The sequence below is a fragment of the Euprymna scolopes genome, chromosome 21 (assembly GCF_053919585.1).
Source record: "Euprymna scolopes isolate OS-2025 chromosome 21, ASM5391958v1, whole genome shotgun sequence".
NCBI classification, from domain to species: Eukaryota; Metazoa; Mollusca; class Cephalopoda; order Sepiida; family Sepiolidae; genus Euprymna; species Euprymna scolopes.
In genome coordinates, this window is record NC_136502.1 from 90,688,405 (window position 1) to 90,832,583 (window position 144,179).

At 33.4% G+C, this 144,179-nt stretch overlaps 3 protein-coding genes across 3 annotated transcripts; 1 reads left to right on the top strand and 2 right to left on the bottom strand.

Annotated features, from left to right (window-relative positions):
• Window positions 1-22,034: 22,034 nt before the first annotated feature.
• LOC145242568 (BTB/POZ domain-containing protein KCTD9-like) lies at window positions 22,035-108,747 on the bottom strand. The gene is made up of 12 exons (XM_080105658.1): window positions 108,347-108,747; window positions 57,374-57,495; window positions 54,152-54,195; window positions 51,325-51,475; window positions 48,637-48,698; window positions 45,317-45,448; window positions 42,063-42,130; window positions 36,575-36,670; window positions 32,900-33,049; window positions 28,239-28,344; window positions 26,329-26,462; window positions 22,035-22,919 (listed from the first exon to the last, which is right to left on the bottom strand). The coding sequence occupies exons 1-12, from the start codon at window positions 108,413-108,415 to the stop codon at window positions 22,803-22,805; spliced, it is 1,251 nt and encodes a 416-aa protein (XP_079961784.1). The 5' UTR covers window positions 108,416-108,747; the 3' UTR covers window positions 22,035-22,802.
• Window positions 79,113-83,045, bottom strand: LOC145242567 (uncharacterized). The gene has a single exon (XM_080105657.1). The coding sequence runs from the start codon at window positions 81,332-81,334 to the stop codon at window positions 80,414-80,416; it is 921 nt and encodes a 306-aa protein (XP_079961783.1). The 5' UTR covers window positions 81,335-83,045; the 3' UTR covers window positions 79,113-80,413.
• A 23,128-nt stretch (window positions 108,748-131,875) lies between the features above and the next one.
• Window positions 131,876-135,582, top strand: LOC145242569 (CCR4-NOT transcription complex subunit 7-like). The gene has a single exon (XM_080105659.1). It carries the CDS (start codon window positions 133,219-133,221, stop codon window positions 134,227-134,229), a length of 1,011 nt encoding a protein of 336 aa, XP_079961785.1. The 5' UTR covers window positions 131,876-133,218; the 3' UTR covers window positions 134,230-135,582.
• The last annotated feature ends 8,597 nt before the right edge of the window (window positions 135,583-144,179 follow it).

Genomic DNA, 144,179 nt, shown 5'->3' on the forward strand with positions numbered 1-144,179 from the left:
CTTTAAAATTCCCCATTTATTGGATCTAAGTCAACAAATAACCAACGATCTATACAAGAATTATGCTAGTTGTCTCCCTTTGTTCTCTCATCAAATTCATGTATGTTGTGCAATTTTTTTTCTCACTTCTTGTGAACGGTAGATATTATACAGAGGACGTCCAAAGATGGAGTACTGCTGCCACATCTGGGCTGGAGTTTCAAAAAACAGCCTATCCTGCCTTGACAAAGTACAACATAGACTTTGTGGCTTAGTGGGGGATGCTCTCTTCTCTTCCCTGCAACCTCTCTCTCTCACAGAAGAGACGATACGAGCCTGTCTTTGTTTTATCGTTATTTCCATGGCAAGTGCTCGTCCGAGCTCCAATCTCTGGTCCCCCCTCGCCAATCCTTCATGATAAACACCCGTCTAGCTAAAACCACTGTCAGTAATTTCCCCCACTCTTTATTTGTGCCTAAATCAAAACTTAGATTCCATGAACATAGCTTTTTCTGAGAAGTGCATGCCTGTGGAATTCTCTTCCGTTTGCCTGTTTCCCACCTGACTACAACTTGGACGTCTTCAAGTCCAACATAAATAAATTCCTGATTAATCACCCCCTTAAGTAAGACGCTTTATCAAATCTCCAATACCAACTATTACTACGATATTATCCCATCGATTATTGTACACAAAATAACACTTATCCCCGAGTGGCTTACGGGCCTTGATAAGTGGTGATCCCCATGTAAAAAAAAAAAAAGAGGATAACCTCTATTTATGATTGCCAGCCTGCAATCCGTTTCTAAAAATGGTGTTTTTTGCAGAGATGTGTAATTATTTTTCCACATACACTGGCTTGTATTTAAAAACTAGCTTGGATGCTCAGCATTGCCCTGGTGTTTGAAGGTGTGCGTTGAGCAAAAGAAAAGTGGTAGTAGGCGCAGGCTCGAACCCGTACAGTGAAGGAGGAAAAGAACGTGAACAAAAAAAAGTGACGTCTTTGCCGTTGCGTCCATCGGCAAAACGGAAGTGTGAAGGTTTAAATTAAAGGTAGTCAATCGAAAAGAGGGGATGACTTTCGAAAATATCAGCGAAAAAAGCGACCCCTTCCCTGTAGAAAAGTGCCCAGTTGAAGGTGAAGGAATTAATGCTTTTAGCCAATTTTTTTCAATATTTATCGTCCGAAGGGTCGAGCTTCAAAACAATACTGATCTCATGAAAATTTTTAGGCAGACATACAAACACACATACATTTAAACAGACAAGTGAGATTTATATTATCGATTATGCTAGTTATCTCCCTTTGTTCTCTCATAAAATTCATGTATGCTGTGCAATTTTATTTCTCACTTCTTGTGAATGGTAGATATCATAGAGAGGATAATCTCTATGGTTGCCAGCCTGCAATCCGTTTCTGACAATGGTGCTTTTTGCACAGATGTGCAATCATTTTTCCACATAAACTACCTTGTATTTCAAAGTGGTCACCCATCAGGTACCGATCATGCTCAATATCAATTAACTTAAATAAGTTCTTGATGAGCCGTTCTATATAAGTTATCAAATTTACCAAATTTTCATTACTAATGATTCCTATGTTGTCCAATTTCTACTGTACACTCTTTACCCCTTATCCTTATCCTTGAGTGGCCTCTTGGCCTTGATAAGTGGTGATGCCTATGTAAAAAAAAAAAAAAAAAAAAAAAAAAAAACTTCAGTGATCTAACAAGATCCGGCATTAACATGTCGTGTATAGTATAGCCAGAATACTATCAATACATATGTTCTAAATCCAAGGGACGTAATTCATTCGAACTCAACACAATAACAGGATTAATACATCTTTCATTTATTTTCCTAAACAAGAAGCAGACAACAACTGATTTTATTCAAAAGTTTATTTAACTATAAAACTTTTAGCTAAGAAAATTATAAACAAATATTTGTAGAGAAAAAAAAATGTGTAAAAAATAAAGCTAAAACGATACATACTTTAATTTTTATTATAAAATAAATTATCGTCTAAGATTCTCACATTTCATTGTATTTGAAGCTTTCAAAATATTTTATTTCAATTAAAAAAAAAAAAAAAAAAAACAACCATGGAATTTTCAAAGGATCTTTTTTTTTTTTTTTCATATTTAGATATGGAAAAAACAGCATGGTACATAAATGGGTTTTATGCAAAGAATGACCCGTTTTTCTGTGAATGTTACCTAGGCATATTCCGGCAGAATATAGTGAAATACTCAGCCAATGCAGCAGACGGCAGTTAATAAATTAAAAGATGTGGTTCCATTACATTGCAACTTTTTGAAATTTACAATAAAGAGGGTGTCATTGGTTTAGAACACTGTGACAGATTGAAAAAATTTCCTGCGACACATTTGCAAAGAGTACTTTCTGAGGAATCACTGGCAGATGACTGAAAATCTTTAAAAACAAGCCGAGCATGCAAGTTTACTTTTACCATGACTAATGTTTGTGCAAAATTTAAAAATTCAAGGTGTCATTATTGAGAAAAGTATAAACAAATGAACGGATAAATGATTTGGGGGCAATTTTACCCCTATAATGTCCCCTTGGGCGGCAACCAGAATTATCTTAGAAAATCTGTTCTGGCAAGAATTTACTTTTACCATGACTAATGTTTGTGAAAAATTTTCCCCCTCCCCAAAAAAAAAAAATCTAATATGTGGTTATTGAGAAAAGTGTGGACAAATGAATGGACGAACGATTTGGGGGCAATTTTACTTAATGACGCCTACGGGAAGGAGGCAATCAGTGTTATCCTGGAAAATCTGTTGTTGCAAGAATTTACTTTCACCATGACTAATGTTTGTGTAAAAAAATTTTTTTAATCCAGAAAGAAAAGTGCAAACAAATGAATAAACGAATGGGAGTGAATTACTAGGTCTGATCCTTCCTTTGTCGGGGGACCAAAAAATAAAAAAGCCTACCTCCTAACTTTAACAAAAAAAAAAAAAAAAAAAAATTTTATCATTAAAAAAAATTTTTTCATACCCCTATCCTCACAAATAACCTCGTTGAAACAAAAACATTTCTTACAAAAGAAAAAAAAAGGTTTTCACTTGTTGATATACATTATTTAAAAAAAAAATATTTTTTCATGAAACTTACTGTAGGTTGATGTTTTTTTTTTATTATTATTATTATTTCTAGTTTATATCATTGAAATGTTTTCTATCATAATGTTTTTTTTCTTTTTCTAACGTTTTAAAATTTGATCAGAACTGAACATATTCAATCAGTTTATGCAAGCAGCTGGAATATTCCGAGATAACATTCACGGAAAACCGGTCGTTTGACATAAGTACCCATAAATAACACATTGACCAAATCATAGAAGAAATATAACATTAAAGAGACAAAACACCAAAGAAAAGAAAAGTAAATAAATCCGATTCTTAATTACAAAAATCCAGATAATAATTACAGGCATATTGATAGAATCGACATTACATATGTAATTCCAGTTGGAAAAGAATGTTAAAAAATATATCAAACATATTTATAAAAAATTTTTTGAAAATATTTTAAATATAAGCAAATAGCGAACACAGTAGTTGCGTGTTTGTTTTGCAGTGAGCCGTTATAGAGGCGGCACATACCCTGAGCAGTGAAAGTGGCGACATAGCTGATCGTGCGATATTGATTGTAAATATATATTGCTTTGATTTTAGGGGGGGAAAAAATAAGATTGTAAAGATTAGAGCATATTCGCAGGGATATATATATATATATATATATATATATATATATATATATATATATATATATATATATATATTAGTATTGGGACGGTTAATCAGAATAAAAAAAAATCTATCAAAACTTTTTGGAGTATCGAAATTAGACAAATTTGTGCCTATTTCCAGATGTCAAAAACGATTCTTTTTATTTGTTTAAATCTTCATTTTTCATGGTTCATATTAATGATGAAATGACAAATATTCATTGATTTTAAAACTAAAATCTACAAGTCATTCCCATAAGTGTATTTTTTATGTTTGTGAAAATATATGCATATATTTTATGGGTTTTCTGATAAAGTCAAACCCCTTTAAAAAAAAAATCTATATTTAGAAATTTAAAAGAATTGGAATCGGTAATTGTATCATAATCGGGAATTTAGAAAAGAATTGGTAAATGTATCAGAATTGGGGAAAAAAATATTGGAATCGTCCCATCACCAATATATATATATATATATATATATATATATATATATATATATATATGTTTCCTATATATAAAATAGAGTCAAAATTTCCCATTCCTTTGACTGGATAACTTTCACAACAGAAAGTAGATACGAAAACAAAAAAAAAAATGTTTCATCAGTGATTTAAACCATTTATTGATCCATGTTTAAAAATATAAAAATAAAAAAACAAATGAATGGAAAAACTTCGTCACATCTTTGAAAACATTATTTCATAAGTTTAATTTGAAAAATTAAAAACATCAAATAATGTTATATAAATTTTTATTAAATGATTAAAATCATTTTTTCCAGGGAATTTTGTTAAGACAATTTATTTATAGAGGGGCCGACCTCTCGGGTTAATACCATCAACAAACTGCTGAAGAGTAAAAAAAAACACTAATCTTTTTTCAATAAGTTGTCTTAACAACTAAAGTCTCAGAAAAAAGAAATGATTTTCATAAGAAATATATTCGGTTTTTCTATATTTTCAAATCAAACTTACAAAACAATGTTTTCTTAAGATGTGACTAAGTTTCTCTATTCAAAATTTGAGCCAACATACATTGATTCACACCTTACAACAACCATCAATAACATCAGACATATAACTTTTCTCACTTCACAAAAGGCTTACCCCTCGGAGTTAATACCACCAGTAAAATAAACATAAGTTTTTTGTTTTTTTAACTTGTTTAAAAAGTTTTTTATGTAGATTTTTCTTTAATGATTTTAATTATTTGATAAAAAAATTATAACATTATTTGGTTATCTAAATTTTCAAAGTAAAAACAAAATATTTTTAATCACTTTCATTGGTTACTACCACCAATAAAATGAACATAAAAAAAAGTTGGGTGGGGAGTTAAACCTGTTTAAAAAGATTTTTTAAAAAATTTTCTTTAATGATTTTAATTATTTGATATTTGACATTATTTGGTTTTCTAAATTTTCAAATTAAAAACAAAATATTTTTTGATGCAAGTTCGTAACTCCCCCATAACAAAAAAAAAAAAAGAAAGAAATAAAATATTAAAAATAAAGAAAAATCTTTAGCATATATATATACACATGTGACGGAAAGAAAATATACATAAAAAATCATGTCAATTGTTTAAGTAGTTTCATTCAAAAAAAAGAAAATCAAATTTTATCGCTAAACGACCTCTTCACATCATTTTACAGGGAGATAATTCCAAATAACATGGGGAAGGAGGGGATTCAAATTCACTTAAAAATGATTTCTTTATAAAAATAAAACTACCATGATTTTTGGTGCACAATATTTTTTGGTACGTACATCATAAAGATTTTTTTTTATTTTTATTTTTTCTGGATGGGAGAGGAGTTATGAACTAGAACCCTTTATATATATACGTGTATGTGTGATTTTTTTTTTAATTAGTCATCCATACAGAAAGTTGAAGGAGTTCTTTTTACTCAACTCTTTTATATATAACTACTGTCACCTACATACACCTGGAAGACTATTTTGTAACAATTGTTTTGATTTGTATGTTTTTATGGCATATCAACTGTCTGGGCTTTTATCTAAATAAAAAGTGTAGTATTTGTTCTGATATTACAGTTCAGTTTTGTTTTTTTTGTCCTCGGTCAGTGTAGGAGAAATCCTTCTAGATTGAGGAATTCGTAAATTTTTGTTCCATTCAAGAATTCCCCATTTGGATGGAGTTGGATTTTCTCTACATTAAAACCGACCTTGTGGGGAAGCAAGTAAATAGGAGCCATGACTTAGTGTTACACAAAACCCATTATAAACAATTAATTGAACAAAAGCTGCTCAAATGATAGAGTTTGTACAGAAGTAGTACCTTTTCAGGATGGCTTTTCTGTAATATCTTCAACTGGTTTCCATACATTTAGTGCTATGTGATGCGTAAAATGCAGTCTCTGCATAGAGTATCACTATCCATGTGTGGTAAAGAGCCACACCCATCATAAGATTAGCTTGTAAATATGCACGGCATAGAGAAGACATGACTGATCTAAAAAAGTTAACAAAAAAAAAAAAATAATAATAATAATCGTTCTATTCTTTATAGGTAGTTATAGTTTCTGTAACAACCATCAACAAATGGCTGCTTCGGCAGAGAGAACATCACAGATTTGCAGAAAACAATTCTTGATAATGGGAAGTTGCACTAGTCCGGTGAGCAGAGAACTGTAAAAATGCACAGGTTTGTGAGTCATATATTTATCCAGCCATAAACATGCCTTTAACAAGTACGGCAGTATAATCTGCTAATCCACATATGTGATGACACAATAAAACATTCAAACCCTGGGTGGAATTTTGTTATCAAGCATGTGGTGAAGATCACCAAAGTATGCACATTGATGGTTGGGAATGAATGGTATTGGTTATACAAGTGGGAACAGTGGGTTGGAAGGGATTTGAACTCTAATTAGCTAATTAATTAATTAATCAATTAATTAATGCCATAATCCGTTGCATTATACATACCCTCCAAACCCGATCAAAGTGACACTCACACCTCAGTTGCATGTATATTTCAGTCAGGGAAGATGACACATACTGGGAGTTTGTTTAAAGTAAAGCCAGCCTTAGCCTCTCATCTCAGCTAAGATAGTGAGTGATGAGCAGACAGTCCCAGAACCAGTGACGAACACCATAGACCTGTGGACCGGATCTAGGTTTGACGTCAGCTTTGATGGTGTGTAACTAAGTCTTCAGCTGGCCTCCCGGGCATCTTCACAAATCTTGGAATGCTTCTGGAACTATTGCTTTATGAATGAACTCTCCTGAGTTGTGGCACCCCCTCCAAAAAAAAAGAAAACAATTAATCCATCAGAACAACAAAGACCATCGACTCATCCTAGTGATGATAGATAACATGTGCTAGGAGTTTGTTTCTTGCAGTATGACAGGATCAAGACACCTGGAAACCAGGCGGGATGTAGGAGCTGACAGAAGTGTCAATGTCCTATGTACAGCACTTGGTATTCCAAAATAATTATCTATCTGGTACTGGCCAGGTTGCAACACACAGTGTGGCTGAACCAACAAAGTCTCATCTTTTAAAAGAGCTTGAACAGTGTCGAGACAACTGGAGGTCAGGTGGAATACAGGAACTGCCAGAAGTGTCAACGTCCTTCTACATACAGCATCAGTATTCCCAACAAATGGTCATCCATCTGGTACTGATTAAGTTGCGGCACACAGTGTGGTTGAACCAACAAAGTCTCCTCTTTTAAAAAAGCTTAGAAAAGAGGGGGAGGGAATATTAGGATAGACTGAACTTTTATAACTTTGGTAAATGTTAATGATGGCATTGTAGAAACGAATAATGAAAACAGATGATAATGGAATTTGAGAAAAAGTTGGAGTTTTATGTATGAAAAAAATGTCGATGAAGAAGCAAATTTGGGCTTTGTGGCAATGAATTGCCATTGAAAACCAGAAGTCGAAGAACAAAAGTTAGATGATTGGAATAATTCTGATATGTATGTAGAATCATGTGCTAACCTTTCGGCAACCATTGCTAACACCAACGCTGTGTTTCACAGATTTCTCTTCTTTAAGCTACCATTCGCATTCTGGCCGTATCATTGTCTCTCACATTAGCGACTGCCGAGGAGGCAAGCGCAGCAACTCACAAGTATAAAAAAAGGAAAGAAACAAGAGAACATACAGATTTCAACGCAGAAAACAAGTTCTCATTCATTCCGTAAATATCGGTTGGGCATTGGGTGTGTGTGTGACACCATCGTGGGAAATAACCCTCTACGTTCCAAGGTACATATGTCAAGTCTATGTTCGTCAGTTGCTGTCAGCTCTGCTCTGAGCTGCCCTGCATTCAGCTGGAAACTGCTCAACTGTTGCAAACTCAAGAGAGTCTGAAAAGTGTCATAAAATTCAGTGCCACTTCTAAAACTGTCAATAAACTAGCCCTAAATATATATATATATGTATATCCAATCTTTTGCCGCAGTCACCTGCTACCCGTTGATTAACAATCCTATTTCAGCTGCTTTTTGTGTTCCTTGATGAACAATTTCCTTTCCATTGTCTTTCTACTAACCTTACTTCCTTATTCTCGCTGATATTCCTAACATTTTGGGGGGAGACGGGGGAAGTATTGTATGTAAAAGGAAATATAGGATAATGGTCAGAATGTGTTATCACCATGCTGGCTAGTGATTTAAAAAAAATTTTTTTAAATTCAGCTAAAAATAAAAAGGAAAAAAAAAAGAAAAAAACGCTCAATAAGATTCTCCAACTCCTTGTAATTTAATACTTTGAATAATCAAAGCAACAGGTGCAAGAATGGACAGTTGGTTGAATTAACTACACAAAGTAGGAGCAATTTGAGGAGGATTCAATTTTTGCCAGAACGTTAGCCTTCTATGCATCATGTAGGGTCCTAAAGAGGGGATAAAGAGAAAATCTTTGCCCCTGACCCTCAAGATGGACAATATAACACACAGGTATAGTTTTAGAGAAAAGAAGGAACTGAGACATTCTAAGTTATGACTGGTCAAGCAAATCGTATGTTAAAGAAAATGAGTCAGTTGACAGGACAAGAAACAAGTTGATGGCAATGTAGAAACCTCTTCACAAACACATGAAATAAACAATTGATAATTAAAAAAAACAAGAACATACTATAAAAATTGACTGATTGCAAAACAGAGTTAATAAATGAATATTTTCAAACATTCTACGTTATTCACAGTCATCAATGCATCTGATATGGTGGGAAATTTGACTCAAAGTTGATTTTTTTTTAAACCCTGTTAAATGTCTTTCAATAAATGTTTCACTCAATATGAGGCATAATAAAAAAAAATGTAGTTTAAAAAATATAACTTTTATAATAAACAGAAATGGACATTTTTCACATGAAATCATTCAATTTGTACAGTTTGCAAAGAAAATGACAGACCAAAGAAAATGTTGTTTCAAACTTAAGCATGACAGACGAAAGAAGGCAGTAAATTTTAAATAAATAATAACTTCAGAACTCGAGACAATCCCACTCAAATTTAAGGCATATCCAGGACTGTTGTCACATTCGAAGTTCTTTAAGATTTACTGACAAAAAAGTGTAATGAAAAAATGTTAATACTTTTGCAGAAAAAAAATAAAATGACAAGCATTTTATAACATCGATTGAAATTTAGTTATCATTAAAAAAAAATATAAATATTTATATTACATTTATATTATATTATTAACTGCAACTACCCAGTGTTGATCAGTTGTGTATTTGTGTGCAATTTATTTATATTTTTTGTTTTATTATTTTTGTTTAAGTATGGAAGATTTTGTTTTCCAAAATTTTAGTTTTTCTGCACAAAGGGAGGTAATTCTATAATGGGCGATTATAAAATATATATATTTTTTTAATAGCTATAGGAAAATAAATCTGAGAAATTACTTTTGGAAAACATTAACTTGAATTGCATTCTACATTTGTTAATGTTCAAAAAAATAAAATAGCTATTCAGAATGAAATATTGATTTTGTAGAACAGAATATATTGAAAACAAAAAAGTTGAAAACCCAACTAACTTTACTTTATTATATAGAAGAAAGAGATAATAGAAAGAAGATAAAGAAGATAGAAAGAAAGAAAGAATAAATTAGTGTTTGTGGGTTTGTTCACAAATTCATAGGATTTTGTAAATAGACCTCCATAATTATCATACAGAATGGAACAATAAAATTGTCGCCCTAGAAAAGATGGCATGATTTCATTTCCATTTGATGAAAACTGGTTTTCTTTTTTTGTTGCAGACCATTTACTAGAGGGCCATTTGTGTACAAATCCCAAGAGTGATAGGAGCCTATCATGCCTGAAAGTGACACAATGTTCAATGAGCGAGATCGGAGCTGCACTGCTGTACTACTCATGTTCTCCACCGATTCAAGTTATGGCAACAGTATCATTGTCAACATTCTCAAAATGCAAATCTGGATGATTCAATGCCTGAGGGCACAGCTCAAGAAAGTTACCAGCCACGGTTATGGTTTTTGGTGTGGTTTAAAGTGAGGGTGACATCATGCCACCTCACATCTTCGAAGTCGGCTTGAAAGTCAACACTAAAGTGTACCTTGATATGCTAAAGAGTGTGATGATACCCTGGTGCAATCAAGTGGCCACAGGCAGATCCTGGGTGTGGCAGCAGGATTTGGCACCAGCCTCAAGTCCAAAGAGGCCCAGGCTTGGCTTCAGAAGTACTTTGGACCCTTTTCTCACTGACCTCCTTCTCTCCCCCCCCTCGACCTGAATCTACCGGACTACTTCGTTTGGTCAATCATAGAGAAAATCACTAACATGACCTCTCACAACATCAAAGCCAGTCTGATTGCTGCCATCTACTAAGTATTCGCCAAGCTCTTGCCGGCACTTATGGAAAAAGCATGCTCCCAGTTCCAGACCAATATAAAGGCAGTGATTGAGGCTGAAGGTGGCTACATTGAATAGATGTCAGCTCTACTACATAATCAAGTTACCTGAATTGATTTTTTGCAATAAAAGTTTTAAAATAAAGCTGTAGTGTTGTTTTCTTTATAGCAACACTTTTATCGTTCCACCCTGTATGTACTATTGAACAACATTACCTACAGTATTTGGATAAGTATATTTCATTTTGATCAAAACAATATTGCAGTTTCAGTTTGATATTCATAGAAGTGAAATACAATATCTTATTTTTGGTACTTGTTCAGAACCTGACCCAATTTCTGGCAACTTTGCGTCAGCATCTTCGGTTAGGTTACGGTAACTAGAAGATGAGGCATGATTAGCCAATCAGCAATCAACTGTAAGAAAACGACAAGTTTCAATGAAATCACGGAATTCGTTTAAACGAGAAAGAAATCTTTTTTCAAGTCGAAAATGAATTAAGCATGTTGTGTGAACATATTAAATCTTTTTGCCAACAAAGAAAACTTGTAGCAAAAAGCAAAAAATTGCAACTGAATTTGCAGAATGAGCAAAACAAACCCTGTAACAGACAAGTTGGCATAGAGACGTACTAATACAAAATGCAGAAGATGAACATCCATAAGGATGGCCGCAAAAAAAAAATTTACAATTGTTTTCATGCTTGTGTCATTCAAAAAAAAAACAATTATTTGCAACTTTTCTAGGAAAAAACAAAACAAAACTTTTGTATATTTTTCTTGAAATTAAAAAATATTTATTTCCTTTCACAGTTGTTTCCATGCTTTTGTAATATTTGCAACTTTTCTTGAGAAAAAAACTTTTTCTTGAAACTGAAAAACATTTTCTTTTGTTTCAATGCTTTTTATTGATATTTATTTGCCACTTTTCTTGAAAAACAAAAAAAAATTTGTATACTTTTTCTTGAAACTGAAAAACATTTTCTTTCACAATTGTTTCCATGTTTTTTTTTTGCAAAAAAAAAAAATATATATATATATATATATATATTGGAAATTTTTCTGAAAAAAATTTTTTTTTTCTTTTATTTAATTAAACTTATGACTATTTTCCTTGTTTTACAGTTTTATTTCCAGTGTTTTTTGTCTGTTTGATTACAATGCTGTGTTTTAAATTTATCATCTCTGGCTATCTTTGCATTGGCTTTTTATAGCTGTTTACGAAGATACCAACGCAAAGTTGCCAGAAATTGGGTTGGGTTTTGGATAAGTATCTTATTTTATTCTATTTATAAATTGCGAATTATAAAAATAAAAAAAAAACATATTCTAATGGTAATATAGAGTTCAGGGCAGTAACAGTGAATTTCTGTAAAATACTAAAGATTTTGTTACGTCTAATTGCAGTCTCAGACTACATATTTGAAAAGTGCTGAGTATTTGATAGGGGTTGGTGAAAATTTAAAATATGTTAAATGTCACGTTTTTATCTTGTTAAATAAAATGTCTGCCTTTTTTTTTTTTTTTTTTAAATACAGTCTACTAACATTCTATTTCTTCTAAAAACGTTTTTTCACCTTAGAAAGAAAACTACAATAAACATGGAAAAAGGGTTACATCTTTTTTTAAGGTCGATGCTAACTGCTGACACAAAAAATAATACATAATCAGAAATATACCTTGCATGCTTCTCCCAAATAATAATAAAAAAGAAAAGGTACTTTCACCAGCTTCAACCTTAGCAAAAGCTTTTTTCTAATCTCCATGGCTCTTTTTTTATCAACGTTAATCCATCATCTTTCAGACAAAAAAAGCAAGTTTATTTTATATTACAAAATAATAGTTTGACTTTTGTTTGGAATGTAATGGTGAACCACCTTCATGAAGTGCGGAATGATATGTGATTAGAATGACGTGGTTAAACAATAGCAATTCAGTCACTTACAAGTGAGATGGGAAGGAAAATTGTACAATCAAATTTGAACGAAATTCAATCCTGGCAAATTTTTATCATTTTAAGATCCCATAATTGAGGTTTCAGTTTCACAAAATTTAACATTTTCTAAATTTAAAACTTTGGGGTTTTTACTATAGCAGTTATAAGTTTTGATAGCTTGAAAGAATTTGAGATGGGGATGGAGGGGGTCAACTTCATTGAGACTATTTTAGTCTTTTTTTTTTAATTATTATTTTGTTGCCACATCCACCCACAAACTCTTCACTCACACATTTATCTCTTTCTCCCTCTTTTTTCCCCAAAAATTATATTTTCTCAGATATGTCTCCATTCTTTCCAACTTCCCTACAGGCAAAATGAAAACCTCTTAATACAAATAAGATATCTATTTTTCCCTCCAAAGATGAAAAAAGCAACAAGAAATATATAATATATAATAATAATAATTAATAACATTGCTCCTTTTTTGTGATACTGAGCACTATTTTCACTATGCATACTTTTTTTATTATTAAATTCTGATCCAACTTAATCCAATCATCTAATACGAAAAGCAATATTAATGTTGAATAGAAAAGATTTGAATTGACTGAAATTGCATGGTGACATCCTTCAGTCCTTGTCTATGTGTGGAAGAGGTTGGTAGAAATGTTGAAAACAGAACTCAGACAAGGTGACTAAAAACTACCTTTGTAATCCATTGAAAAAATACTGAAAGCCCATAGCAGTTCCCATTAACATGAAATTGGGGCCACATTTGTAACTACTGAATTATTCAGATTTTAAAGTACCAGTAAAACTAAAACTTTACATAGGTTTTTACAGCAATCCTACAAAAAAATATATGCTTGTTTATAGTAAGACTACAGCAGTAATTTTTTTAATACGTCCTTTTAAGCAAAAACAGTATTAATTACATAATTGTCATCTTGAAAATATATCGAAAAATTACCAAAATTTGAGCAGAACATCTATTAGTTTAAATTTAAAAGAAAAATGCATAGATATAATGGTCGATGGCCACTATTAACATAAGAAAAACACAAGGGAGATAATTCAATTTGCCATAGTAAATAAAAGAAAATTTATATATTAATTAGATAGCATGTGTTATTTTGTGTGTCATGCTTACATCTTTTTTCTTCCGAGTGACTGTCATTTAATTGTTATGACCTTCCATTTCTTGTAATAAATAATTTTATCAAGAATTCTTCATAAGTTTTCATTTCGATTATAGTTGAAGAAACTCAAGTTATATATATCAAATTTTTAGTCATTCAATAAATTTAAAAATTTATGACATGAAATGTTTCAGATCAAAAGATTTTTATTATTCTATATAAGACAAAGAATACATTAAAAATATTTTAACTCCTTAAACTATAGGATTTCGATGTCTACCATCTCTTCAAAGGAGAAAATATTAGCAAATAATTATAATGGTTTACAACCTTATTTGCTAAAGTCAGTGAGACATGGAAAATCACAATTAAAAATTGATTGAATAAATAAAAATCTTTTCCTCTTAAACTCAAACATTTCATGTCATAAATTTTTAAATTCATTGAATGACTAAAAATTTGATTTATTTGCTCTATTTTGTATATCGAGCAATTCTTATTTATGGTGGGATAATACTTATAGAATATTACTGCCAGTAATATCTTGTAAGTCTTGTAATCACAGATTTCCATACCAGCTGATTGTTGGATAATTTTATTCTGAAGTGTGTGTGTGTATATATATATATATATATATATATATATATATATATATATATATATAAGTTTCGGTTTTAATTCAAGCTGATTCAGAATGCTGTATTTATGTAGTGTGGACTGTTCTATTGTTGGAAAGTTTCGATTTATTTGCACAAAGGATGGCCAATTTTTTTAATGAAAAATATATTATTTCTGTTATTATGAAGTCTCCTATAATACGAAGACCCTTAATAAAGAACACTGTGGACTAGATTTATTTTCTTAACATATGTAATTATTTCAATATAAAGATTTAAAAATTTGGTATTCATGCAAAATAAGAACTGTGCTACCGTCAGAATTTTCCAGGCAGTTTACGAAAGGAGCTGAATGAAAGTTGAGGGGGGGGGGGGTTACGCACACACTGGCAATTCTTTTTTTCAATGAAAGATATATTATTTCCGTTATTAGGAAGATAATTTAATGAAAAAATTAATTGAAAAAAAAAAAACAATATTTTTTGTTGTTATGAAGAAAATACAATCAATAATTATTGGAAAATTTTTATAAAACTTTAAGAAAATTCAAATCAAGAAAATAAAACACTCATTATAAGGTAAGTTTCATAAATAAATATTCATTTTTTTTAAATAACAAACAAAAACATTTGGATTTCGTTATGATTTTTTTTCCGTGTTTAAGATTCTTTTTTTTTTTAAATATAATAAATCTGTCTTTTAAAGATATAATTTGTTGAAATTTTAATACATCCCTTGCCAGTGTAACGTAAAATATTCCGCTTTAAAAATGATTCCTTTTCATCTGTAAGAGAGAAAAGCTATTTTTAAGATTGGATTTTTTTTCAATTTCGATACTTATCGAATGAATTTCTGTACAAAGCATATCTAAGAACACTGCCAAACATATAAATTACCTTTGTGTGAAATTTGTGAAAGATAGGCTCAACCATTTCGGAACCTATGAGGAACTCACACACAAATGCACAAACACACACAAAGTGACTTTTATATAATAGTAAAGATAGAGATTTCATAGGTGACATTTCTTTATTAGATCGTCCTAGGGATTAATAACATTGGTGACAATCCAGATAACAATTTTTTTTTTGTAAGATTTTCAACATCTTTGAAAGCAGAAAAGGCAATAAATGATAATCGAATATTAATATACTTTAGAATAAAATCCAATTAAGTATCACAATAATTATAAAAACTGTAAGGGTACGTATGTTTCACAGGCAAAAAAAAAGTTGAAATTCTTAAGGACAGCTTTTTTTTTTTTTCTTTTTTTTTTTAATCAAAATTCAGTGAAATCCCAGAGTCAGCAAGTGGTAGCAAGAAATACTCATAGACTAATGATATGTATTATTATTGTTATTTTTGGTTGGGTCAAGTTTGTTCATTTTTTTTCATTTTTACAGCAAATCAATCATTTTGGGGTTATTTAATGCCAGCCCACTTGGCACAATACTTAGAGCGTTCGCTAATGAGCCAAAAGACAGAGGTTCAATCTCTCAGTTAAGCAATGATCCCAAAAAAGAAAAATGGTACTTTATGCCACCTTGCTAAACATTCAGCATTATAAAGGTGAGGATCAAAGGTAAATGGACTGTGGAGCAATCTAGGTAAAGGAGTGCTTCCCTCCCCTACATCTTATAATAATAATAATTTATTGTGCACTAGTTGTCCTTACCCAGAGTTGTTTTTTTTTGGGGGGGGGGGTATTTAATTGCGATTTATTTTGTCTTTTTAATAAATTATGCAGATTTTTTTTTTGGGAGGGGGGGGTCTCCAAAATATTATTTTTGTTCTAACCAAGAGAAAGTAACTCTGTTATGAACAAATTAGTATTAGGACGATTAATGAAAAAGAGGAATTGAAAAAAAAAAAAAAAATTAGCACTTTTTGAGAAAAACGGAATCGATATCAGAATTGAAAAACATTTGTGCCTATTTTCTGATGCAAAAAAAAAAAAAAAGGATTCTTTTGTTTTTATTTGTTTGTTCAAAATTTAATTTTCTATGATCCGTATTAAAACTGAAATAATTAATATTTATTGCCTTTAAAACTAAAATTTACAGATCACTCACACAGGTGCACATTTATGTTTGCAAAAATATATGTACATGACATGGGCTTTATAATAATTCCCCCTCAGCCTTTAAAGAAAAAAAAAATCAGAATCGGTAATTATATTAGAATCAGAAATTTAGAACAGAATCGGTAATTGTATTGGAATCTGCAAAAAATATTGGAATAATCCCATCACTAGTACAAATACAGAGCGAAATCCGCTTTTTACAGAAGATGGCAACTATTTGAAAATAATTCCAATCTGAACAAAGTATTTCTAGAAGGAATTAAATCAAATTATATTTTACTAGTGAGATCTGTGAAAATTCCAACGGCATCTTTCATATGTAATATATATTGCTGCTGTGCATTCTGTGGACGTTCAGCGTGAATGGAGACCTAACTATATTATCGTAGCCCTTAGATAAATACTTTTACAGTTTTAACAAAGTAATTTGGTTAATATAGTGTCAGAATATATCTGGTTATTACGGTTTATCTCCAACATCCTTATAGGAGTCTGTAACATGTTTTTATTTTATGAATGCTCAGCGCGAATGGAAACCCCACGATATCATTATACTATCTTTAGACAGAACAGATACTACTCTTGGATCCAAGTCAAAGGATCAAGAAGGTATATTTTAGTTTTACGTACGGCCCAAAAGTGACATCATTATTTTTTATTTACATTCTGTCTTCGGTGATCGGGAGATTCTATTTATTAAAAAAGAGGATAGAACTAGGATCTCCTGACCGAATAATTTATAATCTGAAAACCATGACACATGTACATACATACATACATTAAAGGTACTACAGTATTAATATATAGATTATTAAAAACATGTTGCAACGATCCACAAGAAAAAAACTGATGTATCAGAATCAAATATTGATTTAATAGGAAGAAAGCTATCAACAACAAAGAAACGATAAAGAGACTGACTTTACTTTACATATTAGCAGATTGAGGGATGTCCACATCCCCATGCTCACCTTTGTAAAAAGGGGATAATTTTGGAGGACATCTTTCTTGCTAAAAATAAACATAGCAGATCAATGTGTATTAAATTTGAACAGCTAACTGTACAACCCATTAAAAATTAAAGATTTTTAATTATTTTTAATGGAATTTTCAAGCTTTTGAAGAAAAAAATGTATGTAAATTACCAATATAACGATAAATATATTTTTATGTTAAATGGGTTTTAGTGCTATAGTAAAAAGGTTAATGAAAATAAAAAAAGGTTTTCTTTTTTTTAATAACTCAACATTTCTTATTAAAAAAATTATTTTAAAGGTTGAAAGACAAGTTGGATAAAATTTAAAGGTCAGGAGTAAAGAAAGAACTAAAGAAATTTAAAGTACTAAAAAATTTGTAGCGACCAGATTTATCTCCCTTTGGGGAGAAATTCTATTTAAGGCTACAGTTTTTGTTTTTTGGTAAAAAAAAAAAAAAAAAAAGACCTAGACTTCTTTGATAGACCCCCAAATCTTGTTGCAAACATAAGATTTCATGGGAACTTGACTAAGATCTGGTCAAGAATAAAGATCATATTTTTCCTCGTATGCTGGCTAGATGTGCTGCAGGTGACATCAGCTTCAAGGCACTTCTAACAGAAGAAACACAAGAAAATGTAAGACTTCATTTAATTATTTTACGTGAAATAACATGTTTGGGAACAATGTATTTTTGTATGTAATTTTATGTTTCACTTGAGTGATTGTGCAGTATACCGGGTTATCAAACAAAAAACATTCCAGGTAAAAAAAAAACACTATTACATACTTACAGGTCATGTCAAAATTCATATAAATTCCAAAAATCACAAACAATGATCCAATAGAAAAATAATTACAAGTAAAAATACAATTTATTGAATTATATCATATGTTTTAATGTAGAAAAGTTGTGCAACCAATTCTGTATAAAAAACTGATTTATCTTGTTTGTTTCAAATCCACCACCGAAAGAAATAGAAATCGCCCGATTGCTAATCTCTATGATTTTTTCAGAAATATAGCTCTCTCCTGGATAGTTTTTTCATATTTTGTGGAATTTATGCTAATTCCGACACAACACACAAGTATGTGACAGTGTTTCTAGCTGCAATACATTCGTTCGAAAACCTAGTGTACTGCACAAGAACCCTTGTTTTGGAATATTGTCATAATCATTTGTTGTAAACAAACTATTAATAAATGAGATGCCTTTTTAACTGTCTTATTTTCGAAAATTTGCAGTTTTGTCAATACACTACACTGAATTTCAGCAACAGGGCAAAGATGAATGAATGACAATTCTTTACCTAATCTTGATAAAACAGAAAATAAAATTGTGATGACCTCCTGATGTGATTTAGAGATCTACCTCTTTCATCAAAGTCATTTTGTAAAGGGGCATAATCCTATACAAGAAACGATTTCTCGGTGCCCATATATTATAATAATGAAAAAATATTGAATTTCAAGTAAAACAAATCGTACTTACGTAATTGTAATGTTTCAAATAGTAACATATCCAAAAATTATGGAAAACGATAAGGTAGAAAAATAATTACTCATGAAAAAAGACATTTCAAAAATTAAAAATTTAGCTAAAAAAGTTATTTTTAAAAAAATTCACAGATTATGCTATGTTTATTTTTGTTTATTGAATAAATCCTGTCTGCTACACATTGCGTTTCAACTGAGTTACTTCCCCTTTTGCTTATGTCATGTGATCCAATATGACCAGCATGTAACTTTATCAGAATCGTTTCTCATGAATAATTTTTTTTCTACCCTATCGTTTTCCCCTAATTTTTGGATATGTTATTATTTGCGACATGATAATTACGTAGGTACCATTTGTTTTACTTGAAATTCAATATTTTTTCGTTGCTATAATATAGAAGCATCGATTTCTCTTCAAAAAGGGAGATAACTAGTCCTTACAGAAAGATCAGATCATTCTTATTTAAAAATCTTTCACTTGATTTCTTTTTCTTTTATTGCTGAAATGTTTATACGAAATACAGGTTGGAACGATAAAATTGTCGCCCTAGAAAAGACAACAAGATTCCATTTCCGTTTGATGAAAACTGTTTGGCTTTTTTTTTTGTTGTTGTTGCAGACCATCTACTAGTTGGCCAGTTGTGTGCAAACCCCCAGAGCGGGTAGCCTTCTATCATGTCTGAAAGTGACACAATGTTCAACGAGCGAGATCAGAGATGCGCTGCTCAACAACTCATGCTCTGTACTGATCCAAATTATGACAGCAGGATCATTGCCAGCACCCTCAAAATGCAAACCTGGATGGTTCAATGCTTGAGGGAACAGCTCAATGAAGTTTCCGGCCATGGTTAACATTTTTGGTGTGGTTTCAAGCGATGGCTACATTATGCCACCTCACATCTTTGAAGTCGGCTTAAAAGTCAACACTAAAGTGTACTTGGATGTGCTGAGAGTGTGTGGTGAATCCATGGTGCAATCCAGTGGCTGCTGGCAGACTCTGGGTTTCACAGCCCACAAGTCCAAAAAGACCCAGGCTTGGCTTCAGAAGGAATGCTATGACGTTGTACCCTTCTTTTACTGGCCCCACCTCATCCCCTGACCTGAAACCGCTGGACTACTTCGTTTGGTCATACATCGAAAGCATCACTAACATAACTTCCCACAACACCAAAGCCAGCCTGATCGCCATCATCCATCGAATATTTGCCGAACTCCCAGCAGCGCTTGTAGAAAAGGCATGCTACCAGTTCTGGACCAGTATCGATGTGGTGATTGAGTTTAAAGGCGGCTACATTGAATAGATGTCAGCTCTACTACATAATAAAGTTATTTGAATTGATTTTTTTCAATAAAAGTTTTAAAATAAAGTTGTGGTGTTGTTTTATTTAGGGTGACAATTTTATCATTCCACCCTGTATTCAGGAAGCCATAAAAAATGTTCTTATTTTATTTCCTGTACGTGTAATTCATTAACATTTAAACTAAAATCAATGTAATTATTAGAAAACGTTCTTGATTGAAATAAACGTTTAACATACAAACATCAATAAATATATGTAAAGGATTTGGGGAGTGAACAATTTTATGCTTGTAGAGTATAATTTGACAAGCATCCAAAATTTTTTTTAACTTTCTGTATATGCAGATACATCATAAGAGTGTGTGTGTGTATATATATATATATATATATTTTAGTGTTGGGACGAGAATTCGGAATCTGAAGAATCGGAATTGGTATCGGAAAAATTTGTACCAATTTTCTGATGCCAAAACGATACTTTTGTCTTTTTTTTTTATTTGATTTTGTTTAAAACAAAATCTTCCATTGCTGGTAATAATAATAAAATGATAAATATTTATTGATTTTAAACACTAGTGAAGCTAAAATCAATAGATCTTCCCCCATAAGTATATTTTTACGTTTAGGAAAATATCTGCACATTTTATATGCGTGTTTCTACGGTAATCAAAGAAAAAATACAGCAAAATAGTTAAATATTTAGAGATTTATAAAGAATCGGAATCGGTAATTGTATCAAAATTGGGAAAAATATTGGAATCGTCCCATTACTGATATATATATATATATATATATATATATATATATATATATTTCATTCCTGTAGGTTGGTTTATGTATGTTTCAAATTAAGTGTTTCTTATTAGAAAAAGACTGGTGCAAGACATGAAATGAAAACAAATTGTGAGATTTTTTTAAATAAGTTTGAAATAAATTACTTACATCATGTATACACCTTTTCAGTTATATAAGTAAGCTAATTGGTCAACTATAGTTGAGGGCAACTCGAAGGTTACCTTTTCATTAGCTGTTACACTGAGGTATAGGGACAGGGTGCTACTCAATTCCCAGAATTTCTTCATGCTAATGGGTCTCCTGACAAACATGCTTACCATTATGCCAAGTGGGCTGATTATATATATATATATATATATATATATATATATATAGTTTAATCATATGATGTATCTGAATATGGAAGCAGTTTTATAATTAATTTAAAGTTATTGTTTTTGAATTACTTTATCCTAAATTTTTCTTTTAAATATATTTTTTTTAATTATTCAAAGGTTTTTATGTTCTATACAAATTGAAAAAAGAAAAAAGTTTTGGATGTAACTACATTATAATAGCCAAATTCGGAAAACAAAAAATGATTAAAAAAAAACAAAAAAACAGTGGTATATCTACTGACATTTTGTATGAATTTCAACTAAAAGCTACTTAATTGGCTTGTCAGAAGTACTTAAATATTATTGCATTATTTAAAAATGCGCTTTCGATTTTTATCGTAAAAAAAACCTTCGTCATATTTCTTTGGGAATATGTGACATAATAACAAGGGAAGTAAGTCAATTATGCTTAAAGACAAAACGCACAAGTTATTAATTAAAAAACTAATTACCTCCCTTCGGAACTCTCTATTGTGTTTTTTTTTTAGCCAAACATTTTATTTTAGAAATATTTTGTCAAAAACTGTTTTCTTGGTGTTTCTACGTCATAGGGACAGATTTTGTAGTTGATAAATGGAGTTTTCAGATAAAAAAAACAATGGTTTCAACTGATTTTTTTTTTTTATCAATTCTAATAAGTTACAATGTTAGTTTCCAAACTATGCAGTCAAAATTATTTGAATATGAATTATTAAAAAAACAACTTGAATCTTGTTAGCAGATGAAAAATTGCTGGCATCTTTATTTAATTCAAATGGAAAATTACCTCCCTGTTGAACTCTGTGTTTTACGGTTGTTTTCATCAAATTCTATTTTTTTATTTTTTTTAATAAATAATTTTCTACCTTATCGATTTTTGTAATTTTTTGAGTATAATCATCTTTAAACTATAAGGAATACATAGATACCATTGTTTTCATGTGGAATTCAGTTTTATGATTTCCGAAAATCTCGTCCCAATTCTGTAGAAGTGCCGTTTTCTTTAATCATTTCTTTTCTACCTATCATTTTTAGTAATTTTTGGATATATTCATTACTGTAACATGACAATTAAGTAAAGACTGTTGGTTTGTCTTGAAATTCAATATCAAAATTTTTTAATTTCGCTATTACAGTATAACTGTGCAGAGTTTTAAATTTCAAAAGATTGTGCGTGTTTTGCAAAAGAAAAAAATTTTAAATCCTATAATCATTATTTTTTGCAAAAGAAAAAAAAAACAAAAAATAGCACCAAAACAAGAGACCGACAAATTTAGGTAAAGGGAGCACCTGCAGGGGTATTGAAAGGAGCAACGATGGTGCCTTGCACATTAGCGGACAATTTGAAACGAGGAATGTAACACCATCCAAACAGCCTGTATCCAACCCACCTCTTCAGGTCTCAGTTTTGGCTATCTGTTGTTGTGGATGGTGGCAGCATAGCATGTGATTGTCTGGCCCCCTCTCCGGCAGTTGTAGGTGAGGGGGCACGCACGTGTCAGCGGAGGGTCTGCGACATGTGCAAGGCGTTTAACATCAGTTCAAAAGTGGCTCCAGTCAGGTTGGCTCCACGAAGGTTAGCATCTTGCAAATCAGAGCCAGAAAGATCACAATTCTGAAAAAGAAAAAAAAAAAAAAAAAAAAAAAAAAAAAGAATCGATTAAAATTTTTTACTTAAATAAATTAATTTTTAAATAAAGCAAATCTACCATTTACAAATGAGATTCATTTCTAAAATAGTTTGTACTTCAATTAATGAGATTATTTGGAGAATCTAATGAACAAACCATTGTAGAATGATTTAGAAATACGAGCTAAAAACCAATTGATGCAAAAATATAAAACACATTTTGAGTTAATGAATTTATTGCTGGAACCGAAAAATAAAAAAAAGCTGTCTAGCAGTAAACTAATATATATATATATATATATATATATATATATATATATATATATATATATATATATATATAATATATATATATATATACTAGCAGTATTACCTGGCCTTACTCAGGGGTTGCTTTGATGCTTTTTTAATGCTTATTTTGATCTGTATCTTCAGTAATTCCAATATTTTCTTCTTTTTTTATATTTTTTGTAATCCTAAAATTATTTTCGTAAATTTCACTTATATTGACACCTTACTGATCAACGTAGTCCCCACACAGTGGATGCAACGTGCTAGCAACAATCTGATTTCTGATTTGTCCCCTTAGCAGGTATTCTTCCAGCTCAAAACCTACTATTTTGGCAAAGTTTTAGAGACCATGATTTCTTGCACTGTGTGCGAAAGAAACCACAGGATCAACATCGAATATCTATTCGTTGTAAGAATTTATGTGGTTGTCACTGTATAGTTTTACAATTAGTCAACTGTGTCACAAAATTCCTTATCTTATGTTGCCGAGCATAGTACTTGTGCTTGGTTGTTGGGGGGGGGGGGGGGGGGGGGACTATGTTTTGCAAAACCGACATATAAGAAACCTCTGAATCATATTTTCACTAAATATGTGTGTAGACTGTTTTGAAATTCCTTCAGGATCAGTTGCTTGTTCAATGGACGTTCAAAAACAGAAGCATAATTTACTTTTGCACTGCTAAAAAAAAAAAAAATGCATAAATTTTCAAGTCTTATAAAATTGTTTGCAGTTAATGAAAAAAAAGAAAAATTAAGAAATTTATGTGTGGAGTTTGAACCTACAGACCATGTCATGCAAAAAAAACAAAACAAAAAAAAAAACATGCTATAAACTTACCCACAGTAAAATTTTTTTTTTTTTTACAAAGAAATCACCACTTATGAAGGCCCAGAGGCCACTCGAGGATAAGGGTTAAAGAGTGTGCAGTAGTCAAAGAGACAATATGACAGTAATAGTTAGAAGTGTAAATTTAGTAAATTAGATTACTTAAGTGTAATGGCTCATCAAGAACTTGTTTATATTGGACTTGAAGATGACCATATTGTAGTCAGCATGGCCTGTTATTTTATCATTGTTGCTGAGCGACAACATGGAAAAAATGGCTTTACCGATGATAGAAAAATTAAGATAATGGTTTTAATTATAGATAGTAATCGGGGGTATTCTGAGACAAAACTTAACTAAAATCACTCCCAGACTTATATACTAATGTTCTGTAAATTTTAAAGAAAATCTGTTCAGCCGTTTCGGAGTCTCTAAGGAACGAACTCACACACACACACACACACACACACACACACACACAAAGTTGCATTTATATAATTGTAGAGATATATATAAAAGGCACTGTCTGTCTTCATATTTTCAAACTCTTCCGAAACTAGCCGTAGAGTAACACTTAGGGACCTCAAATGATTGGATTTTTATGGGCCATTCTTTTATAGGTCTTTCACCGGTTAAAACAGTTTTTATGGGGTCAAAAAATGGGTCAAAATTGAAAAAATTCGTTATACATTTTGTGCATTCATCTTAGTTCGTTTTTAATCAGTTCATATACATGTCACATTGGTACAGTGGTAACGTCATCAGCTTTGAATGCTACAGTTTTGATTTCGGTTTCGACTCTAGTTGATGCCATCCAAATACTTTTCTTTTTTTACTTTTGAAATCATGATTCTATAACAACATATACGAAATGTGGAAAAATTAAAATATCATACTTAAGCATATTTTACAACCGAGCAAAGCCCTCCCCCACCCTACTAGTATATATATACATAAATTGAGATTTATTTATACAAGCGACAAATGTTTAAATTAAGGCTAGTCAGTCGAAAAGAGGGGATGACTTTCAGAAATATTAGCAAAAAAAGCGACCCCTCCCTGTAGAAAACTGCCCAATTGAGGGTGAAGGAATTAATGTTTGCAGGCAATTTTTCGATATTTGTTGTCCGAAGGGTCAAGCTTCAAAACGATGCCAATCTTGTGAAATAAATAAATCCAAAGCAAGGATGGCAGAAATCCAGAAAACTTGAAAAAAAAATTACTAAAAAGTTAATATCCATAGAATCCTGTCCCTCCAAAGATATATTTGATCGAATGAAAGATGGTGCTGGGCAACTATCTTGAATTTATTATTATAACAGAGCTCGAAGCATGAATTTACAATTTTTATTTTAGAATTAGAAAAAGAAAATCATTAGCAATTGGAAGAGACTATTTATAAAATATTTATTAGAAAAAAAGATTTTTTTATCATTTATTCAGTGAATATATATACATATATCAAATGGAATTAAAGAATATGGATAGATTCATTATATAAAGATTTGTCAGGATATAAGAATCTCAGCATATGGGAATGAAGCATAAATGCAATTTAAAACAAAATAAAATAAATATTGGTATATAAGAATTTATTTGTCAGTTCAATAAGGAAAAAATATCATTAGAAGGAGGAGTACGACAACACATACTATCCTGCTCAACAGCTCAACCCCAAACGCTGCGTGGAATGGCTTTGTTCTCCATCGTTTTGTCTTCTTATGGCCATATCGTCATGATCTCTCACAATTTTTTTTTTTCCTTTTTTTTCTTTTTTCCATTTTTTGTTTTTACAACAAAGGCTGGACATCCAGTGATTTTGTTTTTTGTTTTTTTTTTTACAACAGTTGTGAGTTAAGACTTTATGACAGTTGGACTTTGACTACAGTTGAAGACAGATCGGGTCTGGTCGAAAAAGCTTAGGGAGATTGAGATGAACCGAGTGCAACAGACAAACCCAGCCTCAACGGGACGTAGATGTGAACCTTAGTAGGTAGACACACAGACCCAGAGTCCAACCGACATATATGTGAAGCATCAGAGTCTGTGTTTTTCTTGGGTTTTATTTTATTTTTATACTTGTGGACCCGTGCGCACCCCATCGACAATTGCCAGTGTGAACAAGACGCCTACACAGCCAGAACTAGAAGATGAAGGAGAAAGCCATGGCACACAACGTTTGGGGTCGGTGGCTTGTCAGTGGGGCTACATGGTGTCATACAATGAACCAAATAGTAAAACTGTGAAAGAACTTGCAACATCCATAGGTAAACTTACCTCGAGGTCTGCTCCAGCCAGCACAGCCCCACGTAAGTCACAATTTTGCAAATTAGCATTTTTTAAAGTTGCTACCCGTAAATTGACACTTGCCATATGACTACCCTCGAGAATTACATTCTTCATCTGTGCACCTACAACAGTAAACAAAAATTGTAAAAATCAAACAAATTTAACGCATAGACTTTATCAATGTATACTCATGTAGCAAATCATTGTTTAGACATGTTTCAATATATAAAACACAACAAAGAATCCTTTAAATCTATTTGCAATAGCTTTCTATCTGCTTTTACAAGTAGAAACCTCGAACATGTCAGTATAATTTCCAGTGGTTTCAGATTCTTTTTAAAATTTTATCTGAAAATTTCCTTTGGTTCACTTTTAGCAGCCTTATAACTTTTGCTGTTGGTTGGTTGGTTGGTTGGTTGGTTGGTTGGTTGGTTGTTTTTGTTTTACGGCATATCAACTCTTTTCAGATTATTTAATGCCGAATCCAGTTAATTTAAAGAAAGATTTTTTTAATAGAATATTTTTTTTTTCAAGTCGGTTTCTATTTAACCCATAGTTAGGACCCTAACAAGTACTACCACTCTGGGTCAGAGTGGATCTGGGAGCAATGGCAATTAAAGGGTGGCTCCCCAAATCCCGCAAACTGTGGCCTCACCATCACATATAGTTTAAGATCATATCCAGGACCCTATAACTTTTGCTTCCCTTATTTTGTCCTTAAATTCTAACATGCCATAAATGATATTTCTGTCAAAGAAGAAAGAACTGTTGTTTTCTGGGTTAAGAATCTATACATCTAACATTTATCATTAGCTAGTTTTTGATCTTGAAGTAGTATTTCCTTTTTTTAGTTTCTTACATTAACTGTCGAGAGTGATATCCACAAAAAAAAAAAAAACTAATAAATAATCACAAAATCAAAGTGAGCAATGAATTCAGATGCATTTTTAGGGGAAAAAAATTATTTATGGAACGATTAGCTTGAATATACTTTAATAAAATTAAAATAAAATTGGAAGAAAAAATTTATTTATGGAACGATTAACATGAATATACTTTAATAAAATTAAAATAAAATTGGAAGAAAACATTTATTTATGGAACGATTAACATGAATATACTTTAATAAAATTAAAATAAAATTGGAAGAAAAAATTTATTTGTGGAATGATTAACATGAATATACTTTAATAAAATTAAAATAAAATTGGAAGAAGATAAAACAACCTAGATAAATCGATTTTATTTGCTAAAACAATTGAGTCATTCAAAGAATTAGGAAATTTTCCCAAATATATAAAACTAGCAGGCCACCCAGCATTGCCCGGTCGTAAAATACACATAAATATTATATTTCAATTAATGCAGAAACTGAGACATGTGCATGCGAGTATTATGTTTTGTCTAATCAGTTCACTTTTTGTAAATAAAAAAAAATAAAAATATTCTAGCTGAGATCAAAACCAAAACTTAAAGACAGCGAGTCAAGTACAATAACCATTAGGCTAGATTGACACTAATTTAAAATGTTTTCAAACCTACTTATTCTTAAAATAAGGAATCTGTCACGTGCATGATTCGCGCATGTGCATTCATGAAACAGTTAGCAAACAGATAAAAATTTGAGACCCCCCTCCCTCACGGACCAGTTTTTCAATTTTGACCATTTAGCAGTCCTTTTTTTTCGGATGAAAACCAATTAAAAAGTTTTCCACATGTCTGAATACCCTATATACCAAATTTCACGTCGTTAGATCAAAAATTCGTTGAGTATATAGGTTGAGAAATGTTCTTACATTCTCACTTTTATAGATATATAGATTATAAAGTTGCTGTGCCCAGTAATCATTTTTTTTTCCTTTTTTTTTAATCAATTTGGATGGATTAGATTTATTTACCTTCCATATTGGCCTTTTGACCAGCAGGATCTTCAAAATTACAGCTTCGTAAGCTAGAACCTTCGAGGTTAGCACAAACCATTTTTATTCCTAGGAGATTAGCACACTACAAAGAAAGAAACAAACAAATTTTAAAAGAAAAAAGTAAAAAAGATTTCATTGCCCATATTTTGGGAATGAGGCATTGTAAAGTAGATATATTTTTGGAGTTTTATAGCGACTACATTTTTAGATTTATATTGGTCACTATTTTGTATGTTGTATATAAAAGAAATTTAGGTTTATACAGGGTGTCCAAAAAGTCAATGAAGGGTTGAAAATCTTTGTCATTTTATCATTAATGATTATTTTTTTTTTCTCTATTTCAGATATTTTACAGATAATATTTTGGAAATCAATTATGGATGAATATAGCATTGAACAACGTACGCAAGTTGTGAAATTGTTTTACCAAAATCAGGCAATGCTTTGGCAACACTATATCTTGCTATGGCAATGTTAAATGGCCACCATGTTCCCAGACTTTTTCTTATGGAGATATCTTAAAGAAAGAGTCTATGTTAACAAACCCCAAACCCTGCAAGAATTGAAGAAAACATCAGGAACGAAATAAGGGAGTTAAATCGCAATCTAGAGATTATATATACACACACATGTATTGAATAAATAAAGGTGAAACTGCATAACCTGTTTCATCATGATATCTTAAGTTGCTTCAGTTTGAGTCTATCCATTACATCTTTGCATTATTTTGCCTCCTATAAATGTAAATTTCTTTTATATTTTAAACAATGCTTCAAGCAAACTACATTAACCTCTTTGTATGTTGCGTTTTAGTATACATGAGGTCGGAATTTTAAAAAAAAAAAAGTGAGAAAAAGGGTAATAATTAAGAAACGTTTGGATTTACATTATAATATATATATATATTCCTGCTGCGACAGTTTGACAAAGACAAACATAAGAAAGCGGGATATACAAAACATTATCTATAAAAGTGTGATAAAATGCTTGGTCATCACTCATAATAAATAATGACAGTTAAAAATTGGTAACAAACCCCTGATTTTGTGTAGTGTGTAGGATCCATTTATAGGCAAAAAAGAAAAAAAGAATAGCTGCCACTGATGGATCTCATGAAGTAACGTGAAACCTCATATGCAAAGGAGATGGTGCCTGCTTAAATAAAAAACGTTTTTAGAGAATGTGGTGAATTTGGTGTTGTTTTTTTTATTTTCTTGTTCAATCGCTAACTCAGATATTCCAATTAAGAGATGTTTTTTAAGATTTTGATTGTCCCTTTAAGTGCAATTGTTTGAATCTTTCTTGCACTTGGTCCATTGGGTATATTTTCCAGGTAGTTTTTGAAATTCTTTTTCAGAAATCCATCTGCTCTTATAATAACTGGAATGATAGAGATCTTCCTAAGATTCCAGTTTCTCTTCAAGTCACACATAAGACTTTGGTATTTCATTATCTTTTCCCTTTCAGCTCTGTTTAACCCAGTATCATAGAGGACACTAACTTCTACTAAGGTTGCTTCTTTCTTCTTCTTGTCTATGTCAAGTTTTATGGCTCTGTTTTCTAGATACTTAGCTGTAGGAATTGCATAGTCATAGTGGATGGTGTATAACTTATTTCCAACTGTTATTTCTGGTAAACATGTTCCCAAAACTTGCTGCTGCACTAGATATTCAACTTTTTACAGATTGTCTAGTAGAGATATTTACACACTCCATTGAGTTTGGACTGCAGTGTGACGTCTAACCGCAAAAATTGTTAGGTGAAAGTACAGAATAGTTAACAATATATTCTTGAAAGTACAGAATAGTTAACAGTTTATTTTTTTAATCATATTTATTTCCACTGCAACAGTTTAACAAAAACAAACAGATACACAAAGCATAATTAATAAAAGGGGGAAATCAGACGTAGTCAGTTACTAAATTAAAAAATGTGTATTGCCAGAGTGAAAGAATGAGCATTGTACAAGAAAATGCAGCTTTGTTGGTGATATCTGCGCAAAAATGGTAAGCTGATCTGGAAGTTGTGTCTGGCTTCGGCCAGAATAAAGGAAGTCTGGAAAACAGATACTACTGGAGTTAGTAAAAGGTGAACCAAGATTGGTAATCCGTCTGATTGCTTCAAACCAGAAAGAGAAAGAATACCAGTTCTAAATTTGCACATGGGTAAATTTTGATACATTCTGGGTCTGGAAATAGTAGAGTGCATTTACTCATTAGCTAGTAATGGTTAGGGCTATGACAAGAGAATATTCTTTTCATTATTTTGACTCTCAGGTATACATATGTTAATATTTTATAATGTTTTTAGATAGAGTGATGTGGTTCTTGATTGATTAATTGTGTATATCTGTCGGATATATACTCGAGAGTCAAAACAATGATAAGAATATTCTCTTGTCACAGCCCTAGTAAAGATTCAAGATAATTTCGATCTGATCCAAGAGAGATGACTCTTATAATTTAGGCCCAACAACACTATCGTTAATTATGTCATGCTATGCAAGAGTTTTCATAAATTTGAGCATCAAAATAACTAGTTTATCAGATTTAAGCATGTAGTTAAACATCAACTTAAACAACTAATTAACACCAAGCATATCGATATATATGAGAACATCACCATGAATAAACAATATGCATGAAGAAGGTTGGTGATTCTATTGGCCGAAATATACAGAGTGAATCCAACAAAAAATCTCACCCATGTAATCATTAATAAAATTCCCTATCTTTTCTGCAATCCAACATATTTAGAACAAATAAACTTCAATCTATGAAAGCCATTTTTTTTTAAACAATAACCACCTCAAAATACGAGTTTATAATAATTTTTTATCCAATCATACATCTTTATAAAAGGCTACAATTGTTTTTGTGTAAGCGAATATTGGGGGGGGGGGTAGCATATGATTTCCGTCATTGTGTAGGGTTTTCCAACTGTATAAGTTTGGTCATGTACCTCTATGTTCAACAAATTCTTGTCACCAGCACATTATCCAGATGCCAATTCGTCATGTAAACAGGTGGAATCTTGTTGTATAGATAACACAAAGCAGTAGCAGACATCACAGCAAAGTTTATCTTTTTCTTTTTTTTTACTAATGTCAGTGAGCAGAGAAATGAAACAAAAGTCTCTGATTTCCAGGGAAATGTAGATTAAGATGCTGGAGAAAGGTCATGACAAGAGGAAGAGAGTTGCAAATGATGGAGTAAGTCTTAGCTGAGATTTTGAAGTTGAGAAATAGGAAAAACCATGGCAGAACCAGCATTACACCACAATTAAGGTGATTACAGGAATGATATAATCTCTCTTGATTTTAGGGACCGAGGATAAAAATCCTTAGCTGCTATAATGAGGTATTGAAGTTGTTTTGAAGAAAAAATTTTACAAAAAAAAAAAAAAAAAAAAAAAAAAAAAAAAAAAAAAAAAAGCATATATTTTCCTACTAGTGAGTGTTTCAAGTTATTTACTTTATCTATAAACAGTGTTTTAATTTATTTTTAAATTTTAATTAATTACATAAACAATAAATATTGATTAAAAAATAATTTAATTCAATAAATGTTCTGATAATTAGGGAGAGTAGGAAGTAGATCTTCAGTTTACTTTCAATGCAGCTGCACAAATCTACAAAGTTAAAAACGGTTTTCAGATTTTTTAAATGAGGATCAATAATTTGGATTATTCAGACTATTTTTCTCAACTTGAAGGTCATTTTTGACCTGTGGCCATTACTTTTCAACTACATCGTTACATTCCAAACCTCTCGGACCCCATATGCCGTCCGGCACTGTCCCAAAGGAAGAAGCATAAATAATAAAAAAAAAAACAAACAAACAAAAATCTGACTCAGCATTTTTTTAAAAAGTGCAAATGAAATGCATTTATTTGTGGTTTCTCCAAAACAATGCATTTCATTATTTTTCAAAAGTTCTTTGCATCCAAATGTACTTTTTAAAAGTCTTTCTCTTCGTCTTTATACATCCATCTTGCCCGGCACATAACCTGCTCCTCCCCCTCAACCATATGCTGTCCTTTTTTTTTTTCTTTTCTTTTTCTTGTGACGCAAGTTTGCACACACTTGCTAATTTTCATATGTGCTTTAATGGCTGCTGCTACTAATATTTTCTCATACACGCTTTGGTATATTCTCACATTTCAGCCAATGTAACCTCCTACAGGCATTTCTTGTTGAACTTGGAAATCTGTATAGAATTTTGAACAACTGGAACCTATTAGATTGGAGGTTCCTTTTTGGGCCCTGTCTAAGAAAGAGAGAGAGAGAGAGACAGAGAGAGAGAGAGACTTGTGGTAGATGCAATAGTACAGATGTGGCTAAAATACTCCATGCATGAGTGAACCGTGGCTTTGTAAAGATATAGGATACTCTCTGATGCGAATGATTTTATAACACAGTAGAGAGAGGCCACTTTCTTTGCAGCAACTTTGACAATGTATGTGTTCTAATTCATATTGCCTGCGAATGTTAAGTCAAGGAGTTTAAATAAAGAACTCTTAGGTAGTGCATTATTAGTCATGACTATCGGTGATTGAGAAGGTTTCTTCTTACAATCTGAAGACGAATTTCTTTTAAAAGTTATAAAAGCAGAAGAAAAAAAAAAATGATCACTTACGTCTAAGACAGCACCAGAAAGATCAGCTCGTTCAAAATTGCAATTAGAAAGATTAGCTCCCGAGAGATTTGCTTTTCTTAAAATAGCATATTTGAAATTTATTGACCGCAAATCAAGACGAGACAAGTTAGCCATTTGAAAGTTGAGACCCTGAAATAAAAATTTCAAATTAAGTCAACATCACTCCAAAAATATGTCTAAGCTTGAACTTATACATCCTCCCCTCCTTCCACTCACCCCCACCTCACAAAAACAAAAAAAGAAAATGGTTACCCGTCTGTGAAATGCCAATTTTAGAACAAAGTACACTTCTGTTTCTAAATGAAAAAATGTTGAGTTTTTGTTTTGAATTTCTTTTTAATAAAAGTCATCATTTTCTATTCAATTTTGTTTTTAAATGAAAAAATGTTGAGTATTTGTTTTGAATTTCTTTTTAATAAAAGTCATCATTTTCTATTCAATTTTATTTTTAAATGAAAAAATGTTGAGTATTTGGTTTGAATTTCTTTTTAATAAAAGTCATCATTTTCTATTCAATTTTGTTTTTAAATGAAAAAATGTTGAGTATTTGTTTTGAATTTCTTTTTAATAAAAGTCATCATTTTCTATTCAATTTTATTTCTATTTGCAAGTTCATATTCTTTAATTATAAACACTGCGATTATGAATTATCTGAACATCTTTTCCAAATCCATTTACTTTAACTTTGCTTGAAAAGAAATTTTTTAAATAAGATAAAAGAAACAAGATTCTTTCTTAGAACTGCACGCCTATGGAACTCTCTTCCTTTTGCCTGACTACAATTTGATTGTCTTCAAGTCCAACATAAACAAGTTCTTCATGAACCGTCCCTCTAAACTCATTAACCCTTATCCTCGGGTGGCATCCGGGCCTTGATAAGTGGTGACTCGTTTATTAAAAAAAAAAAAAAAAAAAAAAAAATGATAAATGTGCTACATGTTTCGGATTATTTGGATTAGGTTGGTTGTTTTAAGGCATATCAACCCTTTTCAGGTTATTTAATGCCGAATCCAGTTATTTTGAAGAATAATTTTTTAATAGAATATTTTTTTTTCAAGTCGGTTTCTATTTAACCCATAATTGGGACCCTAACAGGTACTACCACTTCAGGTCAGAGTGGACCTGGGAGGAATGACAATTAAAGGGTGACTCCACACTCCCCAAAGCCTGGAAGCTGGGGCCTCACCATCGGATATAGTTTAAGGTCATATCCAGGACTGCTACATGTTTTGAGTAAATGAAAGTTAGCATCTTCCTTAATTTTCTGCATGGCGCTACCGAAACAAGTGATGAGGTAAAACAGTACCTTCGCTTTTTTGTCATTAAGTATTTCTATTTTGAAGCGATTTATTGAAATATCTATAAATATAAAAGCGAAAATGTATGTATGTATGTATGTGTGTTCGCTTTTTCTGTGTGTCTACAAAAGGCTTCTTTCAGGGAAGCGGTCGGTTCACAACTTTTTAAAACTTTTTATATCACATACAAATCGTAATATCTCACACTTTACAACGAAGCTCGCCTGTCTATTTAATTTGCTCGATTTCGGGAAGATAAATATTCAATATTTGTCGCTCGCCGCATGTGGGTTAGTCTTTTTCCTATAACATCTTGGGGGGTGGGAAAAAAAGCGTTCAGCAGTAAATGAATACTATCCCGCAGTTGACCTCATTAACTCATTAAAACGGGCACCTGCTAAATCCAACTAATTAAATTAAATTCAAACGTGTTTCCGTTAGCATCTCGCGGTGGGGCAATGGTTAATATCGCACTTTTTTTTTTTTCACACTTTAATTTACAACTTTGCCTCAATGGTTCGGATTCGATCCTCATACTTACTTTTTTTTTTTAACCCCCCCCCCAAACAACGCCAGGTACCCCTCGCTAGTATATATATATAAAAGCGAAAATGTATGTTCACTTTTTGTATGTCCAAGAAAGGCTTTTTTCACAACTTCTTAAAATTTTTTATATCACATATAAATCATAATATCTCCGAGTTAACAATGGAGCTCACCTGTCTATTTAATTTGCTGGACTTTGGGAAGATAAATATTCAACAGTTTTCGCTCGCCGCATGTGGATTAGGCTTTTTCGTATAATAAAAGCGAGACTAATTCTGGCGGTATTTTTCCGGTGGTGATTGCCGGAAATGTCCGAAAGCAATCAGCTTTGATCAATGTGGAAATATTTTCCTTATATCAGACAATTGCTATTCAATTTGGACAAGGGGAGCTGTTCCTCCCCCTCAAACATCTTGGGGAAAATAAAAACAAAAGCGTTCTCGCAGTAAATGAAATACTATCCCACAGTCAAAGTTGACCTCATTAAGTCATTAAAACGTGCACCTGCCAAATCTAAGTAATTAAATAAATTCAAACGTATTTCCGTTAGTATCTCGCGGTGACCCAATGGTTACTGTCACACGTTTTTTTTTTTCACACTTTAATTTCCAACTTCGCCTCAAGGGTTCGGGTTCGGGTTCGATCCTCATATTCACCTACCAAAACTTCTTTTTTTAATTTTAACAACCCCTCCCCGGAGTTTTGATTTACCCAAAAACACACACACATCCAAACACCCGGGCAACACCGGTTACCCCTCGCTAGTAGAATATAAAAAAGAACATTATTGAAAAGTATACAATCAAAAATAACAAAAATTATACAGATAAAAATTGCAGTGTCATATGTTCTTGTCTCCAAATAAAAGAAAAGTAATTGTTATGTACAAAGATGCTGCATTTATATGGTTCAGAAGAATCCATTGTACTATTTAACACCCACCCTTTTTTTTGTTATTACTATTTTTATTCTTATATTTACATCATTATTTACTTATAATATCTCTATATTTATTAGTTGTTAAAAAAATATATAAAAATTAAAAATATAAATATATACACAAGATTTTTTTATGTATATGTTAAGATACATTATACATTACTAATGTACTTTGGATTTTATCTATTAATTTACTTTGAATCATTTAACATGATTTAAAAGCAAATGTTTTATTTAACTGTTTAAATATTTTACTTTTATCACCTTGTTTAATCATTCTTATTTTTAAGATAGAGATTGGGGGGGTATAAAAAATCTGTTGATTTTAAGGTAATCCGAGCTATTCTCACAAACTCTGACATAATGCGCCTATAAAAACGTGCTATTTTTATGCACCATACAAACTATTTGTAAGGGGAAGGAATTTCTTTTACCAAACATTTTATAAATATTTCATCTTCAATTTTTATATCTAAATCCAGAAATGAAGCATGTGTTTCTGTGTGTTCACAATTTAATTCTAACTTCTTTGGATATATCAGGTGTTTATTTTTTTCAAATTTCTAGTTATCATTTATATATACATGCATATAGGGTTTCTTATGAAATAAAAGGTATCTTTTTCAAAAACATTTCATTAAACTAATTAAAAAATTTCATTAAATGCCAGATTCATAGATGGACATGACAGAAAATTCAACATTATGAAATTACTAAATCGAAAACCCAAAAATCAACTTTCTAAAACTAAATTTCATAAAAATCAACTTGAATGAAATAAAAAAAAATATCTTTATTTTCAGTATCTCATTCTGAGGTGTCTGTTTATACAAGATCCCATGAAAAGAAGTAAAAATGAACTTAATCTTACTTGGCATCGAAGCTCAGAGTTTCTGGGTGTGGCCAAAAGTCTCAACATAAATTCTCGTCTGCTTATTGGTGTGTTGTCATCTTCTGGTGTGTTTCGCTGAACACAAGAGTAATAGGAAAAACAAAAGAATGTTGCAAATAAAGGTTTTCAAAAATTTAAAAAAAAAAAAAAAAAAAAGACAGAAAAGAGAAATGAAAATCTATGAAAAACAAATGGAAAAGACATAAAAATAATAAATCTCTCAGTCTGTTTCAAACTGAATTATTGGAAATACGAATGATTATTCTCCAATTAGTTAGAATAAAAAGAAAATGGACATTTTATTATGATCACTTTGTTTTTTATGGAAACTGAAAAAACTATATGAACACAAATCATCTAATCCTAAATGGTAGGCGATTCTTTTTTTTTTACTGAAATCATTCCAGACAAGATACAAGAACAATTGATGTAAGTAGCTAACAAGAATGAAACATGACTATTGCAAAGAGATAGATATTGACCCTAATTTTGAAAAGGGGAAGGCTATAGGTAGGAGGAAACAATCAGCAGGAAGAGAGTTCCACAAGCATGCAGTTCTTGGAAAGAAGTTACTGGAATAGGAAACTGTATTACAATAAGTTATCAAATCAGCAAATTGATGAAGACCACTAGAACAACAAGTTAAACGAGCTGTAACAAAGGAAAATAGATCAGACAATTCTGAAGAATACAAACAATAATAGTATTCATAGAAAAGATTGAGACAAGCAACATCATGCCCGTGAGAAGTTGCAGAGAAGAAAGGATGTAATGCAGTGGAAAAACATTGCTAGCCTATCTCTGCTTAATCGTTATTTTCATGGCAAATGCTCGTTTCAGATCCAGTCTATGGTTCGTCCTTACCAAACTTTCATGAAAAAACACTAGTCTATCTGAAACCATTATCAATAATTTCCCCACTCTTTATCTGTGCCTAAACCTAAACGTGGATTCCATGAACAAAGTATCTTTCTTAGAACTGCACGCTTGTGGAACTGTTCTGTTTGCCTGCTTTCCAGCTGACTACAATGTGGTTTTCAAGTTCAACATAAACAAGTTCTTAAGTAATCCAATTTATTAAATTTCCACTACTAACGATTACTACGATATTGTCTGAATAACTACTGTACACTCATTAAACCTTATCTTCAGGTTGCCTTGGGGTCTTGATAAGAGGTGACGTCTTTGTAAAAATAAAAAAATAAAAAAAAGAGAACACTGGGTATTTTAAACAAGCAATTTTAGACAGACATCAAGGATAACAATTAATATAAGCCGGTGTATCTTGCCTAGTCATTTAGTTTGTTGGCATTGGTTTCTTTTTATATAATCAGGTACTACACAAAGGAGCCACCACATGAACATGACAGAATTGGTGCATATTCAGATTGGCACTTATCACAGCATTTAAAAGTAAAATGAATACAGAGATATCTGTATGATGCACATACCTGTCACGGGATGAAGATAAAAATCCCAAAAATTATGTAATTTGATCAAGTATTTTTTTTATTCAAGAAAATCAAATTTTACTGTTTCAATGAAGGTGAAAAAAAAAATTAAATCAATGGCTCAATGGACAAGGGCAGACATCCTAATACACATGGAAACTATCAAAACAATCACTGATTACTTCCCCTTATTACGACCTCGTCTGTTACTTATTGGTAAAAAAACTACTCCTCAATAATATTTATCAAACACCAACTCCCTTAAAAAACAAGAAAATGTTCCAACTATCAGATTTACTTTTTGCTCCAATTATGAGGTGTCTTAAATAAGACTCCAGACTTTTTTGTACACACATTTAAAATTGTCCTGAAAAGAATCTTGAAAATTCAGTATGTTATTGCTATATATCCTTTATGATTTCAGGTTCAAATGAACAGCTACAGCAGGAATTGGAATACACTCTACTAAAGCCTGATTGTCATAGCTAGTGAATTTCAAAAATGCAATCTGGACGTGAGGACATTTTAGAAGAACGATATGCAATAAGATTCAGTTTTAAACTTGGAATAAATGCCACAGAAACATATGGAATGCTTCAGACTGCTTTTGGACCATCTTGTGTGAATTGAGCATCAGTTTTTGAGTGGCATAAGATATTCAAGGAAGGCAGGGAATCTGTGAGAGATAATGAGAGGTGTGGGAGGAGCAAAGAAGTCAGAAGACCAGAGATGATTGGCCAAATAAAGAATTTTATGGATAAGGACCACCGTGTGTCTATAAAGACAATAAGTGCACAGTTTGATATCAGTGTGGGAACTGTACACACAATTATTCGCAAGGAACTGAAGATGCTGAAGATTTGCACCTACACCAGCACTCCATTCTTATCACAGACTATTTGACTAAGATGGACATCAAGACCCACAATATAGTCCAGACCTTATTCCGTGTGATTTTTGGTTATTCCCTAAGCTCGAGAGAAAATCTTAGAGGCTGTTGTTATGAGATACTTGAGGAGATGAAAGAGGCTGTGGCAAGGGTCATTGATACACTCGCACATCACAGCCGGAGGAGATTACTTCAAAGGAAACTACAGTTTCATGCATATACTATCAATAAAAGTGGCCGTACAAAAAAAGTCTGGAAACTTATTGAAGGCACCTCGTAATTTTTTTACTACCCTATTTAAAGATGTTTTCCTTACTGCTGTTGTTTATCTTTGGTGATATATATATATATATATATATATATATATATGTACATGGTGTCCACAAAGTCTGGCTACATAATTTACATAGTGCCCAACAAAGTCTGGCTACATAATTTACATAGTGCCCAACAATGTCTGGCTACATAATGTAGCCAGACTTTGTGGACACCCTGTATATATAAAAAGTTTTTAAACAATTTTATAAATTCATTAAAATATTTTAAGAAGTACCTATGAAAATAATTTTGTTATTACTTATTAATCAGTTCTTATCAAAGTTTTAATATCACTGTTTTATTTATTTCAAAAATAAAATAATAGGATTATAAGTACTTGTGTCAGACAGGAACAAAAACAATCGGTTTATGAAGACAATAAAAACTTGACTATTGGCTTACTATTCTTTAAACATTAAGATTTTCAACTTAAGTTGAAGTATTGATACATTTTTTTAAATTGTCTAAAAACTTTGTGGACACGCCATGATTTTGGTACAATTCTACCCCTATAATGCGCCTAGGGAAGCAACCAGAGTTATCCCAGAAAATTCATTCTGGCAAAAATTTACTTTCACCATGACTAATGTTTGTGCAAAATTTCACAAAAAAACAAGGCGTGGTTATTGAGAAAAGTGTGAACAAACAAATGGACGAACAGGAGTAAATTACTAGGTCTAATCCCTGCTTTGTCAGGAGATCAATAAATAGATAGAATTGTCAGTTTCAGATGGCCTGTAATGTGCGTCAATCTGAAAAGTTGGCATCTCAATATTCCATTTTCAACTGTTAATCAAGTTGTCGTTCAATTAACCAGAGAAGGAAAAGAATGAATATCACCTATTTCAGGTCAATTCCGAAGCGTCCAAGAGAAGTCTTCATTATAAATGATAATAAAATATATCTATTCACTTTTATTAGGTCTGTGTGTACTGCGTACTATGGATGGAGTTCTATAAGCATAATATAGAACATATATTTTATGTTTTGTTATTTCCAGTTAGACCACATTGCACACTGATATGATAGGATTTTTTTTATATGTCCAAAAGGTTTTAGTAACATTTTTCTTGATTATTGGAGTGACTTGTGTTAAAGCTGTGATCTGATAAAGTTCTTTAATTATATACAGTAGAACCTCGGGATGCAGCAGCCCTAGAATACGTTTTTTTCAGGTTACGGTGTGGAATGTGATGTTTTTTTCGACCTCTGGTTACAGTATTTGCCCCGCCTTACGGTGTTATTTTTAATGTTATTTGATTATATACATGTGTATTATATACTGCACTGTATTTTGTTATTAATTTTTATTGCCATATCCCGGGATTCTACTATATATATATATATATATATATATATATATATATATATATATATATATATATATATTCCAGGTCAATCTGGAACATCCAAGAGGAGTCTTCATTATTTATGAAAATAAAAGATGTCTATTCACATTTATTAGGTCTGTGTATATTATGTATCCACATACTACAAGAACACACATTCACACAATAAAATAATGATGAAATTGTTGTACATACCTCAACTATATATATATATATTATAATGTTGGGACGATTAATCAGTATTGGTATCTGAAAAAGTTGTGCCCATTTTTCAATGCCAAAAACGATTCTTTTGTGTTATTTTATTTCGTTTAAAAAAAAATTTCCACTGCCGGTAGTAATGCAAAATTGATAAATATTTATTGATTTTAAACTACAAGTAAAGCTACAATCTATAGATCATCCTCCACAAGTGTATTTTTACGTTTGAGAAAATATCTGCACATTTAACATGTATTTTTACGGTAATCAGGAAAAAAATAACACCTTTATAGCTAAATATGTAGAGATTTATAAAGAATCGGTACTTGTATTGGAATCAAGAATAATATTGAAATCATCTCATCACTAATATATATATATATATTACATTCTTTAATTAAAGAAATATGCCTAATTATCCCCCTTACATTATTTAATTATACAAATAACATTATCCTCCAATTTCTTTCGAATTTTAAACCTTAGCGTCCGTTAATCAAAAGTACGTTAACGGAAATAAATTATTACATAAGCGTTCTTTCTGAAAATTTATCATTTCATAAACTGGAAAGCTACAGCAAGCATCTATATGAGTACTTTAACCATAGTTCCTGATTTCAAAAGGCGAAAAATTAAAAGGTAAATATTTGTATGAATGTTTTTATGTATGTATATGTATATCTATGTATATGTATATATATTTTCTATACTTTCTCATATATATGCATGTATGTATTTGTATATGTATGTATGTATAATATTGTACGTAAACCAAATTTTTATTTATAATTTTACTCTATTTCATTTCTATATCTAACCCATATTAATTTTATTATCAAGTTTAAATCCATACCTTTATTTTAATTTTTTCCAGATAAATCTGCCTTACTTTAATTCTAGGTTTATTTATGGTGTCTTTTACATTTAATAAAAACCCTTTCCAATATTTGCTGATGAGGAAACCTTGTTTAATAAAAAACTATATGTAATAATTATTGTCCGTAACTTGATGTCTACCACAATAAAAACATTGTTTTCCGAAACGATCGTACAAATAATTGATTTTGTTGTTGTTCCTTCTTATGAAACGTATTTTTAATTTAATTATAATTTTTAAATTATCAATCACATTACTAAATATATATATATATATATATATATATATATATATATATATATATATGTTTGTTTTGATGCATCCACATACTACAAGAACACACATTCACACAATAAAATAATGGAAAAATTTTTGTACATACCTCAATTAAATCTTCTAATATTCCAACTAAATAATCGAGACCAAAGAATCGCGCTTCTTCAAGAACACCTTGTCAAAAACAAAACAACAACAAAAAAATAGGACTTGAATTCATAGAAAATAAGATAACATGACGGTAAAATTGCACATTCAATAAACAAATTCTATTTAAATGCGTGTACATTTTTTTATGTATACCTTTGTTTGAACACAGTATATGATAACCATGTGTTATCTCCCTTAGAGTATTTGAATAATTAGTTAACTCCCTTGCATAATTCGAGCCATTATCTAAAAAGTGGAATAATTTGCTTTTCGAATAAAACTGAAAGAAAAGTTATTTTAGTATTAAAAATGACATGCTGAAAAGAAAAAGAGGATTAAGTTAACCAGGAGAGTCCCCTGTCTTTCAAATGTTAAAATGTTTTGTTTTTTTTATATATAGTACAATTTTAAATTTAAAGTTTTCATAATTATAGGGTTGATGGCCTAAAGTAGTGCACCACAAAGCAGGCGATCATGACAATGCCTCAGAAATTCAATTTGGGTACCACAGTTTATTAGCAGCAAAAATGTTTAAGATGGATGCATGCTTAACATCACCTTATAGGAACTAATTTTAACATCTATATATGTAAAAGTCCAAAGTGGCACACGCGTTTTTGTATGTCCCTCAAAGGCTTGGCCGGGGGGGGAGGGGGGGGGGAATGCTCTCAACCACGTTACTATTTTTTAGGACTTTTTATATACTCCCTAGATTATAATATCTACGACTTTTCTACATTTATTTCGATCGATTTTTATAAAATTCCCTCTATTCCATCCTTTCGCGTCTTTTTCGTATAAAAGACAAACTAATCGGAGCAGAGTAGGCCACCTGGCTTTCTGGCCGGGACCTCCAGAAACGTAATTAGCTTTGATCAATGTTGGGAAACCCTTCATATCAAACAATTGCTATTCATTTGGAGAGCTCCTCCTTTTTAGGGGGAGCTGGTTTTCCCCAACATCATGGGGAAGCAAAATACGGCAGAAACTGGCCTGCAGCCAACCTTCATTTCTGCACCCGTGTGAACTCATTTCTGCGAATCAACGTTTTAATCATTAAATTTGAACGCTTTCCACTTCCTCTCGCGTCGTAGCAAGATGTCAGCTTTTCTTTCACTTTCTTTTCCACCTTCGCATTGCGGGTTCTAGCCTGCCTGCCCACTATTACTTTTTTTTTTTTGCTGTAAACACCTGGGTAACGCCGGGCACCCCCGCTAGTACACTATAAAACTATCTCTTATAATAACCTGGAACAAAAAGATTGTCAAAGAAAGGAAAATAAGATCCTTTCTTTAAACAACAAATCATTATTTGTATGACTTACACAGTTCGGTGTAGGTTACTAGAAGTTAAGACAATGAAGAAAAGAATTAAATAATAATAAATATAATTATAAAACTCTTGCTTGCAGCTTGTCTATCAAAAACATTGTTGTCATGGAAACCAGTATTTAATAAAATTCACACTCCTTTCCATAGTGCAACCATATTAATGAACTTCAGTCTTTGCTTAACTTATAGACATAGTTGCAATCATGAAACTGTTTTGTTATGTTTTGGTTTCGATTCTAAATGATGGCACTCAGATTATGTTTTTTTTTTATCTTTGAAATCATGATTATATTGGATACAATATAATATAAAATAATCGACTATAATAATAAATATGAAATCTGTGTAAACTAAAATATCATATTTAAGCATATTTTATGACCAGGCAATGCCAGGCGCCCCTGCTAGTAAATAATAAATATCAGCGGTCAAAAATATTTTCTTGGAGCAGTACATCTTCAAGTGAAAATTGCCTTGATCAGAGTGTCTAGTCAACAAGGGCAGCAAAGAGTTTCAATGACTTTCTTCATGGTAAGGTATGGTTTACCTGGTAGCTCCATGACTGCCTTGAAAATTACTAAAGGTTTCTAGATGGAGTCCTTAAAAGGTCCAATCAAAATTATTACACTCAAGAATTCAATTGATCATTGTGTGTGACCAAACAACCTAACTAGGGCTGTTCTCCGCAAGAGAAAAGAAATATCAATATAACAATTACAACAACTTCTCATTTCCTATTTAATAGATTTCCATTCTCAGATTCCCAGTCGGTTTTGACCTTTTGATCTCATGTCTGTTACAATTCCTGACCCATGTTATGAGAGGACATTTTCCTTATAAAAAGTGTTATGACATTCCATTTTCCTTACAAAAACGAATACAATATTAAAATATTCTATTTAGAACGTTTTCGGAACAATCTGGAATAATCAAGAAAATTTCAGGACGAAACCTATATAAGGATACTGCAATAGTAGCCGCGTTAGTTGTTAAATTGGTAAGTTGTTGATTTGTTGTTAAGAACTCCAGTAATGTTTCTGGGATGAAAATCCAGCTGAAAGAAACTCCTTAAAAGCCAACTATCATTTGAAGAAACTGGAATTTCGGTGAATACAAAGATTTCTGTATATTTTCTCACTGATCAAAGAATTATATTTGAATATTATTATTATTAGATCCATCCATAAAATATTTCATTTAAAGTATGTAGTTCTTATCTCCCTTTTACCATCAACACTATAGACCTTATAATCGCTTTCAAAGCTAGTAGCAGTACGAAGAAAGTGTATTTACTTAAAAATATTATTTGTGTGTTTTGTTTTATATTAAAATAAATATCTTTTTATTATTTTAACTCTTAGTTTTATTGGTATTTTTTTTCTTTTAATTTGTTGCTTGTTTATATCCCTTTTCTACCCTTCTCGGTGATTTGAAGGATGACATCATTATGCCCCAAAATAAATTAAGTTTTTTTTCCTAGAACATTCCATCTGTGGAAAAAAAATATTATAAGACAGCTTTCCAGCTGACTACAACATGGTTGTTTTCAAGTTCAATGTAAACAAATTTTTGCTGAGCCATCGTTTTAAATAATCAAATTCTAACCAGTTACAAACCTTTGTTATCAATCCACCTCGATGTTTCAACATTCACCTGACAAACTCCTTAACTCTTATTCTTGAGTTGCCTTTGAGCATTGACAAATGGTAACTCGTTACTTAAAAAAAATAATAATAATAATACTATTCGATTACACTAATATTAAACACCTACAGGAGATATGAAGAATTATTGAAGAAACAGATTTTTTTTTCGTACATAATTTGCCTCATTATAAACTTTTAAAAGCAACATAAGGAAGAGTGTAAGAATTTCTTACCTTCTGGGTTAACTCCCTTGTCTAAGATTAACTGACCATGACGCAAGTAATTCAAAATCGGTTCAAAGTATGTCGGACTGCGATCAATCAAATAGGCACCATTCACATCCACAGAACTATTCCAGGGAACCTCTGCAAAAAATAAATTTATTTTATTAAGCATATATCACAACGAACAGGAAGTCTTTTACGCAATATAAGTTGCATTCAAAATCAAGTTTATAACATATTTTTTTTTTGTACTTTTATTAATTTATAAAATTATCTCTTTGGATTTTCCCTGACTAGCAATGATTCTGGCAAACTGATATTTGATTCTAACTAGCAATCTCAGTGATTATCCAAAATTCTCCTTATATTAAAAAAAAAAAAATACAGAAAAATCTTTATGATGTATGTATCCGTCATGGATCAAAAAGATCATATTCCAAAAATTACATAAATTGATCAAGTAGTTTTATATATATACTAGCATTTCAGCCCGGCTTTGCCCGGGTGTTTTAAGGTGTACGCTTAGCAAAACAAAAAAAAGTCAATTTTTTTTTTTAATTTGACCCCTATTATGACCCCTTAAAATTTGTAGTTTCGGGCTCAAATCACTTTATTAAGTTAGATCCAGGTTCAAGGAACCTATATCTAAAATTTCAAGTGTCTAGACCCAAAATTGTCGGAGGAGTTTGGTAGAGTTCTTAAAGGTCAAATCGTTGAAATTTGACCCCTTAACAGCCAAATTTCTGGCTGACACCCGTCACATCGATTTTCCCAAATCTCAGTACCCGGTATTTCAAATTTCGAGTCTATAGACTAAAAATTGACAGAGTTATTACGTAGGGAAATGTACACAGACAGACAGACAGACAGACAGACAGACACTTCACTTTTATATATATATATATATATATATACAGAAAATCATTTTTCATGATTGTTAGCAATTAATGGTAAATCATAATCATTACAAAGCCAATTTTGATCTCTATTTCTAGGGAGGTAATAAGTGATGGATTTTCAAAATCACAGAGCAAGGCACTCCACTTTTGCTTCCCCATAAAATTTAATTTTCTTCGTTAAAAAAAAAAATTAAAAAACTACTGGATCAATTTACATGATTTTTGGAATATGATTTTTTTTTTTTTTATCTATGATGGGTACCTAAATAAAAGATTTTTCTGTACTTTTGTTTTTTAATATGGGAGGAAATTCTGGATAACCACGACAATTTCTTCTTTTTTATCCTTGCAGTATGTTCTTTACACTAAAAAAAGGTGTTATTTGCTTCAGGTTTTTTGTTGGGTTTTTTTTTTCTCTCCAAAAAAAAAAATTATTCTGGACAGGAAGATTATTACAATGAAAACAATTTTAAATTATAACCTAATAAGTGAAAAATGTAAGGGAGATGATTCCTATTTTATATTAAAAGGAATAGTATGAATTATTTTCATTACATTTTGAGCTTTATATTTTCCATGTCATCATCATTATAATATTCAGTTTAATCTCCATTTTACATGTTGGCATGTGTTATACAGCTTTTAAAAATTGATTTCCAAACTATTTCTGGCTAGGTGTTTATTTCTCAAGCCAATTTTTATCACTTCTTCCTCATATTCCTTGGTTTTCTACTTTTACACATCTCATTTCTCTTCATGCAACGCATGTCCTCAACTGGCAAGGTTTCATTTCCTTACATCACTACACTGCCTACACATACCTGATAGACACTTCCCTAGTTTATGATTTACACATTTTTTTTTTTTATTTTAAAAATTTTGACTAAAATGATATGAATAAATCGCGGTAATGTTGAGTAGGTACAACTAGTTTATCTATATAAAGGACAAAAATTTGTATGTTTGTATGTCTGCTAAAAACTCTTGACAGATGCATCAGAACGTGATAAAACTGGTATCATTTTAAACCTCAAACTTTTGGACAACAAATATCGAAAAATTGGCCCAAAACATTAATTCCTTAACCCTCACCTGGGCAGTTTTCTACAAGGAGGGGGTCGCTCTTTTTACAGATATTTTCACAAGCCATCCACTCTTTTTGACTGACTAGCCTTAATTTTGATGTTCGCCACATCTGGTTTTGTGATGGACGTAACAGCAAAAGTCACTTTTTTTTACATTCTTTTCCTCGTTCACAGTACGGGTTCAAGCCTGCTTACTACCACTTTTTTTTTTTTTTTTTTTTTTTTGCTCAACACACACCTCTAAAGACCCGGGCAACGCTGGGTACCCAGGCTAGTTATAACATAAAGCTAAAAGATTTAAATGACAAAAGCAACTATAGAATTAGCACAAGCTCTGGCTAATTTTAACTACAATATTAAAAAAATTACAACATTATAAAAAAAATCTACAATATTAAAAGACTACAATATCACAAGAAAAAAAAAAAAAAGACTACAATATTAAAACAGTGCCTCCACATTTTCTATGTTTATAATTTTTACTTTGTCCTATAAGGGTAGGTGGTTTCTCTTTTGCTTATAGTACGCTAATGTACTTCCTAACTTCCAACATAGCGCTACTAGAAACGGTGACAAGGAAAATCAGCCTTCACTTTTTTTCTCTCACACCTATATTTCCCCTGTTCATGTACTTTTTTTTTCTTGTTTTTCAGATATTTTTATACTTTCATTAACATATACTTATTACATAAATTCAAATAAAAGAATTTCTTTTTTAATTGTTAATTTTTATTGTATACTTTTTTTATATTTTATTTTAATAAATCGCTTCATAAATAGAAATACTGAAGAACAATAAAGGCAAAGGAACTGACTTGCCTTGTCACTGCTTCTGGTAGCACTTCGCGAGAAGTTAGGAAGTATGTTAGCTGACTAACCTCCCTTTCCCTCCATATATGGTTAGCTGTACACAACTTTTCAATCTCTCCATGTATTACGACTTGTCAGTATTTTTTTTTAACACTACTTTTAACTTACCTTTGTATAGTTTTCCACATTTACATGGAATTTCATACACAGTTCTTAGTCATGATTTTTCTGTCAGGGGCCTGACTCACACAATATGTTTCTGGAGAGTCAAGTTGTTCCTGAATACTGTCCTGATGTCAAATAGATTACATATTCTTTCAATTTTTTCAGACAGGCCCTTCATATATAGTATACAAACTGTATTCTTTGTCATGATTTTTTTCTCTAGGGGCTGACTGTAACTGAGAGAAACACTCTATGGAAACAACTATCTACAGAGCGTGACATCAGCTCTAAGACATCTGGACAAAATACCAATGGACATCACACAATGAAGAAAGTGTATCAATTACAATAAAGTCGTTCGTCTTCTTACCCGACTGATCAGAAAACATCCGAGCCAACATGCTATTTGGTTCTTGCCTTGTTAACGTACTCCTAAAATCAATAAAAAAAAATTCTAATTAAAGACATTTGTTTCTGAATTTGTTTTTAGATGAGGATTTTTAGTATTTTTTAGACTACTGTTTTCATCTTGGGTGTTATTCTCATAATGTTTCGGCAGATGTAACTCTTCAGAGGTATTTTGCCAAACTCTTGCTGTTGAACTCTGGAATCTCTATGGAATTTCAAACGAAACTCTTTATTTAATCTCCTGGAGATTGAAGGTTCAATCCTCAGGCAATACTAATTATACAATTGTGAATTACTTAAGACCTCTACCCAGCCATGGCTGACCAAGACAATGCTAGCCCTGTGGATTAAATGAAAACTTTTATTTGAAATTCTGCATAGATTCCAGATATGCCTGAAGAAGGTTGGAGGTTACATCAGCCGAAACGTGAGAATAATATTCAAGATAAGAAAAGTATTTCAATGTTTGGAAAACATTTGTGTTCAATTTAACTGAAGCAATGTTACAAAACCTTTTATCAGACACATGCTGTAAAGAAGTTTAGTCTGTTTTATGGCATATCAACCATTTTGGGAATGATTTAATGTCAAAACCATAACTATTTTAAAAGATTCATTAATTGAATTGGTTATTTCATTTTATGATATATCAACCCATTTCTGGTTACTTATGCAAAAATACTTTATTGGCAATGACTCATTAAACACAAGTTGTTATTTTACTCAGAATTGAGGAGGTGGGGGGCAAGTGGTATTATAATACTCATGAAAGCCATACATATTAGACTTTAATTTAAATCAGCCAATTCCATAGACTTTATCCATATCCATTACACCAGTTATTGTATAGTGACAAAATTTTATCAGTTTTAAAGCATATTTTTTGTTTAAGGCAGACATCTATATATCTATAAAAGTGAACGTGTCTGTCTGTCTGTGTACACTTTCCTTCGCAATAACTGTAAATTTTCAGTCTACACACACGAAATTTGATATACAGGGTACTGAGATTTGGGTAGATCTATGTGATCGGTTTTCAGCCAGAAATTTGGCTGTTAAGGGGTCAAAGTTCAACAATTTGACCTTTGAGAACTCTACCAAACTCCTCAGACAATTTTGTGTCTAAACACTTGAAGTTTTAGATATAGGTTCCTTGGACATGGATCTAACTTAATAAACTTGATTTGAGCCCAAAACAATAAATTTTAAGGGGTCATAATAGGGGTCAAAGTTTAAAAAATTGACCGTTTTTTATTTATTTTTTTTTTTTTGCTCAGCATACACCTCCAAACACCCGGGCAACGCTGGGCACCCATGCTAGCTATCTATAAAGATAAAAAAAAAAAAATCTTGCGCTCATAATTGCAGATCTCTATAGTTAGAACTAGTTTGCATGCATGAGCTATTGATACGTACATGTAGAGGTTAACTACCTTTAAAAAGACTGATTAAATATGAGATGGATTTTTGGATTATTTTTACTAAAACAATTTTTTAACTTTCTTTTTCTGTTAAGCATAAGTTTTGCCAAGTCTTGCTGGTGTATACAAAAGAAAAATCACTTCTGGTTAATACTTATGTAAATTTCAGTTTACTTTTAAAAATCTACATTAAAAAATAGTCTTTACTTTGGAATTGTTCCTTTTCAGAATGTTGGTTTTTTTTTGGTTTTTTTTTTTACAGGTGAGTCACCACTTATCAAGGCTTAAAGGTAGTTCGAGGATAAGGGTTAATGAATTATGGTGGTCACCGGGACAACAGCCTAGTGAACATTTGTGGTGGAAATTGCGTATATTTTGATTATTTAAGGGGTTGACTTAACAAGAACTTGTTTACATGAGACTTGAAGACGACCATATTGTAGGAAAACAGGTCAACGGAACAGAATTCCACAAGTTAGGAAACAAGCTTTGTTCATAAAATCTGAGTTTAGATTTAGGCATGCTATGATAAAAATATGTTTTTAGAAAAGTATTTACTTTGTAAAATTTTTATCTAATTTTAAATTTCAAAGTAAAGAATATTTTCATGCAAACTTTTAAATTAGTTTTTTAATATAGAAAACTATTCTGGAAAAGTTTGGGGGCTAAAAATAATCCTTTTGGGCCTAAATTTCACCCAAGTATGTTTACAAGGGTGAGGAATCCAAACATCATAGTTAGAACAGTATCAAATGGAAGGAAAGACCTTGAAATTTAGGCCCAAGAGTATTATTTTCAGCCCCAAAATTGCAAATTTTCTAAAACCTCCGGATTCCAAAATAGGGTGTCATAACGCACAGATTTCTTATTTCTGGACCAAAATCAACCCTCTGAAAACATGGGTTCCTTTATTTAAATATAGCTGAAAATGCAGATTTCTCTAAGTTTTTACCTAAATTTTATGAGGTGTAGGGGGATGGTGTCAGGGCTAGAATGCCCCATAGATTCTCAAGTTCAACAAAATACACCTATATTTTAAAAAAAATGGGTTACATCGGCCGATACGTTGTGAGAATAAGATCCATGATGAAAACAACAGTCTGAATAATTCAAAGCAATCGGCATCTAAAAAGGTTTTAAAAAGATAAACTACAATTTACCAGATGGGAACAAAATTTCTATTTAGTTTTCTAAAATTCAACAATTTTCCAGTTCCTTGTCCAACTTACCTCGTTGTTGAGAAGAGTTTCCCTCCAATGTTTAAGGTGACCCATTCGGCACCATCCACAGGCACTAATTTGGTTTGAGAATTCTCTTTCGTTGATACTGTTGGAGCCACACACACAGAAACGGGAGATGGTGCTGTCCATGATGAACATGCTAGAATATAATCAAGAAAAGAAAAGAAAGAACATGCAGGTTTTTAAAATAGAGACAATTTCACAACAAGTTTGAAAATGAAATATTTTGACATGAAAATACTGGTCGTAGCGATAAAAGATAAGAATGCACTATATTTACTTAGGAGTCATCACTTATCAAAGCCAGGAGGCCACTCAAGGATAAAGGTTAATAAGTGTTAGGTTGATGAGACAACATGATCAGTAATGGTGGAACTTGGGTAGGACTCAATTATTTAAGAGTATGGCTCAATAAGAACTTATTTACATTAGATTTAAAAATAATAGCATTGTAGTCAGCTGGGAAGCAGCCCTACAGTAATATGCTCCACAGACGGACAATTCTAAGAAAGAAACTCTGCTCATGAAATTTTTGTTTAGATTTAGGTACAGATAGAGTGATGGAAAGTGTTGTAGCTAGACGCATATTTGTAGATTGAAGCTCAGTCGAGCACCTACCATAAAAGTAATGATAGAGTACCTATTTACTTTGTCTCCCCATAGGGCAGAGTTAGACACTAGGGTCGTTTTTTTAATGTGGAGAAAAGGAACAAAAATTTTAAATTGTTTCAGTCGTGAAGGATTTCTCCTCCACTCTCTGAGAAAAAGGAATGAGCATGTGAAAGCAATTGTTAAACCGAACGTGTCTTTCTCGGTTACATATTATGTGGACGACTCAAATGATGATACCTACTTCAGCATGAGGATAAAACTGCTCCATGTTGGTTTCCTTTCCTATTACTCTCAACGAATAACGAAGTTTTCAAGAAAAAAATCATGACCTTAATCATAGCTGGCTTGTTTTGTTCGACTGCTTTCATGGACTCAATATTTAAAGATCTTATGAAAAAAATTAGATGTCAAGGTACTTGATATGAGTATTTCAATGGTCGTGATGATGAGAGTCGAGAAGGTAGAGAAAAGCCATGCACTCTTCACAATGAACATCTGAATGCAATTGTTAAACAGAACCCATCTCAAAAGTGTCGGAAATGTTTACGGCACTTGATGTCAGTATTTCAATGATCTTGGACCTTTAGAAGCACACTGGTAAGATAAAAAAAGCTTGATAAATGAGCCTCACTTAAATTCAATGAATAAAGGATTGTTGGACATTTTGTAGTATCGACAACAAAAAAAAAAAATGGTCAGAAAGAAAAAAAATGCATAAATAAAGGCAAGATAAGTTAATTTTTTATGTACCTGGATGAGTTCTTGTGTTTTAACTTATTTTAAAACGTTTATTTACTTTGAAACAAAATTAATGCAGAGTCTTCAGTTAGAACAAGAAAAAAAATGGCTTAAATTTAGTTAATGAAGAATTGGGTGCTAGTGTATGAAAGGAATCCCAATTTTTGACCTCAGAAAATTGAGGTTATGTGAGATTAGTTGACCAGTGTCCTCTTTTTTAATCCAAGTAGTCTTTCAATCACTCCACACTAACTGAAATATCCAACTTTTTTTTTCTTTTTCTTTTTTAATAAAACAATAGTTTTCTTTGTTTTTTTTAATTCATTATTTTTTATCTTCTGTAACTTTGATTTTATGGATTTTAAAAATCGAACAGAAATAAACTAAAAACAGTTCGCAGAATTTTCTTTTTCAACAAATTAATAAAATTATCTTTATTAAAAAAAAAATGCAGTTTTTCTTGTTTAGTCAATTCAGTGCACATTTTGTCACTGTGGTCTTATGAGACCAAAAATACAATGGTTGTATGAAAGTTTGTAATGGCAGATCTACTATTTATAAAAGACTTCCATGTTTTATGGAAATGTGCCATCTTTTATGTGAAGGGCATCTCCAACAATGTTGTATCACTTTTTTTTGGATTGTTTCATCTCTATCATTTCTCTTTTGGCAAACAGAACACAAGAATTTTACTTCTATTTTTTTTTTTACTTATAAAAAAAAAAAAAAAAAAAAAAACTTTTGCATCATTATGCGTTCTACAAATTTGCCACATTTTGTTTATGCTACTGTTGGGACGATTAATCAGAATTGGAAAAATCAGAACTTTTGAGGGTATCGGAATCGGCATCAGAATCAGAAAAAAATTGTGCGGATTTTTCAATGCTAAAAATGATTCTTTCAACTGTCTTTTTTTGTGTTTGTTTAAGACATAAATTTCCATTTCAAGAACTAATGAGAAAATAATAATTATGTATTTTGAACTACCAATAAAACTCCCCTACCCACAAGTGTATTTTTATGTTTCCAAAAAATATATGCACATATTACACAGATATTTACAGTAATCCAACCATCACCAACCCCTCTCTGTCAAAAAAAAAAAAAAAATTAAATAAATTCATAGCTCAATATTGAAATATTTTAAAAGAATCAGAATTGGTAATAGTATTGGAATTGGAAAAAAGAAATTAAATAAATTTATAGCTCAATATTGAAATATTTTAAAAGAATCAGAATTGGTAATAGTATTGGAATTGGAAATTTTAAATAGAATCGGTTATTGTATCGGAATCAAAATAAATAAAAAAACCTTGACACTTCAAAAGAGTGACCTTTAGGGGCGGGGTGGGGGGCATTAAAAACTGCCCCTGTATCATGGAGGTAAGTAAATAGGGATTTGTTGATTAACAGTGGATGAATAAATTCGAAAGAGTGTATAAATGTATGATAAAAATATACTTACGTTGAAATGGCTCCCCTTCAGAAATATACAAAACATCATCATCTCTGGAAAAAAAAAACAATAAGACGTAATAGAAAATATTATTTGTTTGATTTTAAATTTAGCATAATCTTAGTATCAAGATAAAATCGGAAAAACATTAAAAAGTGTAAAAATTTGAGAGAGTATTGTCATAAGTGAATGCATAAATAAAATTGGTTGTAAGGCAAATTAATAAATTTAGTATATATGCACACAAAAAAAAAAAAAAAAAACTATCAGGGGGAAATAACTCGGCACCTCCGCTACACCAATTGCCTCTCCTTAATCGCTCCCAGACCTACATGCATATGCACGCAAACTGTTGAGCAAAGTGACTAAACGAAACAAAATAGTTATAACAACGATTAAATTAGTAGAGAAAAAAATAGGAAAAAAAAATAATGAAATAATAATAAATAAATAAATAAATAAACAAATAAAAATAAATAAATAAAAATTAAATTAACTTTTTAGACAACACCTATAACTTATCGAATTCAGAACCTTTTCCGGAAATCGAAACAGCAAATCTGCGAGCCTGATTGACGGTTGGTTTGTTTATGCGAATGAGTAGGGCTTCAATGATTGGGAGGCACAGATCACAATGTCAGATGGCTAAAATGGCGATGTTTTTTATTAATATGTTTCTAAGGGACGTTTGTAAAGAGACTTTCGACATCGAATGAAGTTAAAAGCTCATTTTTGGGTTCTACTTAATGAAGTATGTCTATTAATTCTTCCAAGGAATTAACTCTATAACTAGGCATAAATACGGCATAATCAGTTTATGGAGGATTTTTGCAAGTTTGTGAACGGGTGTAGATATTTGCGAAATAATAGGACAAAGGACATAGTTTCCGTTATGTACTTTTACATTTCCGTACATATAGGCCACACTATAAAATTTAAAACAACTCATTTACTAATAAGCAATAACTCTACACCCAACGACAATTTACTCCAAAATAGAAATGCCTTGTATTTTTCTAAATGCCCTGTAGGAGAATGTGTTTCCAAAAACAACATGTACATCGGCATGACTAGAGCCAGTATATTTTGCCAGCTAACATGTCACCTGTCTTTCCCTAATAGCTCCATCTACCAACACTTTGTAGCACATGACACCCACAAAAACGAATTTAGAAACATATTAATTAAAAACACCACTATTTTAGCCGTCTCACATTATGATCTGCATCTCCCAGTCATGGAGCCCTACTCATTCGCATGAACAAACCGACACTTATAACTTACACAACACTTATAACTTACGGAATTCAGAACCTTTTCCGGAAATCGAAACAGCAAATCTGCGAGCCTGATTAATGGTCGATTTGTTTATACGAATGAGTAGGGGTGCAATGATTGGGAGGCACAGATCATAAGTGATGTAAGTGTTGAGTTTGCTAATGAACAGCCAATTGTGACAATTTCTTCATATACTCTTCTCTCTCACAAAAAGTTAATCCTTGGGAGGATGATATCAGGATAACAGAATAGATTGTGACAATTTCTTGTTAATCTATGGTATCCCCAACCCACAAAAAAAAAAAAAGAAAAAAAAAAAAAAAAAAAAAAATGGAGGTAATACATGACCTCATGACACCAGAAAAGATACACTTTACCCTCCACACACACACACACATCTGAATTGGGCATTAAAATGATAGTACAATAGTACTGAGTGGCTTCCGGGCCTTGATAAGTGGTGACCACCGTGTAAAAAAATTTAAAAAAAAAAAAGTACATTAATAGAGGTAATAGTATAGTTTTGGCTTCGAACAGACAGATACCAAATCTCCATTAGTAATAAATAATAATAGCAGTGAAAAAAAACTTCAGACATATTTGTCAGTTATACATAAAAATAATTTGATTTGGTCGTACGGATATGTTGAAGGGTTAAATTAAAGATGGGTTGAAGAAAGATTTGGTTAGAAATTCTGTACAGATTCCCAAGTTTGACATAAAAATTCCTATTTGGATTATTTGGAATACTGTTCTTGTGTTGGACGTCATTCACAGCACGTTTCGGCCAATGTAATCCCCGACCTTCTTCAGGTGCATCTTGTCAAACTCGAGAATCTATACAGAATTTAAGTAGAGTAGAAAGTGTACCATGCGTTTACTTTCAGTAACCTCAACTCTTGTGTCCCTTATTTAGTCCTTTAGTCCTCACATTCCATGCACAATGTTTCTGACAAAGGGGAAGAACTGCTATTTTCTGGGTCAGAATCCATTCATCTCACATTTGTTGTTGGCTGGTTTTTACCTTGAAATAGTTCTTTTTTTTTTCTTTCTTTTTAGCTCCTTACATTAAGTGGTTTCACCCATTGTCTAGAGTGATTTCCATTAAAAAAAAAAAATCTGAAAGTAATATTCTGAATAATACACATTATCATCTTAAAAATGTTGAAACAAAAATTCCCTAATTTCATTCATTTATTGCGGACTATTATCCTCATTTTTTAGATGTTTTTTCACAACATTTCGGCCAACTATTCCTCTGGTCATCGTCAGGTGGTAACCGCAACAGGATAGGAATTCCGAATCTTCTAACTTCATCCTCGGCAATTACGGCCTTCCATAGTTGTTGTTGTTGTCTCTCCACGTTTTTGGCCAAGTAAGCCTCTGGCCAGCTTTGGATAGGATTGAAACCGCTATCTTCAGACAATTTTCACCTGGGAACTGTAGAGATTCAATGTTTCTATCCACTGCGCCACGAGCCCCGACATGTCATGAAACAACGTCTAAAAGATGGGGATAATAGTCCGCAATGAATAAATAAAATTAATACTCATGTCAATGGATTCCAATTAAAATAAAAATTCCCTAATTTGACAAAATGCATCTGAAGAAGGTCGGAGGTTACATCGCTTAAAACATTGTGAAAATAACAACGAAGACGAGAACAGTCATTTGAATAATCCAAATACAATATATTAGTATTGTTGTTGTTTGCAATCAAAATGACATCCATTGTTTTTAAATTTTTTTTTTTTTTTTTTTTTTAAGTGACTTTAAGTATATACGTTGTGGAGATGCTGGGAAACAATGAATAAAATATGCCAACAAATTTTGACAGCATAGATACAACCATTCAAGACATTTTATGCTAATGTTGGCATTACATATTTTGGAAATTATTTAAAAAAAAAAAAAAAAAAAAGAAATAATTTATCGAGGCAATCAAATAATTACCGTATTAATTTTATGTCATCAATCAAGCCTCCTTGTGGCGTGTAAATCAGTCGTGCTGTAATTCCAAGTTTCCGACCAGACTCGAGAAGAACTTCATCAATGCACTTTCCTAAACTGATTACCTGGAAAAAAAGTAAAATATACAATCGTTTAGATTCAATTTTTGCTGTTGTTTTGTTTTTTTTATTTTGTTGCTTATTTTACTTATTTATATACAATAAATAAAAGTGCATGTAACTGCACCCAGCATTAATATACATGGCATCCTTTCCTTAATATATGATAGAAGATCTCCAAAACAGAGGCTACATTCATTCACAGATCAACTTTTTTTCTTTAAAAATCATGCTCACATACAAAATAAATAAAAAATAAATTAAAAATTAAAAATAAATTAAAAATAAAAATAAATTAAAAATAAAAATCAATTAAAAATAAAAATCAATTAAAAAAATAAAAATAAATAAAAAATAAATAAAAAATAAAAATGAAATTAAATAAAATAAATAAAACAAAAATAAATAATAAATAAATAAATAAAAATAAATAATAAATAAAAATAAATAATAAATAAATAAACTATCCAATGTTAGTTCACCTATTTTTTGTAAATTTCAACTAATGAAAAAAGAGAAAAAAATGTAAAATCAAACAATAATATTGTAATTTGAAAAGTCTAAGTTCATTTTGGAACAAGATCAAAGTAAAAATAATTTTGCCGCTGGCGAGATTTGAACTCAGAAATTTAGCCTCTAAGTACCCATGACAGTGGACTAAAAAATTATGCTATTAAATACAAAAAGGTGTCGGAGATTTCGTTCCTTAGTTTTTGTTTATTCCAGCAGGTGTGTTGGATCCTTTCTCGACTCTACGTGCCTTCCTGGAATCCACTGTTGTTTGTAATGTCAACCCTGCTGGTATGAGTTTTAAGTCTCTACATCTGTACAAGAAGGTTAGATGGTTAGCGAGTCTTGCCAGTTTCATATGACGCCATTCAATCCTAATGTCGGGTCCATACCAATTGGATAGTAATTGTCTGTATTTTTGAGATGAGGTGTTTTCATTGATTGAGATTGTCGGACTAACTTCCTCATCTTGGTTGTTATAGTCACAACATTTCGCCCGTTTTGCCCTCCGGCCTTCATCAGGTGTTGGTTTGTATCGAACTGGGGAACCGTTTGTTAGGAGTCTTGAACCCAACCCTTTATTATTATTATTATGGGGGTACCATGTTCGGACTCCAGCTAGGCTCTGGGACATAGTTGCTGAATGTTACTTTTCACTGCCTTCGTTCAGGATTGAACTCAGCACCTTTGGGTAACTGTAAACTTTGATACAACGGCTAGGACCACTCGGCCATATGTCACAATTCTTAGTTGTTTTTTTGTTAATGTTAAACCTATGTTGTTATTCAAGGTTTTCTCTCTCTGTCAGAGGTGTCCAAATTGCATTCAGCTCTATGCTTGGTTTGCTCAGTAGGTTGTTATGTCCGAGCATGTGAGCTGTTTCTTTAAGTTTTCTCACTTTCCAGTGGGTCTCTCTGTTTATTATTTTTACTTCATCCCATATGCCCCCCCCCCATCTCCATCCAGATATGGTTGGCTATACCCGATTTTTCCGTCTCCCCTTTAGTTACCACTTTTCGGTGTTCTTCCACCCTTACTTTAAGGGGGCAGCATGTTTCACCCTTGTAAACCTTTCTGCAACTGCATGGGATGGAGTATATGCAGTTCTTGGTCATGTTCTCCTCCATGCGGGGCTTCACTCATATCAGGTGTCGCCTGAGTGTTGACTCGTTCTTGAATACCGTCCTGATGTTGTAGGGGGCACATATTCTCTGAATCTTTTCGGAGATGCCTCGTATGTATGATAGGCAGACCGTTGGTGGTTTTTGGATTTCATTCTCCTGTCTTATACTATTAACACGTCTGGTGGATAGTATGCTATCGGGGTAGTTGTTACGACGGAGGGTATTTTTAAACCTGACCATTTCTTGGTGGTATGTAATGGTGTTGCTACTTATTGTCTCTGCTTGATGTTGTAAGCAGCATGCGATTCCATGTTTGATACTGTATGGGTGATGGGAGTTGAAGTTAAGGTATTGTCCTGTGAACGTAGGCTTGCGATATACGGATGTCTTAAACCCATGCTCTGTGCGTGATATAAGTATATCAAGGAAGTTCGATACAAAACACCTGATGAAGGCCGGAGGCAAAACGGCCGAAACATTGTGACTATAACAACCAAGATGAGGAAATCAGTCCAACAATCTCAATCAATGAAAACATCTCATTTCAAAAATACAGACAATTACTAAAAAGTAGGCTATCTTTTATTTTCTCCCTTACACTTTAGGGCTGAAATTAGATTAGCCAAATTAATGTTTATATGCCAAATCAATTATTATAGTTTTTATCATTGTTCTTAAACTAAAGATGATGCAAATCTGAAATATTTGTATTTTCAAAAATTTCAATGATAATGAAATTTGGAGGATATTAATTGATGCCTGATTAAAATTTCACAAAAATTGGAGGTACCTGAATTTTCACAAACAGTTTCCATACTCCCTTTCACACAAAACTAAATATAGCCTTTGTTACAAGTTATTATGTCAAAACAACTGTGTTCCATAATTTATATGATCGGTTAATTAGTTTAAGAGTGAATCCATATACAGAGAGGTTTGGGAACGCTTATTTATTATTTATCAGAACCACTCCTCTCCACCCCCCCCTCTTTTTTTTTTTTACGAACCAAATTTTTTTCTGTATACATATCATGTTCCTATTTGCTTACCTCCTCATAAGGACAGAGTTAGGTGGTCGGTTTTTAATGTGGGGAAAATCAAGCTCCCAAAAAGAATGGATGGGAACAAAAATAAAAATTGTCTCAGTCTAGAAGGATTTCTCTTCATTGTCTGCACAGAAAAAGTGTAGTATCAGAACAGATACTACACTTTGCTTCTAGCCATTGTGTTACTATGAGAAGTCTAAAATTAAAACATTTTTTTCAAATATTTTAAAGCGGGGATCAGTTTCCTATATAAATTCAAGGTAAACTGAGCACCCACTTCATGCCTTTTTTTGTGTGTAGTCAAATGTACATTTATTTTTTAAAGTGGTAAATTAATAAATTAAATAGAATTTGATAATCTATTGAAAAACAAATTATTTTAAATTTATTACAAATATTTTTCGATTTTAGAGTGGGGATCAGTTTACTATATAAATTTAATGCAAAATGATCCACTTTCTGAACATCAATTTGACCAAAATATTTACATCTACATTGCTGTATTTTTTTAGTATTTAGTACTTTTTTTTTTTTTTACATTGTTTTTTTTTCTTTGAAATGTTAAGGCATTGACCATAAAAGGCTACATTCAGGCTACAAGTGTTTTCAAATCACAGAAAATAAAAAAAAATTATTTTAATCTCATGTAGTGATTTAATTTACTATTTTACCGAGTTAAAAAACAAAAAACTAATTATATAACTTGCACCTTGTCCTGCACAAGTATTAAAATTGTTGAAATTAAAAATATTATTTTAAAAAATTATTTTTTTAATTGGTTGATTTTTCTACATAAAGTTTCCAAAAATTAGTGATGGCTAAGAAATGGGGGATCATTTTACATTAAATTTATATAAGAAAGTTATTCTCCCATTTTAAAATCTAAAATATTAGCTAAATTAAAATCAATCAATCTAGCAACATACTCGATAAGCACACACAGCCAAAACTTGGTCAAATTGGTGACGTTATAAAAAGTGCGAGGGAGTTTTCCTCTCGGCACCAACAGAATATCGGTCATTTTTTAAATGCTTTTTCCATGTTGACTGAGGTATGTTGCTGGTCCTATGCAGTTCTAGAAGATCCACCCTCGCAGGTTTTACCTTCCCTCTTTGATAAGGGGTTAGTTTATTGTAAATCGCCTGAGGCATCCTACCAGGGAATGCCGACAGAATTGACCAAATATTTTTTTGCAGGCCAGAATGCTCTTCTTCTCGGATGCTTGCTTCTCAAATCCCACTTTCCGATCCTTGTGTCACATTTTCCCATGAGAAGGAGATAATCATAATCAGTTTGATTTTATTAATCTACGTCAATTTTTTTGGCTGTTGATTTTTTTAGCGATAATTAAATATACGGTATTAGCATCTCCTACCTAGGAGATCAGGGAAGTAGTTTTCCCTAAGAAAGATCGCCCATATTTTTTTAACGTAAACAAATATTATTTTTACTTATAAAACAGTAATCTATGTATATGTTTCACTGTAATACAGCGCATCAGCATAGCTTGACTGTACCCGGGCTCAAACCTTGACACACTCAACCATAGAGCTTATGGTTTGAGGTTCAAGCCCTAGTACAATCAAGCTATGCTAATGAGCTATAATATAGTGAAACACGTGCACATTACTGTTTTATAAAGTAAAAATAAATATATGAGTGACCTTGTATGTGTGTGCGGGACAGTCTCTACCAAACTACTCTATCAATTTTTGATCTACAGATTTGAAACTTGATATATATGGGATTCAGACCTGGAGAACAAATTCGATTTGATTTTTAGCCAGTTAAAATAGCTGCTAAAGGGTCAAAATTGAAAAATTGGAACTTGGCAGGCATAAGTCAATTTAAGTGCTCCTCTACACATACGCATACACAAATACACATTTATACATTAAAGTGAGTTAATTTTTTAAGTTTTAATATCCATCTGTCCTTAGGTCATATGGTAGCAGATTTTGCTGTAGAGCTAAATGTTTTGGTTTCGATTTTAGCTCATGCACCCAAGTCATTTTTTTTTTTTTTTTTTGCTTTTAAAATCACTATTGGGTACAATATAACACTCAATAGAGAATTGGCTCTGTAATAATAAATACGAAATCGGCATAAATTAAAACATCATATTGAAGCATATTTCACAACCAGGCAATGTTGGACAGCCTGTTAGTTTATACAGAAACTAATACCCCTCCAATCCTTCTTAAACAAAAAGAAAATACAAAAAGGATTACTACAGATAAAGAAAAATATGTAGTATATAAAAAATGGGGGACAACGGTGATAAACAACGAACACACACCAATTGTTTTGTAGATGACCAACATTTTTTTTTTGCGTAAAACAAAATTTTAAGGTTTACTTTCTTGTAATAAATTTGTTTTTCCCAATAACACTTTTTTAATAAAACGTATCTGGTGTAAAAAGAAAAAAGAATAACATGTCTACCTACAATTAAAACATGAATTAAAGTTAGACTCAAAAAACTTTAGCAAGTACATTATAATTTTAATTGCTAAGCTCCTACAACTGACTTTTACTCCAACCATAAAATGGAAGACTTCCAAATTTGTCACCGGGAAAATGGTTTAATCATTCTACCGTTCTAGAAAGTATCTTAATCTCTTAACGCAATCCCCTAACTGTACAAGGGTCAGAAATGCCTTAGGATAGAGTCCTTCTGCCACATCTGATGAGGTGCCACTTAGATCACTCTTTCTTGCCTTGAGTACAAAATCGACTTTGCAAACAAATAGAGATATTTCTTTCTCACAGATTCTGTTAGCCTTTCTCTATCGTTATTTTTATGGTAGAGGTTCAACTGAGGTCAAATCTATGGTTCCCTCCATGTAAACATTCACAGCAAGTACTCGTCCAACAGCATAGAAATTTCCTTGCCATACTTAAAACCAAGTGGAACAACCATGAACAGAGTTACTTTCAAAAACTTCCTATCTGTAGAACGCGACTGCAATATTACACAGGGAACCAACACATTGTATGCATCAGTCGCAAAAATGACAAAGTATAGGAAAGAACTTCAACTCGCCTTTTCTTTGCAATAACATTTATTTCCTCATTATTACGGCCGTGACGTCATCCACTTGATCTCGAATGTTCTCTATGCCTCTCACATGATCTCAAAATGTTATTTGCGTCTCTAACATGATCTTTTTAAAGTCTTTATTTATTCCCTACCGATGCCATCATTTCACATGCATTTGTGTTATGTTACAATACCACTGGCATGCTTCCCTGCTGACTACAACAATTGTTTTCAAGTTAAAATGTCCACGACTTCTTGTCGAACTGTCCCTTTAATTAAGTTCTGCCCCTTTTTACTCCTCTTAATATTGTTCATAATTGAAATGACAATCTCATTCATGCATATCCTCAAGTGAATGTTTAGTAGTGACTCGATAGTATAAACAAATACAGTAGAACCCCGGGATACGGTGACCTTAGGATACGGTTTTTTTCCAAGTTATAATGTAGAAAATGTTTTTCCAGACCCTGGTTACGGTATTTGCCTTGTCTTACGGTGTTAGTTATAATGTTATTTGATTATATACATGTGTATTATATACTGTACTGTATTTTGTTACTGATTTTTAATGCCGTATCCCGGGGTTCTACTGTACTAGAAAAAAAAAGGAAAAGTGGTGATCAATGCTATTTGTGAACTTTAATTTCTATGTTATAATTAATTTATTAATTAATGCTATTTGTGAACTTTAATTTCTATGTCATAATTAATTTATTAATTAATGCTTTTTGTAAGTTGTTTTTTAATGAAAAATATTAAAATAAGTTTAAGTAGATTGTTTTGAATTTCTCATGTTTATCTCTCTTCCACAGCTAGAATATGTGACACAAGGTCGGGAATGTTGGATTTGAAATGCCAACACTCTAGAGGAAAAGCACTGCAAAAAAAAAAAAAAAAAAAAAAAAAAAAAACCTGGTGTTAAAATATTTTTGATTAATGAGGGCATGACCACAATGATTTTAACGATCTTATTTATAACTATGGCTTGGACAATCAACCAATAAGAAGCCTCCAACCTTATAAAAATATCGAATTTTGGATTCAAGTTAGTTCGCTGTCAACCTCCTTCTTGAAACGACTGAATCGTGACTGCATTGATTCTTTGCCGCCATTTTTGTTATTAAAAATTACTTAACAGTCGAGATTGTGACTGCATTGATTCTTTGCTGATTTGATTTACTACCGCCATCTTTGTTCAACATAATGTCTTAACACTTAACACCTTGGCAGCCCGTTTTGCATTCCCAGCAGGTGCTTCGGATGATTAGCAATAAACTGACGCCTTCTCAAAAGATGAAAGGGCAAAACCTGGGGAATATGACGTTCCAGAACTGCACAAGACCATAGCTCAACCAACAGAAAACAAGCTACCTCAACAATGACCTGTACTCTGGTGACTTCAGGGCTGAAGGATAATCCTCAACTGGAATATTCAACATCAATGTTTATCTGGAATTGTCAAAAATTTGGGTGTTACCTCGAACTGATTTTTTTTTTTTTTTTTTTTTTTTTTTTTTTTTTTTTTTTTTTATTATATAACATTTTCACCCCAAACAAGGCACATCGCCACTTGATGTAGGGGGCTACTATCAGGGACATAAGTTACAGGGGCACTATGTAGGGAGTTGGGCAGCAAGATGTTGGTTCACGTTACACTTGAACTTCTGCATGTCAGTACAGTTGGGGAGGCAGGGACCCGGAAGGGAGTTCCAAAGTCTAGTGGTTCTGGGGAAGAAACAACTGGAGTAGAAGGCTTTCTTACATCTAGGAATCTCTGAAGGGGTGGGATTTTGCTGCTTGTCGGGTCTGTCGGAGGTATTTACGTTGAGGGGGGTACAAGTGCTTGCAGTTCGTCAGAGCATTCACCATTAAAATACTTGTAGAACAGGCAGAGAGATGCAACATTTCGTCGATGGGACAGAGGCTGAAGCTTAGATGACAGCTCAGGACCTATTAGGTTGGCGACTCTCTTTTGGACCTTGTCCAGGAGCGAGAGACTAGTAGCAGATGCACCAGCCCAAATATGACAACAATACTCCATACATGGGCGAATGGTAGCCTTATAGAGGTACAGGATACTTTCGGGTGTTTGTAGCTTTCTAGCACGGTAGAGAGAACCTACCTTCTTCGCAACAGTCCTAACTCATATTTCCTGTGAACGTTAGGCCGAGGAGTTTAAAAGATGTACTTTCAGATAAAGAATCTTTGGCCATTGCTATTGGTGGTAGAGAAGGTTTCTTGTAATTATTGAAGGAAACAAGTTTAGTCTTGGCAGCATTGAAAGTGACCATCCAATTTTGTCCCCATTCCACTACAGATCAGAGGTCATCCTCTAGCGTTTCTGCCATTTCTTCAGATATGTTTATTTGCTTTCCTGTCGTGTCTGTTATAGAGCGTGGTGTCATCAGCATATATACCCATCTTACAAACAATTTTGTCAGGTCATTAATTAATATTAGGAATAATAGAGGTCCAAGGATAGACCCCTGAGGTACTCCCACATTTATATCATATGGTTTAGATGTACGACCATCGAGGACAACCTGGATTTTTCTCTTATCTAAGAAGGATTTAATTATGTTAAGTATTTATCCAGTGATACCTTATGATCTGATTTTCCTGAGAAGACCTCCATACCATACCCTGTCAAAAGCCTTAGATATATCTAGGGCTACTGATCGGTTAAAAAAAAAAAATCCTTTTCGATACTTAATCCCTCACCCTATAATAAAGGGTAAGGTGTATAATTTAGTTATGGGCAAAAATGGTGGAATAAAGATAGGGGGACATAGTTTTGAAAGCAGATTTATCATAATATTTTTTGTAGATTTCCGACTACTTTTTCATTGTATTTGAAAGATTAGAGTTAATTTCCAAAAGGAAAAAAAAATATTTGTATACAAAAAAAAAAAAAAAAAAAAAATTATGAAAAATGTTTTTACGGCCAGCTAACTAATTCAACTAAATTTTGAAGTTAAATAAATTCATTGTAAAAATCCTTTGAAAGATAAATATTAGTTTTCTGGGTCTATTTCAAAAGATAATTAGTAAAGCCCTAAGATATTGAATTAAATAAAATAAAAAAACATCTTGTTTATAAAAAAAAAAAAATAGCTTAATTAGCTCCCAAAAGCGAGAGATTCTCGCTTTGTTCAACCAAAATCCTCGTCACATGGATTATACGAAGCCCAAAATTTCAAACAGTCGAAAGGATGTCTGAAAATTACGTCAGGTAGTTAAAGGGAGGTAGGAGGTTCTGTTTTTCTTTTCTCCAAGATGTGCATCCATACATTCCTATCGTGAACGTTTGTCTAATTTCTACCATTTTTTTATTTAATTATTTTTCTATGTTCCTGCTTTTAAATTAAAAAAGTTTTATTTTTCAAGATTATATAAAAATTATGTTACACCGAAAGTTTCACATTCATGCAAGCAAGGGAAATAGAATCGTACATATAAAAACTATGCGAAATTATGTGTTATTCAGGAAAAAAAAAAAAATCTTTTGTAATTATAATTTTGTGTGAAAATATTAAATAAACAATGCTTAATTCAATGATAATATCGGTAGGTTGAGAAATTAATTTTTCTTCGAGTTATATCGAATTCATTAAAACAGACTTTAGGGGCTTTTTTCATGATGTTCCTGTAAAAATTAATTTTTTTTTTAAATTGTTATAATTTACGATGCTTTATTTTCTTTAAAAGAAAATAAAAAATAAAAAAAAAAATGCATTTTTTTTTACTACTGAAAACCATAATTTAATAAAAGTATTTTTGTTTGAACAATATAATACATTTCCACTAATATTTAAGTGAAAATGTGTTCATTATATTCCGTGAACATTTGATAGATACTGAAAATTGCATTAAAATTGGTTAATTTCCCGATTTTTGGCGAATTTTTAAGTAAAGGGAGGGGATCAAAATGTTTATACATTTTGAGCACCGGCATTCATTTTGCACGTACCTAGTAGAAGTTCATATAATGCTCCATCACACTGAAGTTATGCAATGAAAAAACAGCTTGGTGCTTATATATTTTTGGTACTGCACTATTTTTAAATAGTTGTTTTTTCATGTTAAATTCAAGTTATCTTTTTATTATTATTATTAAATTGTACGGTGGAAGCACAGAATAGTTACAAAACACTCTTCCTTCCCCATGTTAAAAATGGCTTTCGAAATAACATTATTTCAGCACGGTACCAAAAATACATAAGTACCAACAGCTTTTTCTAGCCTCTAAAGAAAACCATTTCAAACGGTGGTGCCCCTCTTCCTCTTCTGACAACGGATTTTAATGTGATAGAATGAGTGTTGAAAACAATAGCAAGTCACACACACAACCATACTAGTTGAAAAAGAACTCTCGGTTGGTTTTAATAAAAAGCAGGGCAATGTTGGCAGTTGGTTTGGCTGCCCCATACCTAGCATTGCAATCTTCAAAGGAAGAAAAAAAAAATTTTTAAGTTGAAATTCCTTCACTATAACGCATAGTATTTTTTTTTTTTTTTTTTTGGTCATTCATCAGAAATGATCATTTAAATTACTACTGTAATTCTATAATTTTATAACTATACTAGCTGTACCCGGCCACGCGTTGCTGTGGCTCAGTTTGTTAAAATGGAACATATTCCTCAAGAAAAATTGCATTTTGTTCGTTTATTTACTTTTATTATTTTTTGCAATTTTTTTTTACCAATAAAAATTTTTTTTTTTTTTTACCCCCAAAAATTAATCTTTTACCATAAATTGTGAGGTGAAAGTTTTTGGGGTTTTTTTCAAGAAAACTTGCACTTTTTTTTTTTTTTTTTTAAAGAAATTTGGCAGTAACCGTTTCTTTTTGAAAACGGAATTTTTATTATAAAAAGAATAGATGAATGCTTTATATGAACATCATAAATAGTTAGGTGAAAGTAGAAAAAGTTTGATTTTTTTTTTTTTCAAGAGACTGTACAAATTATTTTTTTTCAACAGATGTTAACAAAAACAGAAAACATACTTCCATCATTAATTATGCAAAAAAAAATAAATAAAGGGGAAAACTTTCTGTTATTAATGTTTGCTAAAAAATAAATACAGTAAACTTCGCTGAAGTGTTAGCATATGCTGCATCTTAAAAAGTTGATTCATGCTGACAATTAAGTAAAATAAACGTCTAAAAATAAGTAAAATGAATGACGGCTCTTGGGGGGGGTCAAGTAAGTAGGAACAACACAATCATTTGTGTAAAATAAATATTCGAGAAATTGTAAACAATAACAAAAATACCTGATAGCAAATGCAGTAAAATTCAAGTATCTTTTATACATGCTGAAACTGTTTAAGTTATTTTTATTTCATTTCTTTTATTAAAAGTTGTCTTTCCAACAATTAACTGGTTGTATGTCATTTAACCATTGGGGACTTCACTCTTGGAAAATTGTATAAAAAATCTATGACTATCACTAACTCTAAGTTTGGGAGTGCAACTCGAATTCAGGGTTAGTGGTAGATAAGTCATTTGTTAGGCGTGTCAGAAATTTTGTGAAAAATATTGAATAATTCCACCTCATTTTCCAAGCTTATAACTCCTCGAAAAATGTAATTCAAGCCCTAATATTTTTTTCAACTAAAAAGGAGCAAGGACCAAGGTTTCATTAAAAAAAAAGGTTTTAAACTTCGGACTTTACAGGTAAATTTCTAAAAAACACTAATTTTTTTGTTTTAAATTTGAATATATTATTTATTGATCTTTTATCTTCAATTTGTGATATTTTAAACTTTGGTGAGTAAATTAATTATTTACTTTTTAATAGACATTTAAAAATGGGGGGGGTTGAATAAAAAAAAACCGTTTGTCTAAAATATTCACATTGACCCTGAAAATATCGTAAAAATTGAATCAATAAAAATTTTGATAGATTTTTAAAGTTTAAAAATTGAAAATACTGAGCTTGTGAAATTCAATTAATTTCATTACTGTTTTTTAAAAAATAAGATATTCTTATTACTTTTTACACAACTTTAATAGTTTATTTTGGAAGTATAATCCATAAAAAACAACCCACTTTTAAAAGAGAAATTACAAGTTTTTTATATTTTATTCGCAGTTTCGTGTTAGGGGTGTCAAAAATTCATACAAAAAATTCTGATACACCTAGTCATTTGTTTTTTTGTTTTTTTTTTGTTTTTTTTTTACATAGGCATCACCACATTATCAAGGCCCAGAGGCCACTCAAGGATAAGGGTTAAAGTGTACAGTAGAAATTGGACAATATAGTAATCATTAGTAATGAAAATTTGGTAAATTTGATAACTTATATGGAACGGCTCATCAAGAACTTATTTACTTTAGACTTGAACACAACCATATTGTAGTCAGCCGGAAAGCAGGAAAACGGAAGACAATTCCACAGGCGTGCAGTTCTAAGAAAGAAGCTTTGTTCATGGAATCTACGTTTAGGTTTAGGCATAGATAAAGAGTGGGGGAAATTATTAATAGTGTTTACAGCTAGACGAGTGTTTATTGTGAAAGTTTGGCGAGGGGGGACCATAGATTGAAGCTCAGTCAAACACTTTCCATGAAAATAACGATACATCAGAGACAAACTCGCAACATCTCTTCTGTGAGATAGAGGTTGCAAGGAGGAGAAAAGGACATCTCCTACGAGGCTACGAAGTCTATTTTGAACTCTATCAAGGCAGGACAAGTCCTTTCTAGCATTCTTTATTTTTTAATCTAAAATTGCGGGTGTGTGGGTGTGAAATATCTCTAGATTTTCTAGAATTCCCCACTAGATTGCAAACGAAATCTCCAGATCTAACGGGAAAACCGCTAAATTGGAAACACTGGTCACGTGACGGCAAGCGGTGATAAATAATTGTCAATAGATAAAAAAAAACAAATGGCCTAGCGGTACAAAGAAAACCACCTATTTATTATAGAAAAATTAAGTATAATGTTACAATTAAAAAGAGATATATACCGCTCCAGAAGATATCTCACTAATGATGCAATTCTCTATCTGTATAAAAGCCAAGTACGTTCAAGGATGGAGTACTGCTGCCACATCTGGGCAGGAGCTGCTAAAAACAGTCTATCCTGCCTTGACAGAGTACAAAATACACTTCGTGGCTTGGTGGGGGATGACCTTTTCTCTTCCCTGCAACCTCTCTCCCACAGAAGAGACGTTGCGAGCCTGTCTCTGTTTTATCGTTATTTCCATGGCAAGTGCTCGTCTGAGCTCCATTCTCTGCCCCCCGCCAATCTTTCACAAAAAACACCCGACTAGCTGAAACCACTGTCAATAATTTTCCCCACTTTTTATCCGTGCCTGAATCAAAACGTTAGATTCCATGAACAAAGCTTCTTTCTCAGAACTGCACTCTGCCGCTTGCCTGCCCCCCCCCCCAATTCAACTTCGATATCTTCAAGTCCAACACAAACAAATTCCTGATGAACCGCCCCCTTAAGTAATGACATGACACCTATCAAATCCCCAATACTAACTATTACTATGATACTATCCCACTGATTAGTGTACACCCTATAATCCTTATCCCCGAGTGGCTCTTGGGCCTTCATAAGTGGTGACCCCTATGAAAAAAAAAACAAAAAAACAAAAACATGCATACAGTAAACATATCAAAATATCGAAGCAATCATTTATTTAGTTATTTAGACTATTAATTACGAACGAACCAAGAGTTAGATTTATATATATATATATATATATATATATATATATATTAAGTGTGAACGCTAATGGAGCATATTTTTTACGTCATTTTTGAGATTGAAATGGATAAGTGGTTCAGACAGAAGATTTAATAGCGATACAGAAGCAGACAAGTTTTTTTCAAGGGGAGTAACTCAATTTTCAACCGAAACTATTTCCCTTGTAACAAAATAACCGAATATAAAAATATTCGGTTATTAGTTGTTCTTTTATTTGTTTTATATAGAACTAATTGGTTGGTGGTTTTATGGTCAATTTTTATGATGTGTCCCAGCGCATTATAAGCACCCAAACTTCCCATGTAAAGAACGGCTTTTGGTATATAAACACACACCAACCTGGAAAGCCGTTCTTAAATGCCAGAGGTTTGAGGAGGGATTCACAAAGCCGTTCTTAACATGGGGAGATTGGGGTGCTTATAATTCGTTGGGGCACGTCTGTCATAATATAGGCTAAGAGACTATTAGTCGCCTAGAGTTATGCCCCTTGGCCCGTGACGTATGAATCTTGTCCGCCATTGTTTCTCAGTGCAACGTTTACTACTAGTCAATAAAGAACATATTTTACACCACCTTCGAGTCTGTTTATCAATGCTTCCAAAGTATGTATTATCACGACATGGTGTCTGAAGTGGGATCCTCTAAAGAATCAAAGGAATAGTAACAATATTACACCAAAAACGAACATTTTCGGGATCTAAAAAAAAAAATTAATACAAAACACACGTGGTGTCGGTATTTTTCTCGCAATCGACGATGAATACATATTCGCAACTACCACCTCCAACAATCGATTGGAACACTTCAAATTTGGCCAAATCAATGGACCGATTTATCAGGCAAGTTCATTTATATTTCGACGGCCCAATGAAAGACGTAGATTCAGACACAAAGTTAAATTACTTGCTAATATGGTCTGGTATCGAGGGCCAGGAAATAAGTGACACTTTTCCCTTTCGACAGGGAGAAGAAAGGACATTGGATAAATATATCCAATTTTTTAAGGAATATGCGAATCCGCGATCGAACTTTCGTGTAGCTAGACACAACCTACTAAAATGTAAACAAAACGCGGATGAATCGGCACACGCATTTCTAAGTCGGCTGCGTCAGACAGCCAAACAGTGTGAATACGGTCGGACGGTGGAAGAGACCATTGTGTTGGACCTATTCATATTCGGTATTTATTTACAGTCTGCACAAAAGTCCCTAATAAGAGAAGGAAGCGATCTCACGATCGAGAAAGCACTCGGAATCGTCGAGACAGAAGAAGCCACGTGTAAACAAATGGAAGCATTACGTACAACAGCAGTAGAAGACAGCTCTACACTCGCAGTTAGAGCCAGACAGCCCAGTGGACCTACCACATGTGGTAATTGTGGCACAAAACACCATCAATATAAATGCCCAGCTAAAGGCAAATACTGCCTAAAATGCAATAAAAAGGGACACTTTGCTAAAGTTTGCCACTCTAAAATGGGAGACGAGGGGCACACACGCAGACAGTCATTCCAGCCACAGAGGAAATATAATAAGAATAAAATCCACATGGCAGCAGCACATATGGGTAGCAACGACGACAGTTCCACAGAGGAGCTGTACTTTCACACAGTAAAGGAATTACCGTTAGCGACCACAGAAGCTTCCACAAAACTGAAGATAGGCAACAGCAAAGCCCAAATAGAGGTTGACGCGAAAATCGACACAGGTGCAATGAGCAACCTGTTACCTAAACAGGTATTCAAGGAACTGAAAGGAGTACCACTGGAAAAATCAGCTATAAGGCTAATTGCGTTTGGAGGCTCAACGATAGACCAAGAAGGGACCTGTCGTTTAGGGGTCAGATCCCGCGACAAGTTCGTTAAAGCGACCTTTCACGTGGTGAAATCAAGAGACCCTATACTAATAGGACTCCAAACATCAAGAGAATTAGGGCTAGTCACCCTTAACTTGGCTATAAAAACGGACACAACTCATGTGACGGACAAAGCATCCCGGCCTACTCCCCCGCACGACATGAAACCGGTCCCCGTGCAGGAACCATGTACGATGGGAAACCTTGGAGAAAGGAGGAAAATCATTGAGGAATTTCCAGACGTATTCGACTCCATTGGTTGTCTGCCAGGTGAACACACCATCCATTTAAACCCCGAAGTACCACCAGTTGTCCACCCACCACGTCGAGTCCCAATATCCCTAAAAGGAAAGTTGAAATTGGAGTTGGACTCCTTAGAGGCCCAGGGAATAATTTCCCCTGTAAAGGACCCGACGCCCTGGGTAAACTCATTCGTCTGTACCACTAAAAGGAACGGATCGGTCAGGCTATGCCTCGACCCCCGAGACTTAAATAAAGCAGTGCACAGACCACACTATGCGACTCCGACATTCGAAGACATCACTGCGGAACTAGACAACGCTAGATGGTTCACAAAAGTCGATATCAAGTCCGGCTACTGGCATTTGAAACTGGACGAAAAGTCGAGACGTCTCACAACATTCATTACCCCACATGGCAGATACATGTACAACAGGTACCCCATGGGAGTCAAATCTGCCCAAGATGAGTTCCAAAGAGCCATGCAGGAAAACTTCGGAGACCTCGAAAATGTCCTATCCATATGCGACGACATAGTAGTGTACGGATTCGAGGAAGACGGCAGTGACCATGACAAGGCACTGAGGCAGCTAATGTTTAGAGCAAGGGAAAGAAACTGCAGGTTTAATTCAGAGAAATGTGTGGTGAAAACCTCCGAAATCCCTTTCTACGGCCACATAATCTCAAGAGACGGTGTCAAGCCAGATCCCCGGAAAATAGAGGCGATCACACAGATGCAACCCCCCGAGGATGCAAAGCAGCTCACCAGCTTCCTAGGCCTGGTGAACTACTTGAACAAATTCTCTCCACGACTCGCGACACTGACAAAACCCCTATGTGAGTTAACATCGAAGAAGAATGACTTCACATGGTCTTCACGGGAGCAACAGGCATTCGAAGAAATCAAAAAAGAGATCGGAAATCATACGACACTCCGATACTTCGACCCTAAAGAACCAATAGTGCTACAGGTAGATGCGTCTTCAATGGGTATAGGCGCGGCTCTGCTACAAAACGACAGACCAGTAGCATTCGCGAGCAAAGCACTTTCCGGACCAGAAACACGCTACTCAAACATAGAGAGGGAGATGTTGGCTATCGTCTTTGGCCTGGAGAAATTTCACAGTTACGTTTGGGGCCACAAAACGACAATTCATACGGATCACAAGCCATTGGAGTCGATAGCATTGAAAAATCTAGCACAAGCACCCCCAAGACTGGCTAGAATGTTATTGAAGGTCGAGGGATATGATTTTACTGTAAAATATACCCCAGGAAAAACAGTTCCAATTGCAGACTGCTTGTCACGAGTAGCACCCAGACCCAGTGGGCACATTGAAGGGATCGATCTCAACGTCCATAGCATGATCTCATACCTCAACTTTGCGCCGACGAGAGTTGAAGATATAAAAGTGGAAACATCCCAGGATCCACTCCTAAAGCAACTTGTAAGCATGGTATTGACCGGCTGGCCTTCCAACCGGGCTGACTGCCCAGGAATTCTCCTGCCATTCTGGAATTTCAGAGATGAGATTGGGGTCCAGGATGGAATTCTACTCAAGAGCCAGAGAATCATTATCCCAGCCTCGTTGCAAAGAGGCATACTGGAAGAGCTGCATGCTTCACACCAAGGAGTAGAGAGAACGAGGTTACGAGCGCGTTCAGCGGTGTACTGGATAGGGTTAAATAAGGACATAGAAGATATAGTCCGAAAGTGCCACACATGCCAGAAATACCAAGCCAGTATCCCGCCCGAATCAATACTCCAGCACGAAACCCCTACGTACCCCTGGCAGTACGTCAGCACAGACTTGTTCACATTGGCAGGGAAAGAATATCTGCTTGTGGCAGATCAGTACAGCCAAAACCCCTTCGTACAACGCCTTCCGTCCGCCTCATCAATATCCGTTATTAGAAGTATTAAGACGATATTTGAGGAACAAGGAGTTCCGGAAATCTTGTACTCGGACAATGGTCCACAATTTACAAGTAAAGATTTCAAGGATTTCGCCAGGACGTACAGCTTCCAACACAGGACATCGTCCCCACATTACCCCAAGTCTAACGGATTCGCCGAAAGAATGGTGGGAACATGCAAGAAAATTTTGACGAAGGCAGGGGAAACTGGTCAAGACAGCTACCTAGCAATGATGGCTTACAGAGCCACGCCACTGTCATCAGACATTAAGTCCCCGGCAGAGTTACTCAACGGACGAAAAATACGGACACCCCTAGTATCCAAGCAACAACTTGGCGATGAGCAGACTAGGACAGCCATACAGAAACAGAAAGATCAGTCTAAGGTCTGCTATGACAGGAAACATAACAGACACCACTCCCACCTACATGCAGGACAGAATGTCTATGTCCAGCAGGAAAAAGCAAAGATATGGGAGCCTGGAAAAATTCAGCGCTCCAGCATGACACCCAGATCCTACATAGTTGAATCTGAGAACGGTAACACCTATAGAAGGAACAGGCAGTTCCTCAGACCAGCTGGGAGGAGATCAACAACCGCAAATAGATCCGACCAACCTCGCCCCAGCGACTCTCCACCGGATCCCACCCAGAAGGAAGGTCCCCCCCCTAAACAAATCGAACAGCCGACCACCGAACAACACTCCAGCGGCACGCCTCACACCCGAACTGAGAAACTCACCCCCGAATTAAGAAGATCTCAGAGACGAATGAATGCTCCTCAGAAACTGAACTTATAGGTTACACTATCCTAAAAAAAAAGAGACAATACCATTACCCTAGAACAATGGAGACAAGCTAAATAGTATATTAGAGACTATGTTATCCCTTAATCAGATAAAGGCTAAATATCGCCCTTGGACTATATACATATATATGGAAGGGAAGGGATGTCATAATATAGGCTAAGAGACTATTAGTCGCCTAGAGTTATGCCCCTTGGCCCGTGACGTATGAATCTCGTCCGCCATTGTTTCTCAGTGCAACGTTTACTACTAGTCAATAAAGAACGCATTTTACACCACCTTCGAGTCTGTTTATCAATGCTTCCAAAGTATGTATTATCACGACAATAATTGACCGATTTTATTGATTTTTTTTTTTTTCCTGAAAATACAAAAATTCGAAATTGATGGCAATTCTGCATTATGCGGCCGAGCGCCATTGTTAGGGGCAATAACTCCAATTTCTTTTTGAACAAACAAGTTTTTTTTTTTCCGAACACAAAAATATTTGAAAACGAAAACATTGTATAAAATGTATCAAAATTGTAAGACATTTACTTGAAAGTCTGCGTAAAAAATATAATTTTAATAAAACAATTTTGGGTATTTTTGTAATTAAAAGAATATCGGATTTTTATAAATTAGTTTTGTTTTCTTTTTTTTCCGAACAAATAAATAATGAAACATTTTTCGAATTAAAGCAACTTTGAAGAGTCAACAACAAATTTAACATTTAAATGAAACATTTTTCCAAATTAAAGCAACATTTGGATTTTTCCGAAACATTTTTTGAATTAAAGTAACAAATAATTTTAATGAAACATTTATCGTCCCTCTTTGACCGTATCTAGAAAAGTGCCACTTGGCGATAGATTTTAATGAAACGTATATTTATTATTAAGCAATTAATGAAACACCAAAAAACATGGCGTTCGGCCGCATAATACAGAAGTGCCAAATTGATATCGTATAGGAGTGTCGCAGTACTGACGTACGGACGCTATTTGTTCAATTTTTTTTTTTTTTTTTTTTTTTTGATAAATACGTTACAACAGAACACCGACCACACTAATTTCGTTTTTTAAGGGTAATCGAGGTCGCTGAAACGAATCTGATAATCCGACCCATCGCAAAATTACTGTTTGCATGGTATTAACCCCTGAATCCAGGGACTATTTTCCACCATTTTACAGCTTCCGTTGACGCTACGCGCGAGGTAACATAATCGCCGGCTGTTAAATGTGCCTTCACGTAGCAAACTGCCTTTTCACATGGCGTACGAATCTTTTTTTTGGGGGGGGGGGGTAATGTCGGAAAGACTTTTTCCAGTGCATAGAATTTTTTTTTTTTTTTTTTTTTTTTTTTTTAGGGGGGGGACACTAAAATTTGAAGAAAAACTTGTCTAAAACAAAATTTAAAAAAAAAAATACATTATAGTACTCTTAAGGGGGATTTTTTTTCTTACGTAGTTTTTAATGCATTTTAAGCAGAGTTTTCACGAGCAATTTACAAAAACAGCACCAAACATTTTTATATTTTTCGTTCTTTTTTCGGGGGAGGGGTTCAATTACAGAACTTGTGTGGCTTAACAGGTGCTTCTGCAGTTTAATTAAACCGTTTTCCCGGAAGTAACGCGCCGACATTTACCGATTAGAATACTATTTAACATTTTTAGGAGATTTCGCTGTTTTCTGTTTGCATTGGGGGGGGGAATAATGTGTTTTATATAAAATAATTTTTTTTATAAATTTGTCAAATAATTTACGCCGCTGTTGCCGATTACAGACTTAAGTCTCACATTAGCAGAAAAAAAAAAATTGAAAACATCAACTTTTAAGAATGCCTTTCTCGTTATGCCGTTCTAATCACGTGACACGACACGTCGGTAAAGAAATGTCAGGTAGTAACGAAGTAGAACGTTATAACGAGAAAATGAACCCTCTTAAAAGTCATTTTTTTCTGCTAATATGATTATTAAGTCTAATCTGTTAATCGTCGGGAACAATTAAATTTTTTTTTTTTTTTTTTAAGTGAAAAACACTACTTTTTCTGGTGTGAACATTCTCGTTGTTTATATGCCAGATAAAACGAACAACGCAGACGAACTAAACGGGAAAATACAAACGGAAATCAGAGTTCGTCAAAATCAAGACAATATTAAAAAGTTATTTGTCGAATGAGAAAACTAAATTAAAAATACATTTTCAATAAAAAAAAAAAAAAAAAAAAGGGGGTGTTAATACATTAGAGCGGTACCAATTTGAAAGACGAATTGGGGACGCTAATATAGACACAATCGCAAAATCTCAAATCCACCGCCTGCTTTTGTCAGGTGAAAACATTACTTGTGTTATAGCAAAATTAGTAAAAATTCCGAATATTACAGAAAAATGATCCAGAAAGAAAGAAATCGGTCACAATTATGTTCCTAGATACTGTTTAAAGATGGCGAACCTTCAAATTAATTCAAAGTTTATCTCCCCTGTTTATTATACTGAATTTGTCGCACAACTCTTCCACATTAAAAACATACGATAAAACGCGATGCATTCTATTTATACTGGATCATTTTTCGTAATTTATATTAATTTCGCCATGACAGGTAAGCATCCAAATTCTAATTAATGCACATCAAGAAAAAAAAAATGGCAGACTTATGGCTTATACAGGAAAAAAAACTAGTAAGGCCGTGATTATGTTTTGAGGATGCATGAGAAAAAAAATAGGAACCAGTGCTTTATTTCCTTACTTTGTGGCATTTCTTTCCTATTATTAACGTGGTACTCATGCAGTATTGATCCGTGCTTAAATAACGTTATTTAAAAAGCCATTCTTAACAGTAAGTGCATTAGCACCATTAACGTGTTCCATTATTACAGTTCACTAGCGTAGACAATTAAGAGAAAAACATTCTTTTACAAGGAAAAGAAAAATATTGGGTGCTTGTTCAGTGTAGTGAAACACATTTCAGGGGAAAACATTACGTACTTACGTGTCATGTCGTAATAAGTATAGATTCCACAAATTACGAAAAAATTAATCCAGTAGAAAAATAATTACAAGTAAAAATAAGATTCATTGGTTTATAGAATCATTTTTTAATGTTGCGGAGTCATCAAGATCCTGGAGGAGGATGGAGGCGGGGCGTAACTGGCAAACTGCAATCGATCATTTTGACTAAATTGTAATTCCGCCATTTTTAAACAAAATACCAGAACAAATGTGGGTGATTTTTTGTTAACATAAATCTAGCCCATCTGCTTGGTCATTTGTATTATTTTTTTTTTAATTTATACTAAGTGCGACATAAGACGCAAATGTGTAATAATGGTTTCACCTGAAATGCGATAGTTAAAATATTACTAATCCGCATAATCAAATATTGTTTAAACTCAGACATTTTATTTCACACCATATTTAACAAAACACAAAATGTCATCCAAATTAAAATATTAAACAATTATTTTAACTGCAATAAACATTTCCGAATAAATTTCAAAATACGTTTAGCAATTTATATTCAACGTCATGTTTTTATTATTTAAAAGAAATGCAAGTTAAAATGTGTCTTTCATATTAAAATTGTGTAACAATGTTAGGTTCTTTGATACGACAGGAGCGCATGAGAAAATTCATCTACTTTGGTTGGGGTGCACAAATGAACTGTAATAATTGACTTCGCCTTCAAGCTCAAAATTTATAATCTATGATTCAAAGACAACTTCAAATTCGAACACACTATAATACTAGGTCAGCAATTTTAAACGATTTTTTTTCTTTTGTTTGAATCCGTTTTTGTGACCGTTCGAAATTGGATTCGAATTTTAAAAAGGTTGATTAAAAAGTAATTTGATAATCTTGTAGCATTCGAAAAGTTGTAAACAAATAACTTTACTTAATTTTCGACCGAATTGTATACTTGTAACGTTCAGAGTCTGTTTAAAAGCGTTTTGTTTAAATTGTAGTATCTCAACGCAGAATGAAAAAAGTATAGACGTTATTTCCTTTAAAGCTCTTAATCCAAGTATAACAATAAAAACACCTTTTAATACCGATTCAAAACGTTATAAAGCATACATGTCAGTAGAACGTTACATTTTAATGCGTTTCGTGAGAGTTATTTCGATTTCTTGGTCATTAACTATGCTGCGAGGTTACCAATAAATTCCTGGCTTTAACTAAAATTTACAAGACAAAATGACAAGTATTACGGCTGTCCGCCCAAAATAGAGCACCTTTTTGATATTTTTTAGATCAGGTCCACCTCCACAATTTTCTTTTAAATTACGACTTTTCTAGGTTTTCAACTACATTGAAATACGGAAATCGCATTGAAATCTTGCAGAAATAAGTAGTCATCGAGATATAAATAGTTTTATGCATTGTATTCTTTGGCGGCCATCTTTGTTACGCGCGTAGATTTGTTTATGGCGCACGCACGTAAAAAGATGGCCGCCAAAGAATACAATGCATAATACAACTTTTTATATCTCGATAACTACATATTTCTGCAAAATTTCAATGCGATTTCCGTATTCAGCATAGTCGAAAAATCTATATGGTCGTCATTTAGAACATTGTGGAGGTGGACCTAATCTAAAAATTTACCCAAGTTTCTATCAAAGAGCGAACAACTTCTTGTAGTCCTTAACGACGACACCCACCCTACAAATGATAGTCCTTATGTAATTAATACATGTGGCGTCCTGTTTAAGTTACGATTTTTCAGTCTTCTTCGTCGACGGAAAAACTGCAAGGTTGAGAGTCGTTTCGCTCTCAAATAGATATGGAAAATAACTATCAGAAACAGCATGGCCGATATCACGGCAAAAACCAGCAGGTTTAAGATCACGACACTCAACCAGACTTCGATATTGCATTTCACGAAAAGAACCTGGTACGAAGCGGGTGAACATTCGATAGAAAATTCCTCGGGCGTTGTCGTTGTACTGGCATTACTGCTAACGGGGTTGACGGTCGACCAGTTTGAAGAGTGGTCATATGATGAATTCGCGTGTCCGTGCGTAAACAACGGGCATTCGTAGAACCTAGTCTTGAGGACATGGACGACGATTAGCAAAGATGTCAGAAACATAAAGGCATTCGTGAGATACGCGAAGAAAATACTCGCTACGAAGCAGCCGTAATTCCGACTGCCGATGCAGTTGTTTATCCAGAAGCAATGATGGTCAAAATTATGGATACACTTCACGCAGAACGAACAATGGAATGACGAGGCATGCACATAAACGGCACACGCATAACAATAACGGAGTCGATGGCCGTTAACCACGATATCGGACTCTCTGTTGGAAACGGCGAAGGCTCTCCAGAGAGACACTAACTCATCGTTGTAGCTCTTTATCCATATCGGGTCGGCCGGGTCGATTAGGCTAGTAGCCAGGCTAGCGACGAACAGGGCCGTACACAGGATGACGGATACAGACAACGCGTAAGGGCGGGCTGTTTCGTCGTACATTGGTATGACGGAGGTGCAATAAACGATGCTGCAAATAATGAGTAATACCCAGATGGAAATCTGATGGCGACTGAGGGGCCACGAACAAGCATTTCGCCGGGTTCGAGTAATGGTACTACTCATAGCAAGATTATTTTTTTTATATATATGTATATAATATATTAGCTATCTTCTTTCTCCGTGGTCACTCACAATCCACCAACAATTGATTAAAAAAAAAAAATGTACTCATTAAAAAAATTCTTTTGAAAAACAATAAAATGATTACATTACTGTTTAATAATAATATTGGACTATTTTACTTTAAGAACGTATATATAAAATTACAACATACGGAGTGACTTACTTTTCAAATTGGGTAACAAATCACCCCTACATAAATGAAAATGGTATTTTCCCTATTTATTTATCGCCTCACGGAAGCAAAATAAAAACACGAGGTCGCTTGACAAGCGATGTTGGTATATTTTAACTTTCTTAACGGGAACAATTTTGGGTACTCATGCAGAGAGTGATCCGTGCTGAAATAATAACGTTATTATTTAAAAAGCCATTCTTAACATGGGGAGGGGAGGGTGTTTTGTACCTATTCTGTACTTTAACGTCACAATTGAATAAAAAAAAAACATAAAACTTTAATTAAACGTGGAAATACGATTTTAAAAAATAGCGCGGATCACTCTCTGCATTAGCACCCAATTTCGTTTCGGTTATTTATTTTTTAATTTTTTTTTTTTTTTTTTTTTACTTGTCCGGTCGTAAAATATGCTTGACTATATTTTTGTTGGAGATTTTATATTTATTACTAGCATGGGTGCCCGGCGTTGCCTATGTGTTGGGCAAAAAAAAATAAAAAAGTGATAGTAGGAAGGCAGGCTCGAACCCGTACCGTGAAGGAGGAAAAAAAAAAAACGTGACGTCTTTGCTGTTAGGACCACCTTCAAACCGGAAGTGACATAGGTTTAAATTAAGGCTAGACAATCGAAAAGAGAGGATGACTTCCGAAAATATCGGTGAAAAAAGCGACCCCCTCTCTGTAGAAAAGTGCCCAGTTGAGGGTGAAGAAAGTAATGTTTCTAGCCAATTTTTCGGTATTTGTCGTCTGAAGGGTCGAGCTTCAAAACGATACTGATCTTGTGAAAATTCGTCGCCTCTGTCGAAAGTTTTAGGCAGACATGCAAACATACATACATACATTTATATATTCGTAGCTCAAATTTTAGACCCAAACCGATTAAAAAGCTTGCCTTATCTCTGAATACCCTTTATGTAAAATTTTTAATGTTTAAACTAGTGGTGGGACGATTAATCGGAGTCGTTAATCGTAAGAATCGTGTATTTTGGGAGGCATCGGAATCGGAATCGCATCGTTAAAAAATACCTTAATTTTCCGATTCCTTCATTACGATTCTTTTAGTCTGATGTTGAAAAAAAGAAAAAAAATTCCTGATATTTCTAACCGCAAGAGAGAAATAAAAAGAAACCAAAGAAATTCATTATTAACAGGGCAATGCTTAGTGCCCCTGCCCCTCCCTTACAAGGTTCATTCATTCAGATCTATTGTACCTATTTACTATGCCTCCCCACGGGACAGAGTTAGACACCAGGGTCGTTTTTTAACGTGGAGAAAAGGTACAAAAATAAAAATTGTCTCAGTCGTGAAGGATCTCTCCTCCACCGAAAGAGAACAAGAAATAGAAGTGCAGCATCTGAAGAACAGATACTACACTTCGATCTTGTCCCGAAGGCCAAGGAAATTGTAATCAAAACTACAAAAGAGTTAACTTGAAAAGAAGTATGCAGGGCTCTACATTGCGAGTAAAAATAAAAATAAAAACGCTTATCTTTTTGGCGATTGTTTTTTTTTTTTTACTGACAAATCTTCTAATACTGAATGAAAATGCTTTTTCAACTTATATTTTCTTAAAATAAAACGAGCAAAGTCAAATTATTTAAACAGTAAAAGGTTTAATAGAACAATATACTTTTTTTCTTTTTTTAAAAGAAGGCTTTTGAAAGAAATATCTCTAAAATGAAATTGATCACGTTGTATTATTTCGCAAAGCCTTTGACAGTAGTCGGTTTCTTTTGAAGTTTCAAAAAAATCGACCCCATACCTATCTCTTCCAAACCTAAAGTTATTAAATAACTCCCTTCGTTAATTTAAGGGTAATTCAATTCAGTCAAGTTTTTTTTTAATTCCATTGAAATAAAATCCATTATTTTTTTTTCTCCAGAAAGATAAAACCCTGAATTTGATTATATTAAAAGCAGAATAATATAATCTTTTTTCTAGAATTTTAAATTGAAAATTAAAAGTGTTTTGCGCAGTTCTTTGCCGAACGAAAAAGAAATTAATATATATATTTTTAAAAGGTTTTGTAATCAGTTAATTTTTATGTCTAAATAATATTTACGATTAATTAAATAATTTCATTTTAAAAAGTATTTATAAATAGAATTTTACTAAGGACTTATAGTTGGGTTTGTATTACTGTACACATAGATTCGAAAAAGTTGTCAAAAAACAAATATATAACAAATAAATGTTATCAAAGGCAAGATAAGTTATTTTTCTACCTAACTGGATATATTTTTCGGGTTTTTATTCAATGTAACATGTTTATTCAGCTCGAAAAGCACACAGTGTTTACCGATGTATTGGAAAATTCAAAATGGCGCCCGAGACTCTCTTTAACACGGTAAGTTTGGGAAAAGATGTTATAAATAATAAACTATACAAAATACTGCTAGAAACTCGCTCAATATATGTTACCGTGACATATTTTGATATATATTCGGTGTTTTTTTTAATAGTTTTTTGTCTAGTTTATTATTTATAGCACCTTTTCCCGAACTTACCATGTTAAAGAGAGTGTCGGGCGCCATTTTGAATTTTCCAATACATCGGTAAACACTGCATGTTTTTCGAGCTGAATAAACATGTTACATTGAATAAAAACAAAAAAAAAAATGTATCCAGTTTGGTAGAAAAGTAACTTATCTTGCCTTTGATAATATTTGTTTGTTATATATTTGTTTTTTGACAACTTTTTCGAACCTATGTGTACAGTAATTTATAAATTATTAAATTAAATATTTATCTTTTTTATATTTAATTAGTATATATTTTCTTTCTCTTCGGCTATATTTTTTTTTATTGAATTCATTAAATCTGTTAATTATGAGGACCAAAATAATGAATCGTGTGTATTTATTCTCTAATTTTCTTGTTTTTGTTCTGTTATATAAATTCTATTTTATTTGTTTTTTCTCTGAAGGATAAATTCTATTTTCTTTGAGTTTTTTTTTTCTGTATTCCAATTAAGTAAAATTTTCTCTAGAATAAATTTTGCTAGTTTTTCCGTTTAGTTTGCTATATAATAATTTTATTTAATCCAAAACACGACGGTGTAGACATAAAATATCTCTTCCAAAGTTAGGGAACATATTTGGGAACTACCGACCATAAGTATAAAACTACCTGGTATATTTCAAAACAATAAATTCCCTAGGAATCGGAATCGGAATCGTACTTGGTATCGGAATCGTTAATCAATATTTTCCTGGAATCGGAATCGTATAAAAATTAGGAATCGTCCCAACACTAGTTTAAACCAGAAATTGTCTGAGTAATTTGGTAAAGATCGCAGGTCAATTTCTTTTAACTTTGACCCCTATTATGACCGCTTAACATTTATTGTTTTGGGCTCAAATCAAGTTATTAAGCTAGATCCATGTCCAAGGAACCTATATCTAAAATTTCAATTGTTTATACACAAAATTGGCGGAAGAGTTTGGTAGAGTTCTCAAAGGTCAAATCGTTGAACTTTGGCCCCTTAACAGACAAATTTCTGGCCGAAATGGATTACCAAGATTTTCCCAAATCTCAGCACTCTGTATATCAAGTTTCGAGTCTAGAATGTCTCTAAATAGGGTTTGCGGATGATATGAGAAAAATAAGGCAGTCAAACAGTTTCTTATCTTAAACTTTATGACATGAGGAGTCATCTCGAGCAAAAAGGTAATATAAACTAGAGTAAATACACATTTTAATCGTGTAAGAATCAAAAGATGTATCCCCCCCCCCTCAGCAAGGCTGTAAGCACGAAGCAGCCTTGCCCTTGCGATCAAAAATTAGATAAAGTGAAACAGAACGAAATGAGGCAAAGCTGACTAGTCGGCACATGACAATTTAAACCACTTTTATCTTTTACTTATGTAAAATGCAAGAAAAAGAAAACCCTGAAAAATAATTTAACCAATTTTTATTTCAAATTAAAATATCTTGTTATACTTTAGAATGACAAATAATTGAAACAACTTTTATTTAGTGTTTATTTTTTATTTAAAATGAAAAATAATTTTAGTAACATTTATTTTTACTTGTGGCCTTCGGGACAAGATCAGAGTGTGGTGTCTGTTCTTTAGATGCTGCAGTGCTGCACTGCACTGCACTTCAATTTCTTGTTCTCTGTCAGTGGAGGAGAAATCCTTCACGACTGAGACAATTTTTTATTTTTGTTCCTTTTCTCCACGTTAAAAAACGACCCTGGTGTCTAACTCTGTCCCGTGGGGAGGCATTGTAAATAGGAACATTTATTTTTAATCTTATCAACCGAAATTGAAAACTGAACAACGGGAAAGTTTCCAGCCGTGGAAACAGTGCTTCTTCCGACTGGTCTAATTTTCTAAGGGAAATCGGTAATGTTGCTGAATAAAATGATACGAGAAAAATAGTTACGGGCAAAAATGGGCGGATAAAGACAGAGGGACCTAGTTTTGAAAGCCGATTTTTCATAATTTTTTTAAGCTTTCTGACTACTTCTTGATTGTATTTGAAAGATTAGAAACTAAAGTCAATTTCCTAAAGGAAAAAAATTTGTACACGTGAAAAAAAAAAAAAATTATGAAAAATGTTTCCACGGCGAGCTAACCAATTCAGCTAAATTTTGAAGTTAAATAAATTCATTGTAAAAATCCTTTAAAAAGATAAATATTAGTTTTCTGGATCTATTTCGAAGATAATTAGTAAAGTGCTAAGATATTGAATTAAATAAACAAAATAAAAACACCTTGTTTGTACAAAAAAAATAGCTTAATTAGCCCTCAAAAAGCAAGCAATTCTGCTGTTCGCCAAAAATGCAACAAATAAAGGTTTGTAAACAGTATACCATTATACGGAAACCCAAAATTACGCTGTTTCAAAATGAAATCATGAGAGTAAAAGGAGGTAAAGGTGTCAGATTTCTCCCCCCCCCCCCAGATGTGCTTCCGTCCATTCCTATTCTGAAAGTTTGTATCAATTTTTATCATTTTTTAATTTAATTATTTTTTATGTTCCTGTTTTTAAATTAATTTTTTTTTTAATTATTGTTCGAGATTATAGAAAAAATGTTACGCCGAAAGTTTCACAATCTTGCGAGCAATTTTTTTTTAAATTTTTTTTTTACATAGGCATCACCACATTATCAAGGCCAAGAGACCACTCAAGGATAAGGGTTAAAGAGTGTACAGTAGAAATTGGACATTATAGTAATCATTAGTAATGAAAATTTGGTAAAGTTGATAACTTATATGGAACGGCTCATCAAGAACTTATTTACGTTAGACTTGAAGACAATTATTACAATCTTGCATATAAAAATTATGTGAAATTTCTAATTAAAAAAAAAAAGTAGAAATAATTTTTTTGTGTGAAAATATTAAATAAACAATGCTTAATTCGATTGGTAATATCGGTAGTTCGAGAAATTCATTTTTTTTCTAGTTATATTGAATTCATTAATATGAACTTAGCCACATATATATATATATATATATATATATATATATATACAGGGTGTCCCAGAAGTCGCGCACCATGTAGATTTATATAAAAACCAATATGAATATCAATGAATATCAATTTTATTAATCAAAATCACAATAGATGCTCAAATTGTACACCTTCAGCCTGAATACATGCATCGATTCTCTTTATAAAACTTTCTTTTACTCTAATGAGGAATAAAATCTGAAACAAAAAATATAAATATAAATATATGGTGCGCGACTTCTGGGATACCCTGTATATATATACACACACACACACTCCTATAAATTTGGTTTGTTTTTGTGTATTGATATTCATATTAAAAACCCTTTTCTATTTGTTGAAAAACCCTTTTTCTCTATTTAAGAAAATACAACTTTATTATATATGGGTCGTGGAATTTCATTCATCTCCAAAAGATGTAGCTAATTTGCATTTTCTTTTAAAGATTCATTTTAACTCCCTATTAGTTTTTTTTTTTCGGTTTTCTTATGGCATGATCATCTTTAGTTAACTATTACGTGTAATTCATTATATTCATCAGATATTCTACATGATTTATATTTGCATAAAAAGGTTATAGTAAACACAAACTTCTTTCTATATATATTTATGTATGCGTATATATGTTTAAAACATTTTGCCTACCAAACTGTCAGTTTTTGGTCTACAGACATGAAACTTAATATATAGGGTATTCGAACCCATGCAAAACTTTATATTTGGGTTTTAGCCAGGAAAAATCGGTGCAAAAGTATGAAAATTTAAAAAATGGAATTTGCCAGGTGAAGGTCAAATGACAGCATTACGAATATGCATGCATAACGCAATAGCTATTGTTTTATTTTTTAGCTTTGCAATAAATATGTCTTCATAGGTCAGGCATTAACATCAAAGGAAAAAGTAAATTGTAAGCTAAACGTTTTGGTTTAGATTCTCAGTGGTGGCGCACCAGTCATTGTTTTAAAAACTTTAAATTATTGCTATATATTGAGTCCAATATAATATAAAAATAAATACGAAATTGGCATTAATCAAAATATCATATTGAAGCATATTATATGACCGGCCAATGCCAGATGGCCTGCTAGTTTGATAATAATTAGGGCTGTGACAACTGCATATCTTTTCATTGTTTTGACTTTTGAGTATATATCCGTTAATATCTTATATGTTTTTATATAGACAGATGTGATTCTTGGTTGATTAAGTGTGTCTAACTGTATCGGATATATACCCGAGAGTCAAAAGAATGAAAAGAATACTCTGTTGTCACAGTCCTATTCAACTGATCCAATGATCAAGTAATTTTCATCCGAAATGGATCGACCAATCAGGTTAACGACAACATCGGTTGGCTGTAACAATAATGGCCGACAGATTCAACAATCAAGTTAACAATTTAATGTCTGCTGGAATGCATAATTAGGTTAACAAATGGATGAAAACATTCCATCGATCCAACAGCCAGTTTAACAATTTCGTAAAATATCTGATGGATTCATCAAGCAAGTAAACGATTTAATGATATTCAATTGATATGAAGACCAACTTAACAAGATGATATGTATTTGCCGATTCACAGAATTTGGATCTTTTTAAGACAGTTCCAGGCACATAGCTTCAATCGTTTAAGTTGTATTTTCCGTTTTCACCAAATATTTAGGGATCGGATTCCTTGAATTTTTTCAAGAGGGAGCATGAATAAACTTTCAATGTACTTACAGCAGAACCCCGGGATACGGCATTAAAAATTAGTAACAAAATACAGTACAGTTTATAATACACATGTATGTTATAAATAAAAAAAAAAAAAAACGTATCCTAGGGCCACCATATCCCAGGGTACTACTGTAATTGCTTTCATTATGTTTATAAAATGACTAGCAGGGCGACCTGACATTGCACGGGATTGAATGATTATCGACGAATGCTTCACGCTCCCATATTTTTATTGTTATCAAAATCGACGAAATAGCCCATTTTCAATTAAATCGATTGATTGCCAACTCTAATTAGAGACCCATTGTGATACACCTGGAAGAAATTTCACATGCCTCTCGCAGTGACTAAGTTAACAATATATCATAGTCTACATTGCACTGTAGAGAACCTGCTGTTCATGTAATAAAATTATTTTTATATATATAATGGCTTGCATTAAAGTTTGAAATGAAAAAGTCAAGTATCATGCTCCAATTGTGCTCTAAGCAGAAACATTCATTTCAAACGCACCCTTGTCATATCAAAGAACCTACTGTTGATTTTATATGCTGGGCCTTTGGACTTGTGCAGCAATAAAACTTCTCAAACGCACTTGTAATGTTAGCCTTTGTAAGATGTTAACTTTGGTCAAAATCGCCTATTCCTTTTTTCATCGGATTATTTAGATTATCAAAAGACATTCCGACACAAAACCTATTTAAGAACACTGCCAGGCACATAAAGTACCTTTGTGTGAAATTCCATAAAAATCGACCCAGCCGTTTTCAAGTCCATAGAGAATGAACTCAGACATATGAATAAAGTTCCTTTTATATAATAGTAGATATATATATTTCGGAAGTAAACATTCCAAACCAAAGATATAGTTGCATCACACTCATGTTCTTTTTAGTATAGTGCGTCTTACACGTGTTTCGTTGAATGGTGGAAATTACCAAACCACTCATCAGAGATAGATTTACGTTCCTCAGAAAAAGGACAGAATTGTAGATTTTTTTTTTCTTTGGATAAAAATTGGTGGAAGGAAATAGAAATCCTTAAAAGTCATAAGGGTAAAGATTATATATATATATATATATATATATATATATATATATATATATATATATATACATACACGTTTTATTTTTTATTACCGTATCTTTCTGTTAAGTTACATTATTGTTTCAACTACTCGGCCGTTTTTTTGGCCGTCTGTAGCTTCCTCAGACTTTTACAGAAGTGTTAGCTATTATGGGGTGAAAGAGTGAGTGAGGTCAGGGGGGGGTACCCGTGCCCGCGACCACTAGCTAACCCTCTCCAAACAATTTCATAGCCCCCCCCCCGCCTCCAAACATAAGCGAACACCCAACAGGTCAAGACATACTTACCAAGAAATCATCTCACCAACGAGACGCAAAAAACTTTAACATTAAGACTTGAATTTTCAAAGTAACCCCCCTCCTCCCACCCCCACATATTCCCCTTCTCCTCCATGTATCCCTATACCCTCAGCCACACCAGAAATGGACTTCCCAGACCCTCCCCCACAAGTTCCCAAAACTAAAACATTACCAACATAGCAAGCGCCCCCTCCCAACTTCCCCCCCTTCCTCTCTTTCTTCCGCCCTCCTCGCACCCCCCCCCCCCGACCTCATTCACTCTTTCATCCCATAATAGCGAACACTTCTGTAAAAGTCTGAGGAAGCTCCAGACGGCCAAAAAAACGGCCGAGTAGCTGAAACAATAATGTAACTTAACAGAAAGATACGGTAATAAAAAAGAAAACGCATATTTGCTCTACAACAGTATTGAGCACTTTATTCAGTTTTTATTAATTACCATTTCCAGCATGTCTGATTGAACGTGACAGTTATTCTTTTTTCCGATTTTTTTGGATATCTTTTCAATTTGCCAAGCAGTCGTTTTTATTTCAGCTGGCATATTATATATATTATAATGCTCAAAAGTTGTTGTTCGGTCATATTTGTCTCAAGTGCTTTCTATCGATTCAACCAATCACTGTCAGGAGCACTTGTTGTTGTTGTTGGCGTTTTTTTTTTTTTTTTTTTTTTTTCTTGTTCTTTTGAGGCTTGGTGTGTTTATAGTTAGTTTTTTGGGTTTTTTTTTAATTGGTTAAAAAGGTGGATACAGGATAGGTAAGGTCGAATTATTTTTATTTTTGATTTCGATTTTCTTATTTTATATTTTATTTATTTAGTTTATTATTAGTTATTGAATACAATTAATATATTTGCACCTGTATCAAATGAGATCCGGTTAATATTTTTTTTTTTTAAATTAGTATGGCTTCTAGTAATTTTAGTTGTTGTGGGCAATTGTTAAGGTATCAAATTTTAGTATTGTTAGTTAAGATATTTCTAATGTCGGACGACTGTAGGTTTTTATCATGGAGTTTTGGGTGTTGTTTTATGGTGCTATTGTCAGCTAAATGATAGGTTAGTCATCAGGAGAGTGTTGTTGTGGTGTGGCTTATGTATACGTTGTATGAATTTTTAGAATGGGTTCGAAGACCTGCAAAGGGCAAATAAATTCATACACTACATTAGTTCGGTTTAGTGTGGTGTTAGTATTATTATTGTTTTTAATTATTAAATTGGAGGTTTTAAATTTCGTATAATATATTATTAGTTTAATCTTTTTGTTCTGGCCGATGGGATTGAATGATATTCAACAAACGTTTCACACTCCCATTTTTATTATCGAAATTAGTGAAATCCCCCATTTTTTAATCAAATCGATTGCTTGCCTGCTCTAGTTGGGGATCCATCACAGTACACCGAGAAGAAGCTTCACATGCCTTCCTGCAATAACTTAGTCCACAATACAGTGTAGTCTATATTGCACTGTAGAGAACCTATTGATTTTATAAAATTATTTTTATATATAACGGCTTAAGTCAAGTATCATGCTTCAATTGTGCGCTAAACAAATATTCATTTCAAACGTGCCCCAGTCAAATCAAAAAACCTACTGTTGATTTTATATGCCTGGCCTTACTGCTTGTACTGTGATAATGGCTTGAATTTAAATTTAAAGTGGAAAAGTCAAGTAACATAGTGCAATTGTGCTTCAACCAAACTTATTTTGAAAGCACCTCATGTCATATCAAAGAACCTACTGACGATTTTATACGTTGGATTTTTTCAGCTTGCGTGGTAATAAAACTTCTCAAACGCACATGTGATATTAGGCTGTATAAAGTGTTGACTTTAGTCAAAATCGCATGTTCCGTTTTCCATTGGATTTTTTCGATTATCGATACTCATCAAAGGTATAGTAGAACCCCGGGATATGGTGACCATACAGTTTTTTCAGATTACTATGTGGAATACAATGTTTTTCCAGCCTCTGGTTACGGTATTTGGCCCCGCCTTACGGTGTTATTTATAATACTATTTAATTATACATGTGTATTATATACTGTACTGTATTTTGTTACTAACTTTTGATGCTGTATCCCAAGGTTCTACTGTATTCCGATATAAAATCAATCTAAGAACACTGCCAATCACATAAAGTGCCTTTGTGTAAAATTTTATAAAAATCGTCCCAGTTGTTTGCGAGTCCATAGTCGATAACTCACACACACAAAATTCCTTTTATATAATAATAGAGATATATAGCAGGACTCGGATCTGAGTATACATTTTGTTCATTAGGATTGAGCCAACTCGAGCTACAAAGTGTTTTAAGTGATCCACGGGTTGCAACTTCATGTCGTACACACTTCAGATGTCACCATTCGCTGCAGCAAACATCAGGAAGGTATCTTGCAGCAGATTACCAGTACATCATTATGTGGCGTACCTTTTTGCCTACCCGCCAGGTGAGTTTATTTGGAGGTACATCTCCCCCAGTGAATTAAATGTGCCTCCAGATACCAACCTGGAAATTTCTATGAGATTATATATATATATATATATATATATATATATATATATATATATCTTTATACTAGCTGACATTGTCATTGCTTGCAATTGAATGAAGATCACTGCAGGGTGGAACGATAAAATTGTTGCCTTAGAAAAGACAACATGATTTCATTTCCATTTGATGAAAACAGCTTTTCTTCTTTTTTGTTGCAGACCATCTACTAGTTGGCCAGTTGTGTACAAACTCCAAGAGCAACAGGAGTCTTCTATCATGTCTGAAAGTGACACAATGTTCAACGAGCAAGATCCTCTACCGATCCAAATTATGACAACAGGACCATTGCCAGCACCCTCAAAATGCAAATCTGGACAGTTCAACACTTGAGTGCACAGCTCAACAAAATTTCCAGCCATGGTTATGGTCTTTGGTGTGGTTTCAAGTGACGGCTACATCATGCCACCTCACATCTTCGAATTCAGCTTGAAAGTCAACACCAAAGTGTACCTGAATGTGCTGGAGAGTGTGGTGATCACCTGATGCAATCACGAGGTTGCTAGCAGACTCTGCGTGTGGCAGCAGGAGTCTGTGCTGGCCTCTAAATCCAAAAAGACCCACGCTTGGCTTCAAAAACAATGCTACGACTTTGTACCCTTCCCTCACTGGCACCCCTCCTACCCCAACATGAACCTGCTGGACTACTTCGTTTAGTCATAGGTTAAGAACATCACCAACATGACCTCCCACAACACCAAAGCCAGCCTGATTGCCGCCATTCACGAAGTATTCACCAAGTTCCTGCCAGTGCTTGTGGAAAAGGCAGGCTCCCAGTTCGGGACCCATATCAAAGTGATGATTGAGGCTGAAGGCGGCTGCATTGAGTAGATGTTAGCTCTACTACATAATCAAGTTACTTGAATTATTAGGTTGGTGCAAAAATAATGTCGTTTTTTTGACGTTCAACTACGTATGTAAAGACGACATTATTTTTGCACCAACCTACTATTTTTTTTTCAGAACTTCCATTGTCTTCCACAATAAATTTTACATAAGAATGCACTTTTAGATTTTATATAACTTCTCTAACATTCTCTTCTATAAAGAAACACAAAAACACGGACACAGAGGAAAATTTATTAATTTAGAGCAGATATTCTTTTATTTCAGAACCACTTGAAATATTTAATGGTGGTATAATACAACAGCCGTTTTGGTACACTATTGCTAAGTTTGAAAACCGGGGACCATGGAGGACTGGAGAATACAAACACTGGCAAACCAAATAGTGTTGAGCGTTACACAAGCACAAGAAAAAAATGGCTGCAATGTATTTCTTAAATCTTTGAAGTCTCAACAATGACTTTAAAATAAAAATATAAACAGTAGTAGAAACTCACCCAATAAATGTCACGGTAAAATTTATTGGGTGGGTTTTTAACAGTATTTTGTATAATTTTTTATTTTTAAGTAATTGTCGAGATTTCAAAGATGTCAGAAATACTTTGCAGCCATTTTTTTCTCGTGCTTGTGTAACACGCGACACTACTTGTTTTCTGAACCGAATAAACGTTTTAAAATAAGTAAAAACACTAAAAACTTATCCAGCTAGGTAGAAGAGTAACTCATCTTGCCTTTGGTAACATTATTTGTTATATGTTTTGTTTTTTTGGTCACTTTTTCATCCCTCTGTGTATTGTAAAACAAACCCACAACCGGAGGCCTCAAGTTTTTACAAGCTTCTGGGCTTGACCATTACTCCTGATCTTAAATGGAACACGTATATCAAATCTGTTGCCAAGGCCGCTGGAAAAATGGTGGGATCTTTCTATCGATCCAGTAGATATCTCACTGCTGATGCTATTCTCTATCTATATAAGAGCCAGGTACGTCCAAGGATGGAATACTGTTGCCACATCTGGGCAGGAGCTGCTAGAAAGGACTTGTCCTGCCTTGATAGAGTTCAAAATAGACTTCGTAGCCTCGTAGGAGATGTCCTTTTCTCCTCCTTGCAACCTCTATCTCACAGAAGAGATGTTGCGAGTTTGTCTCTGATGTATCGTTATTTTCATGGAAAGTGTTCAACTGAGCTTCAATCTATGGTCCCCCCTCGCCAAACTTTCACAAGAAACACTCGTCTAGCTGTAAACACTATCAATAATTTCCCCCACTCTTTATCTGTGCCTAAACCTAAACGTAGATTCCATGAACAAAGCTTCTTTCTTAGAACTGCACGCCTGTGGAATTGTCTTCCGTTTTCCTGCTTTCCGGCTGACTACAATATGGTTGTGTTCAAGTCTAACGTAAATAAGTTCTTGATGAGCCGTTCCATATAAGTTATTAAATTTACCAAATTTTCATTACTAATGATTACTATATTGACCAATTTCTACTGTACACTCTTTAACCCTTATCCTTGAGTGGCCTCTGGGCCTTGATAATGTGGTGATGCCTTTGTAAAAAAAAAAAAAAAAAAAAAAAAAAGGTTACAGCATTTTTAGGTGGTGCTACTAATTGTACCCATGAAAATAAACCTAGCTATTTACATGCAACGACAGAAAAAAAAGAATTTAAATGAAAAACTTGCTCATATGATAAATAATCGATGCTAAAAGTGAAAATCATGAATCATAAATTATTTTTAAAACGCAAAAGCAAATTTAAAAAAAAGAATAATGTGCTGGTCAAAGTTGAACCGGACCCAAAAGTCATGCAACATTTTAAAAATATGTCGGTCACAAATTATAAACAAAATTCCGTTTTTGTTGATTTAATAATCAAAACGGCAATTTATAAAGATCGCGATCATGGAAGAAAAAAAAAAAAAAAAAAAAAACGAGAGAAAAAAAATCTGTTTTAGACATTAAAAGTAGTTTTATATTATTTTCGTTAAATTTATATTATTATTAAGGTAAATTTTTACATTAGGTCCACCTCCCCAATTTTCATTCAAATGACTTAGGTTTTCGACTATGCTGAATAAGAAAACCTCGTTTAAATTTTGTAGAGACAAGTAACTTTCGAGATATAAAGACCTGTATAAAGCACTGTAATTCACTGGCGACCATGTTTGTACATAAATGTGATAAACAAACCTACTTCTCTGTGACCGACATTGGCACCTAGCAGAAACAAATCCACTTTTCTGCGACTAACACTGTCCCCTCCCCAATTTTTTTAATAGTATTTGCAGGTAGGTATGCTGGAACGAATATCAGTTAAATTTGGGTAAATGTTCCCCCCCCCCCCCAAAAAAAAAAATAGGGTATTTATTCTGAAAGCCATTCTTAACATGGGGAGGTTGGGGAGTGTTTATTCCGAAAGCCGTTCTTAACATGAAATTACTCAAGGAAGTGAAAAAAGTCGTAATTGTTTTGTTTTACACGCTTGCATATTACTACTTTCTCAGATGTGAAAAAAAAAGTGGATTTGTTTCCGCTAGGTGGCAGTGTCAGTCACAGAGAAGTAGATTTGTTTATCTCGCACGCGTACAAAAATGGTCGCCACTGAATTACAGTGCATAATACAGATCTTTATATCTCGAAAACTACTTGTCTCTGCAAAATTTAAATTAGATTTTCTTATTCAGCATAGTTGAAAACCTTCAAAAGTCGTCATTCAAAAGAAAATTGTGGAGGTGAACCTAATGTAAAAAAAAATACCATAATAAATATTATTATTATTAATAATAATAATAATAATAAATACTAGCAGAACCTGTGAACATTCCATAGCAGACTTTTTCATACGTAATATATTGAAGCTGGCATTCTGTAGATGTTCAACATAAATATAGATGCTCTGATAATATTGTAACTCTTTTGTTAAAACTGCAAAAGTATTTATCTAAGCTAGCAGGGACGGCCAGTGTAACCCGGTCGTAAAATACGCTTAATTATATTTTAATTCATGCAGATTTCATATATATTATTATAGAGTCAATTTTATATTGATTCTTATATATTATAAAGTTGTGGGTACTAGTGCAGAGAGTGATCCGGACGTAAATAATAACGTTATTATTTAAAAAGCCGTTCTTAACATGGGGAGGGTGTTTTGTACCTATTCTATAGTTCAACCTTACAATTGAATAAAAAAACATATAAAACTTTAATTAAACTTAATAGCACGGATCACTCTCTGCACTAGCACCAAGTTGTGATTTCAAAAATAAAAAAAATATATTCATATGAGCTTGAATCGAAACTGAAACTAAAGCTTATGAAGAAAAAAAATGTGTGTGTATATATATATATATATATATATAACTTGAGTTCCTTCAGCTATAATCGAAACCAAAACTTATGAAGAATTCTTGGTAAAATTATATAAAAAAAAAGAAGATGAGTTAAGTACCATCAGCTATAATCGAAAACAAAACCAAAACTTATGAAGAATTCTTGGTAAAATTATTTATTACAAAGAATTGGAAGGTCATAATTAACCGACAGTCACTCGGAAGATAAAAAGGTAAAAACACAACATAAAATAACACACACTATCGTATTAATATGTAGATTCTGGAATGACACACACATACATATTCACACATAGATGAGCATAAGTACACACACACACACACACACAAAGAAAATGTAGTAGTAGCAATATTTTAATCAACGAAAACACCAGCATCGGTCAGTTGGTCGGTCTCCCTCTCTCCAGCCGGTCGAGAGATTTGTGTCATCGTTTTTTACTACGGAATAACTTAAAATCAATTATTTCTTAACTCGTGCATTTACCAGAAACAAGGCTCTATAAACACATTTATCTTTAGTTGCCCTTTGACAACTAAATATTTTCGTTTACTAGCGAAATAGAAATGCTACTAGTCAAACACACATGATTTTTAGAATATGACATCTTCGTTCTGTGACGAGTATGTACATCATAAAGATTTTTCTGTATGTTTTTAAATAAGTGTAATTCTATTTGTTCATTTTATTAAAAAAGTTGAAAAGATATTTTTCACTCAGTAGTGAGCCTTGGAAAATTATCAGGGAAAGAAATGCAATCGTTATGAGATAAGCGTTTCATTATTTCTAGTTACCACTTTGAAAAATCATTCGCAAATGCGACTGTTTCACTGGCACTGTAGAGCCCTGAGAAAGATAAAACCCTAAATTTTATAGAATTAAAAACAAATATAGCGGTGAGAACATGTTAATCGAATGCCGCCTGGAGCGTTCATAAATGTGTATTCTGTAATTAAATCTCAACCAATGAAATTTGCCTGAAAGCGTGACACACAAAAAAACACACACGCTATCGTATTAATATCTAGATTATTAAATGAGGAATCATTTAGAGTTAAAATTAATTTTGTTGTTTGATAAATACATCAGGCCAAATTCGGTGGCCATTTTGTTTTGTTTTGGCCATTTCACATAATGCAGACAATTTTGAAATCAGCTTTTCTCAATTTTAGATGCATAATACTAACTTGACTTTTAATGGAAATGATACCTCATTTTGTAATATATAATGAAAACATAAAACCACACTCTATAACAGGCATGACAGGAAAAAAAATAAACACATAACTAAAGAAATGGCAAAAACACTAGAGGATGACCTCCAATCTGTAGTGGAATGGGGACAAAAATGGATGGTTACATTCAATGCTGCCAAGACTAAACTGGTTTCCTTCAATAATTACAAGAAACCTTCTCTGCCACCAATAGCAATGGCCAGTGACTCCCTATCTGAGAGTACATCCTTCAAACTACTTGGCCTAACGTTCACAAGAAACATGAGTTGGAACAATTACTTTGAAAACATTGCCACGGCTGCTGCGAAGAAGGTAGGCTCTCTCTACCATGCTAGAAAACTACTGACACCTGAAAGTATCCTGTACCTCTATAAGGCCACCACTCGCCCATGTATAGAGTATTGCTGTCACATTTGGGCTGGTGCATCTGCTACTAGTCTCTCGCTCCTAGACAAGGTTCAAAAGAGAGTCGCCAATCTGATAGGCCCTGAACTGGGATCTAAGCTTCAGTCTCTGTCCCATCGACAAAACGTTGCATCCCTCTACCTGTTCTACAAGTATTTTAATGGTGAATGCTCTGATGAACTGCAGACACTTGTGCCTCCACGACGTAGACACCCTCGACAAACCCGACAGGCAGTTAAATCCCACCCCCATGCAGTAGAGATCCCTAGATGTAAAAGATCTTTCTACTCCAGTAGTTTCTTCTCCAGAACCGCTAGACTCTGGAATTCCATTCCAGGTCCCTACTTCCCCAACTGTACTGACATGCGGAAGTTCAAGTGTAATGTGAACCGACAGTGCCCCAATAGCTGCTGTCCCTGATAGTAGCCCCCTACACCAAAGTGGCAATGTGCCTTGTTTGGGGTGAAAATGTAATAAAAAAAAATAAATAAATAAAAAATAAAACTATTATACTAGAAAAAATTTGTTTAGACATTAAAAGTAGTCTTATATATATATATATATATATATATATATATATATATTTTTTTTTTTTTACATGGTAGTTACCACTTATCAAGGCCCGGAAGCCACTCGGGGATAAGAGTTATTGCGTGTACAGTAATCAATGGGCTAATATTGTAGTAATCGTTAGTAATGGAGATTTGATAAAGTGTCTTATTTAAGGTAGGAGGTCCTTTTTTGATGTAATATCGTCTTTCTAATCAGCAAAGAATGTTGATTTTGGGATTATCCCTTAGACGGAATTATTCCGTCTTTTTCTATTGGAATGCTGATTAAATGGATCCAAACCACGAACTATTGAAAATCTTCACAGAAGATTTTTCACATACCACTACTTACAAAGTCTTAACTACCATGCTCAGCAGAAGCAGCAAAATGACGCAACATAATTTTGCAATCAAGAAGAGAGTACCGGCTTTAATCAATCAGGTAAGTATGCTTTTCGTAGTTGTGTCTATTTTTTGCTTTGCCAGAGTTCTAACCTATATGAGAATAAAATTCTCACAAGGGTATACTTCTATAGGAGATTCACACCCCTAGACTTTGATTTCTCGCATTTGGTTAGTTAGTTTATTTTTAATCGCCTAACAGGGAATACTGATGGAACTGCTCAGGCATTTTTTTTGTAGGCCAGAGTGTTACCTATTGAGTGTCAGCTTTTAAATCCATGCCTTCCGATCTTGTGTCACATCTTCCCAAGGGAAGATGTGTATATATATATATATATAGGCAGGGGGAGGATATATCTATATATGATGAGCTGTGATACAGCAAAACAGTACAGTATGTGGAATGCTCCCTATCTTGGGTTGAGCATATTGGGAAGTTGTTGCAATATTTTGGGCGTATAATGGGGTATGATCCCACACAGTCGGACGATTCTATTTATAAACGATGCTGCTAAGAACTGACGAATCAAATAATTCACGTTCTGCTACAAACCAATCAGAAACCAGAATTGCTTCATAAATATTAAACCTTTTCTGGAGCAATTTCACATGTTCTTTCCTGGGTTTCGACACGGTAAGAATATTTTGTTCTGTGGAACTGTCCACTACAAACAAGTCACCTCCCAGGACTTGTGTGTAACAGCGAACCATCTGAAACTTGAAATGGCTTACACTTTTACAGAAGTGATATACAAACTGGCATTAGCGTATTAAGCAAATCTCTGTGTAAAGAAATTGAACAATGTTTTAACATCGTTAATTCACATGCCCATCATAGCAGTGTAACGGTTATAAGCGCCAACTGTCGTCTAGGCGGTAGAGTTTCAAACCTGGCTTGAGGTAGTTGCTTGCATAGCCACCTTGATGAGCTGTGATACACCAAAACAGTACTACATGTGAATGACTATATATATATATATATCCCAGAATAATTTTCATTACGGACTAAACTTCTTAAGCAATATCGGATGAAGAGGTCTCTAGTTACTGGCTGAATGAAATATGCTCATGAATGTGTAGTGACATATTAATGCTTATGTAAAACACATAAAAAGTATATCTTGCCCTTTTTCGGTATTAAGCACTCTTGTATTAACTTCATTAAAACTTAATTGGATACTATACCTTTGGAGAATATTAACCTGGAATTTATATATATATATATATATATATATACTCCTATAAATTTTTTTTTTTTGTGCAGATATTCATCTTAAAACCCTTTTTTTCTATTTATTTAAAAAGAAAATACAACTTTATTATATATGGGTCGTGGAATTGCATTCACTAGCAAAAGATCTAGCTAATTTGCATATTCTTTTCAACATTCATTTTAATTAATTCTCTATTAATTTTTTCGCTTTTGTTATGGGATGATCATCTTTAGTTAACTATTACGTGTAATTATATTCATGCAGATATTTTACATGAGCTATACTTGCGTAATATTTGCATAGTAAACACAAACCTCTTTCTATATATATATATATTTATGTATGCATAAAGATATTCCTTTAAAAATTTTGCCTCCCAAACTCCTCTGTCAGTGTTTGGTCTAGAAACATGGAACTTAATATATAGGGTATTCAAACGCAGGCAAAACATTATATTTGGGTTTTAGCCGGGGAAATTTGGTAAAAATCTGTGAAAATTAAAACAAAATGGAATTTGCCAGGTAAAGGTCAAACGACAACATTACGAATATGCATGCATAACATAATAGGTTCATGCTTCAATTTTTAGCCTTGCTACAAACATGTCTTCATAGGTCAGGCATTAATGTCAAAGGAAAAAGTAAATTGTAAGCTAAACGTTTTGGTTTCGATTCTCAGTGGTGGTACACAAGTCATTTTTTTTTTAATTTAAATATTGGGCCCAATATAATCTATATATATATAAAAGCGAAAATGTGTGTATGTATGTATCTATGTATGTTTGTATGTGTGTTTGTGTGTCCACTAAAAACTTTCAACAGACACAAGGAAAATTCACAAACTCGGTATCATATTGAAGCCCCATCCTTCGCACGAAAAATTGGCCAAAAAACATTCATTTTTTCTCCCCGAAATCAACAATTTTCGACAGGGTGGGGGGTGTCAACAAAAACCGTCCCCTTGTGACGACGACCGGTTCTACGCATGTGTCAGATGACATCATGGCCTGATTTACTTTAAATAGTTGAAGAACTGACTAAATTTCATGTACGTCGTGTTGGTTCGTTATCTTTTTTTTTTTTTTTTTTTTTTACAAAGGCATCACCACATTATCAAGGCCAAGAGGCCACTCAAGGATAAGGGTTAAAGAGTGTACAGTAGAAATTGGTCAATATAGTAATCATTAGTAATGAAAATTTGGTAAATTTGATAACTTATATGGAACGGCTCATCAAGAACTTATTTACTTTAGACTTGAACACAACCATATTGTAGTCAGCCAGAAAGCAGGAAAACGGAAGACAATTCCACAGGCGTGCAGTTCTAAGAAAGAAGCTTTGTTCATGGAATCTACGTTTAGGTTTAGGTACAGATAAAGAGTGGGGGAAATTATTGATAGTGTTTACAGCTAGACGAGTGTTTCTTGTGAAAGTTTGGCGAGGGGGGACCATAGATTGAAGCGCAGTTGAACACTTTCCATGAAAATAACGATACATCAGAGACAAACTCGCAACATCTCTTCTGTGAGATAGAGGTTGCAAGGAGGAGAAAAGGACATCTCCTACGAGGCTACGAAGTCTATTTTGAACTCTATCAAGGCAGGACAAGTCCTTTCTAGCAGCTCCTGCCCAGATGTGGCAACAGTATTCCATCCTTGGACGTACCTGGCTCTTATATAGATAGAGAATAGCATCAGCAGTGAGATATCTACCGGATCGATAGAAAGATCCCACCATTTTTCCAGCGGCCTTGGCAACAGATTTGATATACGTGTTCCATTTATCTAAATGTTTTGGGTTCGAATCATGGTGTGAGATGTCTTTTTTTTTTCGATTTTTTAAATTTACATATTGAACCAGTGTTATTTAAGCCATTTTCACGTAACGTTCGTTTTTCTGTTTTGTTTTTAATTCGCTTATTCTTAGCGACACCCCAAAACACCTGGGTACCCACCGATTTTTTAAATTTTAATATCGAAACAGGCTTATTTAAGCCATTTTTCACATGTTTTTTTTTTTTTGGTTTTAACGTTCGTTTTTCTGTTTTCTTTTTTCGATTTTTATATTTAACATCGTTCGTTTGCCTTACGTTAGTATTTTTTTTTGTTTTTTTTTGATGTTTTGATTACCTCCCCCGCTTAAGTTTTAACGTTCGTTTTTATGTTTTCTTTTTTTACTTCACTTATAACAAACAAACCTGGTCATTGACCTCATTTGCTGAATAGCTATTGCTTACGTCGTCGTCGTCGTCGTAACGCTCTACGACTTCCATGCAGGCACCTGTCAATTTGGTTCTTTTTTTTTTTTTTTTACAAGGTGGTCACCACTTATCAAGGCCCGGAAGCCACTCAGGGATAAGGGTTATTGTAAGTACAGTACGTAGTGAATATTTAAAGTGTCTACTTAGGGGGGGGGGGCGGTTCATCAGGAATTTGTTTACATTGGACTTGAAGACATCCAAGTTGTAGTCAAGAGGGAAGCAGGCAGAGGGAACAGAGTTCCATAGGCATGCAGTTCTAAGAAAGAAGCTTTGTTCATGGAATCTACGTTTTGATTTAGGCATAGATAAAGAGTGGGGAAAGTTTTTGACAGTGAATTCAGCTAGACGGGTGTTTTTTGTAAAAGATTGGCGAGGAGAAACCAGAGATTGGAGTTCAGATGAGCACCTGTCATGGAAATAACGATAAAACAAGGATAGGCTCGCAACTTCTCTTCTGTGGGAGAGAGGCTGCAGGGAAGAGAAAAGGGCATCCCCCACGAAGCCATGAATATTTTGTACTCCGTCAAGGCAGGATAGGCTGTTTTTAGCAGCTCCTGCCCAGATATGGCAGCAGTATTCCATCCTTGGACGTACTTGGCTTTTATATAGATAGAGAATTGCATGAGTAGTGAGATATCTTCTGGAGCGGTAGAAGGATCCCACCATCTTTCCAGCGACTTTGGCAACAGACTTGATGTACGTGTTCCATTTAAGATCAGGAGTAAAGGTCAAACTCAGAAGCTTGTCAAAACACAGAGCCTCTCCCAGACGAGAGCCATCCATCCCAATTGATGCCAGATGGGGATTGATGATGTAAGGATAGGAGTTTGGTTTTACTTTTTCTTACTTAAACAAATTCAAACATCTTTCAGTAACTCATTCTGGCTGGCCGAACGGTTCATGTTTTTTTCACATTTTATTTTCAAACTTCGCCTCAGGGCTTCAGGTTCGATCCTACCCCCCCCCAGTTTCTTTTTTATTTAACAGCACACACACACCTCCAAACACCCAGGCAACGCCAGGTACCCCTGCTAGTCTATATATATAAAAGCGAAAATGTTTGTGTGTGCGTTTTCGTGTATGTCTGCAAAATGTTTTTTTTCCAAGGCCTTCTTGCTCGGCTCGCTCCTTCTTAAAACTATTTATATCACATCTAAATCATAATATCTATGAGTTACAAACGGGGGTCGTGTGTGTATTTAAATTGCCCGACTTTGAAAAGTTCAATATTCAACATTTTTTGATCGACGCATGTGGATTCGACTTTTTCGTAGAAAAAAAGAAGCGAACAGACCCGCAGTAAATAAAATACTGCCCCGCACTGAAAGTTGACCTCATTAAGTCGTCAAGTATGAGCACCTGCCAATTCTTAATACTTAAATAAATCAAACATGTTTCTGTTAGACGTCGCACGTTTTTTTTTTCACACTTTATTATTTTACTACTGCGCCTCAAGGCTTCCGGTTCGATTCTTCCTACTTACCTACCAAAACTTTTTTTTTTTAAACAAACACCCGGGCAACGATTTTTTATTATTCTTTTGTTTTGATTTACCCAAAACCACACACACCTCGAAACACCCAAGCAACGCCGGGTGCCCTCCCCCTCGCTAGTCGATAATATAAATCTCACCAGTCTGCTTAAATGTATGTATGTATGTATGTCTGCCTAAAACTTTTGACAGTGGTGATGGATTTTCACAAGATTGGTATTGTTTTGAAGCTCAACCCTTCAGACGACAAATATAAAAAAAATTCACCAAAAACATTAATTCCTTCATCCACAACTGGGCAGTTTTCTACAGGGAGGGTCGATTTTTTAGCTGACACTTTTTGCAAGTCATTCGACCCTTGCATCTACAACATCGCATAAAAGGTGTTATTTCGACCACCCGTGACGTCACAACCACAGTAGGCATATCGGTAAGACAGTTTTTTTTTTTTTTCACCACTTTTTCCTCTGCCGCGTTACGGGTTCGAACCTGCTTACTACTCCTATGTTTTTTTTTTTCTTTGCTCAACCAACACCCTGACACACACCTCCACTTTCTTTTCCACCTTCGCGTCACAGGTTCAAGCTTGCCTGCCTACTACAACTTTTTTTGCTCAACACACACCTACAAACACCTGAGCAATGCCAAGCATCCAGGCTAGTCTATAATATAAATCTCACCTGTCTGGCTAAATGTATGTATGTCTAAAATTTTCGACAGAGACAATAGATTTTCACAAGATTGGTATCGTTTTGAAGCTCGACCCTCCAGATGACAAATATCGAAAAATTGGCTAAAATCATTAATTCCTTCACCCTCAACTGGACACTTTTCTACAGAGAAGGCTCGCTTTTTTTGCCAATATTTTCAAAAGTCATCCCCTCCTTTCGATTGACTATCTTTAATTTAAACTTTTGCCACTTCCGGTTTGGCGATGAGCACAACGGCAAAGACGTCACGTTTTTTGCACAGTCTTTTCCCTCCCCTCCTTTGTGGTACAAGCCTGCCTGCCTACTACCACTTTTTTTTTTCTTTATTCTTTGCTCAACACACACCTCCAAACACCCGGGCAATGCTGGGTACCCAGGCTAGTATAATAATAAATACGAAATCTGCATTCATTAAAATATCATATTTAAGCGTATTTTACAACCGGGTGGCCTGCTAGTATATATATAATTCTATAATATATATAATTCTTAGAACCTTTTATATACTTCCTAGATTATAATATCTCCAATTTACGAGAGGAAGTTGTGTCTATCTTTTATTTGAGCGACTTTTACACACTGTTTTTGTGGTATTTCCTGGTCTCCGTGTTTGTTTTGGTTTTCAGTATAAACGCGAAACTGAATCCCTAAATCCATAGCAAAAGTGTCTACCTGGCACTCGTGCAGGGAGGTCCAGAAAAACAATGAACTGTGATCAATGCGGGGAAAACCCATCATATCAGACAATTGCTATTCATTTGGACACTCCCCTTTTTATGGGAAGCTGGTTTTCTCCAACATCTTGAGGAAACTGGTTTGCAGCCAAAGTTAAGTGTGGGATGATGTTTGACCTCATTAAATTTACGCACCTGTCACGTAACTTTTTAATCGTTTAATTTCAACTGTTTTCACTTCCGCTGCCCTCGTAGCATTGCGGTAAGTTATCAGGCTGTAACTTTTTATTTTCCGCCTTTCGTCTCAACGGTTGAGCCTACCTACCTACCTACCAAAACTTTTTTCTTTTACACCTCCAGACACCCGGGCAACACCGGGCACCCACGCTAGTCTATTTTATAAAAGCAAAAATGTGTGTTTGTGTGTGTGGCTCTTAGTGTGTGGATATTTTTTGTATGTCCGGTAAAGGCTTTTGGGACGGGGGGGGAGGGCATTCATTCTTACTTTTTATATACTCCCTAGATTATAATATCTCCAATTTACGAAACAAGGTCATGTCTATCTTTTATTTGAGCGACTTTTATTTTATAAAATTCACGCTATCCCATGGTTCCACATGTTTGTCTGTGGTTTTCGTATAAAAAAGCAAAATTAACGACTGCGAAGGCAGTTTTCCGGCTTCGTGTCGGAGGTGTTCAGAAAGCTATGAGCTTTGATCACTGTGTGGAAAACCCCTCATATCAGACAATTGCTATTCATTTGGACACTCCCCTTTTTGTGGGGAGCTGGTTTGCCCAAAAAAAAAAAACAATAAGCAGAAAGCATAACTGTGTGATTTAATTTCTCTATGGCGTGATGTTTGACCTAGAAAACCAGACGTTTTTTAAGCGTTTAATTTTAACCTTTCTTACTTTTCTGCCCAGTTAGCGTTGCAATAAGTTTTCACGCTTTTTTTCCGCCTTCGCCGCAAGGCTTCGGGTTCGAGCCTATCTGCCTACCGAAACTTTTTTTTTTCTTTTACACCTTCAAACACCCGGGCAATGCCGGGCACCCCCGGTAGTCTTAAATTCTAAAAACTACACACAACAGCAACTAAAATATAAAAACATACACAACGGTTTCTTTCTTTTTTTTTCTTCTTCATTGACAAAATTAAGTTGCTTTTTTTTTTTTAGTATCTTTTTATGGAAATCTTTTTTTTTTTTTTTCACACAGTGAACACCACTTATCAAGGCCTGGAAGCCACTCAGGGATAAGGGTTATTGCAAGTACATTACGTTAGTGTGGAGATTTGATGAAGTGTTTACTTAAGGGGGCGGTTCATTAGGAATTTGTTAACGTTGGACTTGAAGACATCCAAGTTGTAGTCCGGTGGGAAGCAGGCAGATGGAACAGAGTTCCACAGGCGTGCAGTTCTAAGAAAAAAGCTTTGTTCATGGAATCCGCGTTTTGATTTAGGCACAGATATAGAGTGGGGGAAATTTTTCACAGTGGATTCAGCTAGACGGGTGTTTTTCGTGAAAGATTGGTGAGGGGGGACAAGAGATTGGAGTTCAGACGCAATTTTACCCCCACCTTTCCTTTGTCAGAAGTGCGGAGGGTGAATCCATGAAATGTGACCAACTGTTATTGTTTGTCAACAGTTTTTTTGTGGGGGGGGGGGACAAAATAATTATGATCGCTAATTTATTTTTTCATTTTATTTTTATAGTGCATTGTTTTGATGGTTTTATTTGGGAGGGAGGGTAAAGTGCAGAATGTCGCTCAATCCTCGTACGACGTGCATATTAAAAAATGAGGAGATAAAAGTGTGTTTCAACTAATTGTAAAATTATTTTGTTTTATTTTTGAAAAATGGATAGTTGATCTCTCTCTCTCTCTCTCAAATTTCAAGCACATATATATATATATATATATATATATATATATATATATATATTTCATCCCGGGACTTAGAGTTAGTGTTTTGGGATGGGATTAATGAAATCATATCTTTTAAGCAAACTCCACTTCCACAATCTTTTATATTTTTCAGCAGAAATGAATACTAATACTAGTGCTAACAACATGTCCAATATTAACCCTAAATCCGGAATGACAATACGAGATAAAATAATATAATATATACGAATTTGCCGAATTCTGAAAAAGATAAATGCATTAGATAAATCGCATTCTTTTAACTAATTCTTAGTTTTAATATTCGTCCAGAGTGGAGGGGGGGGGGTATTATGTACGCTTACGTTTGTTTTGTTTGTTTGTTATGGGTTTCTTTTTCAATTATTTGCAACAGTATAATTCTAGTAAAGTTTAAAATATTGTTTTTAAGAATAAAATTTACGACAAACAATTTATCCACGTCGATCCTCTGTGTGAGTTTGTTTATTTACAAAAAAAAAAAAGCTTTCACAATGCGGGTCTTTGAATACGTGTTACTTGTTAGACGAAAAAAGACAATACAAAACGCGGTCGCAGGATTGGATATAGGTAAATCTACGTAAAATAAAATAAATACAAAATTACCTTGCCGTCTGTACTTGATCCATTCGGGAATATTATAACCCTCTTCATTTCTTGTAACAATGTTGGCATTTAAAAAAGTACCCAGTAATATGTTTTCCTTAAATGTATATGAGGGTCTCAAAAAAAAAAAAAGCAGTCGCCCTGCTGAGATCGAGTACCAGGGCCGCTAATATCATTACAAACTATAAGTTACAAATTATATATTTTATTTATTTGGGATTACCGGATTAATGTATGCGCATATTTGGTTTTTATAATAAACCACGCATTTATTTTAATTTACTTATAATATTGCTACTCGGTTAATTAGATTTTATTCTTTGTTTCCTAGTAGAAGTAAGGAAAAAAATACAAGATACCGGTCACATGGTTTGTTTTTTGTCGATGATGTAAGAGGTAATAACCGGTGTAAAAGGTAAAAATGTCACCTTGTTTATTTACCGTGTATACTCAAATTGCTGCTTATCGGTTATGGCGACAATTAAAATTTTTTAAAGAATATTGAAAAGTCTGTATCATGTCCGTACTCGTAACACAACGAAAATGTCATTTTTTAAAAAAAAATTACGTAATTTGATCAATCAGATTTTTTTTTGTTGTTTTTTTTTTTGTAATTTTTTATTAGCATTTTCCTTTAAAATGACGACTTTGGATGTTTTCGGCTATGCTGTAAACGAATATCGCATTAAAATTTTTCCACGAATAAGTAGTTTTCCAGATATTAAGAAATATAATTACTTACGTTAAAAGTGGTGGCCATGGTTGTACGCGCAAGCGTGCACATATTTTTGTCACTGGAATATTGTCATTGTTCGATAGGGACTAAGTCACCACAGAATTACCCCACCCTATATGTAACACGATGTAACTTTATTATAAATTAATGTTATCAGTATAACTTTTGTGCCTTTTAAGAAGGGCAAAATAAACCAGTAATAATTTTTTTTTTTTTTTTCGTCGAACGAAAATAATGAAATTGCGAGACGAAAATCGTGTTTACATAATTGGCGCTATAAAATGACGTTCCCATGTAGTAGACATTCTGAACATGAAAACATACCCGTGTTTAATAAATCTAGCAAAAAATCAACCAATGGTCAGATTTTCGTGAAATTTTCGATACTTCTCTATTTTAGAATGAAATTACATATAACAAGCAGTTTTCGTAAAATATACGAGGAGAAATGTTTTTTTAATGCGTTTCCAACCCCATATTTATTTTTTCGAAATTCGGACAAAATATATTTAAATCTATCGAATTTTCTATTTATTATGAAACATGAGAGTTCAAATAAGTAAAAAAAAAATTTTTTTTTAATTTAAATACACATATTAAACAAAAAATTTACCTTGAAGTTGCAATTAAAAAACTGATATAAACTTAATATTATTATGTTTTTTTGTTAATAGCGTTTTTTCGAATTAATATATACTATAATCAGTTGAATTGCCAAGAAAAAGAAACTTCGTAAACATTAATTAATTTTTAAAAGATTAAAACGATTAAAATTTCATTATTTCAAAATGCTCCGTTACAACATAGATTTTTAATTAATTATGTTTAAAAAAAATTTTAAATATTAAGTTTTAATATAAACATGACTCTTATCAGCTATTTTATCGCCAGATTAAAACCAATTTGAAAATATTATTGCACAATATTAAGCCTTTTGTAGCCCCCCCCCTCCATCATATTTTGTTTGTCTCTTTTTACCGAACAAAATAAGGAAGCCCGTAGGTAACCAATAGAACATTCCGTAAAACTGTATTTCATATTTAATATACAAATGTTTCTAATATTATTAATCATTAAACTGTGTAAATCTTAAAACCTAACAAAATTATAACAAAGATTAATTATTAATTGCAGTTTGAAGAAGATAAACAAAGGTTTTAAAAAATCATTAAGTCGCTTCTGCTTTTCCATAGTTTGTATAGTACACACAAATCTGACGTCATGGAAACATGCGGTCCAATCTTCACAATCATTTGGCAGTCCCTATTGTTCAACAACTTGATGTCAGCATACAGGTTTAACCTTTGTCCCTCTTGCACCTGGTTATAAACAATTTCAGATCGGCAGCCATAGATTGTCAATATGAGCCCTAATTGATATGCAATGCACTGACATTTTGTAATATGTGCACCAATCTGCCCCTGTGTATCTCCCCATGAGTACAGGACAAGTCTGCTACAAGGCTTATTAATGCAGAAAGCCCCAGCTCCCCAAAAGGGAGCTTATCATCGTATCACACGTATAACATACAGACTTTGCCACCAGAAGTGCCAATTTGAATAAGCACCCAAAAATCTAGTCTCCTTTTTATATTCAAATCGTTCATTTATTTCATAATTCTCGAATTTTCGAGTTTTCGTTTTTACCGTACTGTGTATTGATGTAAATATTGTTCGTTCTGTTTTCTGAACATAAATAAGTTGGTTAATTCATATTTCAGGCATCTAAATTACTTAATTAAGTTTTGACGGATTTTAGGATGACCTATTTTTACTTAAGCCATGTTTTAGTTTTAAAAAAATAAAAAATAAAAAACAAAAAAAACCATTAAGATACCCCCTTGACTTACATACTCCTGACTAACCTGAAAATCAGCAAAATTTCACCTCTTCACGATTGATGTTCCTAAATGCTCAAAAGTTTTCTAGTCTAATAGTTTCTTCACATGGACTACTAGAGTTTAGAATTCCCACAAATGTAGCAGAGAAGCCAACAAACAAAAAAAAAAAGGATTAAAAAAATCAAATATTTTATAAATGTTACTAAAGGCAAGATAAGTTACTTTGCTCCCTACTTGGATAAGTTTTTCGTGTTTATACTTATTTTAAAATGTTTATTTGGTTTGAAAAACAAGTAGTGTCAAGTTGGTAAGTTAAATCGACAACATGGCCGACAACAACATAGCGTCTTCGGAGTGTCAATAATGACTCAAAAGTCCAAAAGTCCAAAAATACTGATAGAAATCCACCCACTAAGCATCACAGTGACACTTATTGTGTGGATTTCTATTTGTTTTTTTTGTTTTTTTCTGTGAGGATTATTTTTTTTCTGACTTTAGAATGGTCAACAGATTTTCTCTCTTTTATTGTTACCTCAACTGAGGCAGAGATCTTTTCTTTTCTTTTTTTTTTTTTTTACATACTTATCAAGGCTCAGAGGCCACTCGAGGATAAGGGTTAAATAGTGTATAGTAGCCAATGGGGCAATATCATAGGAATCGTTAGTAGTGTAAATTTGGTAAATTGGGTTACTTAAGGGGAACGGCTCATCAAGAACTTGTTTATGTTGGACTTGAAGATAACCATATTGTAATCAACTGGAAAGCAGGCAAACGAAAGGCAATTCCACAAGTGTGCAGTTCTAAGAAAGAAGCTTTGTTCATGGACTCTATGTTTAGGTTTAGGCACGGATAAAGATCTGCATTTTCCTCTATCTGTGTTTCATTTATTTCATATTGTTATCCCAAGTGGAGGGGAGGGTTCTTCTTGCCCTCCTAGACCCATCACCACATGAACATAACAACATACTTTTCCAAAATGGAATTAATTCCATTTCTCACAACTCTGGAAGATGTCAGTGATTACTGTCCATTCATCTTTGATGACCTGAATTGGTTACAAAGCCAGCTGGCCCGTTTGTTTTCAGAATTTCCTGTCCATATGTTGAGAAAAACAATTCTTTTCTTTTTTTTTTTCACCAGATTTTCTAATTAAATTGAACCTGACAAGCAGCAAAGTCCCACCGTAGAGATCCTTATCCTGACATGCAGAAGTTCAAGTGTAATGTAAACAGACGTCTTGCTGCTCATCTCCCTACATAGTATCCCTGCAACTTATGTCCCTGATAGTAGCCCTTACATCAAAGTGGCACTGTATCTTGTTTGGGGTGAAAATGTAATTTAAAAAAAAAAAAATTTTTTTTTTGTTTTCTCAGAAAAACACTGTTTTGCATTAACCCTTTCTAATCCAATAATATTGTCATATGTGTATAAATAGGATAGATATTGTAGATTTGTGTGTGTGTGTGTGTGTGTGTGTGTGTGTGTGTGTGTTAGCTTGCTTCTGTGTCTATCCTTGGACCTCTATTGTTCCTGATATTCATAAACGACCTCCCTGATAATATTGTTTCGGAGATGGGTATATTTGCCGATGACACCACTCTCTATAACAGATATGAGGGGAAAACAAATGAACACATATCCAAGAAAATGGCAGAAACACTAGAGGATGACCTCCAATCCGTAGTGAAATGGGGACAAAAATGGTTGGTCTCATTCAATGCTGCTAAGACTAAGCTTGTTTCCTTCAATAACTACAAGAAACCTTCTCTACCACCAATAGCAATGGCCAAGAACACATTGCCTGAAAGTACTTCTTTTAAACTCCTCGGCCTAACGTTTACAGGGAATATGAACTGGAATAGATACATTGAGAGCATTGCCAAGGCTGCTGCAAGGAAGGTTGGCTCCCTCTACCGTGCTAGAAAACTACTTACGCCTGCCAGTATCCTATACCTCTATAAGGCAACCATTCGCCCATGTATGGAGTACTGTTGTCACATCTGGGCTGGTGCATCTGCTGCTTGTCTCTCGCTCCTGGACAGGGTTCAAAAAAGAGTCGCAAACCTGATAGGTCCTGAACTGTCATCTGGGCTTCAACCTCTGTCCCATCGACGAGATGTTGCATCCCTCTGCCTGTTCTACAAATACTTTAATGGTGAATGCTCTGACGAACTGCAAACACTTGTACCTCCCCGACGTAACTACCCCCGACAAACCCGACAAGCTACTAAGTCTCATCCCTTTACAGTGGAGATCCCTAGGTGCAAGAAAGCCTTTTACTCCAATAGTTTCTTCCCCAGAACTGCGGGTCTTTGGAACTCCCTTCCGGGATTCTGCTTTCCCAACTGCACTGATATGCAGAAGTTCAAGTGTAATGTTAACAAACATCTTTCTACTCTTCTCCCTTCATAATGACCCCGCTAATTAATTCCCTAATAGTAGCCCCCTGCTTCAAAGTGGCACTGTGCCTTGTTTGGGGTGAAAATTGAATAAAAAAAAAAAAAAAAAAAAAAAAAAAGTGTGTACATGACTCTGATTTGTTTAGTAATTATCTACTGAAGCTTTCAGCCCCAAATGCCTAAGCTAATTTGTTGGTGTTGTGTTGATGTGAAAGGAATATGCCAAAAAAAAGAGAAAGAAAGGTGTGTGTTTGAGTTTTTATAGTATTGTCTAACGCAAAGCAACAAAACTTTTGGTTAAAACGTCAAGCAGAGGTTCGCTAGTCACAAGTTGAGTCGAGTAGAGTCCGTTGTTCACAACACGAGATACACGTCAACGTTCTCTATTCGCATGTCTTAAACTCCCAGCGACTCGCCTTTTATGATGTTTCGGACACACCCAATTTGCATATACCACACAAGACTGCCCGAAATCTACGCATGACCGGAGGCTTTAAAAGACAACAGCCGCCATCTTGGGCCTCTTTTTTTTTCTGTCTTTCAGCTGTCAAGACAATTTCTCGGCCGTTTATGAGGTAGGTCCTCTCTATGTCTATCACAAGTATGTACAAAATTTTGCCTGTGAATATCTTCGCATCTGTGGTCAGCTGAAAGAAACTGCTGATTGGAGATTCAATGCGTAAAAATAACATCTACTGCTGCTGTAATTGACCATCATTAATTCATTCATTTCAAATGAATCAGATGGTTATTGTAGGTATATCTTTCTAGTTAGAATTCTTTCTAGAAAGACATCTATACTTATAGGAGGAATCATGTGAAGGTTGCCAACATCCCAAAGTGAGGGTGTTTCTGTAAACAAACTGGATTCGAACTTGTCACACTCAAGTTGTCATTTCGTGTCCTTAACCACTTAGCTAATATCATCTCCCATTCGCTGCTGCTAACAATATGTTCATGTTAGCTAACACTTGTTTTTATTTTTTATTTTTTTTTTTTTACAAAGAAGTCACCACTTATGAAGATCCAATGGAATGAATGTAAGGTGGTAATCGTTAATCGTGTAGATTGAGTAGAATTTGAATTATTTAAGGGGACGACTCGACAAGAACTTGTTTATATTTGACTTGAGGACTACCATATTGTAATCGGCTGAGAAGCAGACCAGTAGAACAGTGTTCCATAAGTGAGCAGTTATAAGAAAGAAGCTTTGTTTGTGGAACCTGCATTTGGATTTAGGCACAGATAGAGGGTGGGGGAAATTGTTGATAGTGGTTGTAGATAGTCGGGTGTTTTTTGTGAAAGTTTGGCAAGAAGGGGACGATAGATTGGAGCTCAGACGAGCACTTGTCATGAAAATAATGAGAGCAGAGACAGGCTCGCAACGTCTCTTCTGTGGAAAAGATATGGCAACACTACTCCATTTTAGGATGTACTTGGCTCTTGTACAGATAGAGGATTGCATTAGTAGTAAGATACCTTCTGGAGCAGTAGAGTGATCCAATAAATTTTCCAACGATCTGCAGTGTTGGATCCCTGTGACTGTTTTACAAGTACTTTAGTGGAATGTGCTCTAACGAATTTGTAGCACTTGTGTTCCATCAACGTAAAAACCTTCGACTAACCCAACAAGCATAGATGTACAGATAGAGGATTGTATCGCTAGTGAGATACCTACCATTTTTTCTTACTAAAGAATAATTAAAGGCAGGGGTGGGATCCTTTTTGGGGAAGATGATATCCTTTTCCACTGGCAGCTGCAATGATGACAAAGCATCATCTCATATTACAACGACATGATGAGGATTCAGAATAAAGACTGCATCGTTTTTAAGGGTAACTTAAAAAATAAAAATAAAATTTCACTCTTTGTCCTCATAGCCTCCATTCAGTCTTCAGAAACACTAGATACCTCATGTAAGATTAACCAGATGTAATTGAGAAGCAAGAGTTGCAGATTCCCCAACAAAACCTCTCATGAATCGGTACTACTTGATAATAGTTGCAAGAGGAAGTTCAGGGCGAGTGAAAACAATGCCGAGATATGCAAAGAGCACATATTTGGTATTCTCGAATGTCATCCATTTATTACTGACTAGACTTAATATTGTTTAATTTTGGTGATTTAATGGGGAAATGATTAATTTTGGTGATTTAATGGGGAAATGATTAATTTTGGTGATTTAATGGGGAAATGATTAATTTTGGTGATTTAATGGGGAAATGATTATGCAATACCATTATACTGTGACTACAAGGTACCTTTAATAAGTTTCCAGAGTTTTTGTACAGACATTTAAAATTGTTGCAGACTCTTGAAAATTCAGTATGTTATTGCTATACATCTTCTAAGATGACCAACCAATTTTTATGATTTCAAGTTCAAATGAACAGCTACAACAGAAATTGGAATATACCATACTAAAGCCTAATTTTCACAGCTGATGAATTTCAAGAATTCAATCTTGACGCGAGGACACTGTAGAAGAACGATATGCAATAAAATTCTGTTTTAAACTTGGAAAAAATGCTACAGAAACGTATGGAATGCTTTAGACTGCTTTTGGACTATCTTGCATGAATTGAGCATCAGTTTTTAAGTGATATAAGAGATTCAAAGAAGGCAGGAAGTCTGTGAGGGATGATGAGATGTGTGGGAGGAGTAAAGAAGTCAGAACACCAGAGTTGATTGGCCAAATAAAGAATTTCATGGATAAGAACCATCGTGTGTCTATAGAGATATTAAGTGTACAGTTTGATGTCAGTGTGGGAACCATACACACAAGTATTCACAAGGAACTGAAGATGCGTGAAGTTTATCCCAAGGGTGCTAAGAGAATATCAGAAAGAAAGACATTGTCATGACAGCAGGGAGATGGTCAAGCTGATCAATTCAGATCCCACAGTCTTTGATGATCTGGTGACCTGCAATGAAATCGCATGCCTTTTTAGTATTGCCAGTCTCTTGGAGAGACGACATAGTATTTGACACTATACTCCTATTTCAAGAACTCGAATTCATTTTAAAATTTATATTGAAATGTATTTTCTAATTCCATTTTGTTAAATGTAATATTTCCTTTGACAGTTTTCATGATGGTGGGATCGTTCTACCACTCCAATAGATATCTCACTGCTGATGCAATTTTCTACCTGTATAAGAGCTAAGTATGTGTAAGGATGGAGTACTGTTGCCACATCTGGGCAGGAGCTGTTAGAAGCACCTTAACTGGAATTATTTCAAAATAAACTTCGTAGCCTAATGGGAGATGCTCTTTTCTCTTCCCTGCCACCTCTTTCCCACAGAAGAGACATTGCGAGCCTGTTTCTGCTTTATCATTATTTTCATGGCAAGTGCTCGTCTGAGCTCCAATCTATGGTCCTCCACCCTCGGCCTGATTTTCACAAAAAACACTCCTCTAGCTGAAACTACTGTCAATAATTTTCCCCACTCTTTATCTGTGCCTAAACCTAAATGAAGATTCCATGAACAAAGCTTCTTTCTTAGAACTGCACGCCTGTGGAACTCTCTTCCGTTTACTTGCTTTCCAACTGGCTACAATATCGTCATCTTCAAGTCCCACTTGAAAAAGTTCTTGATGAGCCAAACCCTTAAGTAATGCAATTTACCAAATTTCCACTACTAACGATTACTATGATAGCGCCCCATTGACTACCATACACTCATTAACCCTTATCCTCGAGTGACCTCCAGGCCTTGATAAGTGGTGACTCCTTTGTAAAAAAAATCTATGAAGCATTAGTCTTTTCTACATATTAAAAACCGGCCAATGGTGACAAACGTCATTCCCCTGCCAACTCTGTCCTTGTTCGTGTCAAGAATTGAATAGAATTTCTCCTGGATATCATATGGATCTATATCCGGTTGCAAGGCCCTAATTTGTGAGTTTTAAAGGGTGTGGAGTTATATCTTTATTCTCTTAACTCTCGGATCAACTCTGACCGGGAGTGGAAGTTATTCAGTAGATTCACATCGTCATCATCAGCATCAGCATCATCTTAATAACTGCTGTTACTAGTGCTTGTCTACTACAGTTACAGTCAGAAAAAAAGGTAAACCATACAAACACATACACAGAATAGAACTCTAAACTAACAAACACACAAACACCTAAACACACACCAAGGAACCTTTAAATGAGTGACAAATTATCATATTTAGTCAATTTTACACATATCTCTGTAGCAGTAGCAATACTAGTTACTACAACAACAGCAGCATGGGCTAGCACAAGTGGAGCAATCACGAATGGTGTTAAAAATTTGCAATGCTGTGTTCATCTTACTAACACTTTATCTATTACTAGCGGAGGGGGTGGGCCCGGCTTTCCCCAATCATAAAATACATTTAAATATGATATTTTGATTTGTCCAGATTTCGTATATATTTTTATAGAGTCGTGATTACAAAAATAAAAAAAATGCATTTGGATGACATCAACTAGAATCGAAACCGAAAGCAAAACTGTAGCATTCAAAGCTGGTGACGTTACCACTGTACCAACGTGACACCTATATGAACTGATTAAAAATAAACTAAAATGAATACAAAATATATAACGATTTTATTTTCAATTTTGACCCCCGTCTGACTCCTTAAAAACTATTTTAACCGGCTAAAGACCCATAAAAGAATGGTCCATAAAAAATCCAATCATTTGTGACCCCTACCGCTGCTCTGCGACTTTTAGTTTTGGAAGAGATAGGGTTTGAAAATATGGAGACAGACAGACAGACAGGCATAGTGAGTTTTATAAATTAGATTACACTAGCCTGGGTGCCTGGCTTTGCCCGGGTGTTTGGAGGTGTGTGTTGAGCAAAAAAAAAAAAAAAAAAAGCGGTAGTAGGCGGGCAGGCTCGAACCCGTACTGTACCTATTTACTATGCCTCCCCACGGGACAGAGTTAGACACCAGGGTCGTTTTTTAACGTGGAGAAAAGGTACAAAAATAAAAAATTGTCTCAGTCGTGAAGGATTTCTCCTCCACCGAAAGAGAACAAGAAAATGAAGTGCAGCATCTGAAGAACAGATGCTACACTTTGATCTTGACCAAAAGGCCAATGTAAGTGAATATTGAAAAAAAAAAGGGTGACGTCTTTCTCGTTTGGTCCATCGTCAAATCGGAAGTGGCAAAGGTTTAAATTAAGGCTAGTCAATGGAAAAGCGGGGAGGACTTTCGAAAATATCGGCGAAAAAAGCGACCCCTCCTTGTAAAACAGTGCCCAGTTTAGGGTGAAGGAATGAATGTTTTTGACCAATTTTTCGATATTTGTCGTCGGAAGGGTCAAACTTCAAAACGATACTGATCTCGTGAAAATCTGTGACCTCTGTCAAAAGTTTTAGGCAGACATACATACATACATACATACATACATACATTTAAACGGGCAGGTGAGATTTATATTATAGATGTTTAATGAAGATTACTGTATCTTGAAATTCTACGTCTCCAAGTAATATTTTTATATGTTTTTTGTTTGCAACAATAAAATATTATGTTTACATGCAAACATGTTTGGTTGCTCTGAATTATTCAAGGCTAAATGGTGACTCTCAATTATCATCATTATCATTCGAGTCACTTTGACATCACATTGCTCTATCCCTGCGTCGACCTGAATTTTTACTTACAAGCAAAAGTACATTTAAACAGTCTAGTGAGACCAACAGACACTCCCTATCTCCCGATTTAATAACCATGTACAAAAGTGTGTGTGTTACAATAACTAAATGTGCTTACAAGAAGCGAGGTAGCACAAACTGGCCCACATGACTGTATGGCTAATATAGTGCAGGGTCTACGACTATTATCTGTACATGCATAAGGGTAGATCTGAGAGAAAGACGGATAAATAAATAGAAAATTCTAATTTTTTTGTAATTATAACTTCAGATGTATACTGAAAATATTGAAACATTCCTGTTGGCAATGTTCTCTTTTCCTTATGTAAACAGAAGGAATCAGAAAATTCAGACCAGGCCACTTCAAAAGTAGGGTTACACAAAAAAAACTTGGAATGGAGCAGATAACTTTACATATGAAAATATGGTCAATAGTAGATGTTACAGATTGGGGACCCTACGTTGTAGATGGTTTAGTTAGCTAGTATCAATTTTGACAAGGGTCACGTTAAGTGCATGGTAATCTAGATCTGTAAAACAGAATCATCCCCTAGGTTGAATGAAGGATGTATGACGTAAAGTTGAGGTAGGGGGCAACAGGTCAAACAGTAGACAAAACAGATGATGAATGACGTCACGTTTTCGAGCTGGGAAAAACAAAGGTTTTCAGATCAGTCTCTCCATGGAAGCCATGCAAATGAGACAGTGCCAATAATTTAGGAATAATCTAAGCAGTGTTTCTCTCTGTGTGCATAACTCATTTCAGCAAATTAGAAAGTCAAGCAGAGTCTATGACTATTATCTGTACACACATGAGGATAGATTGGAAAAAAGACGGATAAATAAATACCTGGTCAGAAATTGGAAGTCAATTTCTAAAACCCATTCAAAAAGGCAGGCAGAAATTTAAAGCTCATAGCATCAATGACGATGTGCCTCAAGGATTCATTCTGGATACAACTTTCTTTCTGATCTTCATAAATTCACTGGACAACGCAGAACCTTGATTTTAGCCTGATGAATCCCGACAGGGATGAAACATGAAAAATTCTGTCTGGCTTAATTACCATATACTTTTATAACTTACTACCTTGCTCTACTCATATACTGAGCACTGTTGATACTGAGCACCGTTGATACTGAGCACCGGTGATGTAAATACTGAAAATCGTTGCATCAGATATTACATCTCCTTATAACAGCTTTATGCGAACACGTAATTATAACAGTGAGTAATAATTTTTTTACTTTCGCAATGTTTTCTAGATTTCTACAACTGATTTAGGATATTTTTACACCGCTGAATCAGGAAATAGCACCCGTTTCACTCCGTCAGGTCAGGTTTTTGTGCTAAGTTGATTTGAAAAGAAAAAAAAATCAGATCTGACAAAATCGATTACATTTTTCTGGCATTATCAGCTAATCTTTGTTAACACATATCTTCTTAAATATGTTTTTAAGAAAAGAAAGGTTTTGCCAACAACATATATTGATAACCTGATAGAAACATCGATTACTGTAGACTGAATGGTGAGCATTGATAAAGGTAAGTATTATGTAAATTGCATGTCGCTTCACCATTGTTCATGATACCAGTTCTTTCAGGTCCTAATGGAATCTCTTTCTCTGTTCATCATTCATTGAACCCAGGTTCTCAGGAAACTGGTTCATATGTGGAAATAGGTAATATATCTTGACGCTCGTGTTGCAGCCCAGGTTTATGGAAGCAGTAAGCATTTTGTTGACAAGTTCTGTGTAGTTTCTGGTTATATTGTTGCCAAGAAAGTTTTTTACTATCAAAACAAACACTTTCCACATTTCTAGTTTTACTCTGTTCATTGATTTTTCAAACTCTGGATCTCTGATGAGCTGCTATATCTGAGAACCATCAAAGATGCTAGCTTTCAACTTCTTCATGGTCAATCCTGGAAAGGCCTGGCACAAATAAGTGAAACAAACACCAGCCTTGATGAACTGTTTGATAAATTTGAGTTTGATATGCAGCGATGGAAAGAGTATTTTGTCTGTCTATCTTCACACGGACCCGTCCTTTTTTCGTAGATGCTGAGCATCAATTTTTGGCAAATTTTGAGGTTTTAGGACTCCAAACTGATCTCTTTTCAACATAATCACCCAGAACTATTGAACCTGAATACTTCTTGTCATTAAAATAGTAATTTCTAATCAAATTAACTGGACAAAGCGGGGGAGGGTAGAGCGGTAGCTCTAGATATATCTAAGGCTTTTGACAGGGTATGGCATGAAGGCCTTCTCAGGAAAATCAGATCATACGGTATCACTGGAAGAATACTTAACATAATTAAATCCTTCTTAGATAAGAGAAAAACCCAGGTTGTCCTCGATGGTCGTACATCTAAACAATATGATATAAATGCGGGAGTGCCTTGGACCTCTATTATTCCTAATATTCATAAATGAACTCTCTGACAAAATCGTCTGTGAGATGGGTATATATGCTGATGACACCACGCTCTATAACAGACACGACAGGAAAACAAATGAACACCTATCTAAAAAAAAATGGCAGAAACACTAGAGGATGACCACCGATCTGTAGTGGAATGGGGACAAAAATGGATGGTCACATTCAATGCTGCCAAGACTAAACTTGTTTCCTTCAATAATTAGAAGAAGCCTTCTCTATCACTAATAGCAATGGCCAATGGCTCTTTATCTGAAAGTACATCCTTTAAACTCCTCGGCCTAACGTTTACAGGAAACATGAGTTGGAACAATTACATTGAGAGTATTGCCAGGACCACTGCGAAGAAGGTAGGTTTTCTCTACCATGCTAGAAAGCTACTAATGCCCGAAAGTAACCAGCCAATGTGTATTGCATGTCAGGTTCCGCTGACAACAAAACATTTTCTTACTGAATGCATTGATTTTCTGCCTATAAGACGAAAATATTACAAAGACAGCAATATAAAAGAACTTTTCGAAAACATAAAAGTCGAATACATAATCGATTACCTTAAAGAAATTGGTATATATACAAAAATATAGATTTTCATATACATGTGAATAAGCAAGACAATACAAATCGATACAGATTAGTATTTTTAAACTAATCCTTTGCACTTTTAGCATACATAAGTATCATTAAATAAAATTTTACTTTCTTATACAAATTAACACAAATGTAACTACACCTTAGTAGTAAATATTTACTAATACAAATTTAACACACGTAATGCAAATTTATTTTAAATATTTTTACGCAAATATAACACTTTCACACAAATTTACACAAACGCAACTACACCTAACTAGCAAATATTTATCATCACAAATTTACACACACATAACGCAAATTCATATTAAATTTTTTTTATTGCAAATTTAATTGCATTTTAATACATTTCATGCATTTAATTTTTTTTAATTTTGTACTAAAACGTTTACGAATCTAATTAAATTTTAATGCAAACTATATTTCAACTATAAATATATTTATTCACATATTTTTGTTTATAAATAAAAAAATATATTTAAACACTAAACCATGATTTAGCATAAAATAACCCAACAAGGGTGGACATGCCGTTAAACTCACAAAAAAAAAAAAAATCAGATGTTGCCTGTTTTTTTTGGGGGGGGGGCAGTCATAGAGGAGATTTTGGACATAAGTGGCTTTGATCATAAAGGGTGGAATTTGCTGCAAAGTTCTTTTCGAAAATGTTTGGCTTTATTGGATGCTAAAGCGATCATATCTGGTCCATTAATGATAGTTGGTATAGATATCCTATATCTGATCAGGACTCTGCTTGTTATTCTTCAAACCTGATCAACGACAAGCCCTTGATCGACTACTCTAGATTAGATTGGGTGTAGGAGTCTAACATTTTCTATAACTCTTTTGCAGTGGTTTCAGGCATTTTTGTTTTAAGGCATCTATTTTATTGAAAACAACTGAAATAGTGTGTTACTGTGACAGCGCGGACGTGCATATGACAGAAGCAGCAGCTGTATGCAAATGACTGAACCATGTGTAAGGTGACGTCACAGTGAGGAAGAAGGTAAGAAAAAGATTTAAAAAAAAAGAAAAATGTGGTCTGAGAAGAACAAAAATAGATGTGTTACACATGTGGCGTGAGAGCAGCAGGGAAAGACGTGTCCCAAACATGGTCAGACAAAGACAGAGTACTACGTATTCAACACAGCAGAGTCTTGTTAAGCACATTGGAGTATGAGAAGACTTTTGAGCGAGAGACAAGTTGTTATTCTGAAAGTACCTGTAAATAAATGTCTGTTGTTTCAACTAAAAAAAAAAGTGAGTCAAATTCTTTCCTTGTCTTTGTTTCCTTGCGATTGTCTGCATGCAACGTGTGGGTCCCGAGTGTTGACATTTAATGACTACGTTACATTACATATTAAGGGCCATACATAAGTAGTGATTAATTTTTTTTTAAATATCTATTCTGTCTTGAGAGGCAATGGATTACTTCTATATGAATGTCTGCATGTGTAATTATTAAACAAGAGTTGTGCAATCTTCAATATTGCCTCTCCTAATTTAGCACTCCTAATTTCAGTGGCAATAAGAAGTCCAGGGCGACTGAAAACAATGCTAAGATAAATGGAGAGCACATACAGTACCTAGTATTCTCAAATTGTCACCCATTTTCGTACTGACTATGCTCAACGATGCTTAATTTTGGTGATCTAACAGGATATGGTGTGTCAACGTGATTATGCCATAGGTAGCAATTAAGTTAGCTAGTGTGAGTCTTGACAAGGATCGCTTTGTCCATATCGCAATAATCTATCAACAAACAGAATTGTACCCAAAGACAGATGACATAAGTTGAAACAACGGTTTTCAAATTAGTCTCTCTCGGAAATAATGTAGGAATAATCTAAGCTGAATGTTACCAATGCCTCTGTCCGTCTGCATCTCTTAATTCTTAAGTTATGGAATTAAGTTTAAGAAGGAAATGATTAGTTATTCTCTCTCTTCTGAAGTCTATTCTCAATAAAACCTTGAAGAAACTCAGCAAGCGTCTTCCTTATGTTCTTTATTCATGCATGAGAAGTGTTTTCTTCATCCAAGTTAAACAGACAACTAGTAGATGATGCGGCCACACACAAAATGGCGATGACAAAAAGCAGCTATGATCAAGTGAATAAAACGACCAGCATGTGTAAGGCTTGTGCATATATGTATAAAACGACTTTTATATTATTTGGCTTCCTGATTGCTCGATGAGAAGTAGTGATGGGACGATTCCAATATTTTTCCCAATTCCAATACAATTACCGATTCCTATTCCAATTCTTTATAAATCTCTAAATATTTAACCATAAAAGTGTTATTTTCTCCCGATTACCATAAAAACACATCTTAAATGTGCATATATTTTCTCAAAATGTAAAAACACGCTTGTGAGGGTGTGATCTAGAGATTTTAGCCTTACTGGAAGTTTAAATCAATAAATATTTATTGTTTTATTATTACTACAAGCAATGGAAGATGTTTCTTAAACCAAAATCAAATAAAAAAAGATAATTTAAGGAATCGGTTTTGGCATCGGAAAATCGGCTCAAATTTTTCTGATTCTGATACCCCAAAAAGCTCCGATTTTTCCTGTTGCCAATTCCGATTTCGATTAATGATCCCACCACTAATGAGAACGTAACATGTGCGATTTCTATCTCTGATAAACTCATAATACTTGTGCCGACCCTGTCGGTGGAGCATTAGAATATACCGACTGTCCCCCTGCCAAGGGTAAAAGTCCCTCAATGAGGGTCCTGGATATGACCTTAAACTATATCCAGTGGTGAGGCCCCAGCTTGTGGGCTTTGGGAAGTGTGGAGCCACCCTTTAATTACCATTGCTCCCAGGTCCACTCTGACCCGGAGTGGTAGTACCTGTTAGGGTCCCAACTATGTGTTAAATAGAAACCAACGTGAAAACAACAAATATATTCTATTAAAAAAATTTTTCTTCAAAATCTTTGGATTCGGCATTAAATAACCCAGAAAGGGTTGATATGCCATAACACAAAAACAACCAACCAACCAACCAACACTTGTGCCTCCTCGACGTACATGCCCTCGACTAACACGACAGACAGCAAAATCCTGCTCCTTCACTGATGAGATCCTTAGATGCTGGAAAGCCTTATACTAAAGTTTCTTCCCTTGGACAGCTAAACTTTTGAATTCCCTCGGTTTCCTGCTTCCTTAACTGTTATAAGATCTTGCTGCACAATTCCCCACAGTTTCCTGTTAGACACAATCCCAAATGTCCCAAGTGACAATATGCCTTGTTTGGAAAAAAAAAAAAGTGCCCTCCATTGGGTTTCTTTTTTGTTGTTGTTTTTTTTTTTTTTGCTTACACTGACTTGACTACTTATTTTAACATACTATTTTTTTATTATCATTCAGTAAAAATGCCTGGCCAGCCCTATCAATATTTATTATGTAATTTGCGTACGCCTACTGCGTGTGTGTACAACAAGTGTTACTGTCGTTAATAATGATGACAGCGATGATGTATAAAACAAATAAAAAGTGAATAAAAGGCTTGTAAAGCTCGATCACGGAAAGACGAGAACATAACGTGCGAAAACATAACAGGTGATTCCTGTGGGCAATAGTGACCGCACAGGCAAGGGTATACCATGGCTGGCTGTTGGAATATTTTGAAGGGGATAAAGCTATCAATATCAACAATTAACCATTCGGATATATCGAATACAATGCAGGACACATTCTTTTTGAAAATGGATTCCAAAGAAATTTCAGATATGACGGGTCTTAAGTGGTTCCTCTCAGCTCTTGAATATTGATAAACTTTGTGAGGGAAAAGAGGACTTGCTGAACTTTGTTAGAGAGAATAAAATTAAAAGAAATGTCAAGTTGTTAGAGTGTTCTATCGTCAGACATCTATCATATAAAAGGCAAGTCGTTTGTATGTATGTGTGTTTGTATGTCCAGCAAAAAGTAAAAAAACAAAAAAAAACAAAAAAAGACTATAACACAACATACTCGGTGACATGCAATATGTTTTCCATTCTGCTAGATCTGCGGCTGATATGCTAACTGTAATATCATGCAGGATTAGTGAATCTCTCAACAAGGGCTTTGTTTCTAGAGCAATAGCTCTTGACATATCAAAAGCTTTTGATAGAGTATGGCATAAAAGTCTACTTCACAAGATTTTCAACTATAGAATAACTGGAAATGTCCTCTCAATTATTAAATCCTTTCTCTATGATAGGCTTATAAGAATAGTCGTCGATGATGCTCATAGTATCAACGCTGACATCTCTCAGGGCTCCATCTTTTTGATCTTCATCAATGATCTCCCAAATTACATTCTTAGATCATCCATAAACATTTATGCAGATGACACCCCAATCTATGGCAACACTTCAAAGGCTGACAATGACCACAATCTTTCTGATCCACTCTCTTCTGATTTTGAGCACATGTGCAATGGGGAAAAGGGTGGCTGGTTAATTTTAATGCATCTAAAACCAAGCTTCTCTCTTTTCTACCATAATTGCTCTGACCCCAATCTGGCCTCAATTGAAATGAATGGCTCTTGTCTAGTGAAAGCACTATGTTTGACAAGTTTCTAGGACTTACCGTCACTCCTGATCTGAAATGGAACACCTACATCAAATCTGTTACCAAGATCGCTGGAAAAATAGTTGGATCATTCTACTGCTCCAGTAGATATCTCATTGTTGATGCAATCCTCTATCTGTATAAGAGCCAAATATGTCCCAAAATGGAATACTGTTGCCACATCTGGGCAAGAGTTGCTTGGCACACCCTACCTTGCATTTGATAGAGTTCAAAACTGGCTTCAAAACCTAGTTCATGTTCTTTTTTCTTCCCAGCAACTTCTTTCCCACAGAAGAGACGTTTCGAGCCAGTCTTTGCTCTATCGTTATTTTCATCACAAGTGCTCATTTGAGTTCATATCTATCGCCACTCCTTGACAAACTTTTACAAAAAAAAACACTCAACTAGCGACAACCACGTTCAACAATGTTCCCCACTCTCTATTTGTGCCTAAATCCAAACGTAGATTCCATGAACAAAGCTTCTTCCCTGTCTCTCTGTCAAGTTCTTGTTGAGCCGCCCCCTTAAACAAATTCTACCCAATCTCATTTCTTGCCTTTAACAGAGAGCATCGAACATGTTAGTTAAAATTCCCATCTTGACATAAAATAATATCTACAAAACCATTCTTTTTTTTTTATTTCAAAATTCCATTTATCAACTATAAAATTTCGTTAAATATTATTGATTTATATTATCACTAGCATGGGTGGCCAGCGTTGCCCGGGTGTTTGGAGGTGTGTGTTGAGCAAAAAAAAAAAAAAAAAAAGTGGTAGTAGAAAGGCAGGCTCGAACCCGTACCGTGAAGGGGGAAAAGAACGTGAAAAAAACGTGATGCCTTTGCTGTTACAACCACCGCCAAATCGGAAGTGACATAGGTTTAAATTAAGGCTTGACAATTGAAAAGAGGGGATGACTTTCGAAAATATCGGTGAAAAAAGCAACCCCTCTCTGTAGAAAAGTGTCCAGTTGAGGGTGAAAAAATTAATGTTTTAGCCACTTTTTTGGTATTTGTCGTCTGAAGGGTCGAGCTTCAAAACGATACTGATCCTGTGAAAATCCGTTGCCTCTGTCAAAAGTTTTAGGCAGACATGCAAACATACATACATACATTTATATATTTGTAGCTCAAATTTTTTACCCAAACCGATTAAAAAGCTTGCCCTATCTCTGAATACCCTTTATGTAAAATTTGAAATGTTTAGACCAGAAATTGTCTGAGTAATGTGGTAGAGACCGCAGAAGTCAATTTTTTTTTAACTTTGACCCCTATTATGACCCCTTAACATTTACTGTTTTGGGCTCAAATCAAGTTATTAAGTTAAATCCATGTCCAAGGAATCTTTATCTAAAATTTCAAGTGTTTAGACCCAAAATTGACGGAGGAGTTTGGTAGAGTTTTCAAAGGTAAAATTGTTGAACTTTGACCCCTTTAACAGCCAAATTTCTGGACGAAAACCGATTACAAAGATTTTCCCAAATTTCAGTACTCTGTATATCAAATGTCGAGTCTGTAGACTGAAAATTAACAGAGTTATTGTGTAGGAAAATGTACACAGACAAACAGACAGACACTTTCACCTTTATACATATATAGATTAAGATGAAGAATTATTTCTATTAATAATTAAAATCCGAGGGTAAATTTTTACTTGGTTTCCACCTTAACATTTTCCTTTAAAATGACGATTTCTCTAAGTTTTCGGGTATGCTGAAAACGAATATCGAATTTAATTTTTTCGCAAATAAGTAGTCTTAATGTGCGCGCTTGCGCGTATAATAATGGCCACCACTTTTAACCTAAAGAATGACATTGTTTAATATTTAGAAAACTACTCATTTGCGGAAAATTTAAATGCGATATTCGCTTTCAGCATATCCGAAAACCTATACGAGTCGTCATTTTTTATAGGAAAATGTTAGGGTTGAAACCAAATAAAATTTACCAAATCAGGTTTCGCTTTTAGATAAACACAACATCAGTTTAAATTCGATGGCCACTTTGTTTTGCTTCTGCTTCTGCTTCTTTCACTTTTCAAGCGTGCTTATTTTTTATGCTTTTTTACATGGCCGCGATCGTTATAAATTGCCTATAAATTTTTATTCTTGTTAGAAATGTTTGTAATTTTAAAAATCACCCCTGTCTCCAACCAGGTGTTTTGTGTGTGTGTGTGTGTGTGTGTGTGTGTGTGTGTGTGTGTGTGTGTGTGTGTGTGTGAGAGTGGTGAGTGAGTAAGAGAGAGAGACAGACAGACAGACAGAAAGAGAGAGAGAGAGAGAGAGAGAGAGAGAGAGAGAGAGAGAGAGAGAGAGAAAATTTATGTGTTTTTTCAATGTTCTGGATATGAAAAAAAAAACGATTGATTAAAATTTACTTATGAATAAACGTTTTAAGAGTTTCAAAATCAGGTTCTTATTTAGAATTCAACCGAAAAAAATTATTTTTAAAAAACTTTACGATGTACGTTTCTTTCACAGAATGTAAATGTCATATTCCCAAAATCACTTAATTGATCAAGTAGTTTTATTTTCATAAAGAAAATCACTTTTAAACAATTTAAAGCGGTTAATGCGAAATCGGTAGCATTACGTGGTTGATTTCGCAAGTTTAAATTATTGTGGACTTATCTGCCTGTGTTTCTTTTTCAAAATGGCGACGCGTGATGGTCCCTTTTCGTTTACTCACAAAATTTGATAATCTTAGTTAAAAATAAAACTACTTGAATCATAAATTTACGTAATTTTTGGAATATGACATATTCGTTACGTGACAGGTAACATACATCATAAAGATTTTTTTTTTTTTGTATTTTCTGTATTTGTTGTTTTGTTTTTTCTTAAATAAGAACCTGAAATCACGTTTAAATTTTCCACACATTTGGGGCGTGCCACTGAATTTTTCGTCGTCGTAAGAAGTTCCAAAACGATTTTAAGTCTTCAGATTGACAGATAAAGACGTGCTTTTGTTAGTTACTATTAAAGCTTATACGCCAAAGTCGGGTGTTCTAGTTCATGTGTGCGTCTAAATTAAAGATAAACACAATTTCTCGAAGGAGCCACTACTCTAGAAAAGAACCACAACTTGCTGAATTTTTTTACATCATATTTTTTTTCTATGTCAGTAAACAAAGTTTATAACCAGCTGAGTGTGACCGTACTCGAGTTTCTGTGCACTAAGAAGGGAGTGTCACTCTCAGAGTCAGCAATGACAAAAAGCTTATGGCTACAACTTGCTTTTACCTCCCCACGAGAGCGAAGTTAAATACGGGGTCAGTTTGTAATAACAGGAGTGGAAGTTGGGCGGGGGGATCCAGCTTCTCCGAGCCTGAAAAATGGACAACGTATTGCTAAATGAATAAATAAATAGTTAAATAAACAAATAAATAAAAGGTATTTTTTACGACCTGCCTCAACCTCCCATGTTAAGAACGGCTTTCGAGGCGGGTGGGGGGCGTTTATTCCGAAAGCCGTTTTTAACATGGGAACGCAGGTACGCTGAGGCACGTCGTAAAAATTTACCAAAAAAAAAAAATAAATAAATAAAAGATAAATAAATATTTAAAAAAAAACAACTCTTAGTCCCGTCACGGATGACAGATGAGGACGTTTCAGGCGACGGGCAATAAACACATTCACGTTCAAAAGAAGAGGGTAACGCATGGGAAGGGATCTATTCAAACCGAACTCGTTGCAGTTGCTGTCAGTAATGGGGTAATTCCTATTTCAGTCACCTAAATTATTTCAAATATTACTGAAACCATGTTTTCATTCAAACAAATAAAATTGAATAAAATTAAAATTAAATAACACCGCCAACAACAACAACAACAACAACAATGAAAACACTAAATTATAGCATGTTTCCAAATTAAAACTAGGCCGGAAAATATAGTTCTCATATTTATAAACACATCGAGAGTTAGGCTAGCTACAGAAGAACAATAACTCAAGTTCATATTTTTTTAGTTAAAGAACAGCGTTATAAACTCGGGTTATTGTTCTTCCTTAGCTATCCTCTTTCTAAAAGATGGCGACTATATTTTTCCGGCTTAGTGTTTCATGTATACGACGAAACTTGCTATAAGTTAGTGTTTTTAGTGCTTTTAAAATTTTACTAGTTTACGTAAAAAGAAATTGTATACGAGAAATGCCCAAACTAAGGTTATTCGAAATAATTTACATGACTTTTTGACTAGAATAGGAATTAAGTCCTCTGGATTCAAACAAGAATAAAAGTTAACTCAATTTATAAGAATTTCTTCTCCGGTCGAGGACAGAACAGATTGCTACACATTGATCCTACGAAAAAGTTTGAAGGTACCTCTAATTTACTTGTCTCTCTACAAAGTAAAGTCAGACACATGGTTATGATTATGGTCATGGTCGGTAATGTGAGAGATGTTCAGCTTGTCAGAAAGAGGCATTAATTCATACAACATATTAAAAAAAAAAAAAAATTCCCAATCGAGAATGAGTTCTCTTTTCGATTTTTTTTTTTTTTTTGCCCGAGTGCAGAACAGATACTACACTTTGAATTATTTATTAGGAAATAAAAAATCAATTCTATTAACAGATTAGACACAAGGCCATCAAATGTGTGAAGCATGGAGGTTGTTGATCATACTTTCTCTATCCTCCTCTTATACCCATTCTTAGGAAGCTGATCTATCTCCATCATTTCAAGGAGCAACCGGACCCATGAAAAATAATTTCAAAAACTACTTGGCGAATATATCCCATGAACTAAGTGCAACATTCAACAAAGCTACAAACAATTGCACTTAAAAGGACGGTTAGAACCTTTAAAAGATCTCTCGGTCGGAATGTATAAGATAGCGGGTGCGGGTGGACACTGAAATGTCTGGTATTCGGTAGAATGCCTCATACAAACAAATGAAAAGAAATTTAAGAAAGAGAGAGAGAGAGAGAGAGAGAGAGAGAGAGAGAGAGAGAGATGGAAAACCAAAGCACTAGTCCTCTCATTCTTTCACCATTTGCCCACTAACCTTCATTTCAGCAATCACCAGAATACCACATAATCTAGTTAAAATATTCCGAATGGTTTAAAATGAATTTTATTTGCAAAAGATATTTACAGATTCTTTGGGGAAAAATGATCGGATGTTGAATAACAAAAAAACGCCTCCCTTCTAACAAAAAAAAAAAAAAATCGAAGGCGAAGAGAAGAGCCTGTGAAATAAAATTTCTGTTTATTTTTTGTTGTTGTTGTTGTTTTGTTATCCAAATAGTGTCGATTTCTTCTTTTTAGTGTGTCATTTTTCTATCGGGGACATGTAGACGGTCGACACCGATTCCCAAAGTATTATGGGTAGCGTGTTCGACCTTTTGCTACTTGGGGGAAAAAAGCCAACATTTTTTTTTTAGGCTTCCTTCGACTCATCTTCCTGAGTGAAAACACCCAATACTTAACATCACGCTCAAACTGTTTACATATTTTCTCAAAGACCTTCATCGTAAAACGATGGGACCCTTTGATTGAGAGACAGTTTGTCGGGACAAATTAATTAATGTGGATTTTAGCGGAGAAGAAAGAGGAAATCTGACATAATATTTTTTACTACAACCGATAGCATTGCGATATACAACTTATTCAAGTAAGAAGAGAAAAAATACGAAAAAAATAAGGATCAATTTTTTTTTTTTAAGTTTTTTTTTTTTTTTCATTTAATTTTTTTTTTAATTTTTTTTTTTTTTTTTTTTTTTTTAAACATTTTCTTCCTATTTAAAACCTTCAAACCAGACGGAACAATTGTGTTTTTATTTACTTGTTTATTTTTTTTAATATCTTGTTGCTATTTTTGGTCTCTTTCTCAACCTACTCCAAGAATTTTTACTTCGTAATTAATCCATAATAACTTTTCGTTTTTAAATACACAAACTTAAACAGAAATATTAACCAAAGTAGGTTTGATATCTATTGATTAATTGTAATTCTTTTATAGTATACACTTTTTTTTTTTTTTTTTTTTTTGCTTTTTGCTTTTTGGCCTTTGATATTCCCATTCCTTTACGTGCGTCTAAAAATATAAATGAAATAAAAACATTTCGTTAACCCACCCATAAACACTTACCGAAATAAATAATAAATATAAAAAATAAGTGCCAGTTTCAATTTTAGTACGTAAAAACTCAACATTTTTGCTTTTTATTGTTGAAATAGCAAATTTACTTATTCAACACTATTGCTTCCTTAATAATATTACCAATTCTTGACAATAGTTAAAAAAAAAAAAAAAACGACTACGAAAGATATATATAAAACCTAAAAAAAATTGTATTTTTTTTTTTACACCTGTTTGTTTAATATACAAAGTTTTTATTGGCTTGCTCAAGTACAAAAATTATAACATTTTTTTTTAATCTGTCGGCGACATCGCAACGTGGAGATGGCGATTTTTGTAGGAAAAATAATTAATTATTCGAACATAATTGACACTCGGCCTTTTTGACAAATGCGGTTGTAGACATTTATTTATTTTGCTTAAATATTAAATTTATTGATATATGTATATATATAAAAAAAATCTGAGGTAACAGGAAATACTATAAATAATATAAAATCATTTGTTTCTACTGAGACATTGCGCACATTGTCTATTTCTCGTATTTGTTGATTTTTTTTTTTTATCCGATGTGCGACACGGATTTCTACCAAATCCCAAAAGATCTAAACGAAGTCGTATATTCTAATGCTAATGATAACACCAACAACACCACAACCACCGGCCACTACGACAGCGTAAGAATGCCATCTGTAGCCCAGGCCGATTACAGCATACGTGACGTCTGGCAGAGTAATCTGGAACAAGAATTCCGAACCATACGTCAGATAGTGCAGTCCTATAAGTATGTTGCCATGGATACTGAGTTTCCTGGAGTGGTTGCCAGGCCAATAGGAGAATTCCGAAGCAACGCAGACTACCACTACCAGCAACTTCGCTGCAATGTGGACCTGCTCAAGATCATCCAGGTTGGAATGACATTCCTGGACGAGTACGGACACACACCGAGTCCGATCTCTACCTGGCAGTTCAACTTCAAGTTTAACCTCACCGAGGACATGTACGCCCAGGAGTCGATCGACCTCCTCACCAACTCTGGTATCCAGTTCAAGAAACACGAGGAGGAGGGCATCAACACGGACGATTTCGCCGAGCTCCTCATGACGTCCGGCGTCGTGCTGACGGACGAGGTGAAGTGGCTCTCGTTCCACAGCGGCTACGACTTCGGCTACATGTTGAAGATTCTCACCAATAGCAACCTGCCCTCGGAGGAGGCCGACTTTTTCGAGTTGCTGCGCATCTATTTCCCCAACATCTACGACGTCAAGTATCTGATGAAGAGCTGCAAGAACCTGAAGGGCGGCCTGCAGGAGGTGGCCCAGCAGCTGGAGATCCCGCGCGTCGGACCCCAACATCAGGCCGGTAGCGACAGCCTCCTCACGGGCGCCGCCTTCTTCAACATGCGCGAGATGTTCTTCGAGGACAATATCGACGACGCCAAGTACTGCGGGCACCTGTACGGACTCGGGACCAATTATGTCATGAATGGCAACAGCAGCTACGAGAACCATGTCTCCCAACCAACCTCGTCCGCATCTAACAATGAAGAAGCTGGTCCAAGCCAATCTAACTCTACCTAAAAAAAATAAAAATAAAAAAATTAAAAAAATTAAATCTATATTGTATAGACACGTGCGTCATTATATATCTACCTGGATTTATATGCAACATTGCAATATGTGCTTTTAATGCATATACATGCATAGAATGGATAGATATGTGTGCAGTACCCGATGTATATGCACACATGTATGCATTTTTTTCTTCTCTTCTCCACTCCCCTACTGCTGACGTTTACCAACCACCAAACCAAATTGGAATCAAGATTTTCAAAATATGTAATTCTACAGTCAGTTGTAAATGATACAAGAATGGGAAGACATTGTTTGGTCAAGATTTGATCCAATCTGACTTAAAAAAAAAAAAGAAAAAAAGAAAAAAAGGTTTTTGTTTTTAATGTTCTATATTTGAACATTATTATAATTATTATTGGCACTTTGGCAGTGTAATATTTTCAAGCAAATTTAGAAAGCCATTCTTAGTTGGGAGGAGGGAGGGGTTTTGTTAACTTTTACGTTGCGCGGACGCAACTTGCCTAAAATGAAAGCCACTAATTTGCTTGTGGATGTTAAACTGCACTAGTGCATTATTATTACTACTGCTATTATTATTATTATTATTATTATTATTATTATTATTATTGCTTTGTTTATTTATTACCAGTTCAAGCACGAGTCGTTACCAGTGGTTGCTCATTGGCAAAACGGATGATTAATTAATGATGATCCCTGGAATCTGAATGACAATCTCACCAGATTATTATTATTATTAATTATTATTATTATTATTATTATTATTATTATCTTCTTCAAGCTACGTCCCCCGTCCCGATGTTGACAAAGGCTTTGCCCTGGGCTATCATAAAATGAAAAAAGCAAACTAACAAAAAAAAAATTGGGTTATCAAATTTTTTTGTTTGCTTATTTTAAATACAATGTGGGGGGAAAAAATAGTTCCATTTTGCAAATTACAGCTCCGGGCAAAACTTTTGTCAACATCGGGGGACGTATATTGAAGATAACCTTATTATTATTTATGGGCAATCATTACTATCGGCGACATAAATTATTTTAAAGGAAATGCCGTTGGAAAATTAGTCCCGAACCATCTATTTTGGTTTACCTACTCGTTTGTGACCTATTTTCTTTTTTTTTTTTCTTTTTCTTAATACTTAGTTAAGTTATACGTCTTAAAAGTTATCGTAAAATCGATTCTGTGCAAAGTAGCCATGTTGTTTAACCATCTTGTTTACGACGTAAACAAGATGATCACTTTACTCAGAATCGAGTTTTACGCTAAATTAAAATGCTTCGGCCTCTTACATTAAATTATATATATATATATATATATATATATATATATATATATATATATATATATATATATATATATATATAATCACAAAGGAATAGGCAAAAAAAAAAAAATTTCGAACTATATTTCCTTTAAAATGATTTATGTCGGTAATAGTAATGCCGATCTTGGTCATTTGAACCATGTTTTATTTTTATTATTTCTTACTAGTTCTCTCAGACTACTTATTGTTAGTGATCGCTCACTGGCAAAAACATAATATTCCCTGGAATCTGAGTGACAAGTCTCTCCAGATTATAATTATTTATTACTCTGATCAGTCAGCAATCCATACATACAACTGGATTAATTTTTTTTTTTTTTTTTTTGCTTGCTCAATTTTCAAGGATTTTTTTTTTTATACAGTATTAAATAATATAGCAATTTAGTTGTCATTCTATTGAATGCTAAACAAAATGTTTTTTGTTTTTGTTTATATATAAATGCTATATACAGTCTACACTCAAAAACTATAAATTATTACTTTTTCATTACTAATAAGATATATGTATATATTTTTGTTTCAGTATTTACTTCCACAGTGCTCAATACATGAGTAGGAAGCTACCTGATAGCTTAAAATATAATTATAGCAAGTAAGCTGCACAAAAACATTTTTTTTTTTTTTAATTATTTCTAGAATTAATTCATCAGAAGACTAAATGTTTGACTTGATTCGTGGACGAAACAAACTTTTGTGTAGCTAACTTGCCATAAGTATATTTTTATACTCATATATTAAACCACAAAAAAATTAATTTCCCAACGTTTTGCTGCAGTTTCAATACCACACATTGATCAGAAATTTTTGACGATGGTCCTCTTATTGTTTGAAAACATTTCCGTGAAAATGTTTTCCATTGTTTGAGACTAAAAAAAGAATCTGTGTAATTTCTGATGAACCTGCACTAAAATGTTATAAAGTTTTATCTGTAAGATAATCCAGCCGTTTGTTTGTGTGTGTGTGTATATATATATATATATATATATATATATGTATATATATATACATATATTACACATTTAATATTTTACTGTTTTATTCTTCGCTGGGAACAGACACTCATTTTGGATGAACATAATGAGTTTTTGTTCGCAGCGAAGAATAAGGCAGTAAAATATTAAATGTGCTTATAGTTCTAGTAATGCACTATTAAGCTATTTAAAGGGAACTTTGTGTTGTTAATGTTTATGCTCGAATAGAGAATTTTATTTCAAATATATATATATATATATATATATATATATTGGATGAAATATCCACTGGCTTACAGACATAAGAAAATATTTCAATTGTTTAATCTTTGACTTGTTATAGTCTAATGTTTTGTTTCTATTAATGACCTCTTCCTCAGGACATAGGAGATTTAGTGGCAAGAGTCAAATTTGTGAATGTAAGGAATATATATATATACACACACACACACACACACACAATGAAAATGAAATCATTGTTCAAAAATAGACTACAAATGATTAATTCCTTATGCCATGTACTTTCAAAAATTTGGAAACTCCATGGAATAAGAAAATAATTTTTCTTTTTTTATATTTCGTTTTTGAACAAAAAATTTTCTAAATTTAATTTCCCTCACATGTATGTTAATGCTCTCTCGAATATTGAGACTTTTGGGGGGGAGGGGGGATATGATTGAATCTGTAAATATTCATATATTTATAATAATATTTGGGTATTACTACTTTTGAATAATATATATGACAGATCACATTTCTCGTACTGTGACTTAATGTCAGTTTTGAAGCAAAAAAATGCTAACACATATTTCTAGGAATATTCAAAACATAATGGAATAAATCCAGGCAGTAAAAAAAAAAAAAAAAAAAAAAAAAAAAAAAGCACTCCCATCGTCAGAGATTGGGTTGAACATTAAGCTTCACTTTTCTTTGGAACTTGATTCCTATAAGAATCTATCTGAATATAGAGGTGTGTATGTATATATATATATATATATATATATATATACACACACACACACGATTAACACATACAATATTATTTTTCAAAATATTTTTAAACAAACCAAAAAATTTGCATTTCCAAATTTTTATATTTTGTTAAAAAAAAAAATCTATCTTTGTCGTCTTTAAGGACGCTTCCAAAAAATTAGAAAATATATATTAATATTTTAAAAAGCTAAAGTTACTAAAAGCAAAACAGCTATAGACTTACAAAGATTTAACCTCTACATCTAATACACAAAATTATGTCGGTTGGATTTTTAAAATTAGACCTAAAAAAACTGACGATGCCAATTTTTTTTTTTTTTTTTTTTTTTTGTACCATGTTGTTAGCAGTGAGCTTGTGTACTTTATTACAATTTCTGTTGTAAAAACAATATATAATTTGTTTCGACAGTTTGATAATCTATAGAGTTTTTTTAATAAGAAAGTACAAAAAAAATCTGTTCTACAGTATAATGGAATTGCAAACAAATGCATTTTGTGTAAAAAAAAAAAAAAAAAGCACTATCACATACTTATGTCAAAATTAATATAAACTCCAAAAATTATAGAAAATAATTGAGTAGAAAAATAATTACTAGTAAAAATAACATTTTTTTTTTAATTAGTTTTATCGTCTGCTTTAATGTGGAACAGTTTTTTGCCACTAATTCTGTATGACAAACTGACTTATCTCCCTTGCTTTTAATGAAAAGCCGCCATTTCAAAATAGAAAATGCCGAACCACTAGTATCTATGTTTTTTTTGTGGAAAGTAGAACTAGCACAGCCTCTATTGGATCATGTTTTTGAAATTTATACTAATTTCGACACAACACATAAGTAAGTAATGTTATTACCTGAAATGCCTTTTGAAAAGTCAACTAAGGAGAATAACTCTTCTTCATTTAATGAGAGGAAGCTTTTATTTGCATTTTCTTTAGCTTAGATGCTGAATCACAACAAAATATTTGCGTGCTTACAGAACATAGCAATATTTAGAAACCAAATTTGAATATAGTGAATCCTTAGCAATGCCGGATCAATAGCGCTAGTCATATATATATGAAATATTTCTTTGAATTAATCCTAAAATATGAAAACAAGTATTTCTGTTTGTTCAAAAATTATTTCAGTGTGAGCATTTCCATTGTTTTCCCCCACTTATTTATTTGACTCTCGCCACTCGGCATATTGTATCCCCCCTCCCTCCTCTGGGCAAAAATATATCATTGACTAAAAGATAGGCTGTATGAGCCAGTAAAGGTTTAACTATTGGAATATTTTGTTGCTTCTTGTTTGTGAACTGTAAGATATTTCATCTAATATATATCCTTGTTTTGTTGTCTCTGACTCTTCAGTGTGGCTAGATTTAACAATATTCAAAACCAAGACATATATATATATATATATATATATATATATATATATATATTTGATAGCTGTGGGTATCGGCTTGGGTTTTTAATTTACACTTATACATTGCTCAATGCCTTCTCAAACTGAGCTGTGTAGTACTTAAAAAGATTGTGTTTACGAGTTGTTTTTTATGTGTTTTTAATATGTTGTAACCATGGTTTCACACATTTGCAATCTTCGAATGATTTGATGCATGAATTTACTCGAATTCAAACTTTTCGTTAATTCCAAATTTGTACGTTAAACCATATGACTATGTAAAAAGTGCATGAAACCAAAGTTATGGCTAATCCTTATAAGTAGTGTGTGTGTGCGTGTGTTTGTTGTGTGTTGCTTCACTGGAGTGTCAATCAAGTCTTTGTATATGCATGTCAAATCTGTGATAACCAAACAACAGTGTGAATGTAATTGTTGATATCAGGGTTCTGTTAAAAAAAAAAAAAAAAAAAAAGCATTCTTTTAATTCTATGGAAATTGAAAACTTCACCGTTTTAATCAATTATTGCACTTTTTTATGAAAAAAAAAAAAAGAAAGAAAAAAAAAGATTTTATTTGCCTTGCAATTAATGCTTGAGAGTTTCACAAAACTGCCAGTCCAGTTCTGTAATGCAACAGAGGAGTATGAGAAAATGAACCATTTTTGTTGTTTAAGAGCGTACAAAAAAAAAAAGTACTTCTGCCTTTTAAGACAAGTTGGAAATTACTTCCTGTGTGTAAGCTTAAAGGCTTCGCAATTACTTTCAAATTTTCAATGGACACCAAGTAAACACATGCCAAACATTTAAATTTTCTATCATAGATGAAAATGGCTCACTATATCGTGACCCTTGTTGTAAATAATTTTAAAGCCTTTAATTTATAAAGTAATTACTGGTTTGAATGGCAGTTTAAAGATAAGTATTATAGTTCATTTGTGCTTATAAACGAAAGTAGAACCTGAATTTTATTTGTGTGTCCATGTTGTATTGTATAACCTCAGCCTAGGCATTGCTGGTGTTCCAAGCAATTATTGCACTTAGGCTGACTGACCGCATCACACACACACACACACACACTGTGTTTTGTTGATGCGAATGTTTTTGCAGGTAATGCTGTTAAACAAGTCATTTATTGAGTCTTTGGGGCTAAATTTAAACAAAGTATACCACAAAGTGAAAAATGATTCTCACAGGTTTTGCACCTGTTGTAAGCTATTTGTACAATTTCGACCTTCTCTATACATACTAGCTTATTAATCAAGTGGTTTAAGATCACGTCCATAATAGGTGATTCCTCTTTTTGAAGCACGGGTTCAAATCCTGTGCAAGTCTCACTTATCTCAAGCCCTGCGAACTATATCAATGATTTATTTAGTAATATTACCCATGAAAACATTAGCAGCAACAGAAACCCAGCATAATGCGAAACATACTGTTGGAAATAATTTATAATATATATTTAAAAAAAATATTTAAAAATTATATATAGATATATATATGCACAAGAAAAATAAATATTTGTATTTCATGTAATTTCTTGGTATGCATGAGTTTTGTCCTGTGTCAAAACCCTGTTTATATGTGCTGAATTTATTTTTTCCCACCTTTTTTAATATTTTCCAATTGAGAGAAATTGGATTTTTTTTTTTTTTTTTTTTTTTTTTTTACTTTTTTTCTTTTTACTTTTTTTTTTTTTTTTTTACTGCTGAAAATGATTACTCTCTAACAGCCGAAGGGATTAAAATCATTTTTTATTTAAGCTTAAAAATAAAATTTAAAAAATAAATATATAAATTCATTTTCCTCTTTCCAACCTGCAAATAATAAATGGAAAATTAAAAAAAAACACTTGTCTAGGATATATTTCATGCGTCTATGACATGTACAAAAATTATATTGGCATGAATATGAATATGTATATATCTATGTACAAAGATGGGAAAGGGGACCCTTGACGAGTGTGATGCCTTATGTTTAAATTTTAATTTTACCTATATCTGTTGGTGATCTATTATATAAAGAGCAAATGTTTGTGTGTTTGTATGTCCACTAAAAGTTTTTATCACCCGCATCGAAGCAGTACAAACATGGTACTGTTAGAAAGCGATCTGTCTGACACATAATATTGAAAAATTGGAAAAAAAAAATTGTTAATTATGTCATGTAGAAATGTTTTGTTTGAAGGGGGAGTCAGGTAAAAAAAACCTTGCTTTCACCGCTGTTTATTAATCACGCATGTGCGAACAGTCATTTCATTGTTCTGTTTTAAAAAGCTAAATAAGCAATGTCATAACATCTGTGTCGTGGTTCGGTCAATAACGCATTCGCTTGCGAACTTCAGTTTTGTGAGTGTGCGCCGAGCACGCAGCATTTTTTATTTTTACGACTGGGCAATGCCGGGTGCACACCCACTAGTTTAAAAGATAATTAAAAAAAAAAAATAAGACAAAAAAAAAAAAAAATTTTTCCTGAAATTCAATTGGTGTTTTTAATTATTTTTTTTTTGTACAAAGTTCCTAAATACCTTTCTTTTTTTTTTTTTTTTTTTTTTTTTTTTTTGTTTAAGCATATTTTACTTAAAATAAAAAAAAAATTTTAAATAAAAAAAGTGGATTAATTAGATTTTAAGAATCCCAGAAAATAAGTAAAACAAAAGCGGTTTTCTTAGGGTTGACAAAGGTTGACTTTCAACACACATAGTACTTCTGCAGTTTAAATCCCGTTTTTCTGTGAGTTTTGCTCAGCAACGCCTGGTGGACGATGAAAACCATCGAGCAAATGGAAGTCAATACAAAAACAAAAATAAATAAATATATAGAATTAACAACCTACCGTAATAAATTCATAAAATTTACTGTTTTATTTTTGTAAACATTTTTTTTTTTGTAATAAGTTTTGTTTCTTTAAATTAGTGAACAAATATTTTTTTTTTTTTTTTAATTAATGAAAAAGTATTTGTTTTGTTTTAAGGAACAAAGAACATTTATTTTTATTTTTAGGATATATTTTAAAAAAAAAAAAAAAAGTGTTTTTTATTTTTTAACAATTTTTTAGTCCCCCCCCCCCAAAGAAGAGTTATTTTTAAACATTTTCTGAAAAATTTCTTTTTTAAAAAGACGTGTTTTTTTTATTTTACATTTATTGTGAGTGTTAGGGTTACATTTTGGAGGAGAAGGGCAACTTGTAGTTTCCTGAGGATAGACTATTTCCTTAGGGATAGTAGTTTCTGCCGGTTGAAGGAAAGCATTTCATTTTCCTTTGTCACAAGAATAAAGACTTGTTGCTTGAAGCGCAATGAAATCCTTTCCTTTCTTTTTTTTTTTTTTTTTTTTTTTCTTACAATTTGGTGTCGTCTGCTCGCGTCTTCTTTCTTTTTTTTTTTTTGCCACTCGGTTTTTCTGTGAATAATCTCACTCTGCATTTTCTGGACCAGTTTCGTTGTCTGCTGGGCATTGTCGAGTGAAACTCACGGAAAAATGGGACTTAAACTGCAGAAGTACCATAATAATAATAAACACAATTCGTTTCTTTACAGATGCCATATGCATTAAAAGTCGACTGGTGTCCGTTCTATTTTATGGGGTTCTTAAAAACTAATTGATCAAAAAAAAAGTTTGTTTAAAGTTTATTTCCTGTTTTATATTTATTTATTTTTTGTAAAAAATTGAATTTCCTATATAATCGGATTGTAATTATTTTTAATTTATTCTATTCCATTATTCTCCATTGATTTACATTTAAAATTCTTTGAATTAAATAATTAAAAAGTTATATATCCTATAAATTTGAGAAAAAAAATACTATAAAATTGTTGTAAATCTTTTTCTTTTTTTATTGTAATTTCAATACAACCATAAACCGAGTTTAAATTATTGAAGAAGTTTATCAAAAGTTTAAATGTAGAACATGATAAACACTTTTTAAATCTTTAAGTTAATGTTACTAAAGCTTTTGCAAAGTAATTTTTTACACATGTGATTGTAATAGGTTATTGGGAGTTATCTCCCATTTGGTGGAACTCTTTGTTTTAGATAACTAAAAATAGTTAGCTACGTTGTAGAGGCAGAATAAAGACTCAGTACAATGACATTTATCTAACTTTCTTGTTTTTAATTAAGACAAGTTTTTATAGATTAGAGATTAAGGAAGAGAGGCGGAGGGGGTATATATATATATATATATATATATACACATACATATATACATACATATATATATATATATATATATATATATATATATATATATATATATATATATATATATATATATACTTGGTTAAAAATATCCAAAAGTAAAAACCATTGAATTTGAGGTTTTTGATAGTGCTTGATAAAAAGAGCAGGATATTATTTTAATCAATTTAGGTAAACTTATGTTAACGACTAATGGTAATTTTGTTTACTTAAATGGTATATATATATATATTAGTGTCTACAAAATTTGAAGTAAACTAAGTTTTGTCAAACTAAAACTTGATTAAGGGTTACAAAAAAAAAAAGTCTGGTTCAAATTCTCTAGAAGCAACACACACACACACACACACATACACACACACACACACACATACACACACACATATAATAAATGAAAAAAGTCTATATTCCAAATTTCATGATGTTGACCATATTACAATTTATTCCCTTAATTCCGTTGACACAATCCTTGACAGTAACTGTTTCTTAGCACAAAATCATTCATTTGATTATTATATCTATCAATGAATTTATTTTGCCCTTAATTCCGTTCACGTTGAGTTTCTTAAATTAAGGGTTTATATATATAAAAAGTGAAATATAATTAAAAAAATATATATTTCCTGAGATATATATATATATATATATATATATATAATCTTATAGTTTCTTTGTTTAAATTTCATTCAAAAGAAATATCAAATTTTAGAGTAGAAATTTATAGTTTGAATAAAGAATAAATTTTAGATTTTTTTCCTTAACCCATGGATTTTCGATGTAGGCTCATCTCCTCAGAGGAAAAATCATTAGCAAATATTATATAATATTACCTCCGAAAAATATTCTGTAAGACTTGATACTACATGATTAATTTATCTATGTTCCTATTCATATCAGAATTCCGATATATATTCTATTTTGTTTCCTAATTTTTGAGATGAGGATTGAAGTCTTGTATTCTCAGCTTGGATAACAAAATACACCTGAATGTTAGAGGTTACAACTGTCAGCATGTTGTGAGAATAACATATAATAACAGCAATACAAAGCTTTGGGTGCTTCT

Bases quoted from the DNA above. Each gene is read 5' to 3' on its own strand.
- LOC145242567 (XM_080105657.1), bottom strand. From the start codon at position 81,334: ATGAGTAGTACCATTACTCGAACCCGGCGAAATGCTTGTTCGTGGCCC.
- LOC145242568 (XM_080105658.1), bottom strand. From the start codon at position 108,415: ATGCCAACATTGTTACAAGAAATGAAGAGGGTTATAATATTCCCGAAT. The intron at 45,449-48,636 runs GTAAGAAGACGA...TATTTTTTGCAG, and splicing joins GATGTTTTCTGATCAGTCGG to AGGTTCCCTGGAATAGTTCT. The intron at 42,131-45,316 runs GTAAGAAATTCT...GTTTTTGACAAG, and splicing joins CAAGGGAGTTAACCCAGAAG to GTGTTCTTGAAGAAGCGCGA.
- LOC145242569 (XM_080105659.1), top strand. From the start codon at position 133,219: ATGTGCGACACGGATTTCTACCAAATCCCAAAAGATCTAAACGAAGTC.